This window comes from Bactrocera tryoni, chromosome 3, assembly GCF_016617805.1.
Source record: "Bactrocera tryoni isolate S06 chromosome 3, CSIRO_BtryS06_freeze2, whole genome shotgun sequence".
NCBI classification, from domain to species: domain Eukaryota; kingdom Metazoa; phylum Arthropoda; class Insecta; order Diptera; family Tephritidae; genus Bactrocera; species Bactrocera tryoni.
This window is the reverse complement of record NC_052501.1, coordinates 17,672,967-17,811,906: the sequence shown is the minus strand read 5'-3', so window position 1 is coordinate 17,811,906 and position 138,940 is coordinate 17,672,967. Positions and strand designations below refer to the sequence as shown.

Sequence of the window (138,940 nt, the reverse complement as noted above, 5' to 3'; positions counted from 1 at the left end):
CCGGAGAATTTAAATTGTAGGCTGAAATCAAATGCCAAAGATTTGCCTGCGCAAACTTGATCGAAAAAATCTATGAACTGCCAATTTACACGCCCACTTTTTCAGCTCCGTCAGCATCGGGAAGGACCTCTCCGAGCCGATCGATACCAAATGAGGTTTTAGACAAGGCGACTCCCTATCGTGTGAGTTCTTCAATCTACTTTTGAAGAAAATAATTCCAGCTGCAGAGCTAAACAGAGGAGGTATTGTCTTCTATAAGAGTGTACATCTGCTGACGTACGTCGATGATGTTAATATGTATCATTGGCCAAAACAACCGCGCCGTTAGTTCTGCTTTCTTCAGATTGGATTAGGAAGCGAAGCTAATGGGTCTGGTAGTGAACGAGGACAAGACGAAATACAGGGAAACTCGGTAAATCTGCGACAGAGACGTTTGATATGATCAAACAGGCTTAACCAGATGTTGCTTTAGCAAGCAGTGGTGTGTTTCGGTGGCACCAGGACTTTTTTAAGGGCCAGGAAGAGTTCGAAGACCGTGCTGGGAGACCTGCAACTTCGACAAACACCGACAATGTGACTCGTGTGCGCAAAGTTTTGATCTCAGATCGTCGACTAAGCATTCGTTTAATTGCCCAGATGTTAAATTTATCAAAAACTGTGGTTCATGACATTGTGACGTCCATGACGCTTTCAATGCTTGGAAATCGCGCTGGCAGCGCTGCATCGACGCAGAGTAGCCTATTTTCAATTTTTTTAAATCGAATCAGTCTTATCACTTTCCGGACAAACCCTGTATCTCCTGTCATTAAACAAACAACCATAGCATTCGCGACTTGGCTCACTCGTCACTGTTGACCGTCATGACCTTGAAGCATCTCTCTTGAAACCAGTATCAACACTAACAACAATATCAGCCTCGAAATCCAACGCAGAATTACTCTTGCAAACAGGTGCTATTTCGGATTGAGTAGGCAATTGAGAAGTAAAGTCCTCTCTCGACGAATAAAGACCAAACTCTATAAGACACTCATCCGTCCTGCTCTACGGTGCAGAGGCATTAGCTGTATGGTGCAGAGGCATGAACGATGGCACCATCCGATGTGTTGACGTTAAGAGCTTTCGAGAGAAAGGTTCTGCGGAAGGTTTGTGGTTCTTTATGCATTAGCAACGGCGAATACCGAGTCGATGGAACGATGAGCCGGACGAGTTATACGGTGACATGGACATAGTTCAACGAATCAAGAGACAGCGGCTACGCTGGTTAGGTAATGTCATCCGTATGAAACGATGAACTGTATGGGATGTACGCCAATAAAGAAGAAGAATAATAAAATTTCGTGTACGGAATCGTTGCGAATGTTGGGAGAGGCTTACGGTGATTCAAAAACACAATCCGAAGATTTTTTCTTGTTCCCTAAACTGAAATTGCCGCTTCGTGGAACACGTTTTCAGTCGATCGAAAATATAAAATAAAATTCGCTGCAGCAGCTGAAGGCCATCGCAAAAATTAATTATAAAAAGAGTTTCGAGAACTGGAAAAATTGTTAGAATAAGTGTTTTACAACTTGTGGGAGTTACTTTGAGAGGGCGACAAAATAAATATTGTAATAATACTACACATATATTGATTAATAATTACTTACAATTTATAGATACTTTTTTGTCACAATATACATATATTTACTACAAGAAATGCAAAGGTGTAACCGTTCGATGTAGCCGAGGTTGATTATTTTCTTATTTAATATTCAATTGTTGCTTCTATGATTTGAATATTGGCAAATACTTACGCACAAAATTTCAGAGAAAAAATATACACATTCGTATATATGTATGTACATATACATATATTTTATATATGCAGTTTTATCTTACGAAATTTAGAAAAAAAACAAAACAAATATTAACACAATGGAAGAAAGCACAGTTAATCCTCAATGTGCCGACTTGTTCAAACAATCAATACTGAAATCACTTCAAATTCTATCGAGTTACCGAAAATCATTTCTCTTCATCAGTAAACAAAATGACTGGCGGAAGTTGATAGCCGAACAATGACCAGAAGTGTAAGGCGCAACACTGTCCAGTACGCACAGATACGAGTTTATTGTAAAATTCGAGTCAGCAACGCATTTGCGGTCTACAACAAAAGGTAAAAACAACACAGTGATGAGCGCGATATCGGTTTTGGCAAGCCTCGAGACTTGACTTAGGCGCCCATCTTTGGAAATCAGCCATTCATCTAGTGGCGCAACATCTCTCACAGCACTGAAAGGGGGGTGGTGGCTTGCCGGCAGCTTTTTTATGCCATTTCATGTTCGCACGTTCAATGCTAAATGGATTAAAAATTGAAATCACGTTTTCCCTTATCATGCCGAGCGTGCATAAAATCATTTGCCATACTCTGCCTTGGACTGTGGCACTATGTGCTTGCCGTAACTGACAGGTGCAGTTGTTGTTTGTTGGTGATGGAAAAATTTCATACTTCCCTTTTTCTTCAATCAATTACTTCTCAGCTTTCGATGGCAGTCCTGCAAGTCAAGTAATCTTTTGTGGTTTTTGTTTTTTTTGTGCAACCTTCATTCACTTGCCTAATGGTTCGGTCAAAAATTTAATGGTGCATGAAAATGTAGGCATGTACAAACATATGTATGTATGTATGTACCGTTAGAAGTGTGTATACACTAAAATATGAAAGTACATACATAACATACATACATACATAAATAATATACTGTTAGAATGTGCAGTGGATGTACGCATAAATAATACAAAATTTGGCTGGAAAAGGTGCTGTCAACAATTTGCCTTTTATATGCGGTCATTAAGGCAATTTCCACCTGTCATTTCTATTTTATTCTGCTGCCATTCTCAGGGTACACACGTACATACACAAACTTACATACATACATGTCTGTACGAGACTTCCGGACTGCTTTAATTCTGAAAAATGTCGGACCGTCTAAATGAATTAGTTTATTATACAGTTCTTGGCAATTTACCAACATACATGTGTATGTACATAACTGTATTTTTGTGCATTAGCTGTTTGCATTCATTCACTTCAATGGTTTTGGTTTGGTTTGGGATGAGCTTTAGATTCCGGAAATGGATGTACAAATAAAGCTCGGAACTTAATGCCTTGTTTATACTTGCAAATCTCAATGGATTGGTAAAGGAGAACGCAGAGGATGTACAATTCAAGTGCCATCCAACGCAACAGATTGAGAATTTAATAAATGAAACGTCTTGAATATCTTTGTTGTGCACTTTAAAATGTCAAATAAATCGATTTTGGTACATTATGGCTTTGAAAATAACGCAATAAAATTTTAAATCGATATCTGAAATAGTTTTTGAATTACAAGCTTCTAAGTTATAGCCGCTAAAATCAATCAGCTCCATCAGTTTATCCTTAAACGCGTTTTTTCCGATTCGTGTTTTTTTAATTCGTCTTTTTTAGATTATCACATTAGGTGTGCCTCCTAACAAAACTGTTGCACTATAGAATCTATAATTAAGGTGCGTTGCAGTGTAGTTTCTGCTAATAAAGTTTCAAAAGCACATATTTGCATAGATTTCTTTAAGCCATCATGGTTATCATCAATTTTTTCATTCTCAACCTCATCTTCATCATCATAACCAAGATTCCTCCATGAACATATCAATAAATTTGATCCTAGCAAACTACGAACCTTCATTTGATGTAAAGAAATACCCGTCTTCTAATTGTTTAATATCAACCAGGTAATCTTAAATCCGAAAAAATACTGAAAACTCCAGTACGTTGATTAATTGAATTTTTTTCAAACATTTTCATTTTTCCTTACTGTATGTATTTAAGCATATTCCACGGAAAATAAAATAATTTTACTTGTCTATCGAAGTGGTTAAGGTTGACAATAAAATAATTTTTTAACTTTAATTATTAATGGTGCACGCCTTAAGTAACATTGGTTACAGATTTAAATACATACATATGTAGATACAATACATAGGCAGATATAGACGCGCAAAACAACACGTAGCATCGAAAGAACACTATTACGAACCTAAAACTGGATACTGTGAATAACTATAACAGCTCGCCATCACAGCAATCAAGTATGCAAACTGAATTGAACCCTGATTTACGTAGTATTGTATATGTATATCCGGTCAAGGACAGACACCGTTATATGCTGCTACAACAACAGCATTGACAATTAATAAGACTATATTCTCATAACAAGATAATTTATCCCGCAAGCAACTACTTTCACCATGATCTTAAATAATATTTTGCAAGAATGCAACAGTTTTCTGCCAGTAAAAAACTTATTTACATTTTAGTATATTAAACCTATGTATTGTAGCATGTCAATTCTCCATTTTACTTTAACAAATAACTTCATCAGCATTTACATAAATTGGGAAAAACTATTCACTTTTCACACTTCCAATAAGCACATTAAAAACAATAACACCTCTACACAAATATGATTTTTTACAAATTTTCGCAAAACTGCCTTTTATTGCTACTTATTTTGATTTATTAATATTTTTTTAAACACTTCACTTTCATTTTAATAATTTTTCGTTGTTTTCAATTCACCTTTCAAAGTTACATTGCAGCAGCACCGTTACATATTTGACGTGTTGTACACATTAAGGCAGAGCGTTCATGCTTGTTGGTGCTTAAACTTGCAAATTTTTAAGTAAAAATTTAAATGACAAAATTTGTGTATTTTGTGTTTACTCAACTTACTTTTAATATGAATATTAAATTCACAAATCGAAGTTCTGAAAAAGATGTGTATATCTAAAATTGAATAAGTAATAGACGACCATACTTGAAACTTATGCAATTTTTTTATTGAAAATGTTAAAATATTTAAACATACGGTCCATATAAGCACTTATTATATAAAAATACACACATTTTTATTTTTGTAACATACCTATGCACTTAAATCTGCCTTTGTTAATAATTATACAGCATGCATACAAACATAACCGTCTTACATATGTACGTACGTATTATTTTATGTAGTTAGCTTTTCTGCACACTCTACGTGCATTTGTGACTGTTATAACGTCAACGTAACGTAAGTATGTAGCACACGCTGCATATTTACGCCTAGTTTAGTTGTTTGCACACATGTAAAGTATCTTTACTGAAAGTATGTAAATAGCAAAAAAAAAAAAATTATAATAATTCATACATACTTGCTAGTTAATTTGAAACTTTCAGTTAGTTCCAACTAAATTATTTAATGAGCGTAAATTTAATTTTTTACTTTTCTTTTACTTATTCTACTTTAATTTTACGGAAAAGTAGTTTTTTCTCAACTTCATGATATACTAGAACTGTGCATTTTTACCACGCGCTACTTCGAAGTAGATTTTTTTTTACAAAATTTTTATTCACGATAACCGTTGATGCTAGGATTTGTGTTGCAATAAAATGAATGTTTTCTAATGAATATTTTTTTTATTTTAATTTGAAAACGTGAAATATTTATTTAAAATATTAAAACATAACTGCAACTAAGAGTAAATTTTAAATATTCCAAATATAGTTATAACAAAACTTTATTTACTTAAAATATAATGGTGTGCTTGCTTAAAATTTTAGTCCCACATTTTGTCATTTGTATTGCCAAATTAACACTGAACTACGTATGCATGTATACGAGTACAAATGAAGTGAAATTGTCAAATGGCTTGAACGAATAGTCAACAATTTGTCATGGGCTAACACGTTAAACTGATAATTGCTGTTAAGCTACTACTTCTTGAGCACAATACCCGAAAAAGGAATTGGAATTAACTCACGGCAACGTTAATGCAACTAAAGTGATTACAGCTCATTACATTACACTTATCTAATAGAAATAGACAAGACCGCATGTTTTTAATCGGAAAAGCTATCACTCCAGTATGTGGTGGTAAGTGGCGCAACCGATTTGAATAAGTCCTTACCCACGCTGTAACTTTCAACGTCGTGTCGCATTTTCATCGGTCGTTCTTGACCCGGACAACGAATCTCTTTGTGTTTTTCCAAACGCACTTCGGACACAAATTTTCGCTTACACTTCTCACATTGATATAGGACACCCTGTTCGTCGTGCTCATCAACTAAGTGACGGCGTAGGTCGGCCTTACTGGTGGCGGTATATTCGCATTTGTGGCATTCAAATGTTGACGGCTCTTCGTTATGTTTTTGCACGTGTTTTCGGTAAGCACCCTGTATTTTGAACATTTGTCCACATACTTCACATTTAAGTGGCTCACGATGCAGATGCGCCTTCTTGTGTAGTATTAACGATAGTTTACGCGTAAATACTTGTTCACATTCATCGCATGGGTATTCTGTGGGCTTTTCTTCTTGCTCATCGGACGGCGGTGTACCCTTGATCTTACGTTTTTTCATTTGCGGCTTAGCGTACTCGTCTTCACTACTTTCGTCCTTAATTATAGTTGGCGATTGTGGTGGTGGGCGCTTTGTTGGTGGCCTACCCATACGTTTCTTCTCCTTGACTTTAGGACCTGGAGTTGCTGCCGCTGATTTGCGTCGACCTCGTCTACCTCCTGCACCGCGTGGAGAACGTTTCTTTTTAGTTGTGGTACCAAAATCAGAATCATCCGAGTCATCCTCAGCAGTTATACCACCATCGTCGGATACTTTAAATTCTACGTCGTCATTAGGTTCTTCATCTGAGGGATCAGAGTCCAGCGTTGCATCTATGACCACATAACCAGCCGGTCGTCGTACTTTGTTCTTGCTGCGTGAAAGTTTCTTTCTCAATTCACGCTCAGTATCTTCACACTGCGTTTTTAACTGTAAAGCGATGTTTACATTATCGAAGCAAGTATTGCAGATAAATTGTGGCATAAAATCTTTTGGAGCAATGGACACCGACGGACATATATTCATTAATTTATCGGCAATTGTTTGTTTATTGATGGTTTTGAAAAGGCTGATAAGATCGTCCTTGCTGGTACAGACGCGGCATTGATTTTCATCGACATGGTTTTCCATTTTAGCTGCTTCGCGTGCCGTACTCGTTGGTTGCTCGCCATCGTCCACATAATCTTCTTCTTCTTTTACAGCCAGATTTGGATTTTGCTTAACTACAACATCTTTGCGCTTTTTTGGCAACTGTGTAGGTTTGTGCAAAACCGGCTTTTGATCTACCTCCTTCTCCTCATCCTCGCCTTCTTCCTCCTCCTCTTCATCAGCTTCATCTTCGTCTTCTAGAATGTGTTCAATAACTTCACCATCGTCCTCATCTTCAAGCGCTTCTAAATTATCTTCTTCTTCTACTTCTGCTGGCCTGCGTGGTTTGCGGCCGCGCTTATTTGGGCTTATTGACTTGTTGTCAGCTACCATTGGGTCGTGCTGTAAATGGGAGCAGTATTAATATTTTGCATTAAAAATTGTGTATACCATTCGCGAGCAACAGTACAACAATGGTAAAAGAATAGAAATATAAGGCAAAATGTGTTTGCAAATTTTAATTTGTGTAAAGACAAACATTTGTTTTACAATTGTTGTTTAGTGTATGATTTGGCGAGTAATGTGTGAAAGGTACACAAGATGCGTTCCAAAGTAAACAGGACTTAAAAAAAAAACAGAACAAATGGTTTTTCGGCAATTTTTGGTCGTCAGTCAATTTGTGCGGAACAAAGCGTGCACACACCTTTCGTAAGCCCAAATGTTCGTTCAAAATGCGATAAATCGATGTTTTGGACATGTTCAATTCCATTTCCATGAGTTTCAGTGAGGATTTCGGCTGATTTTTGATGAATTCACGCACAGCTTCAATGGAATTTTTGGTGATCACAGTTTTTGATTGACCCACACGTTGATCGTCATTTATGCCCTCACGACCACATTGAAAACGTTGATACCACTCGTGCACTCTGCTACGGGATAGGCAATCATCGCCATAAACTTCTTTCAACAATTGAAACGTTTCGGTAAAAGTTTTACCAATTTCAAAACAAAATTTAATGTCGGCTCTTTGTTCGAGGCTCATTTTCGCACCGATAACACAAACATACTGACACTTGAAACGCAATAACTTCATGTGCTGAACACATAGAGCGCGACAGACTGCAAACGACATCTGTCAAATATTAAAATACAAACGTTCTTATGGACACAGTTATTGAGACAGCTGTACAACCACATAACTGTGTCCATAAGAACGTTTGTATTTTAATATTTGACAGATGTCGCTTGCAGTCTGTCGCGCTCTGTGTGTTCAGAGCGTCACTTCCAATCGATGAAATCTCATGCAATTCTCACTGGACCCCACAAGGTGGCGCTGTATTCAATAAGTACTGTTTACTTTGGAACGCCCCTTGTATATTTTTATTCATATTAGGGGGATTCTCTTGCTCTTGCAAAACCCTTGCACGGTGCACGTATTGCAGAATTCGCAATATTTCGCCGTTAAATTGTTAAGGTACGTTTTAAAAGAATTTTATAATTTCTACTTAAATTATGAAGATTTGTTAGAGTTTTTTGTTAAGAACGAATGCAGAAGGTGCGCTTATTCACAATAGTCATGCACAATAGTCATTAATCGAATCAGCCGTTTATACATACATATATCACTAGGATTCTGCGATGGGTGCTCTCTTGGCCTTGCATATTTCGGTATAGGATTTTTGCATTGCCTGTCACCGTGCAATCTTGCAAGTGCAAGAGAATCCCTCTATTTTTTCGTTTTATTTGTTAATATACTAAATAGAAATACTTTGCAACCTTTACCTCTTCCAAGTACTCGGCAACTCCTTCGTCCGTTTCGTTTGCACCGTTCGTTAACAACACCTCATCGCTGCCGGTATCAATAACACCACCTTCTTCAATCAGTTCACTCATTTTCACCACTTTCTTTTTATTCGTTCTTTGCTTTTAGCCAAACAATTTCACTATTTAAGCCACACTTCTTTATGAATGTTTTTCGTTGTTTGTTTTTATTAGATATTTCTAAATTGTGTTGTTGTATAAAGTGGTTGTTGCTTTAATGTCAAAATTTTGCCGCCACATGAATATTTATGTGCATTTTAGGTTGCCAGGCTTACGCTTGTATGCAATCAGTCAAGTTTAATTAACTATTCATGCAATTTGCCAATAAAGTTAATGTATTAATGGTTTGCTTATAGTCACTATTCAGCTTTGATAGCACAGTTCACAAAAAAAACGAATAGATAAGATTTTTATCAAAAATTTTTTTGCAGTATTACTAATTTTTTCTACAGTGCGCTATTCTGCCGCCACTGCACCACTTAAACAACAACAACGCTGAAATAGTGAAAAAAATTCTATCCACCACAGCGTTCACAATAATGTGGAATTCTTAAAAAAATTAATTTATTTGTATACTTTCCCACTAGAACTTTACGCACAAAGTATTTTTATGTATTTCTGTGTTGAATAACAACCAAAAATATTGCAAAATATTTCCTGGACTTTCTCGTGTCTACACTGAATGCGATACGGCCATCTTGAAAAATGTACAAGCAAAAATCGAAATAGATTTTTGCATTGCCCCCATTGTGAATGATCAATAATTGCTCGTAAGGCACGTATGTGAAGTCAGTGCGAGTGAACGCAAACATGTTGTCGGCGCGCAAATGTCAGTTCGCCAGCACTTGTATATGTGTGAAAGAGATGACGAGAGTTGTTATTTAATTTTACTTTAGCTGCTGCTTCGTAAAATGTATCGACAGGCAGGGTTGTCGTGTTTCAAGGAATATATAAATGTGAATATGCAAGTTTAGTTGCTAGTATTCATATAAATAGATTTTAAGTTATGTCAAATAATTAAAAAGAGAGATGGGATAGATAAATTATAAAATAAAAAAAAAAATATGTATATATTATGGATGTATATACATATGTACGTACTTAGGTATTTATCTATATAATTTCTATATACATACATACACACATGTGTATGTATTTTATGCAAAATTTGAAAATTTTAATGCAAAGGAACATAAGTATGTATCTTTATATTATCTTATATAAGAAATAAACTTAGCGATTTTTTTAGTTATAGTTATTGGGTGTCAATATCTGTATGTAGTCAATTACTATATACTCGAAAATCACTAAGAGCACAGAACAATGTTTATGTTTAATTTTAAAATTGCTGAAGTATAACTCAAGAACATATTTTCAAGCAACTTTATGAATATACATACATATGTACATACCATCACTATATCTCACACATTAAACAATTTACTCGGCATAAGGTTTTTTCGAATAACGAAAATCTGTATAAGAAGTACATATGTATGTACTTACATATGTATATGGAAGTTTGGGTAATTCGTAGTTCAATAGCTCAATGTATGTACATACATATGTATATTCGGCATTAAATTATACTACTTATGTATATATATCGAATATTATATGTATGTTCAGTTAATTTTGATACGATATTTTACAAATATTCTACGCACGAAAAAAGAGTCAGCGAACCAGAATAAGCTACAAGAGTTTCGTAAATCTCCCAGTTCATCCACGAGGAACTCCAACTGGTTGCTGGCAGGCTCGAAACTAACAAATCGTCCAGCCCGGACGGGATCACATCAGAAATACTCAAAACGCCTCCCTCGAAACTGGAATATTTCTTGAAATTTGGTAGAAATAACGACTTGTTCTAATCAGCAAGGGAAAAGGGGATCCCAGTATGCCGTCAGCATACCGCTCAAACAGCGGGCAAGTTCTATGAAATACGTAAACCTAGACAGGAAACGGCTATCAATAAGCTGGCGGACTCTCCCCTAGACAGCACTGTTTTAGACCAGGAAGGTCAACGCTAGGCGCTATCCGAATCGTCCTTGAAAGTGTAGAAGTCGCACAGCGTAAATGTCCCAAATACAAGCGAATAGTTCTGTTGGTGACTTTAAATTTTCAAAACGCTTTCAATAGCGAGCGAGAGATGGGCGAGATTCATGATTCGGACGCAAACATGGCTTTACTCACATAACCTTCAGCTCGCTACCGAAAAAAAACAGAGCTGCTATTGCAGACGAACAAGCAAGTTCATCTTGTAATAAGCATGCAAACGGTTTGGGATATTCTAAGAACACAAAAAGCTGTGAATTACCTAGGCGTAAAACTGGACAGCGAAAATCACCTGCTATCTTAGTAAACTAATGGCCAACATAGGAGGGCCTACACAAGAAATGAGGAATCTCTTAAAGTCAACAACCACCAGAGTCTTATTATACGGAGCTGAGATCTGGGCAGTTGTGCTTAAAAATGAAAACCGGCGTAAGGTAGTGGTCAGAGCCCTCAGAGTTGCAATAATAATAAGAGCACAATTGACAGAATAAAGAAAGACACCATACTCGCATGTTAACGAAGATGGGTGAATCAAAGTCGCAGCAGATGGACGGCCATACTTATCCGGACACGGATATTTCAGAAGATACCTTCATAGAATGGCATAATATGACGACGTGACAGAGGACGACGCAAAGCACACAACGGCAATGCAGCGCGGTAGAATAAAAGTGCACAATTTCATTGTTATCATGCTGAAAAGCGAAAAATACCGAGCGATTGTCCAGAAATACGCTGCATTTTTGCTACGCCGAAAAAACCGGGCAATAGATAAATGGAACGCCACTGTGAAGTAATGCAAACGTGGTTCCTGAATGAGCGATGGTTCTTTAGGGAGAAAACCGCCACTGACCAGCAAGTGGCACATACTTGCAGTGACGACAGCTCTGATGATTCGGAAGGCATTTTCCACCCCTCACCCCACAGAAATAAAAAAAGGGCCTGAAAGGTTGAAGTCACGATTGCCTCAATTTCGGTCTGGCTATGTGTGAAGTTGCTCCATCTTGATGGAACCAAATGCTATTGAAAGGGATATGTCTCGGCGTAGTGACTCGTTCTGGGTGAAGTTTCGTCTCGTGGATTATTTATGGATTTGATTCACACCATTTTGCTTGTTTACAAATCCGTTTAGATAAAAATAGGATCATCAGGTATAACAGGCAATTCATCAAGTTATTATTTTCTTGGCTCACTTCAGTTATTTCTTGGAAAAGTTCCAGGCGAATAGGCAAATTAATGAAGGTTTAACCGGCTTGTTTTTTGAACTTTGTACGGAAACAGGTTCAAATCATCATGAATTATCCGTTGTAAAGACCGTCTGCTGATTCCAAGTTGCACCGATAAGTTGCGATTCGAAACTCTTGGATTTGCCTGAATTGACGATCGCGCCATGATAACCGATTATTTGTACCTGAAACTAAAGCTCGCGATCTCGGTTTCTTTTGGGCTCAACAAGACGACTTCGGCGAGCAGATCATTTCACGTTTTGGGGTGGTCGTTGGGCCACCAAGACGGTCTGATATGACACCGTTAAACTCGATTCAGGCATTGGAGCAAAACTTTATGCATGTCATTCGCCAGTTACCAGTCGAAATGCTCTAAGGAGTCAGTGAAAATTGGACTCAACGAATGGACCTTCCGAGATGTAGCCGCGCCAACATTTGAAAGATATATATATATATATATATAATATGGTTCTTGATTTATATACTGGAAATTTTAAAGAATCAGATGGCATTTAAAATTTTGTTATAGGGGAAGTAGGCGTGTTTTTTTCTGTTTTTCAGCCATTTTCGAGTTGTAATGTTTGAAAATTAGTATAATATAATATTACCTACCAAATTTGAATCGGTAAAGTAGATCCGGAGGTCTATTATTTTCACTTAAATGCTGGTGGTGTTATGCCCATCGTCCAGATTTGACATCGTCTCCAACAAAACGCTATCGTACTATCTCCGGTGTAAAATTTAATGTCTCTGGAGCATTTGCTTATAGAATCGGCGGACTTCTAGTGGTTTTTAACAAAACTTTTATACGGAGGTGGGGATTGAAAGTAGGAAGAGACCCGTACCTCGTAGGCCCTATTAGATATGCATTTAAATGATCAGCTGATCAGCTGATGAGCTGAGTCGATCTTGTCTTATCCGTCTGTCTGTATATACGTGAACTAATTCCTGAGTTTTTGAGATATCGATCAGGGATGTTTGCCTTTCTCCTTAAGAAGATCCTTATTTGTCGGAACCCTCAATATCGGTGCACTATAGCAGATAGCGCCATACAAACTGAACCATCGAAAGAAAGCGTTTATAAAGAAAGCTCTTTTTGTCTGGAAATGATGCAATCTCCGCAGAAATTGTTCAGTTAGCCGTAGAAACTTACCTATGAAAGTTCGTTCAAGGAATCTTTTATATTTGTGAAAGGTATTATAGCTTTGGTGCAACCGAAATTCACGTGTATTCTTGTTTTTATTTCACTTAGTTAGGAAGAATTATTTTAATGAAATTTGGAAAAACTCAACGGACTTTTTTCTTGCACGATTAATGACTCATTAAAGATTTTAGTAAAAATATCAACAAATATCAATTAAGCTATTTTATGCCAAACAGTGCCATTCTATTGATGAAAAAAATAACCCAAAATTTTGTAGCAATTTTTACGAACTAAAACGGTGCAGCGCAGTGGAGGATTTTTGGCCGTAGCGCATGGCGTATACGCAACATTTCGTGGGTAATAACCTGCCAAAAGAGTTGGTGAGTTGGCTTATTCAACAGTATGGTAATTCCGAGCTGTGCAGCCAATCAGGCTAATGGCAAGCCATAATAAGTAGCCACACATACATATATGTATATGTATGCATATATAGGCCAGTACTAATTAATTTAATTGCTTCAACAAAAATAATTCTTAATCTTTATTATGCTCGATTATCGATGTGCGAAGCGTGGGTGGAGGTGATGAGTAAATTTAACGAAAAGCATTAACACCCAGGCAGGTGCGCAACTGTCTTCACGTCTGCAAGCGCACAACCACTTACCAGGCATACATACATATATACTCACATCTGGCATGAATGAAATATTTATCGCCTTTATGTGTACTTGTGTGTGTGTGTGTTAGTGTAGCTTATTGTACTGTTATTAAGCCACAAATGCGCACCGCAGACATTTACACCGGCTATAAGAAGCATAAAAGCTGCCGTGTGTTTGCATAACGGGACTTATGAGTGAATGCTGGAGAATACACATGTGTATGTATATGAGTATGTAAGTATGTGATCTGCTTAAAGTCTACGGTTTAGCTGGTTGGCCTCATTCGGTTTGTTTATATGCGCTGCACTGTGCTTTCGCACAACAAAACAATTGTGTGAGTGCAAAAAATAATAAAAAAAGAAAAATGGAAGCAATAATAACAAACAAGAATATATAAAGGACAACACAGGGTCAAAGTTTCGAAACAATTAGCCAGGGGTTGGTCGAAAAAAAATTTAAAAATATATATTTGGCACCTTTATATTCAAAACTGCTGCGCACATGTGTGTCAGAGAAAAACGCTTTTGGATAGGCTTGTACATTAAGGTGGTATCATTATAAATTTTTTATTATTTATTTAAACGACCAGTTTGTATGGTTCGATAAAAAAATTTTTTAGAAGATTGCAGCGTTGCTATGGAAAATTATTTATAATAAATTTCATTCAGATATCTCTTCAAATAAAAAAGTCTTTCATACAAGAACTTGATTTTGATGGGTCAGTCTGTATGACAGCTATATGCTATAGTGAACCGATCTGAATAATTTGTTTGGAGATTGTAGCCTTAGCTTAGGCAAAAGTCTATACCAAAATTCATGAAGATATCTCTTCAAATAAAAAAGTTTTCCATACAAGAATTTGCTTTTGATTGTTCAGTTTGTATGACAGCTATATGCTATAGTGAACCGATCTGAATAATTTGTTTGGAGATTGTAGCCCTAGCTTAGGCAAAAGTCTATACCAAATTTCAGGAAGATATCTCCTCAAATAAAAAGTTTTTCATACAAGAACTTGCTTTTGATCGTTCAGTTTGTATGACAGCTATATGCTATAGTGAACCGATCTGAACAATTTTTTTGGGAGATTGTAGCCTTGCCTTGAAAAATAATTTATACCACATTTCATCAAGATATCTCTTCAAATAAAAAAGTTTTTCATACGAAATTTCTGCGCAAAATATTTTTTTTCTAACAGTAAACGAACCACCCTAATGACTAGCCTACCCACACGTGACTCTAAAATTCATACACGAGCTTGTGTAAGCGGATGAGTACCTCGTACGTTTTTTATTTTTGTTTTTAATTTTTTTTTTGAAAAGTAACTAAACGCTGTGTGCGCTAACCTTTAAATATCGCTGGCTTTCGTAACGCGTGTCGGCGCTAAGCGTGCAACAAGCGCTGCCACATTCAATTTATCTTTGTTGCTGGGGTTTTTACCTTTTACCTTGTGCACACACTTAGTTTTTGACATTTCCCTGTCAAGCCAGACAGGCAGCAAGGTCATTCTTCCACCTATGCGATATTTCGAAGAAAAGCTGTCTTAATTTCGCTTATTTTCCGCTAATGAAATGCGCCCGTTATCGTTTGCCGTCGCATTATTCTGCATATAAGATATTCTCTGTGTGGCGGCGCGTCTTTATGGCAGGTTGACTGACTGTTATGACGTATTTAATTTGCCGCTAAATGCGAGAATTAGAATGAATGCGAAATGGGTTTTGAATTTGAAGAAAATAATTGAAATGAAAAAAAATTGTCTTAAGAGAAAATTAAAATACGAAAAAGAATTTTTAATTTGAAACTAAAAGAGGGAATTTGTATATTGAATTTTGCAGCTTCATTTAAGAAGTAAATTTCATATAAGTAAATTTTAAAACCGAAAATTCATTAAACTTTTTCTCGATTTCGAAATTTAAAACGAAAAATTTCCAAACTAAATTCAAAAACATTAAATAACATTCGAAAAAAAACTATTTAAAAATTGTAAACTCAAAAACAAACTCTTAAAGCAATCTCATACAGCTCTTCCATACCATTTCGGGTTTGCAACATGTTGCGAGTGTGAAACAAATGCCATAAAAATAACATATAAAATTTGAAATACTAACTCTCACTTATCCAGTCCACATTCTTTAACGCATATTTAAACACTCTGTCAAAAGAAATAAAACTCAAATGTTGAAAATTATTTTCCGCTCAAATAAATTTCATGAAATCGGTAAGTGTCTAAATGGTTTCAAAATCGAACTGTGTTGTTATATGCCACATATTTATAGGCATGAATATGTAAATATATATGCAGACACGTACACATACCCGTAGGTGTCTTCGTGTCGTCGTCTCACTTGAAAAGATTGCGTATAGCTGCAGGGACGCAACATTCTCGAAGTGTTTGTAGGCAAACACAAAGTGGTAGTAAATGCCACTTGCAGCACAAAAGGTACATAAATCAATTTGCAAATGATGCTCGAGCAGCTTTTGTCGGCTCTAACGGTTCACACCATATGGATAACTCCGTCGTGTATCAACAAATGCTTATGCACATATCCACTTTTGTATATATCAGATACATACATATAAATTTGTAAGCTGTAGAGCATGTGGCACATCTTCATGCTTGTGTGTTGGTAACAGATGTGCTCCGTGTTTTATTTTGAAAGAGCAGGTGTCTTGGTTAACACGTGTTAACCTTTTGGGAAAATTGAAATTTCTAAATTATGTGGAGCGCTTATTGGTTGTAATTTAATATTTAATAAATTATTATGTAATTTAAAAGAGTTCCTTTTGAGAGCTCAGGAAAACTCAATTAATTTTTTTTAATTTAGAATAATTAATAAAAATTAGTATAATTAATAATAATTAAGTAATAAATTTAAGTCAATATAAATTACCTTATTTAAAGTTAACATTTTTTTATCTTTACTTTGGTTTTCGTTTACTTGATTTAATTTTCATTAACTCAATTCGATTTTATTTTATTTGAATTTAATTTAATTTAATTGATTTAGTCTAATTTTATTTTAGTTAAATTGTATGCAATTTAATTTAATTCATATTCAAATTCATTATATGTATATAATTTAATTTACAAAAAGTTTGTATTTTTAACTAAATTAAGTAAAATTAAATTTGAGTGATACAGTTAACTTATTTTTAAATTATTTTGTTAAAATTCGCTTAATTAAATATTTTAATAACATTTAATTTATTTAATTTAATTTGAAGAAAATTTATTTAATCGCGTTTTTTTACTCTTAATTTAAGGTAATTCTAATTAAATAAATATCTAAAATAATTTCCATTTAATTTAATAAAATTTAATTTAATTTGATGACAATTAATCTGCTTAACAAAAATTTAATTCTGATCAATTTCGTTTATTTCATATTTAATTTAAAGTAATTCGAAATAAATAATTTAAATAATTTATTTTTAATTTAATCTAATTATATTTTTATTAATTTACTTTAATTTAATTCATTATTTAATTTCATAATATTAAATTCAATTTAATAAAATTGTATACTTTAAATTTAATTATACAAAATTAATTTAAAAAATTGTAATTGAATTAGTATAATTTAAATTTTATGAAGTTCATCTATGTAATTTAATAGCGTAATAACATTTAACTAACTTAATATAATTTGAAGAAAATTAATTTAATTAATTATAATTTAACTGTGTTTGTTTCACTTTTAATTATCTAACATAACTTCTATTTAATTTAAAATAATTTTACTTTGATTAATTTACTTTTGGTTTAATTTAAATTAATTCATTATTAAACTTCATTATATTTATCTCAATTTAGTAGAAAAAATTTCAAATTAAAAAAATTTATTTAATTAATTACATTTTAATTTAAAAATAAAGTCTAATTTAGTTAAATTTAATTTTAATAAAATTCATCCAATTTAATACTTTAATGACCTTTAATTTAATTTTGTTTCATTCACATTTAATGTAAAGTAATTCAAAATAGTAAAAATATTTTTAATAATTTCTTTTTAATGTATTACAATTATAATTTAATTAATTTGCTTAAATTTAATTTAAAGATCTAAATTTCACCATATTAAATTCTATTTAATAAAAATTTATACTTTAAACTTAATTAAGCAAAATTTATTTAAAAAAATATAAATAATTTAGTTTAATTTAATTTTGATAAGATTAATTTAATTAATTTTAATAAAATTTAGTTCATAAAATTTCTTTTATTTTTTTTTAATCTTGGTAAAGTATATATAACTTAATGTAAGTAAATTTTTTCTTAATTTAATTTAATGTAAATAAATCATAATTATGTTTAAATTACTTTTTCGAGTTATATCTTAAAAAATGTATTTAAAAAATAATAAGTAATATTATTATATTAATAAACAGTAATAATTTAATTTAATTTAACTTCGTTTTTAATTTTAATCTAAAGTATTAAAGTAATAATTAAGCAAATTTTAATTAGAAAATTAAAATTAATTAAGTTTAACATTATCTTGGTAGAGTTCATCTAATTTATTTGAATTAAATTTAATTAATTTAATTTAATTAAATGTAAAAAAATTTTGACTAATTATATATAATAAAAATACTGAGTCAAACTAAAAAGTATCTTAAATAATTTATGAAAAAATAACGTAATAAATTAATTTTATTTAATTTTAAATTTTAATTTAAATTTAAATTAATTCAAAATAAATAAATATCTGAAATAATTCTTATCTAATTTTATTAATTAATTTTTAATTTAAGTTCTTATGATCCATTTATTGTAATTTGTTAAATTCTTATTTAATTAAAAAATCGACACTTAATTTAATACAGTTTGCTGCATTAGTATAATTAATATTGTTATAATTATTATTTTTATTTTTACGTAATCTTATATTATAATCGTATTTAATCGTACTTCTTAATTCTAATATATAATTAAAACTTTAATTTATGTAATATTAATTTGGTCACGTGACGAAAGGAAGAAAATTTTATAATTTTTTTTAAATTTCTTTCGTTTCAAAATTATGTAAGTATGACTTTATTAAGTGAAGTTAATTCTATAAAATAATTATATTGTACATTTTGTTTAAAATTTAATTTAAAAATTATCAGATAATTATCACAAGTAATTTTAATTAACAAAAATTAATGAAATAAAAAAAAAAATTAATTTAGTTAGTATTAATTATTAGTATTTTAAATTTAATTTAGTTTTTAGAACTAAATTAAATTAAACTTAATTTAAATTTATTTAATTTAATTTAAAAATATATTTTTTTTTAATTAAAATTAAATTAAATTTTTAAAAATTTAAAAATAAAAACTTTGAAATGTAAGAACTAAATTAAATTTAATAAATTACTAGTTAGTCAAATTAAAAATTTTAATTTCCTTAATTTCATTTACATTAATTTGGCTAAGTTTTATTTATTTCCACAAAAATTATTTGCCTTCATTTTATTCTACTAGTAGCTCGGTTCACTATTACTGAAATTATCAAAAAAGTACATAACACGGTAAATACATATATATGTACATAAGTACATACAAGGTGTGTTTGTGAACACTCTCGAAAGTGTCATGCGCTACACTTGAGGACGCCATATGGAGTCTTCCATCACTTAAAAGTGTTTACACGTCCGGAAAAGCGAATTCAAGTGACTCTTCCTTGAAATTCTGCTGACGAGTCAACTAAAGCTGTCTACACACATATACATACACATATGTACATTATATGTCTCTATATGGCGCGTTTAACTTTTACATATTCCAAAGTTGTTTTATAAGCTGCGAAAGTTTGTTACTCCGCTTATCCCCACATACACACACACACACGCTCCTACCACACACATTTGTTTTACCGAGCGCTGCTCGCAGATTTGAAATACATAAATTATATAATTTGTTTGCCTTGGCTTTGTGTGTGCACACTTTTCGCTGCTGTAATAACGGGAAAACAGAGTCTTTTTTCACAGCGGCGAATTTGCCACGCTTTTCCAGCGCCACTTTTGCTACGAAATTGGAATTTATTACTAAAGATGAATTGCCGCAGAATGCGTTCCGTTCACCACAATGACAATTGAGTGACAGTAAAAAATGGCATTTAAATTTTTTACGAGTCCATAACCAAGATGTGAATATTCGAATATTCTATGCGCATACATGCGAACATAAATTAGCATAGACATGTTTACACTTGAATATTAAATGTTGTGAGAGAATACAATAGAATTGAAATTGAGATGACTCCGAGTGAAGACCTTGTATATGCATATAAAGGGTGGTTCCATACCTTGTTGAAGAAAAAACACTGAAACTTCAAATTTAATAGGGCATGTTTATTCTTAGGCATTTATTTTTTAAGATTATCTCTTTCTAATGTTGGCCGCGTCGACGCCTCAGATAATCCATCCGCTGACCCATGCTTGATGACTCATTCGAGCGTTTCGACTGGTAACTGGCGAATGACACGAGTGATGTTTTGCTTCAAGGCCTGAATCGAAGCGGGATTGTCCGCATAGACTTTGGACTTTACATATCCCCAAAGGAAAAATGTCTAACGGTGTGATATCACACGATCTTGGCGGCCAATCGACCGGCCCAAAACGTGAAATTATCTGCTCACCTAAGTGTTCTATGTATAAATCCATAGATTGATGCGATGTGTTGGAAGTGGCGCAGTTTTGTTGAAACCCAATGTCGCCGCGATCACGAGCTTCAATTTCATGCACCAAATCGTCGGTTACCATTGCGCGATAACGGTCGTCATTGATGGTTACGTTCTCACCAGCATCATTTTTGAAGAAATATGGACCGATGATTCCACCGGATCATAACCAAACCAAACCGTCTGTTTCTTTGGATAAAACGGCAGCCCATGAATCTCTGCAGGTTGCTCTTTGTCCCAAATGCGGCAATTTTGTTTGTTTACATACCCATTGAGTAAGAATTAGGCCTCATTACCGAAGAAAATTTAACGAGAGCGAAGAGATGTTATTTGGGAAGGTCGAGCGGCTCCAGTTTTTGCACAAGACGTATTTTGCACGCTTTCAATTTAAGATCTCGACGTAAAATGCGCCAACTCGTTCCATACGTCAGTCCGAGTTGCTCCGAACAGCGCCGAATCGACTCTCCACGGTCAGCTTCAGCTACGGCTACTATATTTTCTTCACTCCCTGCTGGACGTGGCCGATTATTTTCCAATAATAAATGTTGGATCTCAAGATGGGTGATGGTGTTGCGAATAGTACGCTCAGTAGGCCAAGTACCTCTATTAGGATCACCCATTATATACTGTAATACGTGTATATAGAAACGTCGTATGCTAGGTTAAGTATAATGATCTATAATTTCTTTTAGAAAAGTAGTTGTTTATTACCGCATTTGGATATCTCGCTGGTTTTGTTTTACTCTGTGACACCCAGTGCCAAATTTGGGACTCGTAATAATTCTTTTAAAATATAAATAACTAAAAAAGTTTTCACACATGAAAATGATTCTGTTCGGTCGGTTCGTATGGTAAATAGGATTCGGTCAAGTAGATTGTTTGCTGAGGGACTTTTTAAAGACCATTTTTTCACTTTATCTACTCGACGGATATTTTGACGAATTATTTGCGCAAAAAATAAATAATGAAACTTTTTTACAACCCTGAATTATACATCTATATCGTTATCCATTATTGAAGCCATTACAGTTATTTAATCAAGTTTGTATAGTTTTAATATAAATATAAATATTTAGCGCCATCTAGCGTTATAATTTTTCACAAGTATAACACTAATAATATATACAAATAATACAATACAAGTATTTATCGCAAATATGAGCCAAATTGTATTATTTTCCGGGTATTAACTTGACACTGCCGTCACCTGTTGCACTGTTACTTTGGCAGTCTTCTGTAATGCAATCAATTACTGAAATTGAAACGAAATCATACGTGCGTTGTGAGAGCTCAAACGGAACGCACCAATAAACATCAATATCAATATATTCAATTTCGAATAATTTATATGTTTTTTCGTTGTTTTTTTTGTAATTTCTTCATAAACAGAAAGCCTTTGTGCGCAGTGGCACTGATGCCTGAAGCAAAATGTGGCATACGCACATACATACATATATACATACAGGTGGCATTTAACGCTCAAAAGTCATAGGCTCGAATTCATTGAACGTCCTTGCTACCTATTATCTGCGCCACCCCCCTTTCATTGCTATATGTATGTGTCAATGGGAAGACATTTCTGCTGCTGTTTTTTTATTGCTTCTTCAGTACATTTTTTATGCCAACTTCACATATGGTTATTACCGTATTTCTATACTTCCTTATTTATGCGCGCAATTATTTTGGTTTATATTCTTTTTACACATGCCTCAGACACATACATATGTACATACATATAGACATATGTGGCAGTAAATTTGCCACTCTGCGCAACCTAATACCACACACACACTTGCGGACACTTGTCGACTTTTGTTCGTGGGTCTGTAGGAAATGTGCCATTTAATGATTTCTTTATGGCTCCTTACATTGTTTACAGCGTTTTCTATGGTTTTTTAATTAAACATTAATATATGGTATATTGTTGATGGGCCATTTCTGCTTTTAGTAGCAATCGTGGAGTGTTCTCTCACTGCAGGCCACTTATGTGGTAAGGGTGTGTAAAAAATATACTAAATAAGATATAGAATATTAAGGTCCAGTACTAAAACTAGTCTTAGTTTAAGAACTCATTTAGACAGGTGCGGAATTACAAGGTTTACACATTGAAAGTAAAGTTTGTGAGCATAAATGTGCTGTGACGTCATACTAGCTATGCGCTGTCAGTGGTGACACCCCTGCGACTTTTTTTTAAATTTTTTTTCAGAGCTGGTTAAAATAGTATAATTTGTCACAGAAACCTAACAGCCGGGGATAAAAATGTGAACTTATCAAGACTACAATTACAGAACTTTTATGTCTCCAAATTACAAATTTTCTCAATGTCTGGTTGGCAGCCATCTGTCAGTTAAGTTCTGATTAAGAACAAAGTTCTTTACCTAAAGATGGCGTCTTGCTTAAGTTAACCAAAACATAGCTGACAATTGGCTGTTAACATGACATTTATGAAATAACCCTAAAACTATAACTAACCAATGGACTTACCTTAAATTTAGACAAAGTTACTCATATTAGTTATTCGCTTGCCTCCTTTCTGGAACTGTTTTCGTCTAGTTTATTATTCGAAGAAAAAATACTGAAACGAGAAGAATATAATTATTGTACACAATACTCAAGTGAAGAAACCTAATATTATGAAAGGAAATTTAGCCTTGTGCTTTTGCTTCCAGTTGGAAAATTAATCAAAAAACTATTGAAAATAGAGAAATCCGGTTATTAAGTCCCAATTTTTGCCAATAAACTTTTATTACTAATAAACTGGCCTTTGATTGAATTTAACCATTGACTATTCAAAGAATAATGACTGCAAGCTACGCATATAGATTTGAGGTTTTTGTTACAACATCACAAGGACATAAAAAGCGATATTAAACAACAAAACACCATGTGATCAAATTTGACCCGGACAAAAAAAAAATTGTTATAAAAATGTATCCGGGAATTGTAAATAAATGCAAAGTTTTTAACTATTCTTCAATATTTATTTTGTCACCTTCAAAATTATCCACACCAGATAAATTCAAATTTATGCAAACGATTTTTCCAATCCATGAAACACTTTTTGGGATGGCCTTCAACTCATTCAGCGAATTTTGTTTTATCTCTTCGATAGACTGAAAACATGGAATCCTGCCGATGACTATTGACTTGTTTGCATATTAAACCCCTAAATCCATGTCTCATCGGTAGTTATAATGTTCTCCATGAATATGGGATCGCAATTCGCACATCATTCGACATTAGATGTTGTCCATGCCTCCGCAACATATAGCACGGGAATGATGAGTGACTTGTAGTATTTGGTCTTTGTTCATCGAGAGGCAAAGCTCACGTCGCATTACCAGTAATGATGCGTTTAATGACTTTTGGATCCTCAGCTACGTTGTCGAGCATTCGTTTTGCGACTTTTATTTGACGTCTTGTTTGTAAAGGTTTCAGGTCATTCCGTATGAATCTAGCCTTGACGCTCTTCATACACCATACATTAAGCAAACTGTGTTGAGTTGATCCTTGAGAGATTTTGTGATCCCTTGTTATATCTCTGTTGCCAAAACAACAATTTACATGCATTGTTTCTTTAACGTTTTCTATGTTGTCGTCATTAACAGAGGTACTTGGACGACTCCCATTAGGCAAGTTTCGGATGACTTCAAGATCTTCGCTGAATGCTTTGTGTTACTCAAATAATTGTATTTGTCAAAACAGACTCCCCAAAGCCCTCATGTAGAATTTTCAACAAGTTTATACCCGTGATCGCATTGGAAACGCTAAATTTTCAGCAAAGAACGTTAGTCAAACATTCCGTCTCATAAAAAAACATCTACCAAACAAACACCTATTGATATATGGAGATCAAACTTTACAATAAAATAAAAAATTGCATTAATGTAGCGTCCCAGTCCGGGTTATAATTGATCAGATGGTATATAAAATTTTGACTGGTAAAAGATTCTTAACCATAGAGGAGTCGCAGGAAACCGATGAGCTGGCAAAGTGCCGTCTCAATATCATCAGATAACGTAGGATTGGGTCGGAGCTCTATTGTTATCTTAATGTCCAATACTAAATGTCTTTGCTTTGCCTGAACCAGATATGAGCTGACCAATAAGAAGCTGCAACTAAAAGATCCGTAAGAGGTCCACAGAACTAATTGCTATCGGTAAGTTGGCTGTAGTTGTCGAAGTTTTTAACCGTACATCCCTAATCGACATACACCGGCCAATTACCAGAATTGTCTAGCAGAGAGCGAGGTAGAAAAACTTGACACTTATTTCAAGACTGTCCAGCTTTTACCAGAATAAAGTTGAAACATCTGATCATCGAATAGAAATTAACTTCTTCAATAGATTCGTGAAAAACTGCAATCGCTTAGTTCACGGGTGTACAAGAGGGTTTTTTGACCGCTATCTTGGAGTCCGCTATTTTGGTTTCACAAAGGGTCGGGTTTTCAATTCCTCTAGTGTGATATCCTGAATCTCCGTCCAAATATATTCGAATATTTTGTAAATGGGATTTTATAGCTTTTTATATTCCAGGCTTTTATGTCGAATATATTTATGGTTCGACCACACCTAACACTTAAATATGCACTGTTCAGGCTTAGTTCGTCTTCAATACATCCCAACATACCTACTTATTTCAGTTACGAATAGTTTATTACTTCAATATATACATCACTAATTAGGTGGTAGAAAAGTTGTTGACAGGTGTTTTGAAATATATTTATTTCGCGTACTTTCTGTATTCTTCTTCTGTATTCTCTCCTTTGATTCATTTTGTTTATACATAATGCGTGACGCGGAAACCCCGACTAAAGTGGAAATAAATGAATTTTAGTTTACATGAGTATTATTCGTATAAAATACCGGCACAGAGCAACGTAATTGAAGTGCCAAATTGCCTCACAGAGACGAAAATGCTTGTGATTATGTTGCTAATTAGTTGTTAACGGTTTAACTAGTTATTACGGGCTCACAAACTACTACAATACAATATGCAGTGTGCGCAAACTGTTTTTAAATTTCCGGTTATTTGCTAGGTGAAGTTTGTGCTTCACGGCAGTTATAACCTGAACAACGTATGTATATTAAGTTTACCAGTAAAGTTTGTAACATCTGAACAATGTTTACAAATCGTTCAACTTTATTACGAAAATTTACGCTCTGTAAAGAATGTGATTCGCAAGTTTTGCTCAACTCATGGTGAACATAATCGCCCTACTGAGCATACTATTCGCAACACCATCAACCATCTTGAGACCCAGCGTTCATTGGTTGGATAAAAATCGACCGAATAGACCACGTGCAGCACGCAGTGAAGAAAACAAAGCCACCGTAGCTGAGAGTGTACACGAAGACCGTGGAAAGTCGATTCGGCGCCGTTCGCAGTAACTCGGACTGTCGTATGGAAGGAGTTGGTGCATTTTACGTCGAGATCTTATATTGAAAGGGTACAAAATACAGCTTGTGCAAGAACTGGAGCCGCTAGACCAGGGTTCTTGAAAAGCTCCAAGTAGATCCGACGTTTTCGAGCGAAATTTTGTTTAGCGATGAGGTCCATTTCTGACTCAATGGGTATGTAAACTAGCAAAATTTGCCGCATTTGGAACAAAGAACAACCTGAAGAGATTCAAGAGCTGCCATTTCATCCAGAAACAAGAAAAAACGTAAACTTCGGCTGCACCAAAGCTAATATACCATTCACAGGTGCATTTCTTTTAGTAACTATGTGTTCAGTTTGTAAGGAAGCTATATGCTATAATAATCCGTTCTGAAGAATTTTTTTGGAGATTATGTTTTTACCTTAAGCAGTAATCCATGTGAAATGTCGTGAAGGTACCACGTCAAATGCGAAAGTTTTCCATACAAGCCCGTGATTTCGATCATTCAGTTTGTATGGCAGCTATATGCTATAGTTGACCGATCTGAACAATTCCGTCGGAGTTGCCTTAGAAAATAACCTGCGCCAACTTTTGTGAAGATGCATTGTCGGATGTGAAAGTTTTCCATACAAGAACTTGATTCCGATCGTTCAGTTTGTATGGCAGCTATATGTTATGCGATATCGATATATGCGATATCGGCAGTTCTGACAAATGAGCAGCTTCTTGAGGAGAATATGGCGTTTGCAAAATTTCAAAACGATATCTTATAAACTGAGGGACGTTCGTATACATACAGGATCATTTGAGACGTAGCCGCAGCCAACATTCGAAAAACATAATCTTCAAAAAATAAATATCAAAGAATGTTCTTTTGAAAATTGCTTTTTGAAATAAAAGCTTTGTAAATGGGAGAATTAATTATTCTTTTAGAAAACGAGCATTTTTAAGTTGTAAGCTTCTGTCATCTAAATATTAGTAACCATTTATCAGCAGAAATTTGCATGTCACAAAAACCACGAGTTAAAAACTATTAACCAACTACGCAGTAAGCTTTTTTGGATCACTCTTTGATGCGTTACCAAATCGGCTGTCAGAAACCGCTGTTCGCATTCAAAGCAGCAAAAAAGTCATAATATGTATGTTCAACTACTTACTATTCGTAGAAAAATTTATGCCAACATAGCATTTTATGAAAAGGAAAAAATGTCATGACTCATAACATCACCATTGCCACTTCATCAATTCATCGCAAAATCTTTCTCGCCGGCAAGCGTTCGGTTTATGTCTGGTGGCAAATTGGATTTACTAAAACAATATGTAAATCAACATTTTATTATTCTACTTTATTAAATGAATATGTACGTGTGTGTGTGTATACATGTGTCATGCTTCTGCTGACAGGTGGCCCTGGGGGGTGGGAGACGACTCTATTGCCATAGCAATTGTCTTACTTTGTACGGATTTACGGGGCAGTGATTTGTATGCGCTCCCTGCTTGTTTGCTGATGACGCTTATATAAGCTTTTATTTTTCATTATTTATACTTACTATACCATCCTTTAGCCTGAAGTGCTGAAGAGTATTATGTGCTTTTGCTTGACATTAACAATGATGGCGGAAATGCCTGCGTACGGAGGTTAAAAATGGAGAGTGTGACGTAAATTGTGTGTTGGCGGGAGTTTAGAATAGAAAATCATATCTGATATATTGCGTATTAAAGCAAGGTATTACTTCCAGATTTATTTACATTTTAGATGTTACTTGGACAAAAATAATGATAACGACCTCACAGCTATACACTATAGGGACCCGATCTAAATTTCGTAACGAAATCTTTCCTTAAAGAAATTTGATTTTAATCTGTCAGCTTGCTTGACAGCTATAAGCTATAGTTGTTCGATCTGAACAACATGTTTGGAGATTGTAGCATTGACTTAGAGAAAAATCTATGCCGAAATTCGTGAAGATATCTTGTCATATAAAAAAGTTTCCCATATAAGGATTTAATTTGTTGTTTACCATTTTGTTCGACAGCTATATGCTATAGTAGTCCGATCTGAATAATATACTTGAAGATTATAGCATTGCCTTGGGTAATGATTCATGCCAAATTTGGTGAAGATATCTTGCCATTTACAAAAGTTTTCCATACAAGGACTTCACTTTTTCGGTCAGTTTGTTTGACAGCTATATGCTATAGTGGTCCAATCTGAATAATATATTTGGAGATTATAGCATTGCCTTGGGTAATGATTCATGCCAAATTTAGTGCAGATAGCCTGTCATATAAAAAAGTTTCCCATACAAGAAATTAATTTTTGTTTTGGTCAGTTCGTTTGACAGCTATTTGATATAGTAACTGGATATGAAAAATATGTTCGCATATGGTACTATTGCCATGGAAAATAACAAATACTAAATTTCGTAAAGATATCTTGTCAAATAAAAAAGTTTTTCGTACTAAGACTTAATTTTGATCGTACAGCTATATCTCACAGTAGTTCGAGAAAGCCGTCGATAAATGAGCAGTTTCTTGGAGAGAGGAGAGCCTGTGTAAAACTTCAAATAAATATCTCAAAAACTGAAGCTCGCCACTCTACTCATTTATATATTGCATGTATTGAGTCTCCGACTTCTATCTTTATTCAAGACTAAATATTTATGTGAGTTCAAATTTGGATCACATATTTGACACATGGAAACATTTTTTCGGATCATAAGTATTTCCATTAGTTTTAAATATAAAATAGGCATATTAATATATAAAGATAAACTTATTAAATTCGGATGATAGACTTACTGACAAATGTATGGTTTTCATTATGTCAAATTTACTGACGGTAAATTGACAGCAACAAAAGATAGATAACGTATATTTCAAAGCAAATATTAGATCTTTTTCAGCTAAATTGTCATTTTATATTGAGAACTGTTGTCAAAAATTAAAAAAAAAAGTTGAATCACAACGATTTCCGTTTGTCTGATTGAATTGAATTTGACATACCAAAAAGCTTTTATAGTAAAAACTGCAGTATTGGGTACAAAAGGTGGTGAATAAACGTACTTAAGAGGTTATCCCATAACATACCAAGTTTAATATGACAGTTATGACAGTAATAATAACAAAAGTTTGACACGACTATGACAAAGTGCCAATATTTTTCGGTTTTTTTTAAATTTAAGTAAATTTTTTTAGTAGTTATATATTACTTGGTTGTTATTTAGATTTGGTGCTTGGTGGGTTTAATGAATCATAATACGAAGACATCATAGAAAATAGGCATATTTAATTTTTTTTCTAAAAGTACCGCTTTTTTGTGAGCAAAGAAAAACTGTCGTAAATAGTGCTTGTTAAGAAGTTGACTGCTTTAATTTATACTGTCCACAATTTAATACAATGGACAACAGTCTGACAGTCAACCAGTGTCATTCACTATATATTACATCAAAGCTACCTTAATGAAATTGTTAATGCAATCACACAAGACACCGTTGACCAAAGGTGAACAACAGGAAGTGCTAGGTTAGCCAAATTGCAGTTCACTCTATTATTAGTTCAATCTCGATGGCTGCTTTACTTAACAACCACATGCAACTGTAACAGTTAGGTGTATATGTCAACTTTACAATACAGTTGAAAGAGCAAGTCAACCCTACATTTAGCTTCACTGTTGCAATTATAGATTACTGGCGTAAACCCGGAGTCGTGCTCCAATCGCACACCATACTTAAACACATTTGCCGTTATGCCCGAAATGGAACACACAATCAACGCCAAATTATGATGACATAATCAACGAACAACTCGCAGCACTGAGGCTGTCGTTGACAACCGACACCAAATCATTTGTTGAAAGGCGCACGACAGCTTGATTATAGTGTTTGGCGTGTGGGAAAGAGTTAACAGCATATGCTATAGGATTCTGTGTAGGCGTTTGTGTTGGGGACATTTTGTGTTTGCAAATGAGTTTGTGGCTGTAAATATAATAGAGTTTAATTATTAAAGGTTCCATCGCCTTAATTTTGCTGAAATTAATGAGCATTTAATGACTGAGTAATATTGTTGGGCGATGTGACCACTAAATGTGCCGAAATATGTAGTCGGCTTTATGTTATGGTATGTAAGTAGTGAATGACTTTGAAATTTATTAATTGATTGGCTTCATTAGACATCTTGCAAAATTGCTTTATTCGGAGAAATCCATTCGAGCGCCGTGAAATACAACATTAAGTTATTAAGAGCTCATATTTGGAGAGCCTTTTTTGGAGGTGTCTATTAACCAATATATCAAAATATCAAGGGAATAAACATTATCTTGCTTTAACCCACCCTAATATGCATATATAGTTCTCTAACTAACTCGATTAGTTTCAGGCATTAAAAACAATCGTTAGATGCACAAAATAATTATACTATACAAATTGGAAAATTGATTTCAATGACAATTACCGTAATTGTCATTACAAACTGTCATTATGCAAAGCATTCACATACAAATCGTATAGCCATTGACAGAAACGAATTGTTTGTTTAAATTTTCTTTGAGTTTATCGATTGCGGCACTTAAACTTAAACTTAAAATTTTCATTGCTTGCGAAAAAAAATGTATAGCTCAGTCTCTGATTAAATAGGGAAGTGGTGGGCATACACGCGGGAGACGTGCGAAGGTCGGTTATCACTTCTGTAAGGGTTAAGTGCCTTGTTGAAAACTTCTAGGAAACTTTTGTGGAATAAATGAAATTACTGACATACACACCTTTTAATTATAAGCGCTTTTGTTGCAAATAAAGGGCGAAAAAAGAAATTCTCTTCACTTGTAGATTTTTCATTTCTTTTTTTCATTTTCATTTTCTTGTAGATTTTTTCTCTTGAATTGTTGCAAATGAAAACAAAAATTTCTCGCTCACTATATTTCAACATTTTCTATGAATAAAGCGTAATTTTGATCCGCTTCCTTTCCTCCTTGAACTTCTACTTATTTCTTGTATGGATGTTTGTATGTATGTATGTATGTATGTGCGTGTGTATGTATGTATGTTTGTACATCATTGACAGTCAATTGCTTTGACCCTGAAAAGCGTCGTTTGTTGTCATATGTTAGCAGCAAAAAAGAGAAGAAGACTTGGTGACATTGTGGGTGCCCGGAACGGCAATGTTGGAGGCGAAGGAGCCAACAAAGTTTCCTTGTACTTTATTCTATACTTTTTCGAACATTTTTTATGCTGCATGTATTGCATTCTATAATAGCTTTACGCTTTTTGGTAGTTTTTCAGCTTAGACATTTTCATTGGAAAAAGTTTTTCGAGAATAGAATTTTTAAAATTTTGTTCTGACAATTGCCACTTTTTGCTCCATTAGTGCTGCAAGTTTCGTAACAATTCTGTTAATTTTCTCAAATGTAAATGCAACTTGCTGTCAGATATACTTTTCTTATGCAACAATGATGTATGACTGTATGCATATGGAGCTTTGAAACACAAAAAAAAAACGTGTTCAATTGCTTGAATACAATGATGCTACAATAAGCATATTTAGTCATGTCATTAAGTATTCTAAGTTGATAGACGTTTTATTTCCCAATAAACAATTCTCTTTTCCAAACATTTGTTTACTTTTCTGAAGCAAAAAATAGTTGGCAAAAACGTTTTTGAGTCCAATTTCATCATTCCCCACGTATCAAACACATTAACGACCAGAAATACAATACGAGGTAGGAGTTTTGTGTATCGATACACTTTCTGCAGCCAACAAAACCGTTGCTGATACCGAAAAATGAAACGATGAGTGGTAAGGTTACTAAATTCCCTAGAGTCTACAAAGGCATTGTAGAAGCTGAACCTAATGGATACCCAAAAGCGATATTTAGTAAGGGAAACGCCACAATAAGATTTAAGTGACCGCAAAGTTAAGTTGAACGAAGGCTAACCTTCGAATAATCTCCAAAATATGAAGTGAATATACAGCTGTTGACAGCTAATTAGAAACGCTACATAGTTTGAAGTAAATGATGTTGTTTTCTAATGAATCACTAATTTTTACTATGTTTTCACTCATTTTATTAAAACTTACGTTAAACTTAAACTCTGATAGCAAAAATTATTTTTATCAATCTTTTTTTTTGAAAGATTTTAACAAAAATGTGTAGAACCAATGATTTGAGTGCGACAGGTAATTAGAAACGAAAATATTTTATAAGCAAAAATATTGCTATTAAAAATATTGCTTAGTTTCAGTTAGTATTATGTTGCTTAAACTTTCTACTTTAATACTGCTTCACATCCACTGCGAATTGACGTTATAAGACTCTGTTGACAGCGCATCACTAGTGTTGTTTGCCATGCCGCCCTAATTTCATCAAAAAGGATATCCATATTGGCGATATTTTTGGTACCTACAGCTCTTTTGACATCAACCCAGATGTGTTCTCTACAGGAGACTCCAAAACATTCATGGAATTTTCAAGAAAAAACTTTTGTGTCAACTTTTCCGTATGTTTTTGAATGTTGTTTTGTTGGAATTTTCATATAACAGGCAAATTTCTCCTTAGTCCATGGCAGAATGACATTTTTTAGAACGTCGACGTATTTCTTCTTTTCTAAAATTACATCAATCGTATGGAGCGGATCTACACCATTCCAGAAAAAAAATTCACACACCATGATTGATCCAGCACCATGCTTCACTACGCGTGAAACATAGCAAGGATTAAATTGTTGATAGATTGATCGGCGAACATTCGACCATCAGGATTTATGCGTTTAACTTTGGTTACATCGCTCCAAACAACATAGTGCCATTGATTTGTTGTCCAAGATCAAAAGCGTTGGAAAAGTCTACCCCTTGTTTACTATGAATTTTAGTCAGAAGTGGTTTCTTGCGTGAAGTCCAAATTCGACTAAACGCCGTGAAATTATTCTCTTGGATATTTCTCAGATTGTAAGACAGTCTAGCTCGAAACAGATTTAAAAACATAGATGAGACTAAAAGAGGTGTCTGTTGTGAGTAAATGACAAGTCCTATGTAACTGGAAGAAATACTGATTTAAGAGGTTATATCCATTTGGGAATATGAAAACATCGACTTTTTTTACTTGGATATCGAATGTATAGATTGGGTAGTCGAAAAAGTCTTTCGTATTTTGCCAATAGATGTCGTTGTAGTCGTATGCTACCAATCACATTGTGTCCGTCCGGCAGAAAAGTTTTACACTGATGGAATAATGTCTCTAGCGGAAAAATAGCAAAAAGTGGTAGCCCAAAATGGTACATATTTGGTGCATTAAAGTTCGATTACACAGTATATTGTAAAGTATTTTCCAAAATTTGATCCGAGAAACAGTTTCGGTGATATGAGTGTATTTGTGAGATTGTGGAATCCATTCCCAAAACTATAAACTCGCTTTCTCGAAGTGCTATATTATGAGTCGGTGAGAAGAATTTCTTCGAAATGCCGTAAAAAAGGCTTAAAAGAAGTTGTGAAATATTTGACGAAGGACGTGACATTGACTGTCCATTCAGCTCACCAATTTTGCCCATCACTGTCTATTTTCTTTGGGGTTATTGGAAACGCAAAGAATATACAAGCCATCTTTGGACCAATTACAAGCTTAGAGCCTATTCGAAATGCACCAAAGAGTAATGGTAGGCATGTAAAATGCGCTCTTTTAGATGTAGTTAATAAAGCTTTTTAACTAATTATTCAAAGTGTTTCAAAGAACCAGGCTGAATAAAAATATTCAGAGTCGGTGAGGAAAATTTCTTCGAAACGTCTCAAACGATGGACGATTTAAACACGACCTTTTTAGATGTCTACGTTAGGTATTGATCGAAGGAATAAAATTTTTGTTAATAGTTCGTCATATTGACTGTATTTATCCATATTAACAATACATTTTCTTTATTTGTTGGATTCGAGATCATTTTAAGGAAACAATTTTCACACCTCAAAAAAAAAAAATCACAAAAAACGCTTTTTTGCTTTCAAGCGGATATAACCGATGAAATGCGATAAAATAACAATTTGTATTGACGATAAACTTGAATTCCAGATAGCCTAATGATCAGAGAAGTTGTGTTCTGTGGCTAGAGAAGAATCAATCGGACCTGGATGCTTGTCTATTTTTGCTGCCCTGATATTCGAAAAAAGATTGGGTAATAATGATTCGCTGTTATTTCCACTAAATATAAATTTGATCTTATAAATTAGCTTAAGTAACCAAGGTAATTTAATCCTTAAGTTAAGGTCAGATTCACTTAAGTCTATCCCGTAAATTTAATAACATATTATTATATGTAATCCACCGATACAAAACAGAAAGCTCCTAAGTTTGTCACAAAGAACTATTGGGTCCACTGAAATAAACTCGGAGCTAAGAAAAGCGTGAAAAAATGATATGGTTCATCAAAAAAGAAAGATCTCTCGATACAACTGCAAATCTATTCAGTTTAAAATCAAATAGATGCTCGAGAAACTCACAAAAATCGGAACGGTGCTTTGACTTGAATTTCTGTATTCATTTATTGTTTTTTTTTTCTTATAATACCAATCATTATTACGAAAGGAAATTAAAAACAACTGTCGAAGTTGCATATAGTACATATAATATGTACCTATCACATTCCTTTCCATCTCCAAAAATTCATTGCACATTTTCCCCTCTTAACGGAAGCTTTCTAGCTGTTAATTAAAGTAGTTTGACCTAAAAGCAGTTAGAAGTAATCTGATTTTGATGCAATGGTACAAATGTAGTGAAGTAGAAGTAAGCTGAGAGTACTTTGTGCCCGTAGCTTACACTTGAAACTTGTGCATTAGGAATATGCAGCATACTCGGAGCCATACTCAACAGCATTTAATGTGTACGAGCATGCTGAGGTGTATTATTTACAAGGACAGCTTGCTGAGACAGTGACGACTTTACCATTTATTTTAACACTATTATTTTGCATTGATAGCTTCTGTTAGTTAACAGACCAAGCTTGGTCAGTATTCTAGCCTTGCAGTTTATGTTTGTCTGTCTGACGACAAGAAAAAGCATCTTATATCAAGTGTTAATAAAACTGGGAACTGGTTTTGGCATCGCTCTATCTATGCGTTACACTATTATTATGAGATTCACCGAAGCATGGCTAGCGCTGGGCTATTATTGGTTCTATGGCAATATCCTTTTGATTCAAAATGGATTGCAAAAGATCTAGTGAGCTCTTCGCTCTCTGTAAGGCTAGTTGTAAAGGTCTAAGTGATTATTATCCCATCAGTGTTCATACTGCAAGATTGAGATTCTTAGCGATATATATCTATCGACATATATTAGATATCTCAACAATTTCTTTTTGATGGTTTCGCCTTTCTGAGATCAAGGATTAAAGAAATGGGAGCGCACACTTTCAGACATCCCGCTTAGCTGAAGGCGGTATAAATGTTTCGCTTATTATTTGCATTGGTCTCTAGGCGCTTTGTCGACTTAAAAGTTATGATTACAGAAGTTTTATCCCGTGGCTTCACAGAGGACGGCATAAAAATACATGTATATAGTACTTCAAATGCGATCTCCATATACTGAGGATCAGCCATTGAACCGATCTTATCCTAAGAATATTGAATTCCGGAGGCAGAGGCAAGCTGAATTCATAATTTTTAATGAAATTTCTACGAGGGATGATACTACTACTGAATAGACTCCACATGGAGTGCTTTCATTAGTATAAAAGTGAATCAATAATCGAATTTGAACTTCAGTTTAACCCTGAGGTGATTTATTTATATTATAAGAAAAGCTCTCGAAGAAGTATGAAATTCGAGTAAAGAGCATTGTAGTCTAAATAGACGAACTATAGATAGAAACTTTGATAACCTTCCGAAATATCGGTAATATTCTGCGAGTTAGGTTTCCTCGAATTTTTTGGCTGACAAAGAAACCAAAATTACTTTAAAATAAGAGAAAGTATTCCCATCTTGTCGAAAGATAGATAATATGTACATATGTACATATACATATGTATCATGTCAAACTTCCCTGACTTCTTGCACCACACTCGTATACATAGAAGTATTGTAAATGAATGCAGTTAGAATTTTGGCGCACATACAACAACAGCGAGAAATATCATACTCCTTCAATTGGTATGCTACGAGAGTATTTCAGAGCTCAAAGACGTGTTGGGAAGTGTCAGAAATGTGCAAGGAATTCTAATCGCTTGCAATAGGATATTGGATTTTTTTCCGACTGCTGCCTGGCTTCTATTGTTGCTATGATGAGGAGCTTGGCTGGCTTGCATACATCAACTAAATTAAATTTGTTGTGCATTTAAATGCATGAGCCACACACACAGCTATACTATGCGTATGTGTGTAAGTGCAAACGTTTGCGCGTGTGTGTGCTTAGTGCTTGTCTTTGCATTTTTCTCCCTACAAAGTCATTGTTTACATGCATTTCTCAGCCATGCACTTCATACTTCACTCTCCGGGCCGCAGTTTGTCGCACACGGTCCAATGTCTTATGGCAAAGAAATGAATAAAATGTTTACATGAGATTCAACTAGTACGCACACATAGTGTTGGCAATATTTTGCATATCAAATTGCTTGGTAAACTTGATAACAGTTAGCTTTCACTGGCAGCATGCTTAAGCAGCAAGGAAAACTTGGGGCTTAAAAAATATCAGCCGAGTGAACAGAGCGGCAGAGCTGTGGGGAGCAAGTGCAACGTGTGACAATAGTAAGTATGTACTTACATAAATGGACATTAGGGTGGTTAAGAAAAAAATTAAATTGGATAAATTAAAAAAACTCAAATAAAAAAAAATAAATAAAAAAAAAAAATTAAATAAAATTAAGATAATAAAATAAACAAATAAAAATTAATTTTATTAAATTAATTAAAAAAAATAAAATAAAATAAAATAGAATAAAATAAAAATAAATAAAATAAAATAAAATAAATAAAATAAAATAAAATAAAATAAAATAAAATAAAATAAAATAAAATAAAATAAAATAAAATAAAATAAAATAAAATAAAATAAAATAAAATAAAATAAAATAAATAAAATAAAATAAAATAAAATAAAATAAAATAAAATAAAATAAAATAATAAATAAAATAAAATAAAATAAAATAAAATAAAATAAAATAAAATAAAATAAAATAAAATAAAATAAAATAAAATAAAATAAAATAAAATAAAATAAATAAAATAAAAGTAAATAAAAAAAAAATAAATAAAACAAAACAAGTAAGTATATATTTAAAGGAATGGACAAAAATGGTTAAAAAAATAAAAAAAAAATATTAAAAAAATAAATAATCCGACTTGAAAAAGTTTAACGAAATGCAACTAAAGCCATTAATTATATTATGGTTGTCCTTAAGCCAAAAAATAAAATATTAAAAAAGTTAAAAAATATTTGAAATTAATTGACTTTGCTCGAACAATTTATATGACAGCTATAAGCTATAGTGGTCCGATCTGAGCAATATTTTCGTAAATTATAGCAATTAAATAAATAAATATCTAAAAGAACTTTCCATACAAGCACTTGATTCTGATTTTTCAATTTGCATGGCAGCTATATGCTATAATCTTCTGATATGAACGATTTGTTTGGAAATTATAGATATATTTTAGATAAATATTCATACCAAATTTCATGAAGATACCTTGACAACTAAAAGAATTTGCCATACATGGACTTGAGTACGATTGGCCAGTTTGTATGGCAGGTATAAGCTATAGTAGTCCGATCTGAACAAATTGTTTGGAGATTGTAGCTATAGCTTGGATGATAATCTGTGTCAAATTTCGTAAAGATAGCTTGTCAAACTAAAAAGTTTTCTATACAAGGACTTGGGATTGATCGGTCAGTTTGTATGGCAGGTATATTCTATAGTAAACCGATCTGAACAAATTACTTAGAGATTGTAGCTAAAGCTTGGATGATAATCTGTGTCGAATTACGTAAAGATAGCTTGTCAAACTTAAAAGTTTTCTATACAAGGACTTGGGTTTGATCGGTCAGTTTGTATGGCAGGTATAAGCTATGGTGGTCCGATATCGGCCGTTCCTACAAATGAGCAGCTTTTTGCGGAAAAAAGGACAGATGCAAAATTTCAGATCGCTATCTCAAAAACTGAGGAACTAGTTCGTGTGTATACAGAGAGACGGATATGGCTTAATTTATTCAGTTGGTTCTATTGGTTCTCTGAAGTTTCGTGGATATTACAAACTTCATGACAAACTTGACATACTTTTAAAATAGCCTGTTACATTTTAAGGTCACCCTAATGTCCATAAGACCTGCCGCTATTAAATGTAATTCCACTTCCTACACGCTTTACTCTTTTAGCACGCACTTGCATCCACACACACACACTTACGGACAGTATCAACTAGAATCGATTGCTCAACGATAATCCGAAATCAACTGCATACAACGGCTTAAAGCGTGTTGTGCATACAAGAAAATCCCCATCATCCACTTGGGAGACGTAAGCACTGCTGCACACATTACACACTCTCACACACATGTGCACAAATATAAAGAGATGAGTGTGCGTTGCGAGTGTCAGCGCTTGTTAAGGATGCGTGTAGTTGATAGCTATTACTTTGCATCTCTCACCCCGCATCACGGGCGATCTTTTGTTGTGATTTCCCAAAGAGTAGATAGCCTGGCGCCCGGTGCAGCTTCTTTGCAAGAGTCCCGGCAACAGTTTGATGTGCTCGTATATCTTATTGCAGGCAAATGGATACGTGTTTGGGCGACTAAAGGTATTGCAACGGTTACCTTAATAAGTACAATAACAAATTTTAGCGGTGTGAAAATTGCAAAACTTGGGAAACTAAGTCGATTCATATATTTCCATTGCCCGACCATGAAAGTGCCGTCGGCCGATGGATTGCCGGAAGAGTTATTCAAATACGGCAGGGAAGAACTGATATGGAGCATGCATCAGCTTCTTTGTAGAATATGGTCGGACGAAAGCACGAATATGGAATATGGTCAGATGAAAGGATTGGAATTTAAGTGTGCTATACCCAAACCAAAAAAAAAAAAGACCCCACAATCTATGCCAGCTTCCGTGGGATAAGCCTCCTCAACATCGCTTATAAGGTTCTATCGAACGTATTGTGTGAAAGATTAAAGCCCACCGCCAACAAACTGACTGAACCTTATCAGTGTGGACTTAGGCCTGAAAAATTAACAACTGACGAGTTATTCACCATGCGTCGAATCTTGGAAAAGACCCGTGTAAAGAGAATCGACCCTCATCCCCACTTCGTCGATTTCAAAGCTGCTTTCGACAGAACGAAAAGGAGCTGCCTTTATGCCGCGATGTCTGAATTTGGTATCCCCGAAAACTAATACAGCTGTGTAAGCTGACATTGATCAACACTAAAGACTCCGTGTCAGGACCTGTCCAAGCCGTTCGATACTAAACGAGGATTCCAAGTCACTCATCATCCTCGTCCTGCTATACATATGGTGCGGAAGTATGGATGATGAAAACATCTGATAAGTCGGGTTTACGAGTTTTCGAGAGAAAGGTTCTGCGAAAGATTTACGGTCCTTTGCACATTGGCAACGGTGAATACCGCAGTCGATGGAACGATATGTACATATATACGACGACATTGACATAGTTCAGCGAATAAGGAAACAGTGGCTATGATGGTTAGGTCATGTTGCCCGAATAAAAGAAAACACTCCAGCTCTAAGAGTTTCGACATTGTATCCGCCGGAGGAAGGAGAAGATCTTCACTTCGTTGGAAACACCAAGTGGAGAATAACCTGACTACGCTTGGAATCTTCAATTGGCGCCAAATAGCGAAAAAGAAGAACGAATGGCTGCAAACTTAGCTATAACCCCATAAGCGGTGTCTAAGCCAATAAAGAAAAAAAAGTAAATAATTGACATTCAAGTTCAAGAAGTTTGTTATATTTTATTTTCATTTACCAGCTTTCATAGAGGCTTTCATTTGAGGGCTGTGTACGATTTAAAAATTTGTTTGCCATATTATGCCTACAAAAGTAAAATGATAAATTTAATTAAATTTCTTTTTTCAAATAAAATTTATGAAATGTTTACATACAGTCGTATGTATATACATATGTGCGCCATTATTTGTACACCCCGGAATGCCAAGCGAGTATTGTCCTTCGTATAAATTTCCTGTTAACTGACTTTTATAAATATTTGCGTGTTCAACTGCAAATACTTGACACAAAAACACACGTAAAACTATTTACCGTGATAAAAATTCCGGGAATGAAATCAAATTGTTGAAAGCTAAATCACAAACATTTGTTGTGTGAACCTAAAGTTCACAGCTGACAATATTTTTCTGTAGAAGCATTTTTCAATGAAGTTAATATATTTGCTCAAAGGGTTGATTATGATCTGAATTGTATTAGTTATAGACTGACTTAATGTGAATGAAAAAAATTATTTTACAAAAAAATTTATAAATTATCTATAAACCAAAAACGCCCCTTTGGATCAAAAAATAAATAATAATTTTAATTATAATGAGAAAAAATGACCCATTCCTTCTTGCAGCACCTATAAGCAGCATATGTCGCCATTCATCATGATCGCCTAAGTTATGAGCAGTTATTTAGCATATAATGTTCGGCTGCACCCGGTCCTATCTCTTGCTTATTTGTTTTTCAGTCTATTTACCGCTAAAATGCAACGCCACTTGGGTTTCTCATGGCTTGCTACAAGCTACTAGTTAGTTTTCAATAATGAGTACAAAAACATATAAATTGGACAGGCATCTATTAGTTGGAATTAAATATGTGTGTAAATAAGTATGTAAGCCAAGGTAAGTGGATGTAAGTTAAATGCATTTTCTCCACTCTGCAGTCAAATATATGAGAGCGTGTGTGTTTCACTTACATACATATGTATATAAGAGAAATTAATCACAGGTGCATAGAGATGGGATAATGAGAGGTTGTTGCATGTTCGTATTTAGCGAAAGCAAAACTTTGCCGTGCCAATATAAAGCGAAATGTTTTCCAAAAACAAAACTGAATTCGCGGTTTCGAGAATGTGAAACAGCGACCCTTTGCTTAATTGGATGCGAAATATGTGGTGTGATACGTGCAGTACCGAGGAGAGCATAACTTCTCATATGATACTAGTCGGCTTTGGCATTACGAAAATAAAAAAACACAGGTTCGCACTGTTACTACTACAAGAGGATTTTAAAATGAGAGGAAACAATAATTTCGGCTGCTCCGAAGCTTCAATACCGTTCTTTAACTTTTAATTGGTTAGTTTATATGGCGGCTATATGATATAGTCGTACGATCTGAACAGTATATTCGGAGATTGGAGCATTGCCTTGGATAATGATCGTTATCAAATTTCGTCACGATACCTTCTCAAATAGAAACGTTTTTTCATATAAAAACTTAAGTTTGGTCGATCTGTTTGTACGACAGCTATTTGCCAGAGTACGATTGAGCTCAGACGCCCACTGGCGTTGAACCGAAGAAGAACCTGCCCACGAAAGGAAGGCAATGGAACCCGGAACAGATTAGTTTGGCAAACTGTTGGTCAGAGCAGTATTTTATCATCAGTGACATCTTACCGAAATTTCTGACAGGCTAATATTGTTCTCACCTCCGTCTCGTTAAAACCCTGGCAGGTCTTCAGGTACGTTCAATGCACTTTGACATAATTGTTTGAGTTCAGTTGGGACGAGCTGCTGATTCGTGCCCGAACCTGGCTCTGAACATAAGCTGCCATAAGCACTTGTCTCAATCCTCGCGTAGCCCTTCTGCTTGCATGGATAACCACAGCTTTCATAAAGGGTAACTGTTACAACGTGCGGAGATAGCGGCTTGAAGCGGCAAGCCATTAGAACAAAAATGAATACACACAACAACAAAAACTCCAACAGAAGGAATAACAAAAAGAACAACAAAATAAAGATGGCCGAGACGAGGAATATGGGACCGTCTTCCGTAGAAGTAGTATAATACTTAGATTCCCTATACTCATCACTCCTAAACAACACGATAAAACTGGAGAAAAGATGGCCTCAAAGTAAATTCCGGCCAAACTAGCACCAGGGAAGTACCACAGAAGGATACCAAACTCACCGAAACAGGTGTACATTACTCAAGAGAGACGGGCATAAGAGGAATCGTTAGAAAAATGCAAGGGTGCAAATTATGAAGACGACGATGGCAAAATAAAAGAACGCCAGCATGGATGTTACGTCACAGCTAGACGAACTCTTCGAAATAATCAAGAGTTACGGCAGAGCCAATAACCTCGAACCGGTGCGCGACCAGCCCTATGTAGCCTGAAGAAACCGTGCGAACACAAAATGAAAAGCATGGTCAGTGGCAAAAAGTCTTGCCTAAAAAAGTAAGGAAGACCCCTGCAAACGAAGAAATGGTGGGGAGAGCAACCTGGCTCTGGGAAAACAAGGCATCTAGGCGTACAAAATTTTTCTAGAAACAATCTGTTTTAAAATATGAAATAGAGTGTGGTTTATGTAGAATGCACTTCTCTTCAATATTAAAGTTAAATATTATTGTTTGAGTTTCATTATTCAAATCACCTTTCATTTCACAAAAAATTTATCGCATGCTATATTTCTTAATCAGATTGCCATTTCTCCTTTCACTTCTCGCTGATGGCAAATTGCTTCTTTCCAATTATGAAATTAATTGATACGATTAATATATGTGATGAATTAATTCTAATTTCTTTTAATTTTTTTTAGGTTTATTTTACATGCGGAACACCCTTTGCCAAAGTACTATCAAAATCGATCGATACACAATAGTTAATAAATATAACTCGAATTTCTCATATTTTTCATTGGAATGCTTTTGAAATATGCTGGCCAAAATATAACCGTATATCTTTTTAATGGATTTTCATGTTTAAGCTCCATCATAATCAAGCATATTTCATATTTCTCCCATTTTTTGCTCGGGTACTTCGCTCAATTTTGTTGCTGCACTGCTGTGATTCGTGCCTCTAGGTAGATCATTGACTTCGTTAGGTTATGTCAAAGTAGCCATAAAATTGCCAATCAGTCACAGGCAATGAGCCGATTAAGCATTGTTTTAAAATATGACCGAAATATACCTACAACAACAATAAGCAAAACACGATAAATATTTAAAGGAAGTATGTCGATGCGAATATGAAGAATTGAGGAGCAGAGAAAGAAAAGAACAAAGTTAAAACTTGTAGCTCTTGTAGCAGAGCACGAAAGACGTAAAGTATGTGTTAAGAAAACTTTGATAGGCAAAAAGGGAAAAAATCTCAAATAATAAAAATCTGAAAGATAGAGGATTAAGTAGTCGAACGTGGCGCTTATATAATGGATAACAGTAAGATGAAGAACTTACACGTGTATGTTTCTAGTATCAGACTTTGCCAGAGCAATAACAAAAACAAAATTTATCAAAATATATTTAAAAAGAACAAATGAAAATACAAAAAAAAAGAAAAGAAAACAAATACAAAGAGGAAATACAAAAAAAAAAAACATATAATAATTGTGTAAGAATATATAGGCATAAATAAAAAGAAAAAGTAATAAGTAAGCTGGCGCGGAATTTGAACGCAACCGAACTTTTGTTTAGAATGTGAGACATTATGAGGTTACAAAGATGAGATGTAGTTGTAAAAATCTTTTCAATTAGTTTTCAGATTGCTTGACTCGATTTCGATTGAGCATATGCTTCAAATGGGCATCAGCAAAGGAAAAATACTTGCTCTATGTACTATTTTCGAACTGGCAGCTCCTTTCTGCAGGCGCGTATCGCCAGCCGACTGTTCCTACAACCGTTTCTATCAAGGGTGAGTAGGAATTTTGTGTATTTTTGATCTACTGCTTTAGAGAAGACTTTTTCAGTTTTGCATTCGGGTATATCATATGCCTTGACATGCTCCTATCTAGATCGTCGTAAAGACAATGCATGATTTTACAACTGCCGGTCACGTTTTCACATGACATCCGTACACCTCTTTTGGCAATCTCGTCATTACTACCATCGATACCTTTATGACTTGGCACCAAATGGAAGTAGCGTCACTTGTTCCTGCCACTTTTGTCCTGCTTCTTAATACACTTTTAGCCGATATGCGAAACGGGGTTATGGTTTAATTGTTGCATGGCTGTCTACATAAACCCTAGAATTGCCTGATGATGCATTAGAGGCTAGCTTCGCGGCTTTCTCAATAGCAGAGACCTCCGTTTAAAATATTCTCCAGTAATCCGGTACCTTAAAAGGGTCCGGAACTTAACATAAAGCTGTTAAGTTCCGGACAGTAGATTTTCGCACCAACTCCGTCCTCAATTTTCGATCCATTCGATTTGTTTATTGTGTTCCGCTCAGGTGCCATGCCTTCACGACAAACAGCACTTTCCAAGTTTACTTTAAATCTTCTTTTCTAATAAAAAAGTGGAAGCATGTAGTTGGTGCCAGCCAAACCGGCATTACTCACTGAGCTAAAGGTTCTGTCCTTCCTTACTTCCGTATTGTGCTTTTACAGCAGTTTGCTACGAAGATACTTGGTCCGGTCCTTGGTCGAGAGTTCCGTCCCACTTATAGAGAGAGCTCTTCTTGGAGATAATTTATATTTCCTTGTGAAAACAAGCAAATTAATTTTCTCTGGATTCAACCGCAAACCCGCTTGCAATGCCAAACTCTGAACAGTGTAGAGATTACCGAACAGAACTTTCACTCGCGAATCGCTACTGAATAGCAACAAAAGCGATCCAAATCTGAAGGGGATCTCTGGGGTGGTGATGAAAGGTAGTCACTTACGAAAACGTCAATTGAAACTGGTTGTGGTTGAAGCATGATGAGCCGGCGCAAACGGTGACGAAGCCAGGTTTAACCAGCAAGAACAAGTTTGTTCGGAATGGCAGGGATCTACTGTGAACTGCTTCGCTACATCCAAAATCTGAGTTTGGACTTGCAATGTTAACAATTAAAGCGTCAGAAGAAAGCGATTGCCCACAAGCGCTCAGCTTCGGTCATTAGAAGAGGAACTAGGCTTCATAAAAAAAGAAGGCAACTTCACACAAGAGAAACTCGCTAGATGTTCTGGAAGCGTGGTTGGGATGTTCTTATAGAATCATCTTTTAGTACAGTCTTGTAATCAAGTGACAGGCACAGCTGTCTACGGCAAATGTTTTTGTTGCATAAATATTCGCCTTAAGAGAAGAATGTGAAAATTTACTGTCCCTTCACGAACAAGGAAAAACGTACTTCCTCAGATTTAGTATGTAGCTAAGACTATGCAAAGAAGTCACAGTGACAATGTTGAGGACATAATTTAAGGGACAGATGAAAATGCAGAAATCTGATATTTTTATTTTTATTTAATGAACAAAGTTATTACGCTCTTGCCCAACAAATTGCTTCGGTATAAAAGTATATGAGAATAGTGAGACAATATTGCAGTTGAGACTACAACTTGTCCATAGATTTCAGCAGCACGTGCGTCCTCCTTTGAATACAAAGTTACTGCACCAATCTCTCCCATGTGCCTTCCACTGACAAGCATGATGACCATCATTCGGAGAAAAGTTAGTCGTTTAATCCAGCTATTTAGCATGTTGGTATGCTCTTAAATACTCGCTTGCCTCCCAGCCACTCTTTAAGGCACATTGATCTATTTCTTCTTCGATTTTTTTCATTCGTTTCATTACACTTTGTTTCGCTCACCTCTTGGGCATCAATCGCATTCGTTGTTTTTATTTCTCTCTCATTTATTCTTATTCATTTGAACGAATTTCACGCAGAGAGGGGAGAGGAAAATCTTTTGTGAATTTTCTGCTTTTTGCTCTTTAATTAACTGCGCCAAGGATAAACGCTTTGAATAGTATTTGTATTGATGTTATTTTGAACTCATTGCATTACATTCGGCACTCATACATATTTACGTAAATGCGAGACAGCTCAAGGTTATTTATACTTATACTTAAGTATCAAGTTGTATATTAATATATAGATCTATATGTGAACAGTATTAGCAGTCTATGTGTCTATGAAGATGTGCGGCAAACTTCCGGAGAGTTTTGCGGAAATAACTAAAAGTCATACCGAAATATAAAAAATGTATCAGACTGAACCGACAAATGTATTTACCTGATTACTTTTTTTGTAAGATACGAATTAGTTTTTGATCAAACTGGCATTTTCTCTGATTCGTTATGTGAAAAGTCAATGAGACCAGGTAGTCAAGTGACATGTGATATCTTTGTTGATCTACTCAGTTACTAATTATGTTGACTTGCACATAAAGTCGGCTTAAATGACAAATTGAGCTAAAGAAGCAGTATATTGCTTTTGCTGGGATTTGCGCCTAAATATATGCCACGTGCTTGAATGGTTACTAATGGCCTGCAAGAGCAATTTCTGTGTGATTCGAGCCTTTTCTCCATTACTTATAAATGTAAAATGCTTTTTGCTTTGAGTAGATGTTCAATGCTTTTTCGTTGCTATTAATTACACAAGATGTTTATAGATTTTCCGTTATGCTTCAAAATGTTGCCTACAATAAGGCAAATATTTAAAAAATAATAATCATTAATTAATTAATTTATATATCAATTTTCTTGGTTAAAAAAACATCTATGCTTCAAGGCTAAAAAATTGTTTATTGCTTTAATATCATTAAATAAGCAGCGTGTCTTCGATAAATTAAAGTATGGCGCCTGCATGTAGGCAACATTTTCACATTCCTATTTATAACGAATTTGAATATGGTATTATACAATACATTTGTATTTATATATTTTAAACATTCAAAGTAAATATTTTATGAGCTAGCTTCAATAAAGTGAAGAGATAATATACCGAAGATCGTAAAATGCAAAATATTGGAATTTGATTGCAAAAAATATATCTTAAAACTATTAGACTCTCAGTAATATTGTAAAATGTTAATCAACCTTTCAAGTTCCAGGATTTATGGTCCTCATTTCTAGATTTATATTTATTATTTCTAGATTAAAAGACTTCGATAAAATCAATTTTAAAATTTTAATCGATTGACTCTTTTGATAGAAATGGAAGGCCACTGCGATAATCATCTTAAATCCATCTTTTTCTCTCATCTTTGAAGAAAACTTAAAAAATATATATAAAATCACGAAATAAAAATATATAAAAAATTATCTGAAAAAGCTGAAATGAGAATGAAGGTGTTTATCAGCGATCAGAGAAAAAAAGAGAAAGAGTTTCTGACTAGAAGCGCTCGGCTGAATGACATTAGGATATGTGTAGCGTGGGAGAAACTCTTTTGAGGTAGTGAAGTGGCTTAAGATTATGATTAGATTTCTCTGTAGCTGTGTGACAAAAATTTACCAGAACTGACGAAAAATAATACAATTTTCCCGATTTTAATACAAATCCTTACTACTTCTTTAAAAGACGCTCCTTTTGAGTTAGAACCAACCGTTACTCCTCTTCTTTAAGGTAAGTCTCGTTAAACATGGCCTTCAGAGGGTCAGCAAAATTTTGATTTTTTTTCAGCGTGCCTTTGAACCGCCATTCGCTAGATTTTTGGATAGTTTCGACATCATATTCATAAACTCACGTCACGTCAACAGTAATGAGAAATTTGATGAATGTAGGTTTTTCAGCCACGTTGTGGAGCAACTCTTTTATAACCAATATCGACGTCGATTTTGCAATAAAATCTAGATTTTTTGGTATGAGTATAGCGTTGACATGCGTCATACCCAAAACAATAACCAAAATGTGTGGAGTCGAGCCATAGAAGATGTTAAGATCCTGCCATATCTTTCTGACGTCAACATGATCATTTTCAAACAATGTTTCTTCAAATTTTTTAATGATGTCGACATTAACGATAACAAATTTTCGATAACTTCACCACCTTTACTACATGCTTTGTGCCACTTCATTACGTGAGCGACTAGGCTCAGTTTTTGAGTTATCGATCTGAAATTTGGCATTAGTTCTTTTCTGCCCAAGAGGCTACTTAGTTGTCAGGGCAGCGGATAGTGGACCACTATAGGATATGGCTGACTTACAAACTGAACCATCACAATCAAGTTGTTATATGGAAAACTTTTATATTTGACAAGATACCATCATGATGTGAATGTCATGCATTTATGTATGTCCAAGGCAACGTTTCTCCGGGCAAAATTTTAGTATCTGACCACTATAGCGTACATCCATATAAATTTAATGATCAAAATCATGTTTTTGTATGGAAACTTTCTTAGGTTTTGAATTTTTCTTGTTTTTTTTTTATTAAAAATATTTAATCTTATTTCGTTGAATATAGTACATACATATGTAGGTGGTAGAAGGAGTAATAATCTTGAATAAATATTGACGAGCTGCTGAGTAGTTCTGTGCAAACACTCACTCTTTTATTATCTTGAAATATTATGATGGCTCAATCCTTGTGTATAAAGAGATTTAAATATTTCATTATATTGATTCGGATCTCAGTAATGAAGCTTTGCACTTGTAAAATATATCATGAAAACGTTTAAAATAAATATTTATCTTCAATTTCTCAAAATAACATTCACCACATGGGATTATTAATACGCATGAAAAAGCATAAATAAATAGTTGGAATTAGACTTGCAAGCAGAGAAAAGTAGCGCAAGTAATCTCACTTAAAGCACAAAATCAAAGACTGAACGTAGAAGCAATTCAGGCGTTAACACTTGCCACACTTGTGATTGACAATATCCGTATGCTTGTAGATTTGTATGAAGGCATTAAGTTGTGATTGCATTTTAGTTAACAACAACGTTTAACCTCTTCAATATAAATGGTAATGGTAAATAGTAGCAGTAGAAGGATATATAATATATTGTATGTATGTGTGAGTGCTTACATAAACCTTGAAATTCAAGGAGGCAAGGCGAATCGACTTGTGAGCTTCAGTTTATTTGTACTATATGTATATATAAACGTTTGCCATCGAGTGACGACAGATTGCCACCAGTAAGTGGCTATATCTTTTAAAGCTTTGCTTTTCGCACTACTTGTGTCGCTTGTCAAAATTGACATTTACGATTCGTTTAGAATTCGACCAGTTACTGCTTTACTTATCCGCGTATAAAAAAGCAATGGTCAATTGTATGTAAACATGTATGTAGTTATTTATGTATGTGTATGAGCAAGTAGCCTTGAACTGCAACACCTACCTTGGTAGTAAGCGACTTGCTAGGGTGCATAGTGGGTCGTGACTGGAAGTGATTTTGTGAAAATAAGTTTTAAAGGTTTTGCTGCCGATGTAATGTTTCGGTGCTACTTCTCGCAATTAAGGTCACAAGGACTCCAATTGGACACCAGTTTTATGAAAAAGAGGTTTTATGAAATTCAGGTTTACTACTTGTGTTCCTGTATAGGTTAGGTTAGATTTCAGATCAAGGGAAAAATTGGACAGAAGAAACGCCGGTTTTATGAAAGTGAAGTTTACTAGTTGCGCTCTTGGGTAGGTTAGGTTTTGGGGCTGATTTTCTTCATTCAGATCGCGGTGATAATTGGACGGACAAGACACCGGTTTTATGAAAGTGAAGTTTACTAGTTGTCTTTCTGAAAGGGTTAGGTTAAGTTTTGGGGTTGAGCTCTTCGACTTAAGTCATGGTGTCTTCATTTAGACCGTTGAAATGCCGGTGCTTTGTGATACCAAAACTCCTAGGTATTCACGGGATTTGATAGGTGATTATATAATATTTGATCTCAAGTAAAATCATCTTCTATTAACTTGATGGCTTATGGCTTTAAAAAATCGATTTTTTTTGTTACAATACCTCTGGAATATTGTCCCAAATTTTCAAGTAGATCCGAGTAATAGTTTCGGAGATATAGCCTCGGGAACTTGTGTGCTCGAAGCACACTTTTATTGTTACACAAATCTTTAAACGTGTTTTTCTCGAAGCAGTGTTTTTGAAGCCGGTTGGCAAGATTTCTCTAGAATTACTCAACCGATCTTCATGAAGTTTTACACAGATCACAGATCACAGACAGAATTTAAATTTTTTTTTTTAAATGTCTGTCAATCTAATTTTTAGTTTTTTTCTTCCTTCGTCGAAGTTCTATGTTAAGGTTTTAACTAAAAAACGTATTTTTTACTTCAGATGAACCTGTCCTGCCAACGCGGGCGCATCTTTTTTCCGAGGGGCCACTGGAAATGGCGTCACAGTGGCCGAGTTTAAAAAGTGTTTTTTCCAAAAATTTCAGAATTTCTTTGTTAATAGTGTATGTTGGCAACAATAGAAAATTCTATCATTTCTTATATGAGAAAAATTATAAAAAAAGAACTGTTTTCTTTTTACCTGAGGAGTGCAATGTAACCCCTTAAGCACACACCCTTAAATATTTCATAGAAACAGCGACTACTTAGCCCTTCCTAACCTCTCTAATCGTTTTTTCCACTTTTCAGATACCAGTAACACTGTGCGACGTGACATGGCATGCAGTTACGCTGCGTATGTGACGAAGAATGCATGGAAGGATATGGCAGTGAATTCGTTGAATGACACAGTTCAACTTCCAGGTAGTGCGACGCAAATAGTTGTCTTTAGTGAGACCTTCCTTGAAGACACGCTTGACAAATTCATATAGAGATAGTAAACGACAGGTGGGTACAAATGTGTGTGAAACGTAGGAGAATGTGGAGGAATGTGACAGCGAGCAACTTTAGAATACTTTTAGCTACATTTCGCAAATACAAATATTTCATCAAATTCAGTTGCAGGTGAAAGAGGAAACTGTAAAACCCTTAGGTGTTAAATGGCAACTAAGACGAAGTCAGGTAATATGACAATAAATGAAATTTCACACTGACAATATAGATTATGAGCTTGACAAGAGCAGATAATTTAAGTGGGGGAAAAGTAATTCACTTTCGTATGTGTGGAGAATTGAAACATTTATATAAGATAGTGACAAATTACGTTGGTTTTAAAGTAGGGTTGGCCTGAGAGTCACGTTGGAACACTATAAAAGTTGTGGTTGCAAATCGGAAGATAGGTTTGCGGGGGGGTGAGAGTGTATTGCGAGAAGCGAAAAAGATGTCTTCGCATTTATTTGAAGAGTTCTCAGGTATTAATCTTACAAAATTATACTAATTTATGTTTTGAGACTTTCAAGGAGATCCTAATAACTATCGTTGAATTAAATTTTGAGTAATCTATAAAGGTAGATTGCAATCGAGATTCGACTTTATTGCACAGAAATGTTCAATTCAACAAATTTCATTTAAGCTGCAACAAACAAAATCAAAACTTCCCACATTTCGCAATAAAGGCAAGCACATGCTGCAAAAAGCGTCAATGCTGACGTGTGAAGCGACTGCAACAGGCGACTATGTCAGTGGAAAACTAATCGCCTCAAAAGCGACATCTACGCAGTTGTTTTTATTGACTCGAAACTGCCAAACTGGTTTTTTAAATATTTTTGTTTACATAAGTATGTATGTAAAAACGTAAGCCAACACAAATAAGAGCGGTCAACAATTGCCATATTTTTACTGGCCATGACATTTGGATTTGTGGTATTTTTTGTTCCCATGATGTGTATATATTTTTTTTCTATTTTAGTAAGTATTTCCTGTTGCCAGCAGAATATTTTTAAAATTCTTCCATTTTTACTCACGATATTCCTTACTACTTTAATATTATCATATTAGGAGCGTGTCTTCGATAAATTTAAGTATGGCTCCTGCATGTAGGCAACGTTTTCACATTTATATTTATAACGAATTTAACGGTAAACAATTATTGTTGGTATACATATGTATATTTGCAAGGGACAGCATGCATTGGCAGAGTGGACTAAAAGAACTAGCTGGAAAGAACACAAAGAGAGCGGGACTTCCAAAGTCCTTCGAATCAGGAACTCCTACAGAAGCCATTAACACGAGTTGAGTTTATGATCTCACATGGTCTACAAAGTGCCATCCGCTCCATATTAACGTATAGTGGGGGTGTATGGCGGATATCACTATCGAAAAAGTGCCGCATTAAGCTCCTGGAACTGGAGTAACTGGCCTGCTTGCTGGGGATTGTGGGCGCAATGAAAACTACAACAACCGTCATCACGGGCATGGCATCATACTCGACCTTCTTAATGAACTTGGACTAAATAGGCAATCCGACCGAGTAAGGGCGAGAAAGTATACACAACGTGTTCATTCCCCAGTAGAGAATATTGAGGAAATATTTTTGTTACCCACAGATCCAAAGACAAACTCTACGCATTCACCGATGGATCAAAAGATGCAATAGGAAAATAGTGGTCTTCTTCTGTAGTAATCCATACACAGAAGGTGTCTTCAAACTAAATGTGTACAATTCAGTTTTTCAGGCCGAAATTGTGAGCATAACAGCAGGAGTCAAGTGAGATTCTGCTCTAACTAGTAGAACCATAAACATTCTAGTAATTAAGACTATGCGTAGCGTCAATACTAAGTCTCATTGATTTAAGTTAAGCAAGCAAAAATTAGACTTTTAGTAAGTAACTCGGTTAATGTTATTTGGACACCCGGCCTTGTTGGAACAGTAGAAAATGAAAAGGTAGACAGACTGCTCCACTCGTGGGTCACAGAGGATACCATTCACCATGCTGTCGCAGGCTATTCAACTCGTTCAAGCTGTTACATCAATGTACCCTTTAGGGGAAATTCAGGTTTTGGCATATAAGGCATACTACAAATTTATTTTGAGGCATTATTGTTGATGGACAGACCAAAAAGCTGTCATTTCTAGGCAAAAGGAAGCTTAGTAACATTATAGAGTTCATCACAGGGCACCTATTCTTAGGATACCAACTTCAGGAAATGGAAAAAGTGGATTCGATGGAATGCAGAACATGCGCGGAGAACGATGAGACCCTGGAACATTATCTAAGCGAATGAGCAACCTTCAGCCGGATGAGACCAATGCTCCAACTTAAGAGAGTTGAGTTACCAATACCAAAAATCAGAAATTTCACATAAGAAATATTTACTCATTTCGGATATAAGCACTAAATATTTATTAATGGAAACGTTGTGTTCATAGAATTTATCCGGAAATGGTTATAAGCACTGTCCGTAACAGATAGTCAGCGTATATCTTCATTTTTTTCTTTTATTTAATTCAGTATTCTACGTATATAGTTTTGTTTTTAAGGGTCCTAAATAATCCATTTTTTAATAGCCTATAGGCCTACCCCTTAATTAACTTTTATGATCTGGTCTAAAATTTGTTCGAAGTTATTTAAAGAGTCTGATATTCCGATATTAAAAAAAATCTAAACTGCATTTATGACTCAGAAGGTACGTAAATCTACCAATGAAGTGACAAAAAATTGCAAAATATTGAGTAAAGCCGTTATTGGTGGCAGAATCAGTTCTCCTACAGCGATATTAAATATTTAATCCGAATACATTTTTCAAGTGGCATAAAATGAGGTAAAAAGAAAGAAAAAAAACTGAATGGCTTAGCTTTTTCATGCATCTCATTAGCGCTTTATTTACGATTCTACATTTTATATGACCTGTAATGTTATTATTATACTGATGAGTTAATGTAAAATAGAGACAAAGAATTAACAACTAAATAAATTCAAATTAGACCAAAATCAATTAGCAGTTAAATCTGTTATCGACACGCCTGTCGCGCGAATCATGGGAAAATCCACTTAACTATCACATCACAGCTATAAAATGTATAAAATGTGTATCGAGTTTCAAATCAAAAAAAGGTAGAAAAAGTTAAACAAAAGTTTTGGGAAGCAAAACAAAAATGTAAAAAAAAATATTAAAATAAAAATGAAAAAAAAATTAAATGGAAATAAAAATATGAATTAAAAAACTTTAACAAATCTAAATTCAGTTATTTGTGTTTATAATTGAAAACATGAAAGCTATTATTATTTCATAATGTGTTATTAAAAAATGATTGAAAATCATTCATAAGAAAATATTCTGCGGAAAAATTAACAGTATTTTTTTAAGCGTAAAAAGCATTGAAAAAATAACGGTAAATATATACATAAAAGACTGAGAATATTTCTATGCACAGTTATGAACTACAAATTCTGTACACAAAAAAGTTTAGCTTTTTTTACACTTTGTAGTAACAGTTAAATAACTGAGAGAACAATATATGAAAAAGGCGATAGGTTCACCTAACAATTGCTTCGATTAACTAAGCATAAATCGAGTTCGATATAGGGTTATACTATATACGAGTATCAATAATATTAGAAAGGGCAGGTGCAATACTTTGTGATCCCTAAAATTGGTAAGAATCTTTATGTAAGGCATGAATGACTCCCATCAGCAATACTTTCTTTTACAGTGGTTCAGCAGAAGTTTTCGAGAATTTCAGCTGAATCCGAAAGCTATGCCGTTTCGACTTACATTTTATGCTGCAGAGAGATGAGAGATAAGTATCTACAAATATAGAATACTGGTCCCTTCAAACTGCGCGCACAAACATTTTTTTTCCAAAATTGTACCTTATTATATTCATGTGATATTTATTCTCCATATATCAGTTATGGAATTCTTGAAAGTATGGTGGATGTGTTTCAACGATTCTAATTTATCGCGAACACAATTTGATCGGCTCACAGCATTCTATGGAGGTTGTGAAGTTATCGAAAACTTGCTTCAAGTGAATCGGGCAGCCAGACAATAGATGATCTCAGCAGCTCTTATGGATAGCTTCAACACATTTTAGTTAATGTTTCGGGTATGAAGAATATTGACAGGTTAGATATGTACCAAAATACATGAATCTTTTGCTTAAACGATGTCAAGTAATGGTCGAAAAAGGGATGCTTGAGCACATAGTTGAGGGCTCCATATTCATCAAACGCGTAATTACTGGAGACGATACGTAAGTTGTGAATATTACATCGGAGCCGTATACCAATCTGGCGTTCTAAGAATGAGATGAAACCGAGAAAGACATTCACTGAAGGCTATCCTAGCCGAGACTTATAACAAGTGTATGGAGAATTGAATGCTTATATTGGCTCAAAGACCGATTTTGGGAAGGATAATAAATATTTACGTGAGAATATGGTTTTTTGCCAGTCCGATTCAAATTTGATTGGAGGGTATTTTGCAGTAATAAATACTCAGGTAAAGGTCGGACTTTTAGAAGGAGCACAATAAGGGCTTGGCATCATTGATAGCGAATTCGTTCGCTATTTTTTCTTCCACCACACCTGTTGTTTAGGGAAAGCAAGTAGCCTCAGAAAGCAGATAGTTTCTGAAGAAGAAAAAATATCGTGTGTTTTGTTCTTAAAATGGGTTTAAAGGAGCAAACGATTGAGATTTGATGACTCATATTCGATATTCGAAATTGACAACGAATGCGGAGTCAAATTGAGCTTCTAAAAATAAAAAAAAAAACAGCAACGATACAAAATTTTACAAATATACTAGCCTGAAAAAATATGTGTCCGTACATTTGAATAAATTCAAAACTCACATATGTATACATATACAAATTTCAGCAATGCTCTGCATGCTGCTGTGAACTGTGGTTATATTTTGTGTCGCTGGAGTAAACATTTTTTTCAAATTTCGTGTTATCAGAAATTCGTTAGCCGGTGTGGTATTGTCTCCTGAGAAGTGACTGAATTCCTAAGCGAAATTATTTGTGTTTTAGAATTTTAAATTTTGAGGAAAATAACGTTTCAAAATTAACAATTGACGGAAGCTAAAATTAAAAATGCATTTTTAATTTCCTTAATTCTCACTTCAATTACGCCTGTTATCATACGGAGGGGGACATGCCCGCCTACTCTCTACTTTTAAACGAATACATAGATTATATATAAAACATGTACATATGTCCATATGTATGTTAAAAATACAATGTAAGAACAACCACAACCGCAACCTGTTGTTCATAAATTATTCCAACAAAAAATATACTAACCAATACATTGAGAAAAGGCACGAGCCGAATAGATGGCCAACAGCCGTGCGGATAGCTAGCTTTCCGGCTTCGCTAGAGGCCGGTAAACCGCAAATTTGGCATACTACATAAATTACATACATACACACAAAACAAACATACGCAAATACATACAAACACATTGCATAATATGCATAATAAGCACGTCCATGTGCATAAGTAGACACTTTGCTACTTGTTAATGCGGTAAATTTAATGTTTACGTAATAAAATCTGTCTGAGGATTAACATACATTTTGCCCAGCAATTATAATATACGGCGGAATTTTGCGGTTTATCAATATAGCGGTACTGTTTTTTTATATGTATATTTTGCGTTAATTGTTCGTAAAATATTATGTTGTAATACAAGTGAGCGAATTTGTTGCATTTTAATGACTCTGGCAGGTGCCCATGCATACATATGTGTATATATATGTATGTATGTGTAGCTGTGTGTGCATCTGCGTCGATTTGCATAAAGCTGAAAAAGAGTCTGACATTGCCATACATTTGTGCAGCTGTGTGTGCATCTGCGTCGATTTGCATAAAGCTGAAAAAGAGTCTGACATTGCCATACATTTGTGCAGCAGAAAAAAGTCTTTAATTGATGCACATTCTAATTTTATGCCAAGCTATTGCGTTGAAGTTGGCAATTACTTATATTTTTTTCGCTGACACGAGCATCATAATTCAACCGCAAACGCATATTTAATTTGAAAGTGCACGTGTCACACATTGATTTATATTGCATTTTAATATTTATACGGTATAATTCAGTCGGTGTAGGTGGGGTCTTCAGCGAAAGCTGGTTTATGACGCCATAAATCAGCGATATATGTACAAGTATGAGTTCCATATATGGTCAAATTTGTTTTAGACTTGCGAACCGAATTATTTTCTAGATTGATACAACCTTTTTGATGTTCGTGTGAATCTTGATCTCCATTTATCAATAAATTTAACAGCTGTTTGCTTACGACACGTTTGTTTGGCGATTTGTACCATGGAGAAAATATTACCAAAGAGTTTGTTTGAAAAAAAAAACATCCGTTTGAAGGCGAGCTAAATTGAGAAGGCGAAACATCACTACACAGGATTGCTGCCACCTCGTAAATTAAAGCTTGGCATCACCTCCGTACAAGAAGTGCGATGGACGGGACAAGTACTGATACGATTAGGCCCTTGTAGCATTTACTGCAGTGGCTTGTAAATTCAGCCTCCATGATGAAACATCCCTAAATGGTTGAGGCTGATTGACTTCGCCTTGGCCCGAAATATGTTAATCTGTAGTGCCAGATTCCAGCATAGGAAAATTCGTCAAGCTACCAGACTGTCTCTGGATCGAAAAGCCACCAACCAAATCGATCATATTGTGATAGACGGAAACCACGTATGCAATGGTTTCGACGTCCGTACGCTACGAGGTCGTACCGTTGAATCAGACCACTGCACTCTGTGCAGCAGAAAACGCACGTCAACAAAGACAAGGAAGGTTTGAAGTCGAGAAGCACGCCTGCAACTCGGTATAAGGGGGCTGTGATACGGCATTTCGACATTCTTACGAAGAAGATGTAATTGTTAAAAATTTTGCAGAAGTGTTTGAATGGCACAAAGCATACACGAAAACTCAAATCTCTTATAAATTGGTTCTGGTTAATGTTTTAGGTATGAAGATTTGAATCTTTTACAAAAACGACGTTTAGTAGAGGTCGCAAAAGAAATGCTTGATAAAGTAGCGGAGGGTTCTGCATTCAGTAAACGCTTCATTACTCGTGACGAGGCGTGGGAACCAGTATGACGTCGAAACTGTTCAACAATCTGGCGAATGACGCTCCAAAAACCAAACCGGAAAAAACTATTTTAAATTTGATCGAAATTCAAGGTGATGCTCATCGTTTTCTTTGTTTTCAGTCGTTCAGTCATTGTATTTGCCAGATTTAGCTTTCTGTGGCTTTTTTATGTTTTCGAAACTGACGGCACTGAGGGTCATCCCAGTCGAAGCTTATAACATGTAAGGAAAATTGAATTGCATTGAGTCAAAGGTTGGCTATTTTGCAGACTTTACATTGTCTAACTCAAACACATAGAAAGATAGCAATACAAGAAATCATCCCTGCAGTCACCTGCTTGGAGCAGAACCGCCTCCTAGGAGCATCAAGAGGTCATTCCTCAACTACGTCGACGACATCAAACGATACGCCGACCATACTTCGAACGCAACTAACTTCAGATAAGCATTGACCGCCACAGTGGAGCCACTAACACCTTCACCACGTTAGCCACCTCTTTGCATTACCTGCAAACCCTACTCATCTGACACCCCTCTCCCTTTGGTTCAACCTCGTCGAAACAGCACGTTTCCTGAGCCTACCTACTCATCCTAATGGGAGTAGGTCCCTTTACAACAACAAAACAATACTAGCAACAGTACTCGGCGGAAACTGTCTTTCAAAAATTTACGAAATCTGTTCATGCCTTTTTCTAGATCAAATATTTGGAATAGATGAAACTATGTTGAAAGTTTTATCTTAACCATTTTGACTTGGTATAACTATTTGACGTCTGAAATTGAAGCTGGTGAACTCGGCGACGTCTTTCAACAAGACGCGGCCGCGGCGCCACTTCCCAAACATTGCATCAATCAGTAGAATTATTGAGAGAACACTTCTGTGAACAGATAATTTCACATTTTGGGCCGGTTGTTGGCCACCAAGATCGTGTGATATCACACCGTTGGACTTTTTCCTGTAGGGATATGTAAAATCTAAAGTCTATGCAAGCAATCCCGCTTCGAATATCGAAATGGATCACCCTTTAGAACTCTACCAAAGAACGTTAAAACCGGAGCTCAGCCTTACCACCAATTCGCTGGCTTTGAATGCTATCGACTTAACAAATGTGTCGGCCTGAGGCAGAATTATTTGAAAGGAGTTTCCTGCCACCACAACATAGTCTACTTTAGTCGGTATAGACAAACTCTAGGACCTATTTTAGAAGTTCGGAATGAGCACCGCACTTTGTAGATCCCTAATTTTTTATGCTTTGCTGTCTTGCCGAACTTAGTCATACTACGAATTCGTATATTTCTTATTTTATTCTGATTACTGTTTTTAAAACCCAGTTATTTTATAAATACACAGCAGAAGTTTTTAATTTTTAATCTCATTTTTTTATTAATTTTAATATCTTTTGTTTTAACATTATTTAGGTACAGTAAGCCTTAAAGTTCGAACACACAACAACTAGAGACAACCTAATGGCAATCCAATAAACACACGGCACTAACTAAGCGAGGTACAGGTTCTTGGGATCGACCACGTGAGCGACCTCTGGTGGGTAGATTTTCGATGGTCCGGGATACTTTCTTTCATAAGCCGCTGCAAAAAGTTTACAAAAGGAATTTTACAAGTGAACTATTTGCTGCGGTCGACAATTTTCGACTTACCAATTATCTTTTCAATAGCGGTATGCCAATCGAGCAGCTCTTCATGAGCTGGAGCGGCCTCTGTCAAGGACAGGCAGCAGATGACGGCCAAAAAGAGAGCAAAGCACACCAAGTATTTGTTCATTTTGATTATAAAAATTTAGATTGATTGAAATGGAATGTTCTTAGAACCTCGAGCTTGCAAAGTACGATTGCGAATGTTATCAAATACAGGGCGCTGTGGCTTATTTATACGAGGAGAACGCGCAAGAACGCTGGCTGCGATTGCAGGACGGCAGAGCGTTGTTGTTGCCTGCGGCATTGATGCTGCTAAGATCCAGAGAGACTGGCGTTCGTGTTGTTTTTTGCTTAAACCAACGGGACGCCGGCTCAAGCGCAAGCAAATATTTCAAAATACCGAAATTCTAAAAGCTCGCTTTGACGCGCACCACAACAAAAAAAATAATAAAAAAAAAATGTCGAAAAATGTACGAAAAGTAAGAACTCGTTTCCCGTGTCGCAAAAGAACAAACAAATCGCTTATGTTCTGCAAAAATTATCGCAAATACCAGGCGCAACAATTACAACAACAACACCAGTAGTAACTAGCAGAGCTAGCGAGTGGGCTAACAAGCAGCAGGCGGCTTGTATTCGCAACGGTAAAGCGAAGAATAGAAAATGCGAAATAAAAACAGAAATTTGGCAGTACAACAACAAGCCTTTGGGGACTTATGCCGCGTTCCCGTTCGAAATTCGAAACCATGAGAAATTTAATATATTTTAAATTATTAAATTCATAAATTAGTCTTAGCTTTGGTAATTAGCGCTTGGCGTTTAACAGCGCCGTTAGGCAAGCGCAACTGTGCTTACACACATGCATACATACGTGTCTGTGTGTGTGTGATTGTTTCAGCTCACTTGTAGGCGCTATCAAGTTACCGCTTTTGTGGCTTTGGTTATGTTTTTGTTTTTATTATTTTGTTTTGCATTTTTTTCTTTCATATTAATTTCAATTTTAATTAATTTTTCAATTTCTTTGTTGCTTTTTAAAGCAGAGGCCTGCCAGCGTTTAAGACGCCTTACCGCTCACCTAAATTTCAACTCTTCCAGCAGGCTGATGGGAAGTAATTGTTTTTGGGGTTGCTGTTATTGGATTTGTTGTTGTTGTGTCAACGTTTAGCTGCTTGGCTTTAGCGCTCTTGTTGTCGCCGCCCACCTTTATTCAGCGCTCTTCCCTCCGTACCTCGCTTGCAGTCCTTGCCGAGCGGTTTAGAAACATTTGTATATACATACACATATACATATGTATATATATATTATATATCGCTTTCGTCTTAGCCGCCTCATTTGCATAGGTATGCCGGCGTTTTTTTTGTCTCGCAATTTTTTAATTTTTTTTTTTCACCTTTTCTTTCGACACTTTTTTGTTTTGGTCGGTAAAGTTCTTGCCTAAAATACAACCGGGAATTTCCAAAATTTGATTGGTGCTGTTTGTTATTTTAATCATTCAAGTATAGCAGAAAAAAAAATATGTATACAATTTTATCAGTACAAACAACCAACACTAAAGAAATAGCAAAAGCGCGGCAAGTTCATTGGACGAGTTCTGAAAGTTTGCAAAAATATTTAGGAAAGTGCAGCAGAAAACTAATATCTTATATAAACTAAGCTGGGGCTTGGAATGACAGAAAAAAATAAAAACAAAAAAATTAATTATAATTCATAAAATAAAAATTAAAAAAAAAATAAAAAAAATGAAATGTTTGCAAAAAATTAAATAAAATTGGAAAAAATTAAATATAAAAAATTTTTGAACAAAAAAAAATTTATGAAGTAAAAAAATTAAATAGCAAAAAACTAATTGGAAAAAAAAAAATTTGAAAAATAATCATAAAACTAAAAATTTAACACTAGCTGGAACATAAATCGAAAAAAAAAATTAAAAACAGCATAGAATTAAAAAAAATAAAATATTTGAATATGAAAGTAAAAAATAAACATAAAATTTATTGAAAAATCACTGGAAAAAATATTGAATTATAAAATTAAAATAAAAATTTATAAAATGTAAAAAAATATAAAAAATAAACAAAATTTTTTAAAATAAAGAAAATAATATTTAATAACTAAAATTTATAAAACTAAAAATTATAAATAAAAAAATTAGTACTAACTAACAAATCGAAAAAAGTTAATAAAACAAATAGGAAACAACAAGAGAAATTTAAAAAATAAAAATTATAGGACAGTCGAAAAAGTCTTTTTGTATTTTTTCAATAATGTCGTTGCAGTCGTATATCTCCAGTGCTACCAATCACATTGTGTGATACCCAATGGCGTTTGAAAGTTGAGATTTTAAACTTCATTTACGGAGACGAAGCTGTATAAATTCGTGTAGCACAGCAATGGTTCGCTCGTTTCCGTTCTGGAAATTTCGATGGGAAAGATGTACCTCGCTCCCGAATTAACATCTGCGATTCTTTGCTGAAATGAATGGTAACAGGAGACGAGAAGTGGATCAAATATGACAATAATGTGCGAAAAAACCATGGTCCAAGCGTGGTGATGCTCAGTGTTTGGTGGGATTGGAAGGGAAACATCCACTATAAGCTGCTTCAGCCTGGTCGAACGATTGATTCTCCATTTTACTGTCAACAACTGATGAGATTGACGCAAGCAATTGAAAAAAACGGTCAGAACTGATAAACCGAAAGGGGTTCGACTTTCATCAGGACAACGCTAGACCACACATATCTTTGATGACTCGGCAAAAATTGCGAGAGCTTGTCTGAAAAGTTTTGCGCCATCCATCATATAACCCTGAACTAGCACTATTGGTCTACTATTTGTTTCGGTCAGTACAGAACTCCCTTAAGTTGTCTTCAAGATGAGTCTGTCTGAGAAACCAGAAAAGTCTCCAGCAAAATAATGGCAAAAAGTGGTACATATCTGGTTCATTAAATTTCAGTATAAATATAAAAAAATAACAATATATGAATGTGAAAAAAAATAAAGGTAAAATTTATTGGAAAAAAAATCAAAAAAAAAGCATTTAAAAAGAATAATAAAAATTTAAAGTTAAAAATTACTTTCAAATTAAATAAAAGCTTTAAAAAATATTTATAAACATTATAGACACACTGTTTCCAGCATCTATCCCGAATTGTGTCAGGAATACTTGTATATTGAAAGTGAAATTTTTTACTAAAAATAGCCAAAAATTGTCAACACTACATATATTAAATTTTTATTACATGTTTGGTGTCCAGAACTAATCACATTTGCACACCATTAACGTTGCTTAATGAGCCATTAGATATATTATGTATGTATATACATATGTACTAAATACTTTTGTTACTTCATTTCTGGATTTCTTCTACGTCTGATTTGTTTTTTGTGTATATTTTGTTTTATATTGGCTTTGGGCTTCGCATAAATTAAGCTCTAATTCCAGTGACGTCTTTTAGTTAATCACCAATTGTGTTTTTGTTATTGTTCTTTGTTTTCGTCTGGGCACAGCGGGTTAATGGCGTTATTAGTGAATGTTAATTTTAATAAGTTTATTGTAATGTGAGGTATTATATTTCCAAAAAGAGATCTTGATCGCTAATATCTTTTTTGAGATTAGAAAATATTCATAACATACAAGAAGTATAAAAAATAATACTAAATAATTGCGTAAGCAATACCTTAATTTAATATATTTGATTGCATATTTGTATAATTTGATCATTTTCGTCAGCTCGAATCCAGTTCTTTCGTAGTTTCCCATTTTTATGATAAATAGGCGCCAGTTTGTTCAAAGTGAAATGCCGTCATCAAGGTCGTATTTTAGATGAGTACTTACAGATAAACAATTATATTTGGCTAGCTTTCTATCTAAAGGGTGTTAGTTAGGATGATTTGAACTTTTGTTTTAAATGAAAGTAAGTTGTAAGTTATTGACTTAAATAGTTCGAAAATTGTATGATATCTTTCGTGGTATGTCAGGCATATTGCCTTGTCTTGGGAAAAGGATGTCATTCGTTACTGAATAATATTTGACCGAATAGAACACGCGCAACACGCAGTGGGGAAAATATAGCAGCCGTAGCTGAGAGTGTACAGAGAAGAGCGTGGAGAGTCGATTCGTTGCCATTGGCAGTGACTCAGACTCGGAAAGCGTATAAAATACAGCTTGTGCAAGAACTAAGGCCACTCAACCTTCCCAAGTAACATCGGTTCGCTCGATGGACTCTTGAAAAGTTCCAAGAAGATCCGACGTTCTAGCCAAATTCAGCGATGAGGTCCATTTCTGGCTCAATGGGTATGTAAAATTGTCACATTTGGGACGAAGAGCAACTTGAAGAGCTTCAAAAGCTGTCATTTCATTCAGAAAAAACAACAGTTTGGTGTGGTTTGTGGGCCGGTGGAATCATCGTTCCTTATTTCTTAAAAACTGATGGTGTAGCGTAACCGTCAATGGCGATCTTTATCTCGCCGAGATAACCGACAATTTGATGATTGAAATTGAAGTTTGTGATATCGGCGACATTTGTATTCAACAAGATGGCGCCATTTCCCACACATCGCGTCAATGAATGAACTTATTGAGATAACACTTCGATTAGCAGATAATTTCACGTTTTGGGCCCGCCGATTGGCTACCAAGATTGTGTAAAATCACACCCTTGGCCTTTTCCTGTATGGATATGTACATATGTATGGATATGATACCGCTTCGATTCAGGCCTTGGAGCAAAACATCGCGCGTGTCGTTCGCCAGTTACCAGTCAAAGTGCTTGAACGAGTCATCGAAAATTGTACTGAAATGACGATGATTAGCCGCGGCCAACATTTGAAAGAAATAATCTTCAAAACATAAATGGCAAAGAATGTTCTTTCGATTGATAATAAACATTTCACATTGAATTTGATGTTCTGTGATTTTTCTTTAAAAATAAAGTAGGGAACCTCGAAATGGATCACACTCTAGAAAGTGCAGGGAGGTAGGACATATATATCAAGTCTCTATTAAACATCGCAAAAGAGATTGACGTTCTTCAAGACGAGTTCATCGCGTATTAAGGTTCTGGCATTACGTAAGGCAGACAGCCATCATAACCTATTCTAAGCTAAACCAACACCCTATACAATTATGGTGCCTATTGCCTATAAGCAGAAAAGATTATTCAGGTAATTTGATGATAGGTTTGTATGCATTTTTAACATAATTTTTGTTGTATTTTCTGTTTTTTTTTTGGTTTTTTCAAAAGTCTATTTTTAAACGGCGCCGTCAATTAAACGATAAACTTGTTTCCCGTCATCTCTTTCTATTGAAATTTTTTCCAAAATTTTAATTGCATTCGATTTTGAAGATTACTCAAGTTTACTACACGCATGCGGATGAATTTGACAATGTCAAATCAAATCAAAAAATGTGTGATGCAAGCTCAAACGGTTCAAGCACAAAAGTATAAAATAATAATAAAAGCAGACATGTAGATAAACTATAATAATAATAATAAATAAAATATATTAATCAAAGTGCAATTAAATGAAGTTGCTGCGACATTTAGGTGCGCCCGAAAAATTGTGAAATTTCCATGGAGCAAATATAATTTTTAGAAATCGAATATTTTAACTTAAAAACTATATTTCAACATCAATGTAACAAAAAATGGATAAGAAATTTATTTGCGATGTCCAGTGTTCACGAATCGTTCCTTATCACATAGCCGTAGACTTAGCCCGTTCCCACGACAGTCGGGTGGTACGAACCCGGTTGTTTTATCAGGCCAAGGACTGTCAAATGGGCACAATTCTGCCGGTACAACAACAACAACAACGTGTAACTACTTGTTGAGGTAATCAAGTGTCCTTGGTTAGTCCTTCAATGAAGGCAGCGCTTGTTGGATTATTGCATAGCAAACCATTTCAACTTCCGCCTGACAACGAAAACACCAGTCCATACTGTAGAAACAGACATCTCAGTCAATTGGAAGAAGATTTGCAACATACTTGAACGGAGTCAAAGCTTCAGAGCACTGGTTGATAGCCACCTTAGTTCATTACTTTCCAATCTGACAGGTGTGATATGCTGTACCCTAACTTTTCTTGGAATTAGTCTGAATGATGACCTCAAAGTTATCAAATAACTAGAGAATTTGTTATCTAACACATGGTGTACATATTAGTAATGATTTGTAAATCAATAAACTAAATTTCGGTTTTTCTGAAAATTACATATTTTGAGCCGTTAACACATTTTTACCGAATCATTTATAATTATCGTGTGTGAAGTATGGTTATGAGCAAATAACAAAATATTTGTACACTTACAACATGTGGCACAATATTTTAATAGTTTTGTTAACGGTTGTTTTACATATTGAAACTAAACGACACATGCATAGGGTAAAAAAGTTGGTGGCTTCTTTAAAAATATTGTGTTTGTGCCGTGAAAATAGAAATTTTGATTGGTACAAATAATTCAAAGAGGATCGGGAACGTGTTAACGAGGAAACAAGTCCAGGGCGACAATCACCATCAACTGATGATCAACACGTGAATTAAAAAAATAATTGGCGCTTGAGAATCGACGATTAACAGTCAGAGACCTTACTGGCGTTGTTGGAATATCGAAAGGATCAGTAAAAAAAATTTTGAAAGATCAGAAAATTTAAAGCACTGGTTCCAAAATCACTCCATTTTTTTTGAGAAACAGCGTCGCGTTAACGTTTGTGAAACAATACTTTTCGACTACCAGCATAATATGAAACATTTTATTAAAGGGTGGGTCTTGAATCTATGCTTGCGAACTGGAAATAGATGATCATTCGGCCGAATATCTTGGCAAAGATGAGCCGTATCCGAAAAAACACGTCAAAGCAGTTGAACAATCAAGGTTATGTTGACAGTTTTCTTCGATTATCGAGCAGTGGTGCACTACGAATTCCTTCCGACCGGTCAAAATGTCAGCAGGGAATTCTATTTGATTCCTATGTTTCGTCGTTTGCGTGAAGCTATTCGCAAAAGAGGACCGGAATTATGGGCCGACAATTCTTGGTTTTTGCACCACGATGCTGCATTGATTCTTGGTGAGTTTTTCGCCAAATTTTCAACCAACCACCATATCACAGTTATGGTAGAACTTGTGATGTTTTGATAAACTAAAGCGAAAATAATGCGCTTTGCTCGCCCGGTTTTCTTCAAATATCGAAAAAGTTAAAGAAATTGAGTTTGAAAATCGTCATTTAGGAATTAGAGAGATAGCAGAGGGACTTAACATCTCTTATGAGTCGACTCAACATATTTTTATACTCTCGCAACAAAGTTGCTAAGGAGAGTATTATACTAGTTTTGTTCACATAACGGTTGTTTGTAAGTCCTAAAACTAAAAGAGTCAGATATAGGGTTATATATACCAAAGTGATCAGGGTGACGAGTAGAGTTGACATCCGGATGTCTGTCTGTCCGACCGTCCGTCCGTCCGTGCAAGCTGTAACTTGAGTAAAAATTGAGATATCACTACGAAACTTGGTACACGTATTTCTTGGCTCCATAAGAAGGTTAAGTTCGAAGATGGGAAAAATCGACCCACTGCCACGCCCACAAAATGGCGAAAACCGAAAACCTATAAAGTGTCATAACTAAGCCATAAATAAAGATATTAAAGTGAATTTGGCACAAAGAATCGCATTAGGGAGAGGCATATTTGCATGTAATTTTTTTGGAAAAGTGGGCGTGGCCCCGCCCCCCACTAAGTTTTTTGTACATATCTCGGAAACTACTATAGCTATGTCAACCAAACTCTACTGAGTTGTTTCCTTCAGGCATTTCCATATACAGTTCAAAAATGAAAGAAATCGGATTATAACCACGCCCACCTCCCATACAAAGGTTATGTTGAAAATCACTAAAAGTGCGTTAACGGACTAACAAAAAACGTCAGAAACACTAAATTTTACGGAAGAAATTGCAGAAGGAAGCTGCACCCAGGCTTTTTTTAAAAATTGAAAATGGGCGTGGCGTCACCCACTTATGGACCAAAACCCATATCTCAGGAACTACTACACAGATTTCAATGAATTTCGGTATATAATATTTTCTTAACACCCTGATGACATGTACGAAATATGTGTGAAATCGGTTTACAACCACGCCTTCTTCCAATATAACGCTATTTTGAATTCCATCTGATGACTTCTCTGTATAATATACACATTAGGAACCAATGATGATAGCGGAATAAAACTTTACACAAATACGATATTTGAAAAATATGTAAATGACTGATAATGAAATCTCGATTATCACTTTATCATGCGAGAGTATAAAATGTTCGGTGACACCCGGACTTAGCCCTTCCTTACTTGTTTTGGTTAATGTTTTGGGTATGAAGCGTGCCAATGCTCACCCTGAATGCTGCGGTATTGAACCAAAATTGTGTCTTCTCAGCGGTAATCTGGTTCAAATTCTAACTTCATTGAGAAAGGTTGATTAATGAAAATGGATAATGCAACATCTCAAATGCGGACAAGCGGTTGACAATTTTGTTTAAAAGTAAAGTCTATTCATTAGCAAAATTTTTGCAGACACTTCGAAATATTTCACGCGCCTTTCACACCTCATAAATTTCGAAAATGTTTTGACATGCGATTGTGCCCAAATTTAGCACTCATTACTTGCTTGTTTTGTCATCTAAGTGGTTGACAGTGTTGATATTAATGCGATTCGGACGCACTTTAATACTGTCAATTAGTCAAATTTCATGCTCAATTAACTATGCATTAAACGCGTTGGACTCTTGGCTATTCTCGAAAATAATCCATAAACTATTTTTCAACGGTAAATCGCTCTGTAATGGATACTTCGAAATCAATTTGAATATGTTGGTATATGCGTTTACGCAGTCATTACATTGTTTTGGTATTTACTATCAGCTCTCAAACACATTAATATCGCATCTGGCTCTAGCAGCGAAGCTAATATTCACTAATCAAAAAGCTTACTATATTTGGTTCATCAGTTAGTTCAGATAACAGACACAACTAATTGACAGTCAAATCAAGTAGAAAATCTACCCCAGTTAATTAAAGCCTGTGGAGAGTAGCCTGGTGTCATTCTGTTGCAGTCAAATTATCTAATTATCGTTTCACATATGAGTAATTTTGTGTTTACTACAAATGTGTGTAAATTAGAACGGTACTGAAGAGTATAATGCTTATTTTTTTCCATTTGCGGACTTTTAAGGCTTAGCGCCCGTTAAACACAGTTCCGATTGTTCCATGTCCCAGAGACACAATTATGAAACGCCCAAAATCTTTACCATCAGATTAAATCTGACTTGGAGTGGTCCAATTAAATTGAGCGCGCAAACCAAATCGTTAAAAAAAATTCTTAGATTAGCGCAACATTTCTTATATTCTAAAAAAAAATAACCAACGAATTGGCTTGAAATTTTGACTTTTCAATAGAAGCTCGGCTACAAAATCGTTAAAAATATTGCAGAAGTATTTTAGAGAGTCTGAGTACTACATTTATACGTAAGCATTCAGTGAAGGTAGTTTTAGTTATCGAAAGCTTTCATCAAATATCGAAAAAGTTAAAGAAACTGAGCTCGAAAATCGTCATTTTGGCATCAGAGAGATAGCATAGGATTTTTATAACTCTTATGGGTCGACTCAATAAATTTTTGGTTAATGTTTTGGGTATGAAGAGTGGCAATGCTGGGTCCGTGCCAAAATACCTGAATCTTTTGCAAAAACGACGTCGCGTAGAGGTCGCTAAATAGACGCTTGAAAATGTGGCTGAGAATCCTACAACCGTCAAACGCACCAATACTGGTGACGAAACGTGGATATGAGAACATGATGTCGCAACTGTCCAAAAGTTTAGCGAATGACGCACCAAAATTGAGCCGAAATTTAAACAAGTAAAGAAGGGCTAAGTTCGGGTGTCACCGAACATTTTATACTCTCTCACGATAAAGTGACAATCGAGATTTCATTATACGTCATTTACATATTTTTCAAATACCGTATTTTTGTAAAGTTTTATTCCGCTATCATCATTGGTTCCTAATGTACTATATATTATACAGAAAAGGCATCAGATGGAATTCAAAATAGCGTTATATTGGAAGAAGGCGTGGTTGTGAACCGATTTCACCTATATTTCGTACATGTCATCAGGGTGCTAAGAAAATATTATATACCGAATTTCATTGAAATCGGTCTAGTAGTTCCTGAGATATGGTTTTTGGTCCATAAGTGAGCGACGCCACTCCCATTTTCAATTTTTAAAAAAAGTCTGGGTGCAGCTTCCATCTGCCATTTCTTCCGTAAAATTTAGTGTTTCTGATTTTTTTCGCTAGTCGGTTAACGCACTTTTAGTGATTTTCAACATAACCTTTGTATGGGAGGTGGGCGTGGTTATTATCCGATTTCTTCCATTTTTGAACAGTATATGGAAATGCCTGAAGGAAACGACTCTGTAGAGTTTGGTTGACATAGCTACAGTAGTTTCCGAGATATGTACAAAAAACTTAGTAGGGGGCGGGGCCACGCCCACTTTTCCAAAAAAATTACGTCCAAATATGCCCCTCCCTAATGCAATCCTTTGTGCCAAATTTCACTTTAATACCTTTATTTATGGCTTAGTTATGACACTTTATAGGTTTTCGGTTTCCGCCATTTTGTGGGCGTGGCAGTGGGCCGATTTTGCCCATCATCGAACTTAACCTTCTTATGGAGCCAAGAAATACGTGTACCAAGTTTCATCATGATATCTCAATTTTTACTCAAGTTACAGCTTGCACGGACGGACAGACGGCCGAACAGACGGACGAACGGACAGACGGACATCCGGATTTCAACTCTACTCGTCACCCTGATCACTTTGGTATATATAACCCTATATCTGACTCTTTTAGTTTTAGGACTTACAAACAACCGCTATGTGAACAAAACTATAATACTCTCCTTAGCAACTTTGTTGCGAGAGTATAAAAAGCCAAAATTCGTAGAAGACAATGAAATTTTGAAAAGGCGTTCGCATGCTTGTATTAACTCAGGAGTCTATTTTGAAAGCGTTAATACAAATTTGTTAGTCCAGTTCACATTTGATGAGCACTTTTGGGTAGCACCCTAAAGCATATACCTGTGTGGCAGATATATGTATATGATTTTGTTGATATATGTATATACTGCATGCTTGTGTGTTTAGATAACTGTTGTTCATGGCAACTGACAGCTGATGCTTCCTTTGTGATAATTTTCAGCTGTTGACTGTTAATTCCAATGAAGTCGAGTGGTATTAGATTAAATGTACTCAACTATTGAGTGCGATATACTCTACTACTAGGTTCATAGTTCTGACAAAAGCAAAATTGACAACAGTAGATGATCAGTTTATGTATAAGAAAGTGATATTATTAATTTTAGACATAATATGTCATAAAAAGGCATTTGATCCGTCATAAAATATCGAAGAATTCAATAAATCAAAAACGATATCTACTATGCAGTATTAAACGCAACTTTTTGAACATCCTGCAGAAGCGTTGACATGAAAAGCTCATGAAAAGCTATCTAGCCGGAATTGCTCTACAATATCGAGAAGAAAGCGTTGGCATGGAAAGCTCGTGAAAAGCTCTCTGGCCGAGTTTCTCTACAACATGGAAAGCTCATGAAATCTCTCTAGCTGAGTTTACTCAACAACATCCTGAACAAAGCGTTGACATGAAAAGCTCGTGAAAAGCTCTTTAATCGAACTTGCTCCACAAAATCCTGAAGAAAGCTTTGACATGGAAAGCTCATGAAAAGCTCTCTGCCCGAGTTTTCTCTATACTATCCCAAAGTAAAGTCAAGAAAGCGACTGAAAGTATTATCACACTAGTAGCAGAGATAAAGAGATGTCCAAATCCTCTCTCACTGTAAGTGAGAGAACAATCTCCCCAATCCAGTCAACTGTCAAAGTTTAGGTGGTTTTGACGTTTAGCAATTGGAAACAAGCGATGGCCAAATTGAAATCTTACCAAAAAAATATGTAAACGGAGGGATTTGTTGCATCGTTCAAGACCACTTATAAAAATATAAAACAATGAAAATTAAATAAATTTGTGAAATTTAAAGGTATCTGATGAAACGTTTTGTAATTTGAAGCATCATAGTATTGTTTTCAATGGAAAATGATTAAAAACATTTAATGATTGAGAGCTAACAAGCTTAAATCCTTTTATTGGGTATTGAGAGGTCAAAAGGCAGTTATTCTAATATACTTTAATAAGATTTAAATAGTTTCTCTATACAATAAATAAACACTATATAGTAATTTTTATTCATACTAAATGTTGGGTGTTGGGTTGATAAATGCCCAAAAATTGTTATTTTGTTTGATCTGGCCATTATGGAAAATGTTATAAAAAATGCTTATTTTGAAGCGCTCTCACACTGGAATAAGTTGGACATCCCATTATCCCTGCTTGTAGTCTGTTATTCAATTCACAAATTATTTGAAGCAAGAAGCAGACTCTATTTGACTTCTTCAGCTTAATTGAATTTTAGTTTGTGGTAAAATCTAGCCAAAGTTGATATGAGAAGTTAGTTTACCAATATCGAAAAATGCTCTCTGAACGGTCAGTTTGTACGGCAGCTATCTGTTATAGGGATCCGATGTCAGACGAATAAACAACTTCTTGAGAAGAAAAGGACGTAAACAAAATTCCATTATCAGATCAGTAACTCAAAAACCGTAGAACTTGCTAGAGTGTTTAGGGACAGACGAGCATTGCAAAATCGACTTAGTTAGTCCCCACTTACCAATAATCATAATATCTCTATCTAAACATCATAAACCCAACATTTAACCGAATTTATATTTAGACTTCCAATCGACAAGCTAACTCCAAAGCGAATATTTGGTTGAACATGGTATATAATTCAGTGAATATGAGTTTCAGCTGAACTCAAGCTTCGCCTACTATTAAATGATTAACACAAGTGCACCCACTTCACTCGGCAAATACAGTTAGGCTCCACTACTACTCTAATTGAAATCATCTTCATTGTTCTATTAAATTACACATGTGTAAATCCACATCAAAGAGAATGTGTTTCGCTATCAAATGTTGTACGTACTTCAGTTACCACTCCACGCCCCACGCATTGTTGCCTTACATTGCAGTAATCAACAAGTTCACCACATAACAACAAGATTCCATAGGCCACAAGCGCTGTCAACGTTATTAAAAATAATGTATGTAACTGATTCGTGGAATTTGATTTTAAAGGAGAAGTATAGGGTGCTGTTTTTGGAGTTATGGGTTTAACTATGGGAATCGCTGTCAAAGCAATTGTCAAATTAAATACATGTGTTTGATATCAAGCACTTCAATCTCAAAAACGTTTCTAAATCTTAAGAATATATATCTAAAAGTTGTGCTTTCAGCAACTTCACATTAACGTTATTACCATCTTTGGCGATGTGATGCTTATCTGGCTTTTGGGGGTACGAAAATACACTGAATTAACTTTTTTGGAGTGCGCAAGCCCTGAAAAGTCTCTTTGGACTGAGTTACAACCAGAAGATGTTTCCCTTCCGAAGGCAAAAAGTGAATACAGAATGAACAATCATCATCCACATCAGTATCAATCGCAACAAACCTATAACCATATAGCCTATAAGCCACAGTCAAGCGGCATTTAAAGTACCCTCTGCCTATGAAATCAAATCGCTACTGTTGCAGGAGTGTAGAGAACGGCTGAATAATCTAGGGAAAGTAACCAAGTGCACCTCATCCGGGTGTCCGATCGCAAAGGTATAGCCGGGAATGAACTCGTTGATGAGCTAGCCCGCTCCGCACTATTCACTAACATGATGGGACCTGAATCCTTCGCGGTGGGTCCTCATACCATAAAGGTGCTGCTCGACAAGGAAGAATAGAGTAGGCAGAGGGAGGTATGGGCAACAACTCCAAGGCATGCGTCATGCCAAGTTGCTAATGAGGGGTTATAGTCTCCGCAAAATTTAAATATGTAATCAACTTCACTAGGGAAAAACTCACTCTACATGTCGCATTATACAACTAGCCACTGTTAGTTGAAGCACTTATATAATACGGGCATAGCTTCTTGTGCAAATTGACGGTTCTGCGACAGTGAGCCTGAATCTCCAGAACACCTGCGCAGGATAAAGGGCTTTAGATCTTTAGATTTAGGAGAAGGCACAATAGATCTAAGGCCGCGGTGCAATCCTCAACTATTTATCTCACCTTAGCTATCAGTATCAATCGTCTAAGAAGATAATTCCAGAATACTGATATAACATGCCAAAGAGAGCTTTATTGGAACGAAATTTCGTGTGACCGCGCCATATCGAGACATGAGACATGAGCCAGAAAACAACTTATATAAGATCGAGTAAAACGAAATCCACTATTTTTACTATTTTCTAATTTGTATCTCACATTCTATAAGTGTGTTTGTGTAAAGATATGTGACGTTAGAAATACAAGATTCCATACTAAAAACCTGTGGAGAGAGTCTTGTGTTTACTTGATACAGTTTGTCAAAGATGCTTCACGATCTAGAAGAGCAACTGAGAAGTTCGTCGAATCAAGTAGGCATTACTTTTTGAACTGCCTAAAAACTAAACATAGCACCAAAATCCGTTTCAATACGGATTCCACACGAGTTAATGCGAAAAAACCACTCATAGACCGAATTTTCATCTGTGAATCGCTGCAAAATCGAAAAAAACGGTCCATTTCTGAAGCAGGTGATGAAGCGTGGTTCCCATATGACACGGTCGAGCAAATCTTTCATGGTCTCTTAACTCGGACCTCAGCTGCCAACAACTGGGGTATCTGATGGAAGCAATCGCTCAGAAGCAGCCAGTTTTGATCAAAAGGAGAGCAATTGTGTTCGATGAGGGCAACACCAGGCAAAATACATCGAAATTAACTCGTCAAAGCTCCTATAACTTTGATGAGAGGTTCTATAGTCACCACAACATAGTCCGGACCTGTTACGAAGTGATTACTACATGTTCCTACCTGTTGCGTTTGGTTTTGCTGGTGAAAAATTCATCTCAAGAGAAACTTGTGAAAATCGAAGCTTCCAGTTTTTCTATGAGACAAAGAGTTTTTATGAGTCTGGCACTATGAAATTATCTTCAAAAAATCAACAAGTCATTGCACAAAATCGTATTGCTCTAACTATGCTATATAAAACCTTCAATCTATTGCAAATATAATGTATTACTAGGCCTTATAACGGGTGATCAAATAGAGGTACTTTTTTCAATGGCTTTTTTTTGACAGATCACGCTTGAGTCGTGTCAAGCTGTCAAGCTGTCATGTTACATGTGTTCAGTATTGTTTGGGATTTCATCGTGGAAAGACTTCCCCTGAACAACCTGTACAAATCGTTCAACTTCATTACGAAACTTCACGTTCTGCAAAAAACATAATCGGCCTATTAAGCATACTATTCACAACACCATTACCCATCTAGAGACCCAGTATTCATTCTTGGAAAACATTCGACTGAATAGACCACGTCTAGGGCACAGTAAAGAAAATAAAGCGGCTGAGAGTGTAACGAAGACCGTGGAGAGTTGATTCCACGCCATTTGCAGCAACTCGGATTGACGCATGGGATGATTTGGCGCATGTTACGTCGAGTTCTTAAATTGAAAGCATATAAAGTACAGCTTGTGCAAGAACTGAAGCCGCTCGACCTTACCAAGCGACATCGCTTAAAAGTTTCAAGAAGATCCGATTTTTCGAGTCAAAATACTGGACTCCTTATGCATTTCAATTTTTTTTTTTGGATAAAAGTTCCTCCAAAATTTACACCCTATAAATGCCATATTAAATAGTCGAAATGTAATATGTAAATATGAACATGCTCTTGTGCTCATATTGAGCGTGCAGTCGCTTGACATATTCTAGGAATAATTTATAATATTTAGCCACTTGGCGCCAACAGTTGTCGCATAACAATAACGCTCGCGTAAAGCGTTTGCCACAAGGAAGACATAACAGTTTAATCGCGTATTGTTTACTACAAGCTCCCCTTCAACTCTTCCCTGCTCGCGTTTACCCTCTTTTTATCTCTCTTTTCATCCCCACCTCTCACCTCGAATATGACTTGACTTATGTCGCAGTACATAGGTATGTTTGTATGTGGGTGTATGTGCGTGTCATGCATCGTATTTCGTTTATTGAAAGCAATCGAATATTTGATATGAAATTTCGAAATCTGTCTATGTATGCACCTTTGAAGTCGGTATTTGTTTACGCAGACACGCAAATATGCTTTTTGCCAGAAAGCTGGCATTCAAATCATTTGCTGCCACTAATCGCACTCAAGCGTGTGTGTTCCAACGGTGTACACCAACAGTGCTTACGTTTATATGGCATGATTTGGCATCTTGTTGCCTTTGACGCAGATGCTGCTGCTCCGGCGCTGAGGGGGGATGGGGGTGCAACTCTGATTATTTCTGATATAATTGGAAATTTTCGCGGTGTCATTAGACTGCGAGGACAATTTCGTTGCTTAGGTGGTTGCTAGGTAGCAATTTTCGTGCTATTTAATAGCGCACAAGCCTAGTGCAAGTGTATGTATAGTATATACTAGGGTGGTGTGGGTACTAGTGAAATGAAATAAAAATAAAATACACTTTCTTGCCTGCATTGTCAATATTTCATGGAAAGTCTAAAACAAAAATGTTGCCGATAACCCAACCTAATACCTGAAATAGTCAGACATAGTCAAATAGTTCACCCTAATGCCCAAATGCTCGCCTGAAATGACATATCCTTTTTATGAGAACGATATCCTTAGTAATTTTTTCCAGCAAGTTATAACTACTATAAACAATAAAATTAGAGAGCATAACCACCCTAATGTACAAGTATTCTATTTCAATAAAAAAATTTAATATATACATTTACGAATATTCTCTCTCATAATTTCATAGAAAATTAAAAAAAAAAATAAAAATAAAAAAATTATACACCCTAATGCTCAAATGTTAAAAATATGTGATAGAGTGTGGGTATACATACATATATTTTTTTGCAATGCGAGAGTATTCCTATTAAATAAAATATATAAAATATTTGGCAATATTTTCTCTCATAACTTCCTAGAAAGTTAAAGAAAAATTTTTAAGAACTACCGACCCTAATGCTCATATAATAATATGTTAAATCTTTTTGTTTTTTTATATAACCAAGCTTATTGCATCAAGCTTTCTATTAGGCTACGGTTAGGTAGATATATAAAAGGCCGGGTTGCTTGAAAATTATATGGACCACCTTAATGTTCCATATAATATAAATAATGAGTTATGCTTCACGATTATTTCAAGTGCATACATAACTATGAAAAATGTACCTTCCAATAGTTAATTTTAAAGAACAATTGTACCACCCTAATGCTTACTTATTACATCCGAGCTCAACAAAAGCAAAGAATTGTATATATTCTGCGCCTGGTTACTGAATCATCAAATGATTTCGGTTTCATAATCAGATTTAATTAAAAAGAAAGATAACATAATTTAAAAAATTTGAGCCACCTTAATGTTCAAATAATGCTGTCGTAGAATTATGTTAATTGTAAGTCGCAAATAAAGAAAAGTTCAAGTTCGAAAGTTTATTTTGTTGTTGAATTATCATATAATTATGTCAAAACTAATCTTAACTTTGTTTTGGTCTGATATGAAGAAAGAGGTTTATTTGAGAGCAAGTATTAAATACCATACTAATTTTTCTTAATAACCTAATTTTGCTATCTGCCGCTTAAGAAAAATTGTATAGTATGCCGAGATGGGTAGAATGTTCCAGAAAATCCTTGTGTTTAGAAAGAAATACCTGGTCCATGCTTTGACATGCTGGGAAGAATCCCAATATAGTATATATTTATTGTTAAGCGTTCTGTGTGAAAGATTAAAGCCCACTGTCGAAAAACTGATTGGACTTTCTCTGTGTGGTTTCAGCCTGGATAAAAAAAAAACAGATATTCGTCATGCTCCAAATATTGGAAAATACCCGTAAAAAAGAATCGACACGCACCATATCTCAGTCGATTTTAAGGCTGCTTTTGACAGTACGAAAAGGAGCTGATTTATGCCGCTTTATCTGAATTTTATATCCCTGTACGAGTAGAAATAATACGTTGAGCAATACCAAAAAACGATGTCAAGATCGGGGAAGAAATCTTTGAGCCGTCTGATACCAAGAGAGATTTCAGACAAAACTACTCTCTATCGTGCGACTCTCTAGTTCCAGCTGCAGAGCTGAATACGGAAGGTACAATTTTCTACAAGAGTGTACCACTGCTGGCGTGCGCCATTACGTCGATATCATTGGCCACAACAACCGCGCCGTTAGTTCTGCTTTCTCCAGATTAAGGAAGCGAAGGGTTATGAATGAGGGCAAGACGAATACTGAAGTCCACGGAACGATGAGCTGAGATATACGACCGTATTGACATAGTTCAGCGAATTAAAAAACAGCGGCTATGCTGGCTAGGTCATATCGTCCAAACGGATGAAAACACTCCAGCTCTGAGAGAATTCGACGGAGAAGCAGAGGAAGTGAAAGACTTCTACTTCCTTGGAAAGACTAGGTGGAGAAGGACCTGGACCTATAAAATACTCCCGATTAATGGAAGGTTTCAATTCCAAATCCAACTGTGATCAGTTCCATACTTTCAGAAAACTCTATTTGAATTCTTGAAGTCGAATAAGATCGGATCACATTTCTTTTAAACTCATAGTTAGCAGGATATATGATGGATGATGGAAGTGGAAACAAATCAGTGTCTAGCGCTCTCTTGAAAGCGAAGGTGGTTTGTGTGAGTTAGAGAGAGATAAAATGATGGTAGGAGGTAGGTAGGAAATAGAAATAGTCTAAGGAAACAGAACCAGTAAAAACTGAAAGAAAATCAGAGAGAGATAGAAATTTGAGAGTGCGAGAGAATATGTGTGTAAAAGACAGATGAGAAAGGAGATAAAATTAGTATATGGAAGGGAAGCGCATAAAATAAAAACAGAAAGAGATAGTTCGAGGAATCGTGTGTATGATTAAGGAGTAAAGAAGATATAAACAGTATGTAAAGAAAGCGCATGAAATAAAAAAATAATAAAAATAAAGAGATAATTCGATGGAGATTGCGTTAGGAGAGTTGTTTGAAAGTAATATGGGATTAAAAGAGAAAGAAATATTATAGTATATGGGAAGAAAGCGCATGAACGAAAAACTGAAGAAGAGTTCGAGGGAGATAGTTTAGGAGAGAGATTTAATTAGAGTATGGAAGTATAAAAGTAGAAATAATATAAGAGAGGGGATATCATGAGAAGAATATGCAAAAACAAGGACAAAACGGATAGTTTCCATTATATTCAATGGAGAACACTCAAAACATCTCATCCATATTTTTTAGCAAGAACAACTTATTAATAAAATTTTAAATACCATTAAAGAATTGTAACAAAAACACCTATTTCTTGTTTGTTTCCCAACCAATTATTGCCAAAACAACATTAAAAAGTCGAAAACGACTTTAACATCAACACCAAAGTACCGTTTATATTTAGATGCTTAAATTTAGTGTTTATGGAAAAGCAAAGTTTAGTCGTAAATATCGAGCGCAAATGTTGAAAGCGTTTGCGTAAGTTTGAGTGAGCACAAGACAATATGTTACATGCTTGTATGCTTTTAGGCGCTGGGGCGCAAGTACATATCTAACGGCAAAATGTGACCGAAATTTGTAATTTTGAATAGCGCCTATGGCATTGTACTTTACCTCAGCACTGTTTAACAAATAAAAATACACAATTTATACAATCCAGTTATGTGTGTGTCTATATGTGTGGCTGTTCGCATGTAAACACTTGCTGTAGGTGTTTGCAGAGCTATTTATGTGGCGAAAAAGTTGATAACAATGTAACAAGTTATTACTTCCACATTTCTTGCAGTTACATTGTTATTGTTATTTGCTCCCACACAATATTTGTCAGTCACACCAGTTTTCTATTTTTGTTGCAAAGAGCGTAAACAGGGACGGAACTTTTCGGTGAATGAAAGTGTGAATGAGAGCATTATGTATATAATATATACATATCTACTACTGAAATTATTTAAGTATATATTTAGTATTGGTTAATTTATATGCAGATGCTGTAGGCCGCTTAAGCTCTGCGAAAATATTATTTCTATTGTTATTGAAGTTTGAAAGTCAAGCTCAAGGACTTTATTAAAGATATTCATAATTGCGAACATTATACCCTGAGCAGAATACATTAAGTTTGATGCAAAGTTTGTAACACGCATAAGACAAATTCGGAGATCCTATTAAGTATATATATAAATGTTCGGCGTGACGAGCTGAGTTGGTTTAGAAAGTTCCATCGGTTTGTCTGTCCGTCGGTAAATACGCGAATTTGTTCCACAGTTTTGAAGATATCGCTCTGAAATTTTGCAAACTCTGCTCATTTGTCGGAGCCGCCGATATTTGACCACTATAGCATATAACGTGTTTCTCAATAGGTACGCTACAAAACCGATAGGGACCGCAATCGACGCCATATTTTTTCTCACTCTTTCGACATTTTTCTTCAGTAAAGTTTGCCATTTCATCTAGAAAAGATAAACGATTCAACAAAGAGTCGAAAATATTAAAATTTGCTACCGAAATTCGGAGTCAGTGATCCCAACTTTAAGAGCGCTACGTCCAATTTATAGTCGTCATAATCGTCCTGTCGGAACAACAATTGAGCGTCTAATGGAAAAATTTGAATCCACAGACAAAACAAAAATTACAAAATTTTTCCCGTGCCACTGAGACAAAGAAGTGCCCGTTAATCGATAATATTGCGGCCGCTTGTGCATCAATTGAGGAAGACCCAAATCAGTCTCTCACACGTCGTTTTCAAGCATTGGACATCTTTATGACGTCGTTGTGATGAATTTTAAGAAAAAATCTTGGCCTACATCATAACAAGATCAAATTGACGCAAGAACTGAAGAGAATCGTCGTATCTTCGTGAATTGGGCTGAGCAAGAATCATCTTCAGCGATGAGGCTCATTTCTAGCTGAATGGCTTCGTCAATAAGCAAAATATGCGTTATTGGTCTGGTAACAAACCGCACGTACTTCAAGAGTCATCATTGCATCCCGTAAAAATTACCGTTTGGTGCGGTTTATGATTAAGACCAGAACGTTACTGTAAATGGGAATCGCTACCGCTCAATGATAACCGAATATTTTTGGCCCGAATTGACTAATTAAAATCAAGTGATGGTTCATATCGGATCAATATATGCTATATTGATATGCTGTAATACAAACTGAAAGTTCGGTATCAAGTCCAGAGAGCTTTTTTGTTTAACGTAGTATCTTCACGAAATTTTCCAAAGCAAGCCTTCAGTCTTCGAGCATGTTGAAACGGACCAACTTAGCATATAGCTGCTCTGCTAATCAACAATAGCTGGCAGCTGTATCATCGGTGCGAAAATGAGCTTCGAACAAAGAGCCAACATTAAATTTTGTTTTAAAATTGGTTAAACTTTTACCGAAACGTTTTAATTGATGAAACAAGTTTACGACGATGATTGCCTATCCCGTAGCAGAGTGCACGAGTGGTTTCAACGTTTTCAATGTGGTCGTGAGGACATAAATGACGATCAACATGTGGGTCAATCAAAATCCGTGATCAACGGAAATTCCAACGAAACTGTGCGTGAATTCATCAAAAAACAGACGAAATCATCATTGAAATTCATGGAAATGGAATTGAACATGTCCAAAACATCGATTTATTGCATTTTGACCGAAAATTTGGGCTTACGGAAGGTGTGTGCACGGTTTCTTCCGCACCAACTGAATGACGACCAAAAATTGCTTAGAATCCAACATTGGAAGGACATCATTGAAGAGGTTAAAAAGGACAAAAAATTCCTTTATAATATTGTGACTGGTGGCGAAACGTGGTGTTTTCAATATGATCCCGAAACGAAACGCCAGAGTGCTGAATGGAAGGCACCGGACGAGCCGAAACCCAAAAAATCGCGCATGAAGAAGTCAAAAGTGAAGACAATGCTGATTTGTTTTCATGATTCCATGGGCATTGTCGACAAAGAATTTGTTCCATCCGGCCAAAACGTTAATGCGGTTGTCTTCCTTGGAGTTTTGAAGCGCTTGGTACGCCGTATTCGACGTGTTCTCTCTCTTGTAAGCTTTTAGCGTAAGCTTTTAGGTATTTCATGGGTTTACGGGTTTCAAAAAATCGAATTTTTTATTGTCGTATTACAACAACTTTAAAATATTGTTCTAAGTTTTCAAGTTGATCCGAGTAAAAGTTTCAGGGATACAGCCTTGGGAACTTGCGCCCTCGAGGCTAGCTAAGCCAAGAGCGCCGTCTTTATACGCCGTTTTCACGAAACTGTGTTTTTGAAGTCGGTTGGCAAGTTTACTCGAGAACTACTCAACCGATTTTTATGAAATTTTACACAGGTCTTTGAGATACAATTCTTAAAAACTTGGACGAAGGTTTTTTTTCGACTACAACTATTTGAAAAAAATTTCGCGAAATTTTAGTTTTGTTTTGTAAAAATGTTTGCCAAGAAACTAATTTTCAGTTTTTTTCCTTCGTTTAAGTTCTAAGCTAAGGTTTTTACTAAAACACATATTTTTTACTTTAGATGATTTGGTAAGGAGTTATCCTGCCCACTCGGGCGCATCTTTTTTTCAAGAAATCAACGGAAATGGCGTCGCAATAAAATTTTGTTTTTCCAAAAATGTCAGAATTTCTTTGTTAATAGTGTATGTTTGTAACAATAAAAAATTCTAATAAAATATTTCATTTCTTATGTGAGAAAAAATTCTTGAATAAAGAATGTTGTTTTACGGAAGGAAGCCCATGTAACCCCTTAAATAATTATGGGAAATAAATCTTCTTATACCCCTCATTCTTAACGTCATGCCCGGAACATTTATCCGTCAAATCCACTAAGAATATACACTAAGATCAAAACTGTCCTATTCTTTATTTCTGTCATGATTTTTATACTCTCGCAACAATGTTGCTAAGGAGAGTATTATAGTTTTGTTCACATTACGGTTGTTTGTAAGTCCTAAAACTAAAAGAGTCAGATATAGGGTTATATATACCAAAGTGATCAGGGTGACGAGTAGAGTCGAAATCCGGATGTCTGTCTGTCCGTCCGTTCGTCTGTCCGTCCGTCCGTCTGTCCGTCCGTCCGTGCAAGCTGTTACTTGAGTAAAAATTGAGATATCATGATGAAACTTGGTACACGTATTCCTTGGCTCCATAAGAAGGTTAAGTTCGAAGATGGGCAAAATCGGCCATTTGCCATGCCCACAAAATGGCGGAAACTGAAAACCTATAAAGTGTCATAACTAAGCCATAAATAAAGATATTAAAATGAAATTTGGCACAAAGGATCGCATTAGGGAGGGGCATATTTGGACGTAATTTTTTTGGAAAAGTGGGCGTGGCCCCGCCCCCTACTAAGTTTTTGTACATATCTCGGAAACTACTATAGCTATGTCAACCAAACTCTACAGAGTCGTTTTCTTCAGGCATTTCCATATACAGTTCAAAAATGGAAGAAATCGGATAATAACCACGCCCACCTCCCATACAAAGGTTATGTTGAAAATCACTAAAAGTGCGGTAACGGACTAACAAAAAACGTCAGAAACACTAAGTTTTACGGAAGAAATGGCAGAAGGAAGCTGCACCCAGACTTTTTTTAAAAATTGAAAATGGGAGTGGCGTCGCTCACTTATGGACCAAAAACCATATCTCAGGAACTACTTGACCGATTGCAATGAAATTCGGTATATAATATTTTCTTAACACCCTAATTACATGTACGAAATATGGGTGAAATCGGTTTACAACCACGCCTTCTTCCAATGTAACGCTATTTTGAATTCCATCTGATGCCTTCTCTGTATAATATATACATATGTAGTACATTAGGAACCAATGATGATAGCGGAATAAAACTTTACAAAAATACGGTATTTGAAAAATATGTAAATGACGTATAATGAAATCTCGATTATCACTTTATCATGCGAGAGTATAAAATGTTCGGTGACACCCGAACTTAGCCCTTCCTTACTTGTTATATAATAGCTTCAACCGGGTGAGCAAAAGAATAAACAAGTTGAGTATTGTAAAATGAAAAAAACGAAAGAAGAACAGTGCCAAAGAAATTTTCTGAAATAATATCCAATTAACATTATTTTCATTTCCAATTCATTATAATAACAAAAGTCGGTTGTTTTGGAAAAAAAAAGTGTTTTGTGTGTGCGGTTTGTCTTTTGCATGCTTCCTCTCTGCCCTTAGCATGCTCTAATTCATGTAGTTTTCCAGTTTGCCACACAGCAGAATTTTTATGAAACAGTTCTGAAAAAATATTGGGAAACAATAGTTGATTTCATATTATTTTCAATACTATCTCATTATAATGAAAAATGCGGCTTGGTTGACAAAAAAATTGTTGAAACTTGCGGCTAGTATGACAATTGTTTCCCATTTGCCGCTAGCACGCAGTTTGCCAAACAAAAGTCAGTGTGGTATACAAATATATTTACAGGTTGTATTTATGTATGTAACTGATATATTACTAACATAGTTATGGCTTTGTAAAACTAATACATTTAACGTATTTTAGTAAAAAATAGTAAGTTTTCAAAAGTTAATAAAAGCCAATTTGACCCTTAATTAGCGTTAACGAAAAGCCGCGAATAAACCATTAACGGAGTGAAATTTCCGAGAAATTGTTAATATCGATGTTGAGTGTTTTTATGATATTAAATTTTCTTAGACTGTTTTTATTAAAAATTAACAAGCGAATTAACGCCCTTTACTCAAAATAGCTGGAAAAATGTTATGTAACTAAAAGCGGTTATCTGATATGAAAAACTGTATCGCAAAAATTAAACAGAATTAAACAGCCCTTAAAATATAACATTTTTTAATTATTTTTTAATTCTGTATGAAAAATTGTATTTTCATATAACCTGAATTTAAAGCGAAATCTGTTGCAGAAGTTAGCTAGAGTTTCAAAATTCTTAGTAACACTATTATGTATATGGTATTGGCTAAGATAAAAGGTTCGTTTCGTTCAATGAGCGGGCAGCACTATAATTAGGTTAGGTCAGATTATATTGGCGGCCATCACGTCATACATATGTAGATATACTGGTTCTTAGTAATGTTAGATGGAGGTTTGAGTTGAAGTATTCGTCATACAGAAAGTCTTTTTGCAAACTTTAAGAATGATTTGATAACTAATTTTAGTATTTTGTCTAGTCCCTTGAACTGCGAGGCTCCTAGATATCTATTAAGAGTACTAAATAAGGCTGGACAGATACATAGGAGGACTTCCAGTGTCTCTCTCACCACTAGAATTAAATTCATATGCTTGCTGGTTAGACCTAACCCAAAAGATACACTCGTAAAAACAAGCTACTGATGCAAAAAAGTATTTTTGGTTTCGCTTTGAATAATATTCATGGAATTATTATTATAATTATCTAGACAAGGGAGCAATCAACAACAGTGACTATTTACTTAGCATTATCGAAATGCTCGACGAACGAAACTGCGGTAAAAATGAACTCAATGAAAAAAAAAACCATAAACATTGATAACTGCAGCTTCTCCATTCAGTACCTTTACATTGATCCGTCAATTTGTATGGCAGTAGATAGTGGTCTGATATCGGCAGTACCGAAAAATGTGCAATTTCTTCGGAAGGAAAGGAGGTGTACAAAATTTTAGATCGATAACTCAAAAGATGAGTCACTCATACACATATATACAGACAGACAGACAGACGGACGTGCTAAAACGACTCAGTTTATCATCCTGATCATTATACATATTTATACCCTTTTCAGCGCAGAAAAAACAACGAACTATTACATTAAGACAAAGCACCGGATAATAAATTAATGATAATGATGCTGAAATCTCATCGACTGTGTTCGGAATTGTTTTCGCAGCCACGGTATTCTCCTTACCTACCTTCGTGCATGTCTTTGTTCGGTCTCGGGCCAAGAGAAAATGCTCACCAGAAATAAATTTAGCATTGGTTAAGAGTTATTGTCCGGTAAAATGGTATCGAAATGTTGAACGTTTTCTTTAAGGGGGTATTCTGGTCTAGAAATTAAAAAAAATCGAAATTTTTTTCTTTTTTATATTTTCAAAGTATAACTATTCAAGAATATGTGTACAAGAGGATTTTTCAAAATTCAAATTATTTTTGGAGATATATGTAGGCATTTTTCTGACCCGGCATCCAAACTGGTTCGGCTGGAACTAATCGAACAAAAGACTTTACGCGAAACTTTAAACGCGTTTTTCTCAAAACTGACTTTTTCGGAACGATACCCACGATTTCTCAGGTTCTAGTTGACCGATTTACTTGAAATGTTTATAAAGTTTTCTTTATAGGCTTGTCTATGGTTGGAACTAGCCCCATCCCCAAATTTTTATTTTTATTATTTTTAAAAAATTCGAAATAGTCAGAAAAAGTGATCCAAAAAAACTCTTTTTTTCAGGCAGTCGCCATTTTGGTTTCAGATAACTAGGAGGGTTGAAATCATGGGTATGGAAATTTTTAGAGACCCCCCACCTCGTCAGCTCATAATTTTTGAAATTTTTTACTTTTTTTAGTTTTTAATTTTTTTCTGTACTCTTCTAAAATTAACAAATAACTAATAAAAAATGGATAGAAACATTATTAATTGCCTTTTTTTACGACACTTTAAAAATTACCTGAAATTCATGCTTCTAGACCAGAATACCCCCTTAAACGGTCAATTGACCTCAATGAGAATATCAAAATAGCGTCTTAATTAGCTTGAAATATGCAATAGCATCTAACTATTTCAGGTACACAGGCAGTGGCGTAGCTACAACTTCGAGCGCACGAGGCCAAGGAGTTTTTGCCGCCCCCTTTATCTACCTACCTATAAGTTTCATGTGGTGGTTCGAACAAAAATGAATTTTTACAAAATATCTTCGATATTAAGTATATAAAATTTAGGAACTAGAAGCCACGCAAATTCTGAAGTACCAAAATTCTCACAATACGGTTTTTAAGGAAATTGATAGTAAATTTACAAGACATCTTATTAAAAGCCAAAGAAAAAAAACCATTTTTGCTCTATATCTTGTACACTTTTGACACAATTTGCATGAATTTTTGCCCGAATGGAGTTTTTAAATACCATTTTTGAAAACTTGGAGAAATAAAAGTATTTTTTACATTCAAAGCATAGGGTAACTGTAAGAGCGACACGTCGCGACGACAGAGTAAAAATAAAGATACTGTTTTTTTAATAATGAGTCTTGCGGTATTTTTATTGAATTTTTTTTTTTGGTGAAATTTAAATGAATTTTTGATGACTCATGCCCAGCTCTGGACCGATGCTACGGCTGCTACTATGCCGGTCTCTTTCGACCAATTCAGCGATTTTATCGCAATTTTCGACGACAGGCCTTCCGGAGCGTGGCGCATCTTCGACCACCTCTACACCAGAACGAAAACGTTGAAACGTTGAGCATTTTTGCCTTTATTGTAGTAGTACTGTAAAATATGCCGTATTTTCTCTTTATTTTGCTCCATGTTTGCGACGCTATAACTCACGAACGACCTAAAAGAAACGACAATAAATCAAACACGTGAAATGAGCTTTCCAAAAAGGTATAGCATGACCCGATGCGACGAATAAAACTAGAACTACGCGCTTTCAGCGACAACTAGCGAAAATACCGCAAAACTTTTTTGACAACCTATTATTTAATATTTTTCATTGTTATTCGGATTATTGCATTGTGAGTGTACAACTCTTTATATTTTATAATAAATTTTGTAAAAAAATTTGTTGAAGTATTTTTCTGAATATTAAAAAGCAGCGAGATCGTTTTGCCGCCCCTAAGACGTTGCGCCCGGTTGCGCCCCCCCTAGCTACGCTACTGTACATACACAGGAACACATTTAAGATTCCTATTCAAGGTATTAAATCTTACATTTTGCCTCGGGAAGTCTAATACATATGTTTGATATATATATGTTATCCTCTATACCTCTTATTTTATGCCATTACGAACGTTATGAAAACCCGTTGAGGGCATACAATTTTTGCATACGCCCATTAATGCGCTTTAGTGACTTCGGTCAATATACCAATCAACCAGTCTACAGTGATAAGCAAGTATATTTATAGATATACAAATGTATAACAAGCAGACAAATTTCAAGGCCTGCAAAATTAAACGTTAAAATATTTACTGTTACTAGAAAAAATGTCGAGCATTTTTTACTTTTTTTAACACTTCAATATTTAATGTAAATCCATTAACGCTTGCCAAATATATACATTGTGACAAAAAAGCACTCGGAAGTTGCAATTAAATTGCCCGGGTAACTTATATTTCATAAAACTTATTTTGCTAAGTCGATATGACTGTCATTAATTACTAAGCCAAATATGAGCGCGATCTGTCTACCAGCTTGTTTATAGCAGCTGCTTAAGTCAGTGCACCGCAGTAGTGCGATGCGATACGAAGAATTTGCCTCAAATTTTGTATTTCTAACGAAATTTCGTGTACGAAATCGTTCCGAATGTTGGAAAAGGCTTATGGTGATTCAGTTTTATCAAGACCACAACACTACTAGTGGTACAAATCCTTCAAAGATGGTCTAGAGATCGTTGAAGACATGCCTTGTTCTGGACGGCCTTCGACCTCTTCAAGTGACGAAAATACTAAAAAAGTCGAGGACATGGTTGACATGCTTGAAAATCGTCAGGCAAGCGTTTGAGAGACAGCAAGAGAGCTCGACATCTCTCGCGAGTCCGTTCGAATTATATTGGTAGATATTTTGGGTATGAAACGCGTTCTTGCTAGACTTTACGATTGTGGAAGCCAAAAATGCATTGAATTATTCAACAAATTGGCTACGTGTGATTTTTTCTTGTTCCCCAGAATGAAATTGTCGTTTCGTTGACCCCGTTTTCAGTCGATATGAAGACCATCCCAAAAACTGCTTACGAAAAGTGTTTCGAGGACTTGAAACATCATTCAGTCGATCGTCATCTGGTGGGGATCACTTTGAAGGCGAAAAAATAAATATTGATGTATTATTAAAAGTTTTGCGTTTTATTTACAATGTCCGGGTACCTATTTGTCGCAATGTACATATATTTTTTTTTGGTTGAATTATCGCAATGTTCGAATAATAATTTAAGTACCATTAAATATTTCGATTTTACAAACGAGTTTAATTGAATTGAAATGTTAAATATTTGAAGAATACTTAATTGCTGTTAACAGAGCGATACAATATACGCTATGTATGGATACGTGTTAACGGTAATAACGCGTGGGCTAAATCTGCATTTCGCAACAAAATCGATCTATTTATAAAGCGGACGGTTATTTGTGGTGAAAAGTAGGTCACTTACAATAAAGTCAAGTGAAAATGGTCGTAGTCGGATCGCGGTGAGCCGGAGTAAATGGTGGCCAAGCTAAGAATGTTTTGCAATTTATTTGGTGGGATTGGCTGTATTATATATCATACATACCGAACTGCTAACGTACTGCCAGATTCGTAATTCGGACGTACACTGTCAATTGGACCGTATGAAGAAAGTCATCGAAAAGATTTGGTCCCTCTTTGACAATAGGAAAGGAATTGTGTGACAGTGAGTCGCCAGAGGATACGGGAGCTTATTGGGGAGGTTCTTATGTAACCGCCTAAACATCGAGGTGAATGAGTTAGTAATGAGATTGTCAAGAGTAGTGTATGACTGTCACTTGCAAACGTTTTCAAAATTGCAAAGTCCGTGCCTTGTCTAAACGACAAACTGACGAACTGCAAAACTCATATGTAAAACGGTAGATCGGAAATACTATATACAAAGTTTCTATTGGCACTGGAAAGAAGGGGTGGTAGAAATATTATTGGAATACTCTTATGGGGTCTCCACGATGAAATACTGGAAGAGGCCTAGATAGTGAGCGCGCAAAGTCTATTGAAATTTGCGTCAAGGATGACTACTCTTCATGGATTTCGTAAAAGATATCGACCATTTTTAGATGAGAGTTTGTAAGCGTTTTAAAGAAACCTATAAACTATGGATAAGATATTTTTGTTTCCAATTCATGTGCCAGAATATAATATATATATTAAAAAAATTCTAACAAAACACAAATTCCGGTATTCTTGGTTCATTCCATTCCAAATTGATTATCAAAAATTGTTATTTCAACTCAAAGCAGTTAGGAAGCTAATTTCCATTTAAATAATAAAAATATTTAACAATAAATAATTGTGGGTTTTATCACTTCATAGCTCGTAAAAATTTTGAAATTGGTGAAATAAACACTGTTATTATAGTCCAGTACATTTTATGAACCGAAACCAAAACAAAAAAAGAAAGCAATTGAAGAGCCACTGATTGCGCTTGAAGATGTGCTTCAGTTTCAAATAAAAATCACATTGACATATTGCTTCGCAACCAAATTAGGTGCTCGTTATTGTTGTTAAAAATTGTAATAAAATATCCGAATATCACATTTCGAAATTCCCCAGCAAGAACGAAAACACGCCATAACAACAAAGATAAATAATAACGATAATAAATACCTGTTCGCCAGAGCTTTGAGTTCAAGCAGCGTTTAGTTAATGTGGACAATTTCAATTTAAAGCGCTTTTGTCTAGTTTAAGCATCAAAATTGAACTTGTTTCCATTTCAGTTTTGAATTATGCATAGAAATTTGATTATTAACAATGATAACTTACCGCACACACACACAGCAACGAAGAATGCGAAATGTTGGCGCCAGCGTTGAGCTGTAAACGAAAACAAGAAAGGAAGAGAAGAAGAGAGATGGATTAAAATCAATTTTAGGAATGTGAAGATTAAGATTAAAGCATCTAAATTGGCTTATTAGCTGTTTGGCAAATACTAAAATGTCGATGAAGATTAGATAAACGTGAAAGATAATAAATTCACATGATCGTTTAGATCGCACGATTTCAACGCCAACAATATTTATGCACAAAGTTAGGGTAGAAGTAGATATGAATGATTTTGAGCGCTCAATATGATATAATGAAAAGCAGTAAAATATTAAAAAAATTAAAAAAGCAAGTAAGGAAAGGCTAAGTTCGGGTATAGTAGAACATTTCATGCTCTTGCTACTTTCAAAGATTAAAGCCGAGGTAATACTTTCAGGTGCGTAAGATTTGTTAGTTATATGGAGTCTAGGATGAGTTTTCACCCGATTTTAATCATTCTAAGCACAAACATGTACCGTTATGGGAAAAACACGCACCCTCTATTTTATTAAGATAACTCATATGTATGTTGGTCGATATATGTACATATGGAGTATGAAGAGGTGGGTGCATATCTTGGCTAAAGCAAGATAATGGTCCGAGTCAATGTAAGGACCTCGGAGCGTACGTACGTCTAAAACACTAGAGACATGTCATCCGTCTACCACAACATGATCGATCTGATTGGTGACTTTTCGATCATATGTAAAACTGGAGACAGCCAGGTAGCTTGAGAACTTTTTTATGCTGGAATTTAGTAGAACAGATAACCTTATTTCAGTCCCCGGCGAAGTCGATCAGCCTCAACCCATTTGGAGATGTTTCATTACTTTATTCTAACAAGGCAGCGGCACCTGCGTTAGATCGTAATCTTTAATGCGTTTGCCGTGGTCGTCATCAGAAGATTCTTGTTTCCTTTTAATTGGGCCGTTATAAGGCGGGTCCCAAGCCCAGCGCACATTATGCATGATTCACCGCCTCACTTTGGCTGGCCTACAAACGGATATTCTTCAGTTACCTGGAATATTCATGATCTAACACCGGAAGCCGTGAACTGCTTGAGCCATATGTAAAAGAATCATTTCTGGCCACTCCCAAGTGAATGTCAGATCAGAGAACTTCGCCACTTGCGTGAACTTCTATACATGACTCCATCCTCCAAGGGACGGCGTTATATCCTCAAAAAGACATTGTTTGGTGTACTCTATAGGTAGAGGAAACCATTACTCCATATTTCGTAACCAGGTCATTATGTTAAAGTCAATGGGGGACGCTATAAATCTATGTATGTTCAATAACTTTTTTGTGCCTAAGTTGGTGGATGATCTTAACTATCTTTGGTTCCAACAAGACGGCGCTAATACGACGCTCGTGTTATACAACCAACGAACCAATCAATTTATTGAAGGAAACTTTTTGTGAGCGCATTATTTAGGGCCGTCGGCTTGTGGTATATGCTCCAAGATCGTTGGGTTATACAAGTATGAATTCGCTAGTTAAGGAATGTATTCCTTATAATAGTAACAAACATCAAAACAACCTTTTGTTTCAGTAAACAGAATGCAGAAACAACCTTGAGTTAGAACAATTGAAGTGCACTGTCACTACAACAAATAATCCTAAACAAACAAGTATCAAAACAACATTGAGTTTGAATACCACAACCTTATCTTAGAACAAAGCAATTGTATCTAAGCAAGCAATATATACATATATAAACAAACCTAAACAAATAATATAATCTGTATCTTAACAAACTATCAACTAGTAATAAGTAAACATATTAGTTAGTATAAATAGAAGTAAGAACCATGTAATAAGTTAGTCTTAAGAGTATAAATAAAGAGTACACATTTCGGTGCAGCTCAAAATATATTCTTTTGACTCATTTTTACTTATGGTAAAAATTAACTCGCTAGCTTACTCAGATTAACCCGAGACGCTTGACGCCTTGGGGAGAATATTCGGCGCATTCTTGTTGTCATACGGCTTCAATTGCTAGTTGAGAATTGGACCTCTGGGCTGGAATTTTTTCCTTAACAAGCTCTTATATACATAATTAAGCTAAATTCTTGGTCATAATATCCCATGAATCCGTATTGATAGTGTATAAAAGTAAGAAAAACACTTTCCACCACAAATTCTTTAAATCATAAATTAACAGAGTTATCAAACCAAAATAAGTTATATTATGCCGTTTTTAACAAAGAGTGACTTGTTGTCGAAAATTGATGCAATCCTTCAACATATTGATGTTTCGAACTATGGTCTTTCCTCAGCTCCCTTGTAAAGAATAGAATTATATTCGTTGCTCATATTTTTGCTTGCTTTCAACAGCGTATATTGTTCAACATGTGTTATCTATAAATATGTATGTAAAATAATCACTATTCAATAGCCTCACTAAAACTTAAGAAAAGACCGACTGGCCTAAGTTTGTCTTAAAATTTTTTTGGTAGTTTAAGAAATGTGAAAATTTTGAGAATATTTGAGTAAATGTCGTTAAAAATGGTATAAGGAAACATTTACTTTTTCTATACAAGTTGTTCCTACCTATGATGTTTGATTATCAGATATTTAAGGGTGCTTTTAGAAATTTATTTTATTACAAATGTAAAACTATTAATCAATGAAAGCAATGCAAAAATCGATTTTAAGTGCTTTATGTATTGTTTTTCCGCTATGGATCTGATTCTCAGCGACTTTTTTCAGGTCTCAAAGCCCAGGAGCATGCTCGGTAAAAGGAAAGGGAATGTTATTAACTGTTGTGGTAGACGATTAATGAGAACCAAATGACAAATCGCTTTACTAGTGTATATATTATGGGGATTTGACAACTAATTAATTGATAAATAATAAATTCTTTAAACATATATTAACGTTTCAGCCTACTTCAAATTACCTACATATACATCCATGTATATTCATAAATCTCGAAATGAGATTTTGCAACAATTATTTCTTTTATTCTGCTACCGTTATTAATATAATAATTACGCTCGGAAAAAATTACATTTGAGTTGCCACACATGCAATATATACACGTGTAGAGAAAAACATGTACATATACATACATATGTAATATAATTTAATATAATTTAATTTGCAGGTAATTCGTATGAATCCCATTGCATTGATATTTTTGTTATACGGCAGAAAAAGTGAATTCTCGGTAAACAAGGTTAATATGTCATTTATGCTGTATTATGTGACACAAACAGTATACTTTTCCATTCTTTTATGATGTTTCTTTTTCAAAATATTTTCGTTATTAATTTTAATTTTTATGCGTAAATACAAATTTGTGAACGAGTGTCGTTGTATTACAAAATTGCGTTCTAGGCTCAAATTCTATGTATATTATTATAAATGAAAAAAGTTCCTTCAGATTTGCATTTTATTGGGACATAGTTAATCGATAAAAATTTTTGTTTATCGATTAAAGCTATCGTTTTCGAGTTTGGCGATAATTTTTTTTTATTATTTTTATTTACTTTGATTTCATCATAATACACGATCGATAAAATTCGATAAATGGAAATTTAATTTCTGTAAATGTATATCGATAAATAAGTAAGTGATACGAAAATTTTGTATTTATTATGTTTTTATGATAAGTTAGCGATAAAAAGCGATATTTATATTATTTATCGATTGTGGAAATTATCGACTTTTATTATTTCAGGAATTTTGTTGTTTTTGAAACAATTTTCAAGTATATTATTTATCGATTGTCGCAATTCTCGATTTTAATTTTTTCAGGCATTTTGTTGTTTTTGAAACAACTTTCAAGTATTAGTGATTTCAAAGGTTTTTTTTATTGACAAAAATTTATCGTTTTCAAGTTCGGCGAAACAATTTATTATTTTCTTATCCAGAATGGATAAGGAAGCAAAGCAAACGGATCTGGTAGTGAACGAGGGCAAGATGAAATATCTCCTGTCATCAAACAAACAGTCGTCGCACTCGCAACTTGGCTACCAAGTGACTGTTGCCAGTCGTAGCTTCGAAGTCGTAGATAATTTCGTCTATCTTGGAACCAGCATCAACAATGTTAGCCTCGAAATCCAACGCAGAATAACTCTTACGAGCAGGTGCTATTTCGCTCTCAGTAGGAAATTGAGAAGTAAAGTCCGCACTCGGAGAACAAAGACCAAACTCTACAAGTCCTCCTCATCCGCGTCTTGCTATAAGGCATGATGAGGCGACGTTACGAGTTTTCGAAAGAACGGTTTTGTGAAGGATTAGCAACGTCGAATACAGCAGTTGATGGAACAATGAGCTGTACGTGATATTCGATGACATTGACATAGTTCAGCGAACTACGAGATAGTGACTAGGAAGCAGAGGAAGACCTCCCCTTCACTGGAAAGACCAAGTGGAGAAAGACCTGGCTACAATTGGAATCTTCAGTTGCTGCCAAAAGGCGAAAAGGAAGAACGAGTGGCGCGCTGTTGTAATATCGTTTATTAAGAAATCTTAAGAGACTCTGAAAACATTAAACATAATGGGATAGGCCGCGAATAGAAGCCAATCATAACTTCCTAAATTTTTTCAATCTCGATAACCGAGATAGAAGGACCATTGAAATGAAAACTTAACAAATTTCTTAATTCTCCTTTCTGCTGTTCTTTAAATTTTAGCCCAACCTTTGGTGACCTCTGCTCGAAAAGTATTTGCGAGAAGCAGACATTTTTTATCTGTATTTTAAAGCATTATAAAAGCTGCCGTAAAGTCGCCATATTGCTCGCTTCGCTATCATTTGTTATTGTCACTATTTGTCCTTCGCGCTGAAGAAGCATTTTACAAGCAACTCACTCAGCTCAACAAATCGCTGAATGTCATGCAAAAGATTTTATGACACGGTTCAGTGAAAAAACATAAACTACGCCAACACTTGTTGTTGTTGTTTAAATATAGCAACAGTGCTGCCACTTACTGCCTTATGAATTAGCAAATATGTGTGTGCGGTTGTAATGTGTCATGTTTCGTGTGCTCGAAAGTTAAACCCTGAAATATTTATATGCGAGCATACAAAATATTATACTCTGTTTGGGTGAGGGTGTGTTACCGGTGACAGAAGCTGAAAAAGTAAATATTTGTCAACAAATAACGAAATCCCGAATGGTGTGTGGAAGTAAATAAAAGTTTTCATGTTGGAATCAAACAAGTTGATTTACATTTAATAAATTCACAAGGCCGATATTGACAAATCCTTTTAAGGGTGCCTTCGAGATGTGGAAAGCTCTTTTGACATATTTGAAAAATATGTAGAGAAAATGCGGAAGAAAAAGATAAAAAAGAGCATGTACCTAGAGTGCCCAGCCTCCTGAATTTGAAAACACTAAGAACTAAAACTTGCTTAATCTTAACCGCCTATACCGGCTTACAGATTGGGGCGTTGAGAACTGTTAATCGAGAGAAAACATAAATCTGTCTTTTCACAAAAGAAGAAATTGTACTTTCGACCTCTGGCAAATAGCTCGGAGTTATCTAGAATAAAAAACTATGCTTTAACTCCTAGCTTCGAAGGACTTTGACAGCCCTACTCTCAACGTGTTCCTTCGAGCTAGTTTTTTATCTAAGATAACTAGTTCTGCCACAAGAGCCATTACCATAAGTTGGGCTAATGACATGATCTATTGGCTCTACACAAGTGTCATCCACCCCATACTAAGGTGGAGTGCGGGGTGTACGGTGGATGTGATTATCGAAAACTGGTGTAACCGGCCTACTTGATGGGGATTGCGAGCGCAATGAAAACTACAATAACAAAGGACTTTAAGTTATCCTTGGCTTGCGGCCAATAGCCATACAAGTGGGTATAAGGCAATGCTTATGGTCAGCCGGGTCATGAAGAAGTATACACAACATTTCCATTGACCAGTAGAGAAGATTGAACCAATGTTTCTGTGACCGACAGGTCTAAAGTCGAAATCTAGGTATTCATTGACGGATCGTAGGGTGCAACAGAAAAAGGAGCGGGCTTCTTCTGTACTAATCCATACACAGAAGATATCTTCAGCCTGAATGACTACAATTCAGTTTTTTAGGTCGTAATTGTGGACATAGCAATAGGGGTCAAATGAGCTTCTGCTCTAATCAGCGGAATTATAAACATTCAAGGTATTAAGGTTATGCGTAGCGCCAATTATAAGTCTCATAAGTCGGGTAAGTTTTGCAAGCAATAACTGGACTTCTATTAGTTAACTCGCTTAATATTATTTGGATGCCCGGCCATTTTGGAATAGAAGGAAATGAAAAGGTAGAGCCGCTCGAGGACAACTGGAGGCACAACTCACCTAAGCTGTCACAGGCCATTCAATTCATTTAAGGGCGGACATCAATGTACCCTTGAGGAACACCCCTTGAGGTCTTGGAAAACAAGCGACACAGAGAATCATGTTTCATGTGAATGAATGACCACAAAGTTATTTTGTGGCGGTAGTGATGGTGGAGAGAGCAAAAATCTCCAACTTCTAGGAGCTTAGTAATATTAAAGAGTTCATCACGGGGCACCTACCCTTAAGATTCCACCTTCAGGAAATGGTAATAGTGAATTCGAATGTAGAACATGCGCCTAGAACGATGAGACCCTGGAGAATTGTCTTTGCGTATGCGTAGCCTCCAATCGGATGGGACGGTTGGAGGCTACGGCTAGCAGCTTTAAGAGATTCAAAAGCTTGTCATTCGACAGTTATTCGTCGAAATGCTCGAACGTTTCGTCAAATATTGAAGTTTCCGTGTTTTTTCTTTAAAAAAGTTGGGAACCTCGAAATAGGTCTCCTTATATAAGGTCTATCTCGAAAAATTTAAATTCGTAAACCAACTACCCCACATTTCAGAAAAGCTTTCATACATTCTCTTCTCCTCAATGAGCTGCTGAGTTTTCGGAACCTATTAACGGTTATATATGTAACTTCGGTGTAGGCGAAATAAACTTTTTTCTTGCTTTTACTTCATGCCACGTAAAACAACACCCTTTGTAAGAGTACATTGCCCTTGAAAAAAACAAAATTGCATGAGAATGCATTTTCTATGTCAGCAACCTTTATCTAACTTTCGGTCAATTACACGTAAATGGAGTAAATTTGTAAGCCGCTTTTAAAGCTGTAAGACCATTATGGTTCATCAACTTCAAACAAAGTACAAAGCAACAATATTGCAAAATAAATTCCAATAATATTTGCAAAATAAATTCCAATAATATTTCAAAAAGTAATATTTTTGATAATAATGAGCTTTGTTCAACTACAGCAGCGAATGTCGAGTGCAGCCAAGCGAAAGACACGGTGCACGCACATGTCAGTGTATATGTGTGTAGGTATCTAACTATAGATATACGCATGTGTGGGTGCATATGTACATAGGTGAAAGAGCTATCAGGCATAGATGAGGTTGAAAATAGCATAAAAGCAGGCGAATTACTCGCATGCAATGAGTGGTACAACACGTCAACATCCAATTAAATTCCGAAGTGCAGACATGCGGAGCTAAAGTCAATAAGCGTCAACATGCCCACTCACACACAAATGTACACAAATACATTAATATTCATTTGTATGGCCTGTATGACTATGATGCTTACATACATCCGTTTTTAGATCAAGTGTTGTTAGCGAAAGTTTATCTACTATTAGCAACAACACAATTTGGAGATTATTTTGCAATTTTGCCACAAGTGGTAAAATGTTGTGCGGCGAGTTTGAAACTATCATGAAAAAACAAAAGATTATGAAAAATACTGACAATAAAATGCCAAAATATAGTTTGTATTTGCAACTTAATAGAAGTTTATGCCAAAAGTAGATGAAATAAATGAAATTTTGTTTAATACTTTAATTAAAAGTTCGGTTAAATTGAAATAATAATTTGCCAGAAATTGAATTAAAATAACGAAACTCAATGTCAATTAAATTATTTAAGGAAGTGGGAATATGCGATTTTTTTTCAAATTTTTTCTCTAAAACACCCTGTGAAAATTTTTAGTTTTGTAGCGAAACGGTTTCTGAACACTACTTTCTCTTCATATAATTTTATACCAGAGCATAGTGGAGAAAAGTATTTTACTGCCGATTTTAAGCCGTACCTTTAAGAAAACTCTAAACGACTACTCCATTATCATTTCGAATATTGTCATTTGCTTAAGCATTTAAAGTACAGTTACTTAATGTCAATTCTTTAAAATCAAAGAAAAACCCATATACAATCTGCTCAAAACGGACTACGTTATCATAATATTTTTTCGTAGATTGGTACAATATTTTTTTATGTTCAAGTAAAGTTTGATCTCCATGTGTTAATTAGTACTTGTTTGGAAGCTGCTTGTTAACGACGTGGACAGCTTTTTCGGGAATTTTATCGTAGAAAAAAAAAAACGAACAACAAGTTTGCTTGAAATTTTGTGTTTCCAATGGAATAACGACTACGGATTCGATGGAAAGGATTTTAATTTGATGCAGAAGGATTTTGTGGAGTCTACTTTATCACGAACACAAGTACAAGTGCTATAACTAAGCACTAGATTACGATAAAAAAGCTCTAATTTGGCACAGTGGAGCACCAGTGGGCTAAAAGTTTTGAAAAAATTGGCGTGGCACCGCCCTCTAAAAGGCTTAAGGGGCTATACCAGTGTGAGGTATGAAAAATTATGCGATTTTCGTGAGTTTTTTTTTAAAGCAAGTACTAGATTGAATGTTTCGACGTTCTATGGACGTAATAAAGTACATATATTTTTATAAAAATATTGAAAAATAACAGAGTTATGTGCTGTCTGCGGAAGTGCCGAAAAAAAGCGCCTTAACTGCATGATTCCGGTCGAATGAGTAGCTGAAACAAAAAAATTCAAAATGTTTATTAAACCTAAATATATTTTCTATACAATGAATTACGATCTTTGAAAAATATCAAAAATTAAGAAAATAACGTAATTTTGAAAAAAAAAAATCGTTTGTTTTTTACGAAAAAAATTTTCGTTTTTATAATGCCAAATTGATAATTTTCAACCAATCAAAAAGATCGTAGTACAGTGTATAGCAAATGTATTCAACTATACCCAGTTTTAATTTGAAGTCGATCGGTTAATTTCTCGTTGAGTTACGATGTCAGCAATTTTGAAAAATGTCGTTTCGAGAAAAACGCGTTTCACTTATACTACTGTGCCCAAAAAATAAGGTGACATTTGAATTTAAGCTGCGCGCGTCGAAGGATTTGAGAATTATTTTTTTTTTTAGGTTGGTAGTACTGTATTACTGTACTGTGAATTTATGCCAAATTTCATGTCAAAATATTCATTAGTGTTTGAGATACGTGTCGTTTTGTAAGCTGCTAAAAGTGAGTTTTTCGTTTTTTGCGATGTCGAAATTTGTTGAGCAAAGAATTTGCATTAAATTTTGTTCACGGAATCAATTTTCTGCTGCGGATACGTTGAGAATGGTGCAGAAAGCCTTTGGTGATGAGGCTATGTCTAAAAAAAATGTTTACAAGTGGTATAGTGAGTTCCAAGCCGGCCGTGAACGTGTCGAAGACGAAGAGCGTCCAGGGCGACCTTCAACCTCAACCGACGAAGCTCACGTTCAACAAATCAAAGATTTGGTGTTGAAAAACCGTCGATTAACAATTAGAGACCTAGCTGATGAAGTTGGCATATCGAAAGGCTCAGCCAATACCATTTTGAAGGATGTTTTGGGCCTCAAGTGCTTCAAATCTCGACTGGTACCGAAAACATTGAATTTTTTGGTAAAAAGGCGTCGCGTTGAAGGGCTTTCCGACTACCAGGGTGTCATGAAACGCATTACAACTGGCGATGAGACTTGGATCTATGCTTACGACTCCGAAACAATCGATCAATCGAGTGAATATCGTGCCAAAAGAGAGCCGAGACCAAAAAAATCGCGCCAAAGTCGCCTAAAAATCAAGGTCATGTTGACTGTTTTCTTCGATTATCGTGGTGTTGTGCATTATGAATACCTTCCAACCGGTCCATCAGTCAACAAGGAATATTATTTGAACGTTATGCGTCGTTTGCGTAACGCTATTCGCCTAAAAAGGCCGGAATTGTTGAAAGACAATTCTTGGTTTTTACACCACGATAATGTACCCTCCCATACTGCCCTCGTAATTCGTGATGATTTCGCCAAAAATTCAACCCATATCGTTCCGCAAGCACCGTATTCACCTGATCTGGCGCTGTGCGACTTCTGGCTGTTCACCAAGCTCAAAAGACCGCTCCGGGGACAACGTTTTTATACGATAGAGGAGATTCAAGCCGCAGCGAAGACGGAACTGAAGGCCATCCCGGAAAGTGATTACAACCACTGTTTCGAAGATTGGAAAATCCGTTGGCATAAGTGAATTGCATCGGGAGGGGATTACTTTGAAGGGGATGAAATTGATTTGGAAGAATAAATAAAGAATTTTCAAAATAAATACAATGTCACTTTATTTTTTGCGCACATACTTATATGTTTGCACCTCTGAGCGGTCGCTGTTTAGAACGCTGCCATTCAAAAACTATTCAAGGTACGACCTTGCCGATTTCACAGGATATTTTTGAATATATAAACTATCGAAAAACCAAAAAAAAAAACAAATTTTTTTGAAAGTGACATACTGGTATAGCCCCTTAACGCACGTATCTGCTAAGGTATTTAAGATGTGCTAACCAAATTTGTTCGGTCTAAGTCCCTTAAGGACCATTACTGGCATTGAAAAAATGAATGAAATCGGATGATAGCCCCGCCCCGATGAAACGAGTAGGTGCTATGTGAACCGTTGTCAAAAATAAAACAATGGTCGCGGCACCGCCCACATTCAGGTGAAAAACAATGTCTCAGGACGTACTCTATCGATATTGAATTCTTGAAAACCCCACCTTTTAATACATTTTGTATATATGCTTATAATCTTATATCTATATTTTCATCGAAGGTTTATGAAACGGTGAGCTCATTTCTTGCAATTGCAGCAAAGCTTTTAATAAACTTAATTTATAACCCATCACTGTCTGCCCACTTCCGCTTAAGAGAGTATTGCCGCAGTACAAAATTTGGCTTATTGCTTATGGCAACATTACGGCAGATAGCTTTCCATGAAAAATCAACTACATACATGCACACTAAAGTGATGCGCTACGCATTTATGAGGATCGAAAGGCGAACAAACCAGTTCAATATAACAGACTGATTGAATTCTCGGCATTTGTGAATCGCCAAAGAAGAGACAACAAAGATGACAGAAAGTAGAGCACATGATCCATGACTTTAATGCCGAAAAATACGGGAATTTCATTTGAATTTTGCACTGTCACTGTCACACTGCCACGTCACATTGAGGTCTAAATTGCTGTGTGTGGGAATGCATTTCGCTGCGGATGCTGAGCTCTCAGACTCAGCTGCGCTTTTGGAATGCCAACTTCCGCATTGCCTGAAGCAACTACTGCAAATATTCTGTGTGTGAGTTTCTCTGCTTTTCCAAAGCTGTAATTTTACTTCTCGGCGCACAAAAGTAGGCAACAATTTGTAAATATTACTGAATTCCTACCAGGCAGCCATAGTACGTGGCACATATGAAGGCATTTAAGCAGAAAAGCGAAAATCAATGAAGAACCTCACGAGAAAAGCGGTTGTTGGCAACTGCCTTATTAAGTTTGCCTCTTGGTTACTAATAAACGTCAAAATTTAGCCTCACCAAAGTTATGCTAAAGAGACGAAAAGTTATGCCTGAGGTTAAGGAATCAATTTGGCACTTTTTGTTGGTTGACTGATTGCATTAAATGTTTTCGGTTGTGTGTTTGAGTTCGGTGTGTTGCTGCTGTCGTGAGTTTTGTGGTAGACTGCTATTTGACAAGCATACTTTTAGGCTGTTGCACTAATGTGATTTACGTTGGATCAAATATGTATGCTTCAATTTGGTTGATACGTACGGTAAGTGTGTTTATGTATTAAATTTGATTTAGGCGCAGTGACTAGGTTCTCTTAGTAGTAGCTTACGGTTAATGAATTGGGTGTGAAGTGTTTGTATGTGTGGCAAAATGAAAGTAATTGAGAAACATTTTTTCGGAAATAGTGTATGAGTTACATATAGTACATACATATTGTATATATATATATTTCCCTGGCTTTGATACCAGCAGATTGCAAGAGTACAAAATATTCGGTTGCACCAGAACATAGCCCTTTCTTACTTGTTATAGTTTAATTTGCTTGCAACTAAGCATCAGCGCTGACTTAAACGTATTAGTTGCTATCCGCCATTTGTTGCTAAGTTTATTTCAATCTTTTTTACTGCACGCTCCTGTTTTACAGCGAAATAAGTCAAAATTTGAAGTAGCGAACAAGGATTCTGCGACTGCAAAGCTGTTTTAGTGAGTCATAAAACTAAATAAGATAACTAAATTTCATTTATGGCTTCTGACCTTCGTGACTTTATATATTTTTTTATGTGAGCTTAACTTTATGGCTTTTGACGAGTTCTCATTGCTTTGTAGAATCTGGTGTAAACATCCAAAACGTCCACTATATTTCGGAAGGTGAAACCTTATAATGTTTTATTAGTATTTTGATTTCATTTTGGTTTAGAGAATTTCGTTTAGTTTATCTTTGCAAGATTTTCAAGTCATTTATATTTTTATACTTCAGACATTAAGCGGTGTTCATAGTGTCGCGGGTGTCTGTACTAAGCAGCTAAATTTATTAGTTTTAAAGTGGTTGTCTTTAAAGAGTTACATCCATTGTACTTGTATGTATACTACTGTGGGTAAAAAATAGTAAAATTTTTAGTTTAAACTTCATGCAAAAACCCATTCCTCAAAATATATTTTTTGCAAAGTTAGTATGACTGTCAGTGACAACACGTTGGCACAAATGTATTGAGGCCAAGGGAATCACTTTGGGGGGACGACATAGATTTTGAAGATTAATTTAAGAATTTTAAAATTATGAACAAAGCTGAACTATACATATTTTGCTCATAATATATATATAACGAATGTTATACATACATATATCTGAGAGTATTTTCGCAAAATTTTAAGTTGATCCGGCAAATAGTTTCCGAGATATCAGAAAGAATTATATGTAAGAATTTATCAACTTAGTGCTATCAGCTTCCAAAGCTTTAAACACGTTTTTCAAGAAACGTTGTTTTCAGCGATGATGTCGAATCGAACTTAAAATATCACCCCATATATTTTGTTTTTAAGCCATATTTTCACAAAAAAGTACCTTATGTTTTGAAGTGGTAATCTTATTGAAAATTAAAATTTTGACTCATCCTTTGAGCACTATTTGTATTTATCTATAATAATAATATATATTTGTTTTTGGTTTATGGATATGAGATAATTTCAAGCAGGAACTCTACCTCACTGACAGAAATTTTTTCGAATGTCCTCCTGGAGATCGGCTACGTGAAAGGGCTTCAACCTTTTTAGAAACGAATCGACGATGATTAAACGCATAAAGTTTTGTAAATGCTCCAATTTTCTCTTATTTTTTTATAAAATAACATTCTTTTTCTCCTTTATTGACGTAAACACCGCTTACGCGAATAAAATTACTCCTCAGAAAAATGCCTTAAAAGAGTTATAACCATTTAAGTCTACTAACTTACGTATTAGTAATACGCTCTTCCATAAATATGAATGAATTCAAAATCGAGTATCAACAGTCTTCGCTCTCTATTGTTCTTTTTATTTTGATCGGTTACGTTTAAAAAGAGGGAAGTTATGTTATTTTTTTCTCTGTCACTAACAGAACATTAATATAGTTGCAGCTGCGATATAAATAGTGCGAATTTATCGATAACTATGTTATCGACATTTTTAAGATTAGATGTCGTTAATATATTGTAATCGATTATTGATAATTGATAAATTTCTTCGATATTTCTAAAATTATCGACATCGTTAACATATTATAATCGATTATCTGTAATATATAGATAAGTTATCGATCAAAATTGTATCGATATTTTTAAAATTATCGATAAATATATTATAAATTTGTCGATATAATATAATATTATAATCGATTTTTTAAAACTATTCCGCAGTGAAAATAAAAATAATTAATACATTTTTACCCTCCTAGCACACTAATATCAGTTGGGTCTGACTGAAATATAAAAAAAGAAGTCGAGGATATTTTGAAGATTATCGACATCGATTATAATATGTTATCGAATATTGTGCAATTATCACAAATAACATTTTATAATCGATTTGGTCAAAGTGTTCAGTAATGAAAATAAAAAGGAATTTTGGCAATTTTGTTAATTTTTTTGCTTTGTATGTAATACAATATCTTGACTCCCAAAAATGAACTTTTTATTTACACACACACACTTTTCACTTAACACGGATGCTCTCTTTAGCTATATGTATTTCGTCACCTAAAATGAAAAAAGTAACATCCCTTTTCATAAGTTTACAGGCGAAGGAAAACCGTATAATAAAAACTACTCATACTCACAGAAAATTTTAGTCTTGGTTATAAAATGCTTATATATTGGTTATATCTGACAACGGAAGCTGAAAATCTGATGCTACATATTTTTATAATATAGTATGACATAGTGAATCGTAAACAAAAACCAACTCAATTTCGATTTTTTTGATGACATGTTGTTTTGCATTTTAGGTGACGATATTCAGGTAGAGACATTAATTTGCACGTGACGCATACTAGTTTGCGATTGCTACAGTGTCAAATGCTGTTAATGACAATGTCAGCGCGAATGCCAACAGCAAGGCAGTGTTAACTTAGTGACGACACCACTACAACTACAATTACAACTAAACAACAAGTATAAATTTGCATATTGTAATCGAGGCAAAGGAGATTATGCCAGCTGTTTGTGATTTGCTATCAATGCATCGCATCTGTTGTCTACTGAACGGATACTGAGTGATTTTGTTTAATGAAATCTATGAAGTTACGTATACGCCGTGGCTTACTTGACTGGTTGCTTACCAAGCGAATGTTAGAAGCAGTTTTTTATAACTTCCCACAATTTCTTTGCGTCCAAAAATGTGTGTAAACAAGTAAAATATTTTAGACTGAAATATTCAGTTTTTTCATAAAATTCTGGCTTCTTGAATACCCACTCCTTTAACTTTAATTTGAAGTTTTATTGCCATTATTATTTATGCAAAATTTGCTGCTCGATTCGGCATGAAAAGTACGTGTTTATGCTTTCGGAAAACTTATAACGAAAAAGAAATATTGACATACTGTCATTCCCTCGGCTGAAAATAAAGTTGAATTGGGCCACGAAGTCGCAAATTGTCTAGAAAGTTTCTGCCGCGTTCGCAGGTACACGCTTTAATTTGCCCGCGGTGTTTTGTTGTTTATGTTTTAAATATTATGGATGGTGTGCTCTCAGGCGTAATGCGCACAGGTAAATGCATATCTCACTCTAAGGGCATATGTTTTATATTTACATAAAAATACATATACAAATATACATACAATGCATATGATATATATGAGTGTATGTATAAATGCCTCAAGGGTATTTCATGCAGCATGCGCTACGAATTGCGTGGCAACCTTTCATATTATCGCTGCATGTAAAATGGGAAGTTGACTTGTAATAGGAAATGAAGCGGAAAGCAAAATGATTTTTTAATGTTTTGTGATGGGCGAATGAATGCAGGCTTCTGCGCGCATTAAGCTCTCAACTGAATGATGATCCTTTATCGATTTTCTGCTGTTGGCAATATCATTTATTGAAATTCATAGAACTTTTAGCGAAGCAATAGTAACGCTTTAAAGCCACTCGTTATTGGCGTTATGATTTTTGTAATATCATATACATATATGTACGCGCCTTGAGGCACCCTTTACTAGCATATACATATGTATGTATGTATATTGAAAGCTTCAAAACACTCAATACTGATCTTTTCGAAATTGTGCTTGAAAGTTCGTTATATGATCCTGTTTCCAAATGAAATTAACTTAGCCAGTTGCCACCTGTTTTACAATTTTGATTAACTGAATTTAAAATATAAGCCAGCATTATGACCTCAAAAAAATATAGAAAAAAATACAAAAAATATTTGTGAAGATTTGGCACCTTTTCACAATATATTTTTAAAATTAAGGTTACCACCTGTTCGAAAAGGTTCAATAAAATCAATTTTTAGAATAAAATAATACGAAAAGACGGAAATGTTATATAAATTTAAATGTGAAAATATTTTCATAAAAGATTGCCACATTTTTATAAAAATCTTACATAGTCTAATTAAATAAAATCGATAAAATTAAATGATAAATTTATATCTAAATATGAAAATATTTTCATGAGATGTTGCCATATTTTTACAAATTATTGTATTTTTATAATTTAATTGAAATTGATAAATTTAAATTAAGTATTATAACATAGACAGCTGGCAGCAGATTTAAAAAGTTACAAATATTTACAACAGAGTTGCCACACTTTTAGAAGATTTGACTAAAACGATTTTAAAATGTAAGCCAGCGCTATTATCAAAGAAAGTTTAAAAAAATAAATTTTGTTGGAAAGATTGCCACATTTTAAAAAAAATGTTGTTTCATAATCAAGGTTACCAAGAATATAATACTATATATAATTTTTCATTAAAATCTATTTAAAAACAAAATAATACAATAAGCTGAAAAAGTACAATAACAATGGTTATATTTTAATAATTTCTATGAAAGATTGCCACATTTTTACAAAAAGTTTTACAAAGTCTAATTAATAAAATTTATAAATATAAATAAAATAATTCATTATCAATATCAAGTCAAATAGATTTAAAGACTAAAAAATATTTCCGACAGGGTTGCCACCTGTTTGAAAATGTTTACAAAATTAAATTTGCACAATAAGTTAGCACCAAGAATTTGGATACGTTTAACAAAATTCAAAATTTTTGAATGGAATAATACTTTTTCAAAATCTTTTGCTATAATTATGGTTACCAACTGTTCGAAAATTTTCCAAAATGGAAAAAACACTTTTTAAACTAAATGTAGCGACAAGCTGAAAATGTTTAAAAATGGAGGTTACATTTGAAGCAATTTCTATGTGAGGTTGCCACATTTTTGCAAAAAGTTTTACAAAGTCAAATTTAATGAAATTGATAAATATAATTGTAAAATTTAGACAGCAAGCCAAATATATTTAAAAAGTCCAAAATTTTTCGGGGTGAATTGCCAACTGTTTTATTTTTTTACCAAAGATTTTATTTACCCTGTTCAAAGTAGCAAATAATGCAACAAAAAAATATTCAAAGTATATTTAGTTTAATTTTATTTTCTTTTCCCGATTACCGTAATAAAAAAATAAAAAAATTAGTCCAAAATTAGCATTTAAAGAAAAAAGGGGAGAGTTGCCACCTGTTTTATATTTTTACCAAAAATTAATGCAATAAAAAAATTATTGAAAATAAATTCATTATTTTTTCCTTTATTCCTCGAATACAGTATTAAAAAGTTAAAAAAAAAAATGTTGTCTTCAATTAGTATTAAAAAAATGTTTTGAATAACGCTGGCGTATCGCGTATTCCACCACTTCCAACTAGAGCTCGCTCAGAGTCCTCATCTTCAATACTTTAGGGCAGTAGTCCGCAAATTTAGAAAATCAAACGATTTATTTTTAATCACTTTTTAGGCCTGATTTCGGGATTAAAAATTAAATTTTCAATTTCGAGTTAATATTTTAATTAAATATTCTCAACATTGGCTTTTAAATACTATTTAATGATAATTTTGGTATTTTTGGAAGTCTTAGATATTTCCGTAGTGGCAGTTTCGAGACAATCTTTTGAAATATAAGTTGGGTATCAATGCAGGACCTTCTTGGCACGTTTTTCTTACTATTTCTGTATTTCTATCAGGCTTTTTGGTATACGTTTGGTAGCATTTTTGACTCATTTAGCATGTATCACAACCATTTCGAAAATATTTATTATTAATATTCAATGAGAAAGCCTACCGCAAAGTTTACAAAACGCCTTTTATACACATACACATATAATTATCTTCCTCTGAGTAGCATCAAACGAGTCTAAATGCTTACTCAAGCTACAGCCACTTACAGACAGACTCATTATCTTGATCATTTTCATATAACAAACCTGTATCTACCTCGCTTGTGAAAAAACTTCTATACAATAGTGCAACATGTTGCAAGAGAGTAAAAACGTTATTTACAAAAACTGGGATGATTACATTGTCCTGCCAAGAGGAATGACATCGCACATACAAAACACCAAGAATAATGAAAATATACAAAAGCAAATAGTCAAATAGCTGCATAAACTATTTGAGGCAAGCAATTGCATGAAAGTTTACACAGTATTTAGTATTGTAATCAACTTTTTCCATAAATTTGATCATTTTGCAACTTTCAACTGCAAATACAAACGGAAGCGCACTCTGAAGTTTACTATTAACTCTCGAGAACTCGCTGCGTTACCTGCCTTCGGTATAAAAATGCTTGTGTATGCGTGCGATGTGCATGCAAATGGCAAACGACAAAAAGACAAATGGTAAAGAGACGAGGAAGACAAGTGTACAAATAAATAAAAGAAGGGAATTGAAAGAAGGCGAAAGCAAATAAGATTGAATGCTCTTCCTCACTGAAAAAGTCGCCTGAAAGCGGAGGAAACTTGCCATAGATGAATAATGGCGCTGGCGCTTGCCAAAAATGATGTAACTGTAAATACTCGCACGTTGTAAATGTTATTTGATTTGGGGACGTGCGACAAGTGGCCGAATGGACGTGTGGAGACTTAAGGCTAAGCAACAGGCGGCCATTTTAAGCGCACAACTTCTTCAATTTACACCCACACACTCATATACATGTATGTAAGCTTTTCCTTAAATTCACTTGTCCTACGCCAATTAAAAGGGTTCGTGACATTTTGTGTTTACTTGGACTTAAACGGTCCCCAGGCGTTTTTGGACATGTAAGTAAATGTAAATGACTAATGCGCTTTTAATTAAATTACTTAATTTACAGGTTTATTTGCACTTGCGTAGGCGCAATATTTAATTGAAGTGTTTTTAGTTTCATATGCCTGGAAATGCTTGCGAAAATTGAGAATCTGACGATGTTGATATCAATATAAATTTAATTTATTAATAAACTGTATATTAAATACAAAAAGGTAGTCAGAATTCCAATCTAATTATGTCTTGAGATCGAAGAGCCTTTCAGTTTATTGCTTTATTAATAATAAACACAAGTGAGAGAGAGGAAAGCTTGAACTAAATGAATTGTTTTGGAAAGTAATAAAATTGAAATTGATTGAAATAAAATGACAAAAATAATTTCATCTCTGCAATCAGTAATCGCTGTTATGTGCATATTATATTCTACTTAGAAATAAAAATAAACATTTATTTCTATTTTCACAGTCTAACTATTGAAGAATTTGTCTACGGATTTTTCAAATCCAAATTGTTTGCTGAAATATTGGTATTTCGCAGACCTGGCATCCGAACTGGTTCGGCCGAAACTGAAGCTTAAAGCGCGTTTTTTCTCGAAACTGTTCCATTCAAAACGATATCCATGATTTCTCAGCTTCTATTGCGCCGATTTGCTTGAAATGTATGGGGTGTTTTCTTTATAAATTTGTCTAATGGAACTAGCCAAATACGAAAATATAAATTCTTGCTATTTTTTAAAAAAATCGAAACCATCGAAAGAAGTTTTTTTTTTTTTTTTTTTTTATTCAAGTTAAATTTACAATCTGTCTTAATGTTAATAGACAATAAGTAAATGTGCTGTTAAGGTACAAACAAATTGTGAGTGTTACTTCATTAAGTGACCCTCTGTTTAGTGACAGTATAATAAAAATAAAAATAAAATTCCAAACTACATACATACTAATTTACATAATTATTTGCTATTTTCTTTATGTTAAAATAACATAATCATCACTAGTTTGTGCTAAAGTTATGTATTTACATTACGTGCATGCGTGCTGGTTTACAAGTTCAATATGTCTTTTCTTTTTAACCTTGTTGTAGTGGGTACCTGTAGTAATGCCACTGCTAAAGGATTGGGATGGATCTCTAACCTGATTTTGTATCTTTCACTAAACTTTTTTATTTCATCTTTCACTTTGCATATTTTTAAATCTCTGTGAATAGTATGATTTGAAACATACCATGGAGCTTTTGTAATTGACCTGAGAGTTTTTGATTGAACGCGCTGTATTATTTCAATATTTGAATTGCTTGCCGTGCCCCATATTTGTATCGCATAAGTCCAAATAGGTTTGATTATGGTTTTATAAATTAGCAGTTTATTTTCAAGAGAAAGAACAGATTTTTTACCCAGAAGCCAATAAAGACTTCTCAATTTAATATTAATTTGTTCTTTTTTCGCTTTTACATGATATTTCCAGGTAAGCCTTCTATCTATGTGTAACCCCAGGTATTTCACATGATCACTAACAGGTATGGCTGTATTAAAAATTTTGATTGAAGGGCAATCACCTTTTCTTAGGGTAAAAGTAACATGGACAGATTTATCTGAATTGACTTTAATATTCCACCTCTTGAGCCAGTCTTCTAGTTGGAATAAGTAATTTTGTAGTATGTCAGAAGATTCTGAAGGTACTTTATTTGAAGTTAGGACTGCAGTGTCGTCAGCGAATATTGCTATCGTAACATCGTTGTTTTTTGGTATATCCGCTGTGAATATCGAATAAAGATATGGCCCTAAAACACTTCCCTGTGGTACGCCTGATTTTATTTTATACATACTTGAGTATTCATTTCCAACCCTGACATAAAATTGTCTATCTTTTAAATAAGATTTAATAAGAAAGAAAAAGGGAGCAGGTAAATTTTTCTTTAATTTGTAAAGCAGTCCGGGGTGCCAGACTTTATCGAATGCTTGTTGCACATCAAGGAATACACCTGAACAATATTCTTTTTGCTCTAAAGCTGACCTTATTTTATTAAACACTCTATGGCATTGTTCAGGAGTTCCGTGGTGTCTGCGAAACCCGTACTGTTGGTCCGGAATTATATTTAAATTTTCCAATACCGGTATCAGTCTTCGTAAGAGAATTCTTTCGAATACCTTTGAGAAAGCGACCAGTAGACTTATGGGGCGATACGAACTAACTAAGTTTTCGGGTTTTTTGGTTTAGCAATCATAATTATTTCTGCACATTTCCAGGCTGTAGGAAAGTGCTGAAGCCTTAGTATGGCATTGAATATAATTGTAAGAGCTCGCATGGACTTCTCCGTTAGGTGCTTTAGTACTGCGTGGTCTATCTGATCGTAGCCTGGGCTTTTTTTGTTGCTACATTTTGCCAGTTCCTCTTTCACTTCTGATAAAATAATACGCCTAATTGGAAAATCCATTTGGCATGGAGTATCCAAAAAGTGCATCACTTCCCTTTCATCAGATGCATTAATAAAATTAAATGGTGTAAATACTTCATTTAAGTACTTAGCAAACGCCTCTGCTTTATCCTCATCTGACCGATACCATGAATTGCTGGAGTCTTTTATTGGAACCTTTCTGGCTTTTGGGCGTTTGAGAAATTTTGTGGCATTCCACAGACATTCAGAGCGAGTTGCGTTAGGGCTAAGGTTGGTTAAAAAGGTTTCAAGGGAGTTGTTTTTTAACTGTTTAAGCCTTGTTTTTAAATATTTAGTAGCTCTGTTTAAAATTAATTTGTCACTTTGATTCCGGGTCCTTTGCCATATTTTCCTCAACGATCGTTTTTCCTTAATTAGGGTTTTGATTTCCGCAGGGATAAAGGTACTGTTTACTACAAAAGTATCTTGTGGAGTTGAGATAAAACCTGCTTCTACAATGACGTTGTTAAATTTTTCAACAAAGCCGTCTAATTGGTCAGTGTTTCTTAAGTTAACACTAAGATCAATATTATTGTCTAACCAGTAAGAAAATGATGGAATATTAGTACGTGGAGACACAATTTTTGGTTTACTTTGAAGAATTATAGGTGATGATTGGAGTACCGCAATTAAGGGTGAGTGATCAGAGCTTAGTTCAAAGTTTTCTTCAATTTTTAGCAAATTACTAGAGAGGCCTGAGTACACAACAAAATCTAACAGATCCGGAACTTTAGTGGGATCCAATGGCCAGTAGGTAGGCATACCGGTCGAGAGAACTGATAAATTCCTATTCATAATGCATTTAAATAGTTCGTTACCTTTCGGATTATTTAAGCGAGAGCCCCACCAAGGGTGCTTGGCGTTAAAGTCTCCTCCGAGTAAGAATGTCGAGCCGAATTCGCTAAACATATTTTCATATTCTATGCAACTGATTGTGTGTCTGGGTGGAAAGTATCCAGCGCCAATAGCTATTGATCGTGTGTTTGTTATGATTTTTATGCGTGAAATTTGCATCGAAGGTGAACAAATTTCTTTCAATGGTTCATATTTAATTTTTGAGTTAATAATCACCGCCGACCCACCTCGGGCTCTACCCCCAGGGTGGTTACAATAAACTATGTCGTATCCTCTAATTTTAAAAAATGATCTGTGTGAAAAATGAGTTTCGGAAACTAAAAATACATCTATACAATTTTTGTTAAGAAATGTTTCGATTTCGTTAATATGATTGACAATACCGTTGGCATTCCAAATTGCTATTCTTAAGTTTAGATGCATACTTTGTTCAATAAACTATTGACTATTGCTAATAAATTACTTATCTGAGCAGTCTGTGCGTTAATCATTTTCTCAATTTTTTCTAAAAATTGATCAAGGTTAGTTGTTTTTACAGCATCAGCATACGAGGCCATGTTGTTTGTTTTGCTGTTGAAAAATGAATTTTGTTTTTGCAAATTTGTGGATTCTGTGGCATTATAAACAAACGGACTCTCCATCGTGCGTGCTTTGCTAGCATTATATTTGGTTTTCAGTGACTGATGTACTTGACACCCGCGATAGTTAGCTGGATGTTCATGCTGGCAGTTTGCACATTTGGCAGGAGCATTTCTGTCTTTGGTACATTCGGTAGTGTTGTGATTAGAGCCGCATTTAACACAAGCATAAGATTTGTTACAATAACTTTTCGTGTGCCCAAACTCTTGACATCTGTGACATTATACAATGGAATTAGTTTGCTTTGGTGATACCACCTGAACGACTGCATTAACTAAGTATCTGATGTCATAAATGTTTTTGTTGTTCTTAGCTGGTTCAATATCGACGAAAAATAAGGGGAGTGGGCGTTTGTCTGCACGGCTTGTAATGTTGCTGACTCTTCTTACACGATGACCAAAATTTTCAATTTCATTCTTAATGTCTTCAATTTCAGATGTAGGATGAAGATTTTTAATCACCACCCGAAAAGATCGCTCTTGCTTGATCTGGTATGTGTGAAATTCCATATTCTTTTCATTCAAATATTTAACAAGAGAGCGGTAAGCTTCAATCGTTTTTGTAGTTATTCTTGTTTGTCCATCTGGTTGTGTTTTGTAGTAGAAATTAGCTTTGTTTATGACTTTGGAGAAAGCAAGAACCATTCCACTAATATTTGATACATTTGGTACTATGATTGGCGGTGGTCGGCGGTCGGATTCAACGCTCACTTCTTCGTTACTAATGGTTACATTGTTGTCATTGTTGTTGTCGCTTTCCTTATTACTAAGTATCTCAAACCGATTTTCGTTGTTGTTGTCAGTATCGATATCCACTCTGGCTAGTTTTCGAGAAGATGAAAGAAGGTAGTTAGGGGCTGCTCTTCGTTTACTGTTCACTGTCTGCCATCCAGTGTCAATTGTCGACATGGTTAAGCTAATTGCACTGCTTATGCACTCAAACCGCAGTCAAAGACAGTAAGAAAAATTCACTATGCGCGCACTTGTTATTCGGCTCGCTGACAATACTGCACTCGAATTAAATTAAATTTATATTTCTTTGAAATAATATATTTTAAGAAATTCATCGAAAGAAGTGGTGAAAAATTATAATTTTTTAAGGAAATTGCCATTTTGTGAAAATCTTTTTTTAACTATTCCATAAATCCAGATATTATGACACAATTTCCGAAACTAATAGAGAGCGACCGCTCGCAGAAATAAGTCAGAAAATTTTTTTAGCTCCTCCGAAGACAGCACATAGCTCGCTTGTTTTTCAATACTCAATATTTTTATGGCCCCTTAATAAATAACGAATAGAATTATTAGTAGTAAAATTATTAGTAGTAATAAGAATTGCTTTTTTTCAGATACTTTTAAATATGCTTGATATTTATGTATCCAGAATAGAATGCCACCTTAAACAAACTGTTTGAACGAATGCGTGGCTTATCTACTTTAAGTTCAACGACATGACAACTATTGATACTAGTAATTGATACTAGTAGAAACAGAACGTTATTACCTATAAATATGAGTTTTCAATGCTATATGCCATTTGCTTGCCAGTATGTATCGTAGATATTGAACTAATATGGTCGTAGAAAATTTTAGTAACTATTTGTACATCGATTTTTGTTCCTAAGCCCGTTATTGTTAATGATAATATACCATACTAAATAATTACCTCGATGAAGTATATACCTTTTCATGTCTTATAACTTCTACATAAAAAATATTGCCTACATATTAGCGCGCTATTTATTATAGTTTAGTAAAGTTTCACACCCATTACGCTATTTTAGTCATATTCTTTGTAAAGACAAAATATATTGCAATGTAACCTATAGGGATGATATGATTTCGAATTGTCGTTTCGAAATTGTGAAATTGAAAGAGAAAAGAGAAAAGAAGAGAGAAAAAGAGAAGCTCTGCATGACATACGACTTGATTTAGTTGAAAAAATTCTAAAAAATCGGGTTAATCGAATTGGTTCTTAAAGTCGTTGAAGCCATTTGATGCTATATTCGAACTTAATTGTAACGATTGTACTTCACATTTAATAGAAATCATTTGAATTTCCTTAACAATGAAATCATATCACTCTTATTGGGAAACCCTATATACATATGTAAAAAGTTTGATTTTGCAGGGAAAATTTTCATTTTATAATTTTTTATTAAAAATATTTCCTACATTTAGGATTGCTGCATTATAATGTTATTGAACAAAATACTAAAACTACAGATCTTGTATGAATTCAATACCTACATATATTGTAGACAATATAAGAAAAGAATTCAAGGTTATGCTCTGGAAGACAATACAAGTAATGAACGAAGCACCAGGCAAAAATTTTAATTTTTAACAAAGTGACAGCTTCTCACAAAAAGGTCGTGTTTTTATGACAAAAGTTATATTTTAGAGTGGCTTAAAAATAGAAACTATTATTCTTTATAATTTGATCCTGCAAAATATCAAAGTCGATAAAAGCGATCGGTCGTTTTGTAGAGATATTACGCACCACCTTTGCAAACAGCGTTTCGGCAAAAAGCCCTTATAAGTTTTGAGAACTCATATTTCCGAAACCTTTGCTGTTTGGATTAACTTAAAGTTTTCGGAGAATGTTCATAATTTTATGAATCTACAATATAACGGTGTACTGGTATAAAGTGAGCGTTAAGATACAAATGCGTCGGTAGGGAATATTTGCCGTGAACGAGCCTTAACTTTTTTCTATTTGGTTGGCATGCCATCTGTCAAACATATTCAATAACCTTACAGTCATTGAACCAACAGCATCATTTTTTCATTGTGCTGAAAATGTCAAATTTTGTACTGAAAGGTGTTCTTTTGCGAATAGCATCCATTTTTTGTTTGCATTTGAAGAAAAATGCTGCGACGTCGCACCAATAGCTTGTCGAGGCATATGGTGATCATGCTCTATTAGCAGCAAACAAGCAAGTGATGGTTTCAACGGTTCAGTGATAATGATTTGGATGTGAGAAATAAGGAAAGTGGAAAACTGCAAGTAATATACCTACGATTCCTACGTATAAGTCGAAAATTGCGTACCTGATTGGCTGTCTTATATTGCGGTTACTAAACCATGTATACAGCACAAATAAGCTATTTTACAGAAAGAAACTTTCATAAAAATTTATCTTTTTTGGTTGTGGTTTCGTCTACGTGCTCATTCTGTGACCACATAGCTTAATTGTTGTTGTTATCAATTTTGGTAACTGATTTAAAATATTCATAAAGAGGGCGCCTAGTTCTAGGCAACAATTTTTATACATTTATGGTATTACAAGATATTGAACACGAGTCAAATAGTGTACTCTGCGGACCATTAAGGAGTTGACGAAAATATATGGTACGTGCCGAAGTCATTGTTATGCGAAATTAGCTAATTTTGTTATCTCGAATACATTTTCCAAGTTTTTTTCAATGATTGTACCCTTCATCAAAAATGTTGCACCCTTTGACCCCACAGCTCTTGTGACTTTGCAATAACGGGATCAGAATGAGACTTTAAGTGCTGGTTTTGTTGGCTAATTCGTGCAAAGACAGATAATTTTTGTGACCACGAAGTGAAAGTGCCCTTATTAATGGTATATCATAGGTTTGCATGAAAGTATAACAGATGGTGGAGATGGTGTACTCGATTCCCAAATCGAAGGCGATGGAGCAGACGTTCCATTGCCTGACCATGAAGAAGTTCGAATAGCACTTATCCTTCTGAAGATTAACTAAGTGGCTGGGCTGAAGGCCGTCTTGCTGTATGGTGCAGAGGCATGGACGATGACAACATCTGATAAGTCGGCGTTATGAGTTTTCGATGATGAGCTGCACGACGCAAAATGGGTTGTCAAAAAAGTCTTGCGGTATTTTCGCTAGTTGGCGCTGAAAGCGCGTAGTTCTAGTTTTATTCGTCGCATCGGGTCATGCTATACCTTTTTGGAAAGCTCATTTCACGCGCTAACACGTGATTGATTGATTGTCGTTTCTTTTAAGTCGTTCGTGAGTTATAGCGTCGCAAACATGGAGCAAAATAAAGAGAAAATACGGCATATTTTACAGTACTACTACGATAAAGGCAAAAATACATCTCAAGCCGCCAATAAAATTTGTGCAGTTTATGGACCCGATACAGTTTCCATTTCCAACGCACAACGATGGTTTCAACATTTTCGTTCTGGTGTAGAGGTGGTCGAAGATGCGCCACGCTCCGGAAGGCCTGTCGTCGAAAATTGCGATAAAATCGCTGAATTGGTCGAAAGAGACCGGCATAGTAGCATCCGCAGCATCGGTCAAGAGTTGGGCATGAATCATCAAAAATTCATTTCAATTTCAATAAAAAAAAAAAAAATTCAATAAAAATGCAAGACCTTTATGATGAAGACATTGACATAGTTCAGTGAATTAAGAGACATTGGTTACGCTGGCTAGGTTAAGCCGTGAGAATGGATGAAAGGATTTCAGTTCTGAGAGTATTCGACGCAGACCTGCCAGGGCAAGTAGAGGGAGAGTAATACCTCCACTTTGTTGGAAAAATCAGGTGGAGAAGGATCCGGCTACATTTGACATCGCGAATTGGGGCCGAAGAGTGAAAAAGAAGGCTGACTAGCGCAATGCTGTAACCTCGGTTTCTATGCCAATAAAGAAAAAGAAGAAGATTAGCAGCCCTCTCATCCTGCTGCTACCCAAAAAAGGGGAAAATGGGCGTCTTTTGTCATTTCCACTTAACATCTTGCCACAAAAACAGTAATGGGATTTCACAGCCACGCATATTATGAAACATGTGACTCTTTTCATTCCAAAATAGACCTTTCATATCTATGGTATATATATACTATATGTATTTTTGGCTCTAAGCGTAAATTCGGCATATAATGCGGACACCTTTACCTTAGACTTATCGTATATCATACATGTGTGAGTTGGCGGCGCCTAATGGAATATTCAATTATCGGCATTCCATTATCAGTGTCCATAAAAAGCTCCTGAATTTCACATCCAAAACCGTTGACGTTTCAATTTATCACACCCAGCTAAATGTATACACATACATACATATGTAAATATTTATATTTCAATTTTCTATGCTGTGCTTTTATTAAGAACACGTACGTAAATATTTCATTAAATATGCGCACTTGTGTATTTAAGCGCATAACGGTGAAGTGTGAACACGGCCAAGTGTAAATTGTGTAGCTTGAATTGATAATGGCAGGCATTCTAAATTAACTTACCTAAAATGGCTATGAATTTCATACGCCTGAAAATATGGCATAATCGAAATTTCCGTCGGTGTAGAATTTCATACGGTTAATTTACGCTGCCAACTGTAAATATGTGCATTGGTGGGCGCGCGTTGGGCGTGAGTGGGTGTGAGTACATGTGTGACTAACGGAAATGTTTGACTTGCTTTGCTTCATATTGGCAAGTGTATATGTGATTGGCAGAAGGAAATCATAAATGACATGTTTGTGTACACCAACATACACTTATGCATACACATATATGCGTATGTATGTTTATATATCTATATTTAGTATATCCTGTTATGTCAACAATGGTAGAACTGTAATGTGTATGTATGTGAAGGTGCATATTAACAGCTGCTCTACCCTCGCAACTTTCTCTCAAGGCGATTTCTCTCATCCCAAATGTATTTTTCTCATGCTTGAAATACATTAAGCCGCCTTTCATTAGGCGAAATCAAAAATCTTTAGTTATGCCATTAATCATGGATTTTGACGCTCCCCGTTGTGGCAGGTTAAGTGAGGAAAATTGAAAAAAAGGACAAAGGGATAGTGATGGACTACTTAAAGATGTATGTAGACACGTTTGATATAAGCATAACCCTTTAGGGCTAATGAAAGAGAGTGAGAAGATTGACGAGAGTATTTGCGCACTTTCATTAAGTTTTAACTTAGTGGTAACATACAACTTGTTACATCAATAAATCTGGTGAAAAATATGTATGTAAATAAAAACATTCCCGCCGTTGTCCTTAATTCGCAATATTTTTTTTTCATGGTGGCAACTCTTTTACAAAAAATGTATGCCTTAGGTTTATATATAATAATTTCTTATATTCTTAGGTGATAACTCTGGTGAAAAGTATATGGCAAATATAAATCCCGAATTACTCTTTAATTTGCATTTTTTTTAGTTTTTTTTTACACTGGCAACTCTCAAAAAAAATTATGCCTTAAGTTTAACATATAAATTATTTTATTGGTAGGTGGTAACTTCGGTGAATAGTATGTGCAAATCGAAAACAAGCAGCCTTCCCGAAGATTACCTTAACCCGCAAAATTTTTTTACGTGACCACGGTATTCCAAAAAAAAATTGCCACTTAATATTTCTTGAGAATTTTCTGTAAAGTTAGCATTATATTGCAATGTTTCTACTTTTAATTGTTTTTCTTTAATTAGGTGGCAACTCTATTCCAAAATATGTTTCATTTGCTTAACATATAATTACTTATATTGGTAGGTGGTAACTCTGTTGAAAAATATAATGAAAATCAAAAAAAAAACATTGCCGAAGTTTTTCTTAATTAGCATATTTTTTTTAAGGTGGCTACTCTTTTCCACAAAAATGTATGCCTTAGGTATAACTTTTACTTATAGGGATAGGTAGTAACTTTGGTGAACAAAAGTCGAAATCGCACACAAGCAGCCTTTCGGAAGTCTATATTAACTCGCAATATTGTTGTTTGGGTGGCAACACTTTTCCAAAAAAAAAAAGTTGAAATTGAAAATTTCTTGAATAATTTCCGTGAAGTTTGCACAACACATAATCTGCAATATTTCTGCTTTTACTATGTTTTTTTTTTATAGTTAGGTGGCAACTCTATTTCAAAATATGTCAAATTTAATGTCGTTGTGAATACTTTTCGCAATTGTGCTGGCTTGTCTCCGTCGGCCTTTACAAATGCTACTCGAATTTTGATGCGGCGTTTTGACAGGAGTGGTTTCTTACTGCTAATTCGTTCTTAAAGTTGAGTTTTCTTGAGTCGTCTTCCTACAAGCTTTCTTGACATGTCCAGATCATATTCGTCATTAACTTCGATCATAATTTTTCTGGCTGCCTTAAAAGGATCGACTTTGCTCTTCCGTATAAACATAATACGCTAATATCGGTTTTACGTGGTCCTGATTTTTGATATTTGATCGCTTTGTTTGTATGGCAACTATATGCTATTGTGGTCCGATATCGGTGGTTACGAGAAATAAGCAGCTTATTAGGGTACAAAACGATGTTTGCTGAGTAATGTGAATGCGAGAAACTTTTGTGAATTATAGAAAGAAAAGCGATGGGAGATGTACTGCTATAGTATGAAAAATTATCAGGTAGTTATAAGTTAAATTAACTGATGGGCTTACAGATCATTCTTTATACTATTAGGTGTTTTCACTTTATTGCAAACGAAGTATTTTTAGCTGAACTTTTCACAAATTGAGTAGAAAGTGGCGTCAATTTATTTTTTATGTGTAAAATTAAATTAATTGAAAATTATTGAAAATTATTGGATTTTGGTTCAATAGCTCAAAATTTGTATAATATTATGTCAGCTGGCTCTGGGCAGGGAGATACTGAAACTCTCACTACTTCGATTGAATTTACTGCATCGCAGAAAATTCTCTTGGCGTTTCCTTCTCGGCTTTCACACCTGCGGAGGTTTCTTAGGAGAGACGAAGATGTTAAAGAAAGGTGCAGTGAGGTTTTTCACAGATGAATCGAAGTCGAGAGCTCTCCATCAACTCTACTTCCAGGCTACCACACCACTGTAGCGTCTTTCAAGCGAAGTTGGCTGCCATCAAGGTAGCAGTAGATTTACTGCATCGAAATGTAGCTTTCTTTAGAAAAGTCCATATTTCTTCAAAAACGATGTCGGTGAGACCGTTATCGCGCCACGACAACCGACTATTTGATGCCTGAAATTGAAGCTCGTTATCTCGGCGACATTTCGTCATAGTCCTACACATCGCATCAATTAAAGAATTTATCGAGAGAACACTTCGGTGAGCAGATTATTTCACGTTTTGTTCCGGTCGATTGGCCACCAAGTTTGTGTGACATCAAACCATTAGACTTTTTCTTGAGAGGATTTGTAAAGTCTAAAGTCTATATAGGACTCAATGAATGGACCATCTAAGACGTAGCCGCGGCCAACATTTCAAAGAGATAATCTTCAAAAACTAATTCGAATAATAATAAACATTCCCCATTAAATTTGAAGTTTCTGCATTTTTTTTAAGAACTAGAGAACCTCAAAGTTGATAATTTTTATACTCTCGCAACAAAGTTGCTAAGGAGAGTATTATAGTTTTGTTCACATAACGGTTGTTTGTAAGTCCTAAAACTAAAAGAGTCAGATATAGGGTTATATATACCAAAGTGATCAGGGTGACAAGTAGAGTTGAAATCCGGATGTCTGTCTATCCGTCCGTCCGTCTGTCCGTCCGTCCGTGCAAGCTGTAACTTGAGTAAAAATTGAAATATTATTATGAAACTTGGTACACGTATTTCTTGGCTCCATAAGAAGGTTAAGTTCGAAGATGGGCAAAATCGACCCTCTGCCACGCCCACAAAATGACGAAAACCTATAAAGTGTCATAACTAAGCCATAAATAAAGATATTAAAGTGAAATTTGACACAAAGGATCGCATTAGAGAGGGGCATATTTGGACGTATCTCGGAAACTACTATAGCTATGTCAACCAAACTCTACAGAGTCGTTTTTTTCAGGCATTTCCATATACAGTTCAAAAATGGAAGAAATCGGATAATAACCACGCCCACTTCCCATACAAAGGTTATGTTGAAAATCACTAAAAGTGCGTTAACGGACTAACAAAAAACGTCAGAAACACTAAATTTTACGGAAGAAATGGCAGAAAGAAGAAACACCCAGCCTTTTATTAAAAATTGAAAATGGGCGTGGCGTCGCCCACTTATGGACCAAAAACCATATCTCGGGAACTACTCCACCGATTTCAATGAAATTCGGTATGTAATATTTTCTTAGCGCCCTGATGACATGTACGAAATATAGGTGACATCGGTTCACAACCACGCCTTCTTCCAATATAACGCTATTTTGAATTCCATCTGATGCCTTATCTGTATAGTACGAGTATAAACATTAGGAACCAATGATGATAGCAGAATAAAACTTTACAAAAATACGGTATTTGAAAAATATGTAAATGACGTATAATGAAATCTCGATTATCACTTTATCGTGCGAGAGTATAAAATGTTCGGTGACACCCGAACTTAGCCCTTCCTTACTTGTTTAAATATAATATACATATGTATATATGCGGTGAAACCCAGTCTATATTTTATTTGAAGGGAAGACATTAAAATTTTCTATTTTAAGACCAAATAATTACTATTCGTAAACTTTTCAGCAATTAATTTGTTCAAATATAAATTTTAAATAAAAGCACCTTCAAACATGTTTATATTATCTGCATCTGAGGGTTAAATGCTTCCCTTAAATTCAATTTTAATTACTTCAAACGAGAAATTATTATCAAATATTATTAAACTTCGCAGCAGCATAAGACAATTCCGTAAACTAACATTTGCGATGACACAACAGCATATGCGCTAAAGGAAAATGGAAATGGTTCATAAGTATGCCTGTCGCGACTAATTTTCATTAAGCCGGAATTAAGTAAATTAGAAATTCAACCTTACTTAAGCGCAAGGGCAGCCGCCTAAATATACAACATAAATATTACATTCTATGCATTCAGAATTATGGCGACGAGCAGCAGGTACCCTAGGTAGATAAAAGCATACAAGTAATGCATTTCCATTAAGCACATAAAGCAAATACCATACATACATAAGGCTAAGCGCACACGTATGTGAATTTGTATGAGAAATTATAATTTGTTTGCTTGTACAGCTGCCGCAGCCGTTTTGCTTACAAAAATGATGGACGAGCGATTAAAGTTGATTGACAGCGACACAATAGCAGAACGTGTGAATAATCGAGCAATGAATGTCAATGCCTTGAATGCTGTTTGGCTGCTTGTGTGAAGAGGAATTAGCATGTCGAATGGTGCTCAAAGTGTAACATGTACGACATGGCGTATGAGTGATTAAAAGTTAAGTAATGCTTTATATACGTACAAATCTGAATGTCTTTGCGCGCATGTTCGTCTTGTTGGCAATAGAAGCAAAAATAGCGAAATGAGTTAGAATGTTGTTGGAAAAAGGTGTTATTGGAAAAAAGTGTTGTTGTTGCGTGCTAGTGGCTTAAAGTATCAACGTGTAGGTCGGAGTGAGCTATTTTCAGTACATATTACTTGTATGTGCTGCTTGAAGGGCGTGCGAAGTGTAAAAATGAAGTTCATCAATGCTTGTGAAAGGTTTGTGTAGTCAACTGATATTGAAAAAACATACGCAGGTCTTGCGGGCAGTATTCATTCATTAACTTTACTTTTGGTTGTCATGGCGTACGAGGAACGAAAGCTGTTGAACTGATATTTCTATAGTGGAGTTAGTATTGCAATTAGTGTGACTAACAGAGTTTCTATTTTTTAAGCAAAAAGTTCTGTTAATTAAAGCTGTTATTAGAATCTAAGTATCGGATATAATGATGCTATTGGTCCGCTTGAGAGTACCTTTACCCCAAATGAACACTCAAATAATTTAAATACTGTATATTTGTAACACTTTATAACCTAAAAATTTTCGTGAAAACTCACTCAGTTTTCTTATCAACCTTAAATTCAACGCCTCACCACGCATTCCTTTCACTTTTTCCCTTCAAAGTTTATAATATAAAAACTTTTTGCATCCAAAAAATAAATAAGGAACACACAAAATTTTCCTTCTTACGTCATAAATTTGCTGTGCTGGCGCTGCGAACAGCTGCGCCTTCGCACCGCTGCGGAAGAGTATGTGTGAAAAAAGTGTAAAGTAAATATATAAATAAAATTCCCACTTGAAATTGAATACATCGCAAGGGTGTAGCTCTTAAAAGGGTATATTAATTTGCACTGGCAAACACCCAAATTACTTTGCAAACACACAATATGATTTCTGCAACCATTAATAATAGGTATGTATTGATAATAACGGTAATTACAGACACTGCTATTTTTTTGTTATTTTTTGCAACCCGCAGGCTGCTTTTTTTCGCGCAGCCTGGGTAATTACCCAAATGGCATTCCTTATTCGACCTTCTTGGAAGCGCGCGCAAGAACGGGTGAATTGGAAAAATAAAAAAAATTAAAAAAAACTCAAGCAAAACAGTTAACTTCGGTTGCATCGAGGAATAATACCCTTCAAAGTTGCACTTCTTATAGTAAAAAAGGGTATTGAATGCCCTTAGTATTGATTTTAATAAGTCTGTTTGTAAGGCAGCTATATGCTATTGTTATCCGATTCGAATAATTTTTACCGAGATTGTAGCTCTGCCTTGGAAAATAATCTCTGCCAAATTTCGTGAAGATTTCTTCGACAAGTTAAGACAATACTCACAGAGGGACTTGAGTTTCATCTGTCAGTTTGTATGACAGACACATGATAAAGTTGTTCGATTTGAAAAATTTGTTCGACGGCAATACAAACTCCTCGAGTCATTTTTGTAAAATTTCGTGAAGATTATGTTAAATAAAAAAGTTTTTCATACAGGAGCTTGACTTTGATTGATCAGTGTGTTTGACAGCTATATGCTATAGTGGTCCGAAATCAGCGGTTCTGACAAATTAGCAGCTTCTTGGCCAGAAGAGAACTCGTACAAAATTTGAGATCGTTATTTCAAAAATTGAAAGACTAGTGACCCTATGTGCAAACAGAAAGAAGGAGGTGACTAAATCCTCGCAGTTTAACAAGCTGATATTATATATGGATGTGTGGCATATAGGGGCCGACATTTCATTCTGGATATCATAAGGTTCAGGGCAAACTTAATATACTCTGCTGAAAGTATAAAAAATTTCTATACAAGGAGAGTTCCAAAGTAAACAGTACTTTTAGAATCTATCGCTCACTAGTGGCACCATCTAAATGTCGACTGGTGCGTTAGAATCTACTACTTTTATCGATTGTCCAGTAAGAATTTCATGACATTTCATTGATTGGAAGTATAGCTATTGCGTTTTAAGTGTCAGTATGTTTGTGTTATCGGTGCGAAAATGAGCCGACATTAAATTTTGTTTTACATTTGGTAAAACTTTTACCGAAACGTTTCAATTGATGAAAGTATATGGCGATGATTGCCTATCCGGTGGCAGAGTGCACGAGTCGTTTCAATGTTTTCAAAGTGGTCGTGAGGACATAAATGACGATCAACATGTGGGCCAATCAAAATCCATGATCACCGAAATCACTGATCATCAAAAATCAGCCGAAATCATCATTGAAATTCATGGAATGGAATTGAACATCTCCAAGACATCGATTTATCGCATTTTGATCGAACATTTGGGCTTACGAAAGGTGTGTGCTCGGTTTGTTCCGCACAAATTGACTGACGACCAAAAATTGCTCTGAATCCAACATTCGAAGGACGATTATTTGATCAAAAATCACATTTTAACCATTAACCACTCCCCGTATTCACCTGATATGGCACCGTGCGACTTCTTCCATTCCGTAAAAATGCATTTGCCCATGAAAGGAAAGCGTTATGCTGACGTAAAGGCCATTCAAGAGGCTTGCACCGACATACTGGCGGGCATACCGGCCAAACTACACACTCGTTCGACATGCTTTTGGACCCTGCAAAAAGCCGTATTGAAGCAGAAGGAGACTATTTTGAATAAAATAAATTGATTTTGCCGAAAAAACCATTTGTTCTGTTTTTTTAAGTACTGTTTACTTTGGAATCCACCTTGTATAAAAAAATGTATTAAAAAACCGAATGTAACGGAAAGTTCGCGGAAATGCACATGCACAATTTTATTAAATTTTTGTTCAATTATGTATGTACGTAACCTAGTAGCGAGAGGTCCAAGTAGAGATTATTTTTTTTTGCTATAGTCTTTTTTTTGACAGGTCACGCGAGAGTAGTGTCAAGCTGTCATGTCATTTGTGTTCAGTATAGTTTGCCATTTCATCATGCAAAGACTTACGCCTGAACAACGTTTACAAATCATTCAACTTCATTACGAAAATTCACGTTCTGCAAGGAATGTGTTTCACGCGCCAATATAATCGGTATACCAAGCATACTATTCCCAAAACCATTACCCCTCTTGACACCCAGCATTCATTACTGGATAATATTCGACCGAATAGACCACGTCCAGCACGCATTGAAGAAAACATAGCAACCGTAGCTGAGAGTGTACACGAACACCGTGGTGACCGGATTCTACACGGTTCGCGAGTTGCTGACAGACGTATGGAACAATTTTGCGCATTTTAAGTTAAATTAAAAACGTATTAAAATACAACTGGTGCAAAAACTGAAGCCACTCGACCTTCCCAAGCGACATCGCTTTGCTCTATGAGCTCTTGAAAGGTTCCAAGAAGAAGGCGACTTATTATCTGCTCACATGCTCATGAGGCTTATGTGGTTAAGGAGGAATCGTTGGAAAAGAGGCAAGGTGGTGAGCTTTTTCATGGATCGGTCGAAGCTAGGAGCGGAGTTTTCTAGAAGAGCACTCCGCCGATCTTAGTTTTAGGCTACCGGACTACTGTAGTATTTTTCAGCCAGAAGTGGCCACTTTTAAGGTGGTGGTAAAAGACTGGTACGAAGATCAGCCTCTTTTAAGGAGCAGAAAGCAGAACGGCTCACTAATTGTACGTTCAAAGCCAGTCAAGGAGCGTCTGTCCTCACTAGAAGTATCATCGAGCTATTCCTCTAAAAACACCTTTTACTTAGTTACGAAAGCACCGTAAGGTGAAATTTTCAATTTAGTTTAGATGTGAAACCACAATTGGATTTTCAATTTTGGTTTGTTCTGCTAACAATTTTACTTTATTTCTTCATTTATTTCGATGCTTTGGCATAGCTAAATGATAAAATATAATATCTGTTTTCCAATTTGCATAACTTTGTGAATGTATGTATTGGTATGTGTGTGGTTGAAAATAAATGCGTGTTCATATCGTTTTCATTGCGGAATGTCTTTTTCACTCGACATAAAAATGGATTACTTGGTTTTCGTGATTACTTGCAGAACACACACACACACACACACACACATACACGCACACTACCATGTACACATAACGGTCATAAATATTCACATGCGCCTTGTTGGTTTGTCTCAAACATGGTAAGTTTATCATGGCGACCATATGTCCCTTATATCGAGTTGAGATCCATTCTAGGGGAGGCAATGCAGAGCCATATAAATTTAACAAAGTTAAATATTAATATTTTAAATTAAATTTCAGCTGCCTTTTGCAACTTTTTATTGCTTTTTCGAATGTGCATAAATATTTGATTGCCTATGTATGACTACCGTTGCAAAAAGCAAAACCTCTCTTTTGATGTTACATGGAAGCTGCGATCGAATTCAGATGGTATGTCATGGAGGGCATACCTCTATATAACACAGCGTGGTATCCGTAGTATTCCTTTGGGGATACATGAAATTCATGCCACCACAAAGAGATAAAAATGACAGATTTCATGCAAATGTGTGTGGGCGGAAAAGAAATTTCAAATATTATTTTTCTGCAATATTTAAAAAAAAAGGCTGTCTTTTGACCAATTTTATATAGCAATGAATTTAATTGATGGTTTCAACCATATTTAAAGCCTTTTTAATAGCTTTTTAGAATAGTAAATGGAGAGACTTTGCAGCTGAAGATGGATTGAAGGATCGTAAAACTACTTCGGCAAGCATACATTAATTCTTTGATTTGTTATTGATGATATAATAGATCTCGAGTAAAACTTTTGGTTCGCCAAACGCATTAAATGAAATGTTTCTTATGCTGCTTGTTTGATTCCATAATCATTAATGGGGTATTCTGGCATAAAAATAAAAAAATCTAATGAAAATCTCCACAATAAGGTTTTTCGAATTTCAAATTATTTTTGGAATTTCAGTTTTTTTTCTGACCCGCTATTGAAATAGATTCGCCAGTTCGCGGTACTCTAAAAGCGTTTTTCTTAAAACTTTTAAAACGATATCCAGTATTTCGAAGATTCTATTCAACCGATTTGTCTGATATTTCTAGAGAGTCTGCTTTTAGACTTGTCTATGTCTAGAATTATCCAAATTTCCGTTTTCGACATTTTTTAATTTGAAACTTTCGAAAAAAATTGGAACAAAAGTGTTTTTTTTCAGGCTGTCGCCATTTTGGGATACAACTTTCTCCCAATTTGACCGATTACCGATTAGTAAAATCGGCCAATGTGACATTATTCTAGATTAAATGTTGTTAGTTTTTTAGGTTTCAAATTGCTGGGAGGGCTGGAATCATTTTTAAAGACCCCCACTTCATCAGCTGTTAATTTCAGAATTTTCTTGTTTGATTCTTTTTCCGTATTCTTGTAATAAATAACTGTTAAAAATTAACTAATTAATAGTAAAAATATTAATTGCCTTTTTCCTAGCATTTTTCAAAAACATAAATGCCTCTAGATCTTTCCTTAGGGTTTCCTATGAAAAAAGTCTTGTCCTGCTCTTCCAGAACGAACGGAAGTCAGTTTTCATATAAATTATGACAAAAGAGCAACCAGAAATTTTGCTAAGTAGGTAGGACTGTTCTTAATTACTATGCCAAATATGAGCGCGATCTGTCAACCAATTTGTTTACAGCAGCTGCTTAAGTCGGTACAATGGATAAAAATATCGAACAAAGAACTTCTCTAAAATTTTGTATTTCTAACCAAAGTTCGTCCGCGGAATCGTTGCGAAACTTGGAAAAGGCTTATGGTGATTTAGTTTTATCAAAAACACAAACCTACGAGTGATACAGAGTCTTCAAAGACGGTCGAGAGATCGTTGAAGACATGCCTCGTTCCGGACGAGCTTCGACCACTTTAACTGATGAAAAAATTAGAAAAGTGCAGGATATGGTGCTTGAAGATCGTTAGGCATTTGTTAAAGAAATGGTCTGAGTGCGCGACATCTCTGGCGAGTCCGTTCGAATGATTTTGGAGGATATTTTGGGTATAAAACGCGTTCTTGCCCGACTCGTCCTAATAAATCTGAATGTTTTTCTAAGAGAGCCTCTTTGTACATGCTTAATCGTGTGAATTCTGATTCTACATTTATGGATAGCACTATAACTGCCTACGAGACATGAGCCAAAACCAAAAAAAAGACAGGTCAAAGCTCAAAATCAATGTGATGCTCATTGTTTTTTTCGATATTCGTGATTTGAGACTTGATTAATTTGATCCGGAGGGACTGACAGTCAATAAAGAGTTCTATTTGGCCGTATCAAGGCGTTTGCGTGAGAATATCCGTCGAAAACGGGCCGAATTCCACCGTATTCACCAGATTTGGTTCCGTGTGAAACTGAAATTGGCTCCGTGTGAAACTGAGTTACCCGTTTTCAGTCAATCGAATAGATATAACAGAAATCGCTGAAGGCCATCCCAAAAAGTTTTTATGAAAAGTGTTTCGAGGACTGGAAGAATCTTTGGCATAAGTGTATTACTTCTGGTGGGTATTACTTTGAAGGCCCCAAATTAATTATTGATGAATAGTTAAATATTTGGCATTTTGTTTACAATTTCTGTGTACTTTATTTTCACAATATATATCGGCTTTACTGTCTGTCCGCGAGAAAAATGTCTACGAAACGTTAAGGTTTATAGACGATTATTTTAGCCTCTCGAAACTTCTGTGTGGTAAAACACTGAGCATGTTCTTTAACTCTGACTACAAACTGTAGTTCAATGGATTCTAATCTGTACTTACAGATGCCCAAATATCTGCAAATATGAAATAAGTCTATTTGGCAACATTTTTGGTAATATTCATGGCATCTAGTAACATAGCCAACACTTCTTTATTATGGGCTTTTTGTAGAGTATTTTATCCACTCTTTCTATCTAAAGAAACTTCTCCATAAAATATAATAAAAATATCGATTATGAACACACCTCTTCATACCTTGACTGCTTTAAACCGCCTCTCACAAAAAAAAAAATAGAAAAATAGCTGCGCTCGCGGTGTAAGCCTCTCGACCTCATTTGTCTTCCTTATAGCATTTTCTTCGCCAGTAATTGCATATCGCAAATGCTTACATTCTAATATTCGTAAATTTTTTGTTTCATTCGCATGCTTGCTATATAAGTCCAACTATTCACAACGTTCATTTACAACTCACTTTGATCTCGCTCTAGTTTCGAAAGCATAAGCAATTGAAGTTCTCGTGTTGGCCAAAAACTCAATGCCGCCATTTAGCTTTAATATGATGTTTGATAAACAAATAATAAAATTTAACATTCATGCATAGGCAATGAGTTGAATGCGCACCCGAACCCCTGCCCACCGCGTAACCCAGCCAACAATAGGGCTCCTAATCCACATGGCTTATACACACGCGCTGAAGTCTCCTCAACGAGTTGGCGAATTGCCGTCTGCGCCATTTAGCTCCGCGTGCCTGCCGCTTTGTACAAGTCATGCAACTTGCTGTGACTTTGATCAAAATTCAATGTCTTGCCGGCACACGAACTGCGCTCCTGTCCCCCATAACCGCTAGACATCGTCAGTCGTTAAGGCCGCAGTGCGCTGATTGTGTTTCTGACAAATTCATCGTGCTGCAGAACATGATGCGCTGCATACGTGAATTATTAGCATAAATCTGTTTCATCATTCTTGTTGCATTATGCGCATTGATTACAGAAAAACGTACGATAAGTCATTTATAAGTTCAGCTTAGTAATCAAAAAGTCGTTACTTGTATGTTTACTACAGTGGGGTCTGCTGCATTGAATTTCGCTTAATTAAATTTACGGCAATCGCATTTCAGTAGTATTCAATTCAATTTGGTTAATTAAAATGAGTTTTATTTAATTTATTAATTAAATAAATTAATTTTCATTAAATTTATCTGAGTTGAGTAAATTGAACTGAATTTATTTCAAAAATTAAAAAAGTGAAGTTTACTCAAAAACAAATAACTGCCATTTATTTGAACTCTGCTCATTTCATTGGAACTGTATTTATTTAAAGACATTATAATTGACCGGGAATAATTTGATAAATTTTGCAATTAAAAATAATTAAAAAATACTCAATAAGTTTTTCCTTAATTGAACCTAAATTAACTCAATTAACATTTAATTAATTCCACATTGCTAAGCTAAAATATTGTTTATTCGAATTCTACTTAATTAAATGAAATTTTATTGAGGTGGATTTATTTAGAAACGTTGAACCTAAAGTAATTCGATATATTTTTTCTTAATTGAACTCAACTCAAATGATTAATAGCATAATTTAGCTTAAATAAATTCAATTGAATATGATTCAATTCTTAACTTAGTTAAACAACAGTTAATTAACTTTCGCTTAATTGAACTTAAATTATGTCAATTAAATTAAATTGTTTGGTTAATCGAATTAATTAAATTTAACTTAATTAGTCTAGATTTATTTAGAAGCATTGGACCTATACTAATTGGATGAATTTTTTCTTAATTGAACTCAACCCAAATAGTTAATAACTTAATTGAACTTAAATTTATTCAAGTGAACTTGACTCAATTATTAACTTAGTTAAAAAATATTCAATTAACTCAATTTATTTTCAATTAATACAAAATTTTGATTAATCGAATTCTACTCAATTAAATGAAATTTAGCTAGATTTATTTAGAAAAGTTGAACTTTCTATATATTATTTCTTAATTGAAGTCAATTCGATTAGTTATTATAAAAGCTTAATTGTACTCAAATTAATTCAATTGAACTTGACTCAATTATTAACTTATTTAAGAAACACTCAGTTAATTTCCGCTTAATGGAATTTACATTAACTCAATTCACTATTAATAAACAGCACTTAATGAAATTTAGTTTAACTGTACTTAAATTGACTCAATTTATTTTCAATTAATACTATATTGCTTAATTGAAATTTTGGTTAATCGAACTTAATTAACTAAATTTACTTAATTGAACTTAATTAGCACATTTAATCCCACATTGCTAAAAAATTTACTCAATTAACTTTTGATAAATCTAACTTTACTTAATTAAATTTCACTTAATTCAACTTACTTAATTTAAATTTTGCTCATCCAACCCTATTTTATTGAATTTCGTTTAATTGAACTGCATTAAAGAAATATTTGCGAATAATCGACGCTATTTCGTATAATGCTTAATTGAACATAACTGTACTGAATCAGATTTCATTAAATCGAACTAAAATTCACTAAAATCCACTAAATTTCGCTAAGGTTTATGAGGACAGTTCTATATAGAACTCTGCATAGACAAAACGCACTGTTCCTTGTTAACAATTTTTTAATTGGATTTAAATTTACTCAATTAAATTTTTCTTATTTCAACTTAATTCCATTCCATTTAGGCTAAACTCAATTAAAATTGACTTGCTATCATAAGTCAACTACTTTGCTTGAAACAATTTAGGCTCAAAAAATGCTAGCGGCCTTTTCGAAAGCATGCGATCAACTGCCAAGAATGTTTCCTTTTTAGAGTTCAAATAAACTTTTACTATTGAAAATGTTTTTAAAAAGCAAAGCAGAAATTTCAGAGAGGCTAAAACAGTTTTTCAAGGTTTCAGCTTTTGTAATTTATGGTGGGGAGTCTCCTGTAAAGGTGTTACACCGCTTCACTTCTGTGAAAAAGGCTTTAAAACTGAGGCATAAGTGTATCAGCAAGATGTTTAAAAAGACGTGGTAAAGCAGTTATACAATACTTTCTTTGGATGGAGAATATTGGATCTTCCAGCAAGAGTCTGCACCGGGCAAAATCGATCCAGTAGTGGCATAAAATATATGTATATTCCTGCTTACATATTTGCAGATATTTGGGCAACTGGAAATTCAGATTTAAGACCACTGAGCTACAGCTTGTAGTCAGAGTTGAAGAGGTCTGTGGAATACCACAAAGAAGTTTGGAGAATATCAAAACATCTTTGATTCGACAACAAAAAATAGTTGGTTCTTGTAACAGAACTTATGGCAGGACTAAGTTGTGAATTGTAAGCTGGTGTAATAAGAACCTGTACATATTAAGCTTTTTCAAAGAGAAAATATAAATTTTGAAGAAGGCATTTGTCGTGGTGACGACTTGCCAGAGACTGTCCCAGGAAAATCAACCATCAAGGATTGATATGCTAAGTTTACACGTGGTGAAATGAGCACCGAAGACGGAAACGCGATATCACTTTTGACCAAAAACAACGACGAATTGATGATTCGAAGCAGTGTTTGAAAATGTTAAAGTATAATAAGCCCCAGTTCTTCCGTTGAAATGAGATAATGGATGGAACATGGATGCATCATATCACTCCGAAGTCCAATCGAAAGTCAAGCGGGCGAAATGCACATGATGAACCCGCTACAGAGCATGAAAAAATACAAGAATAGGCTGACAAGTTTATGACGTCTGTACTTTGGGATGCGCAATAATTTTTATTGACTACCTTACTATCTTGAAAAGAGAAGGACCATTAACAGTGACTATTATATAGAGTAAGCGGACTGCATTTGAAGACAACGAAAGTGCTGTTTCACAAAGACAATACACCGTGTCACAAGACAGTGAAAAATCTATGAATTGCATGCAAATTTTTTTTGCATCTTCAAAAAAACAAAAAAAACAATAAAAAAGAAATAAAAAAAATGAAAAAGAAAATAAATGAAATAAAACTAACATAAAAAAAAACAAATAATTAAAAAAATATATAATTAATTAAAAAACTAAATTAATAATTTAAAAAAATCTTAATAATTAAACAAAAAAAATTAATTTACTATTTACTGTTCTTAGATCACAAAATAATGCTCGCTGGGAAGAAGTTTTCATTGAATGAAGAGGTGAGGCCTATTACGAAGCAATGGACAAATCGTACCACAAAAACGGTAGCGAAAAGTTAAAGGATCAGGGGAAATTGAAGCATAAAGAGAACTATGTTGCATAAAAAACAAAATTTTGCAAAAAAATGTCTTTTATTATGATATGCCGTATATTTTCCAATTGACCTGTTATAAACTATGCCAATAAACATACAGAAACCACAACCATTTTAATGGAACAAATTTAATTGTGATGATTGAGTAAACGATTGTAAAATTTGCCATATTTCATTAGCCGTGGACTACTGTATGTATTAACAAAGAAATTTAAACAGTCGTCCACATGTGTAAAGTTAAAGTTTAAGCTCCTTTTTTATCTTTCTTGAAGCAAAATAATAACATATGCTTCTACCAAAGTTTCCAAGTGCTAGAAGAAGCGCTTTATCAGTACAGATATACAATAGCTGTTGATTCGATATAGTCTGCCTAAATTAGTTGAGAATATAGTTAAGTGGAATATCCTCAATTCTGCTAACTATAACCAATAATTCAACAACAACTGATTTTATAAGGAATATTTCGTGTCTAACGCTTCTAAATAAGTTGCCAGATTTTTCTAGCATAAAAAATGCTCTGAGAAAATTACGAGGTCCTCAAAACTGCAGTAAATGGCCTCAGAGTCTATTGCAACAATTTCAATACTTAATTAGCTAAGAAAAACTATTTATAATAATTTTTAAAAAGTAGTCGTAGAAACATAATATAATTATCTTCACAATAAATTTGCCTTCATTCGCACAGGGTAAATAATTTTCGCCTCCATCACGAAGCAACTTTTTCGTTATTTTTCTCTAACTGCATGCCTCATTGTTTTCGATGTATTTTGCGTTTGCTGCTTACAGTTTTCCGACATAAATTTTTGATTTGGTTTTTCCTCTTTAATATTGCAAAATTGCTACAGTTTTCGCCTTTTTATTTTGCTCATAATGTTTTTTTGTTTCGGGTAGCGCTTTCAGTGGGGCGTCGCGCATTTTTGGGTTTTCGCATTTCGAAGGCAATGTACCGTCAATGATTTATGGCTTAGCGCTGCCACATTGATGCAATCGAATATATAACACTTGGTGTGTGTGTGTGTGTGTGTGTGTAAGTGTTTATGCTAGTTACCCAACCCTTCCAGTCGATCTTGTTCTGTGCTCGCAGCTTAAAGCTATTTGCTGCCATAGAACAAATATTTGCTTGAAAATCGGCTAAACGCCAATTCGTATTTAATGCTTAACTGCCAGCTATTTAATTAGCAAATTTCGCTTTCATTCACTTTGTTAACTACTTATTTAAGTATGCACTTTCCTAACTCTCTCTCTCTTTTTCTATTTCCTCACCCTATCCTCTATTTGTCACAGCTGAGATTTATATGCCGTCAGTGAGTGGCAAATGAAGGTCATCGCTTGTCGTCTTTCCTCTTCCTTAAAGCTGCTGTATTCGCTGCAGACGAATGGCTAAGTGCTGCATAAATAAATCTCTCGCTTGCATCTTTTATGCAAAGTGAAGGATATTTCGAGAAAGGGTAAGCAGCAACGTCACGAATATTATTTATAATTCGTTGATACTGGTTGGTTAGAAATTATCTAATTTAACAAGGCAATATTTTTTTAATGGACTTCGTCCTTTATAATGAGCGGGGAATTTAAGTAATGAGTAATTAGACACAACTTTGAGGGGAGTCGAACTTTAAGTACTTTCGCAAACCGCCAAAAAATATGGCGTCAGAAATGAGTAGGCTTTATTAGGTGAGTTTAAGTGACGGCTGTGTTGTTTTATATTTGTTTGCTTACTGACTTTTTAAAAAACCTGATATTTTGAATTGATAATTTGTGATTAAAAATTAGTTTATTTTGTTTATCTGAATTTTTCACATACATTCTGTGGCTATGTGGAATATTTCTGTATATAAAAGTCATAGATATTTTTATGACCTACAATATTCACATATAACTTTTTTCTATAGGACTCGTAGTTTTGTTGGAAATCGGAATAAAACGTTCCTAACCTTTGAAATTGCAACCACGCCCCTATTCTTTGTTTTGCCGACTACAGATCGCCTATAAAGTACTTTTCTTTGATGCTTGATGTTTTATAATTCGTTTGCGTTGGGTTTCATTCAACTGTGATTTCTTGGTTTTCAAAAATTATTCTAAAGCGCGAGGAGTGTTTTGTTACTCCTAAAAATAGGCAGTATAGTTTAATTTTTGAACCGAATAATTTATAGCTAATCCTGTATATCATTCTTCAGCCCTAATTTTACGATTCTGTTTTTGAGTAGTTTGAAACAATACCGTTAGAGACATTGTAGTCGTAGTAATTAACAGTTTCAAACCACTTTCGTATAATAGCTTGAGGTAATATGTTTAATGTAAAACCGTAATCGATTTGGAATATTAGAGTAAAGAGTTTATTATATAAGGTTCTCTGATATGTTATATTTCGAAGACTTACTAACTTCCTATTTTAAGGGAAAATAAGGCATGTTACTACTTGTCTCTTTTTGTATCTCCATTAGCGGTTTCCAAAAGTAAACATCGGAAACCCTATAAAGTATATATACAAATGATCAGTTGTATTTTGTTCGTATATTATCTTTCTATTCATTTATGTTTATACCGGCGAAGTTGTTCCTCAGATTTTGAGATCTCACTCCCAAAATACAAAGTGCATTCTAAAGTAAACAGGACTTTTTGAATCTAGCGCCCCCTGGTGGCACCATCTATATGTCGACTGGTGCGTGAGAATCTACTATCTTCATCGATTGTCCAGTGAAGATTTCATGACTTTTCATGGATTGGAAGTGAAGTTATTGCGTTTTAAGTGTCAGTATGCTTGTGTTATCGGTCCGAAAATGAGCTTCAAACAAAGAGCCAACATTAAATTTGTTTTAAAATTGGTAAAACATTTACCGAAACGTTTCAATTGTTGAAAGAAGTTTATGGTGATGATTGCCTATCCGGTAGCAGAGTGCAGGAGTCGTTTTAATGTTTTCAAAGTGGTCGTGGGGACATAAATGACGATCGACATATGGGCCAATTAAAATCCGTGATCACCGGGAATTCCGTCGAAACTGTGCGTGAATTCATCAGAAATCAGCCGAAATCATTATTGAAATTCATGGAAATGGAATATAACATCTCCAAAACATCGATTTATCACATTTTGACCCAACATTTGGGCTTACGAAAGGTGTGTGCTCGGTTTGTTCCGCACAAATTGACTGCCGACCAAAAATTGCTCAGAATCCAACATTCGAAGGACATTTTATATTTGAGCAAAAATCACATTTTAACGATTAACCACTCCACGTATTCACCAGATATGGCACCGTGCGATTTTTTCCTTTTCGGAAAAATGCATTTGTTCCTGAAAGGAAAGCGTTATGCTGACGTAGAGGCTATTCAAGAGGCTTGCACCGGCATACTGGCGGCCATACCGGCCAAAGAGCTAAAACACTCGTTCGACATGCTTTTGTACCGTGCAAAAAGCTGTATTGAAGCAGAAGGAGACTATTTTGAATAAAAGAAATTGATTTTGCCGAAAAAACCATTTGTTCTGTTTTTTTTTAAGTCCTGTTTACTTTGAAACACACCTTGTAGGTACACATTCTTTCCTCTTAAGGAAGCTGCTCATTTTTTGAAACCGCCAATATCGAAGCACTTAGTGTAAGTAAGAAACTGAACTGATCAATTATAATTAAATATTTTTATGGAAAAGACACATATAATATAAAAAAATAAAATAAAAAATATTCACGAAATCTGCTCAAGGCAAGGGCAAGGCACATTTCCGCGGAATTTGCTTGTCTTCTTGTGCTCGCTATTCGTCGAATTAATGAAAATTTCGAGCGCACGTTTTCTTTACATTATGTTCAAGTGCCAATAACACAAATAACCGCTCGAAGTAATGAAAATACTGCCGCCGTTGAGGCAAGTGTTGCTCTCTTAGAGACCGCAATTGTCGATTCCAGAACCTTCTCAAGAGTTGGGACCGTCTCAAACCATAATCTGGCGGATTTTTAAGAAAGAATTTGTGCTTGTATCAATATAAAATTGTGCTCAGTCAAGAACTGAAGCCATAAGATCACCGTAAACGTCGTGAATTTATTGATTTTGCCTTGGAACAACTTGAAAACGATAATGATTTTTTTAAGAAAACCGTCTTCTCCAATGGGGCTTATTTATACTATCGATTCTGGTGCGAAGAAAATCTACAAATTATTCATGAACAGCCCTTACATTCACCTAAATTGACAGTTTGGTGTGGTTTTTGTTCTGATGGAATCATCGGCCCATACTTCTTTCGAAATGAAGCTGGTGATACCGCTATTGTCAAGGGGGAGCAGTATAGATCGATGATAACCAATTTTTTATAACCGCGATTGGAAGAAATAAATCTTGACAACATATGATTCCGACAAAACGTGCAATAATCGAATTACTGCGAGAAAAGTATAAAGATTTGATTTTTTCAAGAAATTGTGACATTGAATAGCCTTCAACGAGTTGTGATTTAACACCATTAAACTACTTCTTGTGGGGTTATTTGAAGTCATTGGTCTTTAGCAATAAACCAGACTCTCTTCAAGCTTTAGTCAATATTGAGCGTGTTATTCGTGACACATGACTTGTTTTATTGGAAAAAGTGCTCGAAAATTGGGTTAATCGAATTCGTCCCTGCAAAAGAAGTCGTGGAGGCCATTTGAATGATATAATATTTAGAACTTACTTGTATCGCTTGCACTTCACATTTAATAAAAACACTTTTGAATTTCCTTGATAATAAGAGTGTACGTGTTTTTTTTTTTTAAGAAATCAGATCACTCTTATGGGAAAGCCCTTTATCAATCTGTCATAAACTTTGACCGACAGTAAATAAGATAAATATCTCCATAAAGAATATTTTTTCC

At 34.9% G+C, this 138,940-nt stretch overlaps 2 protein-coding genes and 1 long non-coding RNA gene across 3 annotated transcripts; all 3 read right to left on the bottom strand.

The window, feature by feature from the left end:
* Window positions 1-5,096: 5,096 nt before the first annotated feature.
* LOC120771375 (histone-lysine N-methyltransferase MECOM) lies at window positions 5,097-9,501 on the bottom strand. The gene is made up of 2 exons (XM_040099336.1): window positions 8,765-9,501; window positions 5,097-7,384 (listed from the first exon to the last, which is right to left on the bottom strand). Exons 1-2 carry the CDS (start codon window positions 8,873-8,875, stop codon window positions 5,897-5,899), a joined length of 1,599 nt encoding a protein of 532 aa, XP_039955270.1. The 5' UTR covers window positions 8,876-9,501; the 3' UTR covers window positions 5,097-5,896.
* Window positions 9,502-23,035: 13,534 nt separating this feature from the next.
* Window positions 23,036-90,210, bottom strand: LOC120771605. The gene is made up of 2 exons (XR_005704985.1): window positions 90,159-90,210; window positions 23,036-23,126 (listed from the first exon to the last, which is right to left on the bottom strand). It is a non-coding gene; the product is annotated as an uncharacterized LOC120771605 (long non-coding RNA).
* On the bottom strand, window positions 59,165-59,450 carry LOC120771604. The gene is made up of 2 exons (XM_040099683.1): window positions 59,327-59,450; window positions 59,165-59,258 (listed from the first exon to the last, which is right to left on the bottom strand). The coding sequence occupies exons 1-2, from the start codon at window positions 59,448-59,450 to the stop codon at window positions 59,167-59,169; spliced, it is 216 nt and encodes a 71-aa protein (XP_039955617.1). The 3' UTR covers window positions 59,165-59,166.
* Window positions 90,211-138,940: the final 48,730 nt, after the last annotated feature.

What these genes read in the sequence shown, in the direction of transcription:
- LOC120771375 (XM_040099336.1), bottom strand. Translation starts at nt 8,875, where the DNA reads ATGAGTGAACTGATTGAAGAAGGTGGTGTTATTGATACCGGCAGCGAT. An exon ending in TTGCCGAGTACTTGGAAGAG is followed by an intron (nt 7,385 to 8,764) that starts GTAAAGGTTGCA and finishes TCCCATTTACAG; the next exon opens with CACGACCCAATGGTAGCTGA.
- LOC120771604 (XM_040099683.1), bottom strand. Translation starts at nt 59,450, where the DNA reads ATGAACAAATACTTGGTGTGCTTTGCTCTCTTTTTGGCCGTCATCTGC. An exon ending in CGCTATTGAAAAGATAATTG is followed by an intron (nt 59,259 to 59,326) that starts GTAAGTCGAAAA and finishes AACTTTTTGCAG; the next exon opens with CGGCTTATGAAAGAAAGTAT.